Genomic DNA, 144,179 nt, shown 5'->3' with positions numbered 1-144,179 from the left:
TTATCTTCCCATGTGTCCACTGTCAACGGGTGTGGGATACACTCTTTCGTTAGATAGGAGACTCAGAGAATGATCCCAAGTTTGCATTTTTTCGGCGGTCGCTATGGCTACTACGGTAGTACCTTACGCTTCTCTGTATTCACAAACACCGGAAGCGACAGACACGATCGCGGCCGAGTCCGGAAGCAAACCGGAAGTGCCCAGGAAACTCGTCTATTGTATGACCTATGCCCAGTGTTGGGCAAGTTACTTTCAAAATGTAATATACTACATATTACTAGTTACTTTCATTTGAAGGTAATAAGTTACTTTACAATATGACTTTCTGTGTAGAGTAACTCGTTACTTATTACACTACTTTTGCATTACTTTTACCAAAACAACAGCAGCAGCAGAATGACATCGCCGCCCCGGAACCATCCCGAAAAATAATTTCAACCGCCTCGAAATCAGTGTAAACAATCCAAAATTCTAAATGTTGTTCTTTTCCTTTGTTATTGTCATCTATAGTGGTTATTTGCATAAAAACACACAGTTTGATTAGGAAATGATTGTATCTTTTTTTAATATGTGCTTTGATTTAATAAAATGTAACTCAATTTGTAACTTGAGTTACTTGACAAAGTAACTGGTATAATATTACTGAAATCCTATAAGTAATAAGTTATATTACTGAGTTACTGCTAAAAGTAATATATTACATGTAATATGTTACTTTTGTAATGAGTTACCCCCAACACTGATGACCTATGCCTGTGCTTTTGATAGGCATCCGTACAAATATTGTTTTGTAAATAGCTGCAGAATTTGTTATCGTTCTATTATATAATAAAGCATTATCACCAAATGGAAGGTGAGTTTGTAGGGTTTGTGAAAGGCTATATTGTCTGAACAACAGTAGCTTCAGGAACCATCTGTCCAAAGCCATCCTTCAACCATCTGTCCAAAGCCATCCTTCATCCTTCAGCATATTTTATGATCTTTGTGGGACATGGAATGCCAAGCATGAAACACTGTGACCTTGTGACGCAAGAAGTGGACGTCTGTAAACAAACTGGGAACTTCAGCGACTCCCACCAGGAACTCTGGGGGACCCCATCTGAGAGGAGATAACTCCTCACGAGATTAGGATCGCTGAATCTGCGCGGAGGAACGCCTCGGGGAATGAAGATGTTCACCATGGGTCTGTGGGTTCTCATGGCCTTCGAGCAAGAGGTTTTGGAGAGGCGGTGACTCTGGGTTCAGATCAGAAGCCCACACAGACAGACACTGGGATGACACTAGAACACTGCAACATTAAATGGTTGCATGATCTAGGTTTCCATCATTGCTCTATCAATATTATTTTCTATTCTGTGTGTATATGTTCTATACTGTCTACAACAAATGAATATAATACATATATGTTTTTGCTTAGTATTTTTGATAAAGGTTACATAATGTTTTACATAGATTGAAACAACAGCAAAAAAAAATACAGTAAGAAAACACAGCAGAAAGAAAAAAGCAAATAATAAAAAGAGAAGGAACTTATTGGACTACAAACAAATTAATAAAACTGAAATCATAAGATTAGCAGTTTAAAAAAATCTCTCTATATATAGGAGGACCATATACCGTATATATATATATATATATGATGGTGGTTTTGTCCTCTCTTTCTATCCATCCTGCTGATCCAGCTGCACCTATACATGCACCAGGAGGGTGAAGGTCAGGCCTCGCCCACCAACCAACCTGGCCCTTCTTATTAATATCCACCATCTCCTCCTGATACATTTGGTATCATGTTGTGGATAGCAGATAAAGCCACCCAGAAAACAACAGCCCAGCTCTGACCCGAAACTCCACCCAGAAAACAACAGCCCAGATCTGACCCCAAACTCCACCCAGAAAACAACAGCCCAGCTCTGACCCCGAAACTCCACCCAGAAAACAACAGCCCAGATCTGACCCCGAAACTCCACCCAGAAAACAACAGCCCAGATCTGACCCCAAACTCCACCCAGAAAACAACAGCCCAGATCTGACCCCAAACTCCACCCAGAAAACAACAGTCCAGATCTGACCCCAAACTCCACCCAGAAAACAACAGCCCAGCTCTGACCCCGAACTCCACCCAGAAAACAACAGCCCAGATCTGAGCCCCAAACTCCACCCAGAAAACAACAGCCCAGATCTGACCCCAAACTCCACCCAGAAAACAACAGCCCAGATCTGAGCCCCAAACTCCACCCAGAAAACAACAGCCCAGATCTGACCCCAAACTCCACCCAGAAAACAACAGCCCAGATCTGAGCCCCAAACTCCACCCAGAAAACAACAGTCCAGCGCTGACCCCAAACTCCACCCAGAAAACAACAGCCCAGATCTGAGCCCAAACTCCACCCAGAAAACAACAGTCCAGCTCTGACCCCGAAACTCCACCCAGAAAACAACAGCCCAGATCTGAGCCCAAACTCCGGGTGATGGGGATGGCTCACTCCTTACACATTAGCATGGATCCAAAACAGTGCGAGGATGTCACAGTCACATGTAGAGAGAGAACACCCATTCCTCCTCCAGACCCATACTCCTTCCACACGGTGATCTACAGTTTCTGCACGTCAGCCGCCATTTTTACACTTAGCCATTGACATGCACCTCGTATCCGTCCAGGTTGTATTAATACTGTAGATATGATTTCCATTTACACCTGGCATTAAAATAAGTCTCCCATGTCCACATTAAAGTTAGATTGCTTTTCCCCGCATAAAACGCAACACAAGTCGCGGCCAGTCGCCACACAAGTGATGTACACTACAGTATATATATCCTCTTAGTGCAGTACAGTGTTGACATCATATAGAAAAATGACAAGCACTCGGTTGGGATCTCCAATTCAAAACAGAAGAAGACTTTTTTAGTCTTTTTTTATATACGAGGGATCAGCCGAGCAGCATTTTGGTCAACAAACCGCGTCACTGGGTGGCAACGGCAATATGGAGCCTGAGCTTTGCGAGACTTGAGTGTCTGACTCTAACTGGCTGTTTACATTAAAAAAACGGCGACAGTTCACACAACTTTAACACGACATGCATATATTATGCATCAAACTCTTGAGCTACTTCTGCTCTCACTCAAAATGACAAAATATAAGCGATGTGATGTATAGTTTTTGAGATATTAACGTTTGTTTTGGCACAACTCATACTAGTTAACTGCCACGGGGGGTTCCGCATTTCTGGGTGGCAAGTGACGTCACACTGATTCGTCCTATAGCAGTTTGATGAGCTGTTGCTGACAGTTTCAACTGGACAAATTGATATGCAGATCAGATGGATGCTGCAGAGGAACAAGGCAGGAGAGTGAGGAGACAGGCTTGGGAATGAACAAAGGTTTCAAACTGTTAGTCTCAGCATGCAAAGAATACAGAACAGGTCTAGACTAACAAACACACACACACACACACACACACACACACACACACACACACACAGACAAATGTGGGTAGCTGAGATACTGTATGAGCAAATTAACTAACAACAAGGGACAGCTGGAGTGGTGAGGCATTGAACGGCATGTGGGAAACACTGGGGCGCCATCTGCTGGAGAAACCCAAACAAGGCAGATGAGAGGGAAAGTGAAGCAGGGCCAGCGTGTAACTGTGGAGTCAGTCAGGGTGACCACAGCACACAGAGGTCATCGTCACACAAACAGAGTGCTGCAGGCATGACGTATTTATTTTTCTAGGCCAATTTGGAAGTTAGCATCGCCTCCATCTGCCTCCCTTAACTGATCAAATGGCTGGGGTGCCATCACACGTAACGGATGTCAGACTGAACCTCCTCCGCCAGGCTCTCCCTGCAGAGTCTGCCAGTGTTCCAATCCCAGAATCATAGGACATAAATTGATCCAGAGTAAAGCCCAAGTATTTATAAGAAGATGTAGATTCCAGAGTAAAGCCCAAGTATTTATAAGAATATGTAGATTCCAGAGTAAAGCCCAAGTATTTATAAGAATATGTAGATTCCAGAGTAAAGCCCAAGTATTTATAAGAATATGTAGATTCCAGAGTAAAGCCCAAGTATTTATAAGAATATGTAGATTCCAGAGTAAAGCCCAAGTATTTATAAGAATATGTAGATTCCAGAGTAAAGCCCAAGTATTTATAAGAATATGTAGATTCCAGAGTAAAGCCCAAGTATTTATAAGAATATGTAGATTCCAGAGTAAAGCCCAAGTATTTATAAGAATATGTAGATTCCAGAGTAAAGCCCAAGTATTTATAAGAATATGTAGATTCCAGAGTAAAGCCCAAGTATTTATAAGAATATGTAGATTCCAGAGTAAAGCCCAAGTATTTATAAGAATATGTAGATTCCAGAGTAAAGCCCAAGTATTTATAAGAATATGTAGATTCCAGAGTAAAGCCCAAGTATTTATAAGAATATGTAGATTCCAGAGTAAAGCCCAAGTATTTATAAGAATATGTAGATTCCAGAGTAAAGCCCAAGTATTTATAAGAATATGTAGATTCCAGAGTAAAGCCCAAGTATTTATAAGAATATGTAGATTCCAGAGTAAAGCCCAAGTATTTATAAGAATATGTAGATTCCAGAGTAAAGCCCAAGTATTTATAAGAATATGTAGATTCCAGAGTAAAGCCCAAGTATTTATAAGAATATGTAGATTCCAGAGTAAAGCCCAAGTATTTATAAGAATATGTAGATTCCAGAGTAAAGCCCAAGTATTTATAAGAATATGTAGATTCCAGAGTAAAGCCCAAGTATTTATAAGAATATGTAGATTCCAGAGTAAAGCCCAAGTATTTATAAGAATATGTAGATTCCAGAGTAAAGCCCAAGTATTTATAAGAATATGTAGATTCCAGAGGCAGGGTTCCAAATGAGACATTCTGCAGAGATATTACAGTAGGCTGAAGTGCATCATCTGAGTTTGACTCTGGTTGATCATAAGCCTCCATTTAGCTTAGAGCACCAGAGGTTAACATTAATATTCAACGTCTTCTGCAAGGTGTCTCCCAACTCTGCCAGGAGGATTATATCGTTCACATAAAGTAAACGTCCTAAAACAACAGCGTCCAATTCTACCCCAAAGCAGAATGCTTTGATCTGCAGGGCTAGATCATTAACACAAAATGACAAACAAGTCGCTACTGAGGGCTTTTTCCCCTCCAGCCAAAACAGCTCGGGCAGTATGAAACCTGCTGGGGATCAGTCGCATTTCAGAGCCTTGATATTGGTAGAAACACGTCCCTACCCAAAGTGTAACTTATGCAAAGTGTAGTCTGCATTTTCAGACAGGAGAGCTGGGACTGTCTCCTTGGCCGACTGGTTAGCGTGTTCGACTTCGATATAAAATAAGGATCTTCATGGAACAGTCCAACCCGGGTTCGATTCCCCCCTGGTCAGTGAAAGCTACACAGGGGGAGGTGGTGTAACCACTGCTTTCAACCCGGGTTGGCTTAAGGAGAGCACACTGCCCCTTGGCCATTGAGATTGTCCCTTTTTAAAATAAATCACACTGAAAGCAGGTTTGTAAATAAGGCGCCCTCACACACTGCAGCTACTGTAGGTACTCACACAGAGCTGCAAACGCCCACACACACTAACTAAGCTAGTACAACTCTAGCTTGACAAACTGAGCACACAGCAGCATCAACAACACATGCAGTAGTACACATTATGTAAACAAGTGCTCAATCAATGCAGACAGCACCATCAAATTGTTCTTACGTTTAGCAGTTCTTATTTGTTTACTTTTTCGTTGCAAACTCCAGCTAGCTGAGGCTGTGCACTGCTGCAACAAACTGTATACACGTGGTGATTAGGACTATGCAAAGTCAGAGTTTTCACACAGCACAGCTGGGACTGTCTCCTTGGCCGACTGGTTAGTGTGTTCGACTTATAAAAAAAAGGCATTTGACACGACTCCGGTTCGAATCCCCCCTGGACAGCGAAAGCCACACAGGGGGAGGTAGTGTAACCAACCACTACTGTCAACCCGGGTTGACTTAAGGAGAGCACGCTAGCCCTTGGCCATTGAGATTGTCTCTTTTGAAATAAATAACACAGCAGAGCTGAAAGCATTTTTCAAAATAAAGCTCACTCGTGAGCTATGGTAGCCTACTCTCACAGAACTGCAAACGCCCACACCACATGGCTACTACTAGGCGACCTTGACACACCGATAGAAGCATGCAGCATCATTACCCCGCTAGCCGGGCGCTTCTGGCTCATACGAGCGCATTAGCGCCCGGCGAACGTCACGCATTTCCCATTTTACACTGTGCCATTTTCATGTCTAGGTCTAAATGCCGGCTCCTACCTGAGTCTTCACGTGAAGTGAAGACGCTATCCGATGCAAAACATCCTCTTCTTTTAATGACACCTAGTTGTTGCATCCAAATTGTTGCATAACCCCCACTTTTCTGTCTCTCAAAAACCGAAAAGCATTTATCTGGCGCACCGCTTCTTCTTCTCTGATCTGAAGCAACCCGGAACAACGACTTCCGGGTTGCTCGAGGTGCTCCAGATAAATGCTTTTCGGTTTTTGAGAGACAGAAAAGTGGATTTTATGCAACAATTTGGATGCAACAACTAGGTGTCATTAAAAGAAGAGGATGTTTTGCATCGGATAGCGTCTTCACTTCACGTGAAGACTCAGGTAGGAGCCGGCATTTAGACCTAGACGTGAAAATGGCACAGTGTAAAATGGGAAATGCGTGACGTTCGCCGGGCGCTAATTCGCTCGTATGAGCCAGAAGCGCCCAGCTAGCGGGGTAAGCAGCATCACAATGAGGACCAGCGTGCGGTGAGCAGGAATTTGACTTCCGCACAGCAGGAATTTCACTTCCGGTTTAGTGTTTTGCCTTCAGAATAAAAGCATGATAAAGTCCGATTTTTACAATAAGAATTTAAGTAGAAATTTACCTATGACACCCAACATAATGAACATAAGAACACTAAGATGAAGCTCTAGTTTAATGTTGGAATGAAAACAGACCAGCAGAACAAATATAAAGGAGCAGCAGAACAAATATAAAGGACCAGCAGAACAAATATAAAGGAGCAGCAGAACAAATATAAAGGAGACTGTGTACAGAAAACTCCTGCTGACCATTTCACACTGGTCAATAGCTGCTGACTCACCTGATTTGCCTCTCGGAAGACATCAATAGGAGAGATTATCAAGTATGGGTGCCCCATTAATATGCACAATGGATGATGTGGTTATGTGAAAGGTAGCCACTTCTGCTCATGGGCTTGTGAAATGTCTGCCCATATCAATGAGGCAGAGACACATTAAAACAGAACATTAAAATGAGACCATTTTGAAATATTGTTCAAAAATTCAAATTTTAATGTGTTGGGGAAATTTCACTGCAGTCATGTACATCAGTAGTCCTTCTATCATGCCTAACTAGTGGCTAACCCAAACAGGTGTAAAATTCACTCTTGTTGACATTTGAAAAAACACATTTTACAGCCTACGGCCGCACAGAGTCCGACCAGTAAAATAATGCTGTGCTCGACTTATAATAAGTACCGGTATGTAATCGCTTGAAGACGGCACATTTCAGAAACTCTGACGTGCCTGCACACGCGACACACGCGATTACGCCATAGCCGTGCGCGAGTTGGCAACCATTTTCAAAATAAAACGTCAGTATGAATGAAGTTTGGCAACATTCAGAATTAAGCTACACTGCGGCCAACTTCAGTTACATGTTCATAACGTTACTGTTGCGAGGAGCCGATGGCTGTACCCGGTCGGCATTTAATGTTAGTTACAAAAGCACGTCGACAGTGTTTTCTCACTGCCAGTAGCCTACAGTAGGGTTTGACAGATAGCACACTCAGTGCTCTCGGTCCTCGCTGCTCGTTAAAGATTTCCAATAGGCGTTATTCTGATAAACTGGTCACATATATGTTACATTCTCACCCGACAAATATTAAAAATTTAAAACAGTTTGGGTTTTTTTTTTTAGCTTGAAAACAGCTTTTTGGCAAGTCTAAATGACTGCGGAAGGCGTACTCTACTTCCGTGTTTAAAACAGGAAAGACGATTACGAAATTACGTCATGCAGAAGCGTCCTTGTATGGGCAAAGAATAAGGTGATCACACTGCCACCTAGCGACCTGGCATGTACATTACGGCGTTTTAAAAATTCAACAGCGCTCATGTAAACAGGGAGAAGGTGTGAAGGAAAAGGTGTGAAGGAAACGCTATTGTGTCGTTTCTTCCAGAAACTGTCCTCGTGTAAAGGGCCCCTAAGGCTGATATATGCAAAGTCCGAATTTTCACACAGCAAAGCTGGGACTCTCTCCTTGGCCGACTGGTTAGCGTGCTCGACTTATAATAAAATGGAGGGACAAGGTGACCCGGGTTCAAATCCCCCCTGGACAGCGAAAGCCACACAGGGGGAGGTAGTGTAACCAACCACTACTGTCAACCCAGGTTGTGAACAGAGCACGCTAGCCCTTGGCCATTGAGATTGTCTCTTTTGAAATAAATAACACAGCAGAGCTGAAAGCATTTTTCAAAATAAGGCTCACTCGTGAGCTATGGTAGCCTACTCTCACAGAACTGCAAACGCCCACATGGCTACTACTAGGCGACCTTGACAAACCGATAGAAGCATGCAGCATCACAATGATGCATGCAATCAATTCATGTATTAATGCAAACAGCATATCAACTCACCCACAAAATATACAGCACACAATCACAAGTGCCCAGTGCAAAGACAGCATAATCAAATTGTTCTTACAATTAGCAGTTCTTCTTTCTTAACTTTTTCTTTGCAAACTCCAGCTAGCTGAGGCTGTGCACTGCTGCAACAAACTGTATACACGTGGTGATTAGGACTATGCAAAAAGTCAGAGTTTTCAAGCCAAACAGCTGGGACTCTCTCCTTGGCCGACTGGTTAGCGTGTTTGACTTATAAAAAAGGGAGACAGAGCACGACCCCCTGGACAGCGAAAGCCACACAGGGGGAGGTAGTGTAACCAACCACTACTGTTAACCCGCGTTGTAAACAGAGCACGCTAGCCCTTGACCATTGAGATTGTCTCTTTTAAAATAAATAACTTTCTTATTTGAAAATTATAATTTACATTCCAAAGATTTGTTTATTAGGGTTAGGCAACATGTTGTCCCCACACACATTCTGACCCATGATCATCTGACCTCATTTGACCTGCTCTGATGCTGCATTCATGTGCTGTCGGAATAATCGGAAAGATCAATAAAACCGCTTGCTCACTACTGGAATCACCACCTGCCCACAGCCATCCAATAACAACCAATCATGAGGCTTAATATCCTGGGAAAAAAAATATTTCATTGATTGGTCATAGCTTTGTGTCATATTTCTGTGGAGCCTGAGTGCCCGACATGACTTTTAACTTGATAGGTTTGTTATTAGAATGTAATCCATGAACCATTTTAGATTTAAAGCATAAATTATTTTCGTTGAACTATGAAGATTTTGCACAAAAAAAAAAAAAAAAAAAAAAAATTACATTAGGCCTACATTACATTTACATTACGTCATTTAGCAGACGCTTTTGTCCAAAGCGACTAAAATATCACAATTTGTCAACAGTACAGAAAACCACTATGCAACACAATCAATGACAGCCAAGATATTTTGATAGACTAGCACCATGTAGGAAGTAGTTTGAGAAGGAATAAGTAACATGTAGCATTTTTTTTTTTGAAAAAAGAAATTAAAAAAAAAAAAAAAAAGGACCCCCATTTGAGAACCACTGGATACACCGTACGTGGTGATTTAATTAGGACTATGCAAAGTCAGAGTTTTCACACAGCACAGCTGGGACTGTCTCCTTGGCCGAATGGTTAGCGTGTTCGACTTCGATATAAAATAAGGGTCCCCCTGGAACAGCCTAATCCCGGATTCGATTCCCCCCTGGTCAGTGAAAGCTACACAGGGGGAGGTGGTGTAACCACTGCTTTCAACCCGGGTTGGCTTAAGGAGAGCACACTGCCCCTTGGCCATTGAGATTGTCCCTTTTTAAAATAAATCACACTGAAAGCAGGTTTGTAAATAAGGCGCCCTCACACACTGCAGCTACTGTAGGTACTCACACAGAGCTGCAAACACCCACACACACTAACTAAGCTAGTACAACTCTAGCTTGACAAACCGAGCACACAGCAGCATCAACAACACATGCAGTAGTACACATTATGTAAACAAGTGCTCAATCAATGCAGACAGCATCATCAAATTGTTCTTACGTTTAGCAGTTCTTCTTTGTTTACTTTTTCGTTGCAAACTCCAGCTAGCTGAGGCTGTGCACTGCTGCAACAAACTGTATACACGTGGTGATTAGGACTATGCAAAGTCAGAGTTTTCACACAGCGAAGCTGGGACTGTCTCCTTGGCCGACTGGTTAGCGTGCTCGACTTATAATAAAGTGGGGGTTGTGTATATGACGCGGGTTCGATTCCCCCCTGGACAGCGAAAGCCGCACAGGGGGAGGTAGTGTAACCAACCACCACGGTCAACCCGGGTTGTGAACAGAGCACGCTAGCCATTGGGATTGTCTCTTTTAAAATAAATAACAGCAGAGGTGAAAGCATTTTTCAAAATAAGGCTCACTCGTGAGCTATGGTAGCCTACTCTCACAGAACTGCAAACGCCCACACCACATGGCTACTACTAGGCGACCTTGACAAACCGATAGAAGCATGCAGCATCACAATGATGCATGCAATCAATTCATGTATTAATGCAAACAGCATATCAACTCACCCACAAAATATACAGCACACAATCACAAGTGCCCAGTGCACAGACAGCATAATCAAATTGTTCTTACAATTAGCAGTTCTTCTTTCTTAACTTTTTCTTTGCAAACTCCAGCTAGCTGAGGCTGTGCACTGCTGCAACAAACTGTATACACGTGGTGATTAGGACTATGCAAAGTCAGAGTTTTCAAGCCAAACAGCTGGGACTCTCTCCTTGGCCGACTGGTTAGCGTGTTTGACTTATAAAAAAGGGAGACAGAGCACGACCCGGGTTCGAATCCCCCCTGGACAGCGAAAGCCACACAGGGGGAGGTAGTGTAACCAACCACTACTGTTAACCCGGGTTGTAAACAGAGCACGCTAGCCCTTGACCATTGAGATTGTCTCTTTTAAAATAAATAACTTTCTTATTTGAAAATTATAATTTACATTCCAAAGATTTGTTTATTAGGGTTAGGCAACATGTTGTCCCCACACACATTCTGACCCATGATCATCTGACCTCATTTGACCTGCTCTGATGCTGCATTCATGTGCTGTCGGAATAATCGGAAAGATCAATAAAACCGCTTGCTCACTACTGGAATCACCACCTGCCCACAGCCATCCAATAACAACCAATCATGAGGCTTAATATCCTGGGAAAAAAAATATTTCATTGATTGGTCATAGCTTTGTGTCATATTTCTGTGGAGCCTGAGTGCCCGACATGACTTTTAACTTGATAGGTTTGTTATTAGAATGTAATCCATGAACCATTTTAGATTTAAAGCATGAATTATTTTCGTTGAACTATGAAGATTTTGCACACAAAAAAAAAAAAAAAAAAATTACATTAGGCCTACATTACATTTACATTACGTCATTTAGCAGACGCTTTTGTCCAAAGCGACTAAAATATCACAATTTGTCAACAGTACAGAAAACCACTATGCAACACAATCAATGACAGCCAAGATATTTTGATAGACTAGCACCATGTAGGAAGTAGTTTGAGAAGGAATAAGTAACATGTAGCTTTTTTTTTTTGAAAAAAGAAATTAAAAAAAAAAAAAAAAAGGTCCCCCATTTGAGAACCACTGGATACACCGTACGTGGTGATTTAATTAGGACTATGCAAAGTCAGAGTTTTCACACAGCACAGCTGGGACTGTCTCCTTGGCCGAATGGTTAGCGTGTTCGACTTCGATATAAAATAAGGATCTTCCTGGAACAGCCTAATCCCGGGTTCGATTCCCCCCTGGTCAGTGAAAGCTACACAGGGGGAGGTGGTGTAACCACTGCTTTCAACCCGGGTTGACTTAAGGAGAGCACGCTGGCCCTTGGCCATTGAGATTGTCCCTTTTTAAAATAAATCACACTGAAAGCAGGTTTGTAAATAAGGCGCCCTCACACACTGCAGCTACTGTAGGTACTCACACAGAACTGCAAACGCCCACACACACTAACTAAGCTAGTACAACTCTAGCTTGACAAACCGAGCACACAGCAGCATCAACAACACATGATGCAGTAGTACACATTATGTAAACAAGTGCTCAATCAATGCAGACAGCGTCATCAAATTGTTCTTACGTTTAGCAGTTCTTCTTTGTTTACTTTGTCTTTGCAAACTCCAGCTAGCTGAGGCTGTGCACTGCTGCAACAAACTGTATACACGTGGTGATTAGGACTATGCAAAGTCAGAGTTTTCACGCAGCACACCTGGGACTCTCTCCTTGGCCGACTGGTTAGCGTGTTCGACTTATAAAAAAAAGGCATTTGACACGACTCCGGTTCGAATCCCCCCTGGACAGCGAAAGCCACACAGGGGGAGGTAGTGTAACCAACCACTACTGTCAACCCGGGTTGACTTAAGGAGAGCACGCTGGCCCTTGGCCATTGAGATTGTCTCTTTTGAAATAAATAACACAGCAGAGCTGAAAGCATTTTTCAAAATAAAGCTCACTCGTGAGCTATGGTAGCCTACTCTCACAGAACTGCAAACGCCCACACCACATGGCTACTACTAGGCGACCTTGACACACCGATAGAAGCATGCAGCATCATTACCCCGCTAGCCGGGCGCTTCTGGCTCATACGAGCGCATTAGCGCCCGGCGAACGTCACGCATTTCCCATTTTACACTGTGCCATTTTCATGTCTAGGTCTAAATGCCGGCTCCTACCTGAGTCTTCACGTGAAGTGAAGACGCTATCCGATGCAAAACATCCTCTTCTTTTAATGACACCTAGTTGTTGCATCCAAATTGTTGCATAACCCCCACTTTTCTGTCTCTCAAAAACCGAAAAGCATTTATCTGGCGCACCGCTTCTTCTTCTCTGATCTGAAGCAACCCGGAACAACGACTTCCGGGTTGCTCGAGGTGCTCCAGATAAATGCTTTTCGGTTTTTGAGAGACAGAAAAGTGGATTTTATGCAACAATTTGGATGCAACAACTAGGTGTCATTAAAAGAAGAGGATGTTTTGCATCGGATAGCGTCTTCACTTCACGTGAAGACTCAGGTAGGAGCCGGCATTTAGACCTAGACGTGAAAATGGCACAGTGTAAAATGGGAAATGCGTGACGTTCGCCGGGCGCTAATTCGCTCGTATGAGCCAGAAGCGCCCGGCTAGCGGGGTAAGCAGCATCACAATGAGGACCAGCGTGCGGTGAGCAGGAATTTGACTTCCGCACAGCAGGAATTTCACTTCCGGTTTAGTGTTTTGCCTTCAGAATAAAAGCATGATAAAGTCCGATTTTTACAATAAGAATTTAAGTAGAAATTTACCTATGACACCCAACATAATGAACATAAGAACACTAAGATGAAGCTCTAGTTTAATGTTGGAATGAAAACAGACCAGCAGAACAAATATAAAGGAGCAGCAGAACAAATATAAAGGACCAGCAGAACAAATATAAAGGAGCAGCAGAACAAATATAAAGGAGACTGTGTACAGAAAACTCCTGCTGACCATTTCACACTGGTCAATAGCTGCTGACTCACCTGATTTGCCTCTCGGAAGACATCAATAGGAGAGATTATCAAGTATGGGTGCCCCATTAATATGCACAATGGATGATGTGGTTATGTGAAAGGTAGCCACTTCTGCTCATGGGCTTGTGAAATGTCTGCCCATATCAATGAGGCAGAGACACATTAAAACAGAACATTAAAATGAGACCATTTTGAAATATTGTTCAAAAATTCAAATTTTAATGTGTTGGGGAAATTTCACTGCAGTCATGTACATCAGTAGTCCTTCTATCATGCCTAACTAGTGGCTAACCCAAACAGGTGTAAAATTCACTCTTGTTGACATTTGAAAAAACACATTTTACAGCCTACGGCCGCACAGAGTCCGACCAGTAAAATAATGCTGTGCTCGACTTATAATAAGTATGTAATCGCTTGAAGACGGCACATTTCAGAAACTCTGACGTGCCTGCACACGCGACACACGCGATTACGCCATAGCCGTGCGCGAGTTGGCAACCATTTTCAAAATAAAACGTCAGTATGAATGAAGTTTGGCAACATTCAGAATTAAGCTACACTGCGGCCAACTTCAGTTACATGTTCATAACGTTACTGTTGCGAGGAGCCGATGGCTGTACCCGGTCGGCATTTAATGTTAGTTACAAAAGCACGTCGACAGTGTTTTCTCACTGCCAGTAGCCTACAGTAGGGTTTGACAGATAGCACACTCAGTGCTCTCGGTCCTCGCTGCTCGTTAAAGATTTCCAATAGGCGTTATTCTGATAAACTGGTCACATATATGTTACATTCTCACCCAACAAATATTAAAAATTTAAAACAGTTTGGGTTTTTTTTTTAGCTTGAAAACAGCTTTTTGGCAAGTCTAAATGACTGCGGAAGGCGTACTCTACTTCCGTGTTTAAAACAGGAAAGACGATTACGAAATTACGTCATGCAGAAGCGTCCTTGTATGGGCAAAGAATAAGGTGATCACACTGCCACCTAGCGACCTGGCATGTACATTACGGCGTTTTAAAAATTCAACAGCGCTCATGTAAACAGGGAGAAGGTGTGAAGGAAAAGGTGTGAAGGAAACGCTATTGTGTCGTTTCTTCCAGAAACTGTCCTCGTGTAAAGGGCCCCTAAGGCTGATATATGCAAAGTCCGAATTTTCACACAGCAAAGCTGGGACTCTCTCCTTGGCCGACTGGTTAGCGTGCTCGACTTATAATAAAATGGAGGGCCAACGTGACCCGGGTTCAAATCCCCCCTGGACAGCGAAAGCCACACAGGGGGAGGTAGTGTAACCAACCACTACTGTCAACCCAGGTTGCAAACAGAGCACGCTAGCCCTTGGCCATTGAGATTGTCTCTTTTGAAATAAATAACACAGCAGAGCTGAAAGCATTTTTCAAAATAAGGCTCACTCGTGAGCTATGGTAGCCTACTCTCACAGAACTGCAAACGCCCACACCACATGGCTACTACTAGGCGACCTTGACAAACCGATAGAAGCATGATGCAGCATCACAATGATGCATGCGCAATCAATACACATATGAATGCAAACAGCATATCAACTCACCCACAAAATATAGGCTACAGCACACAATCACAAGTGCCCAGTGCAAAGACAGCATCATCACATTGTTCTTACAATTAGCAGTTCTTCTTTGTTGACTTGTCTTTGCAAACTCCAGCTAGCTGAGGCTGTGCACTGCTGCAACAAACTGTATACACGTGGTGATTAGGACTATGCAAAGCAGGCGCGGCTCCAGTATTGGGCCTGGCGGGCCTAGGCCCACCCACTTTTTCCCCAGGCCCAATCAGATTTTTTTTTTTTTTTTTTTTTTTTTTAATATATATATATGTTTTTTTAATTAATTAATTTTTAAAACGAACATTTGAATACAAAATAAACACACAAAAACGTTTCCTGACTCTTTCTAACAATAAAAGAAAAATAAAACTGTTATATTAGACTTCAAGTACTGACGGGAGTTAAATTTGGCGCTTCAGTTGTTGTTGTAATGTACAGTGTAGCTAAAAAAGGTCAAAAAAAGCCCTCAAATCATTAATTTAAATGAGATATTCCTCTAAATATCGCTAAAAATGTAAAAAAAAAGACCTCAAAATTTTTTCCAAATCGGGTGCCAGCCTACATTTGTTGAGCCCACCCAAAACTGAAATCCTGGAGCCGCCCCTGATGCAAAGTCAGAGTTTTCACACAGAACAGCTGGGACTCTCTCCTTGGCCGACTGGTTAGCGTGCTCGACTTATAAAAAAAGGGTGGACATAGACGACCCGGGTTCGAATCCCCCCTGGACAGCGAAAGCCACACAGGGGGAGGTAGTGTAACCAACCACTACTGTCAACCCGGGTTGACTTAAGGAGAGCACGCTAGCCCTTGGCCATTGAGATTGTCTCTTTTGAAATAAATAACACAGCAGAAAGCATTTTTCAAAATAAGGCTCACTCGTGAGCTATGGTAGCCTACTCTCACAGAACTGCAAACGCCCACATGGCTACTACTAGGCGACCTTGACAAACCGATAGAAGCATGCAGCATCACAATGATGCATGCAATCAATTCATGTATTAATGCAAACAGCATATCAACTCACCCACAAAATATACAGCACACAATCACAAGTGCCCAGTGCACAGACAGCATAATCAAATTGTTCTTACAATTAGCAGTTCTTCTTTCTTAACTTTTTCTTTGCAAACTCCAGCTAGCTGAGGCTGTGCACTGCTGCAACAAACTGTATACACGTGGTGATTAGGACTATGCAAAGTCAGAGTTTTCAAGCCAAACAGCTGGGACTCTCTCCTTGGCCGACTGGTCAGCGTGTTTGACTTATAAAAAAGGGAGACAGAGCACGACCCGGGTTCGAATCCCCCCTGGACAGCGAAAGCCACACAGGGGGAGGTAGTGTAACCAACCACTACTGTTAACCCGGGTTGTAAACAGAGCACGCTAGCCCTTGACCATTGAGATTGTCTCTTTTAAAATAAATAACTTTCTTATTTGAAAATTATAATTTACATTCCAAAGATTTGTTTATTAGGGTTAGGCAACATGTTGTCCCCACACACATTCTGACCCATGATCATCTGACCTCATTTAACCTGCTCTGATGCTGCATTCATGTGCTGTCGGAATAATCGGAAAGATCAATAAAACTGCTTGCTCACTACTGGAATCACCACCTGCCCACAGCCATCCAATAACAACCAATCATGAGGCTTAATATCCTGGGAAAAAAAATATTTCATTGATTGGTCATAGCTTTGTGTCATATTTCTGTGGAGCCTGAGTGCCCGACATGACTTTTAACTTGATAGGTTTGTTATTAGAATGTAAGATTTAAAGCATAAATTATTTTCGTTGAACTATGAAGATTTTGCACAAAAAAAAAAAAAAAAAAAAAAAAAATACATTAGGCCTACATTACATTTACATTACGTCATTTAGCAGACGCTTTTGTCCAAAGCGACTAAAATATCACAATTTGTCAACAGTACAGAAAACCACTATGCAACACAATCAATGACAGCCAAGATATTTTGATAGACTAGCACCATGTAGGAAGTAGTTTGAGAAGGAATAAGTAACATGTAGCATTTTTTTTTTTTTTTAAGAAATTAAAAAAAAAAAAAAAAAGGACCCCCATTTGAGAACCACTGGATACACCGTACGTGGTGATTTAATTAGGACTATGCAAAGTCAGAGTTTTCACACAGCACAGCTGGGACTGTCTCCTTGGCCGAATGGTTAGCGTGTTCGACATCGATATAAAATAAGGATCTTCCTGGAACAGCCTAATCCCGGGTTCGATTCCCCCCTGGTCAGTGAAAGCTACACAGGGGGAGGTGGTGTAACCACTGCTTTCAACCCGGGTTGACTTAAGGAGAGCACGCTGGCCCTTGGCCATTGAGATTGTCCCTTTTTAAAATAAATCACACTGAAAGCAGGTTTGTAAATAAGGCGCCCTCACACACTGCAGCTACTGTAGGTACTCACACAGAACTGCAAACGCCCACACACACTAACTAAGCTAGTACAACTCTAGCTTGACAAACCGAGCACACAGCAGCATCAACAACACATGCAGTAGTACACATTATGTAAACAAGTGCTCAATCAATGCAGACAGCATCATCAAATTGTTCTTACATTTAGCAGTTCTTCTTTGTTTACTTTGTCTTTGCAAACTCCAGCTAGCTGAGGCTGTGCACTGCTGCAACAAACTGTATACACGTGGTGATTAGGACTATGCAAAGTCAGAGTTTTCACACAGCACACCTGGGACTCTCTCCTTGGCCGACTGGTTAGGGTGTTCGACTTATAAAAACGAGGCATTTGATATGACCCGGGTTCAAATCCCCCCTGGACAGCGAAAGCCACACAGGGGGAGGTAGTGTAACCAACCACTACTGTCAACCCGGGTTGACTTAAGGAGAGCATGCTAGCCCTTGGCCATTGAGATTGTCTCTTTTGAAATAAATAACACAGCAGAGCTGAAAGCATTTTTCAAAATAAAGCTCACTCGTGAGCTATGGTAGCCTACTCTCACAGAACTGCAAACGCCCACACCACATGGCTACTACTAGGCGACCTTGACACACCGATAGAAGCATGCAGCATCATTACCCCGCTAGCCGGGCGCTTCTGGCTCATACGAGCGCATTAGCGCCCGGCGAACGTCACGCATTTCCCATTTTACACTGTGCCATTTTCATGTCTAGGTCTAAATGCCGGCTCCTACCTGAGTCTTCACGTGAAGTGAAGACGCTATCCGATGCAAAACATCCTCTTCTTTTAATGACACCTAGTTGTTGCATCCAAATTGTTGCATAACCCCCACTTTTCTGTCTCTCAAAAACCGAAAAGCATTTATCTGGCGCACCGCTTCTTCTTCTCTGATCTGAAGCAACCCGGAACAACGACTTCCGGGTTGCTCGAGGTGCTCCAGATAAATGCTTTTCGGTTTTTGAGAGACAGAAAAGTGGATTTTATGCAACAATTTGGATGCAACAACTAGGTGTCATTAAAAGAAGAGGATGTTTTGCATCGGATAGCGTCTTCACTTCACGTGAAGACTCAGGTAGGAGCCGGCATTTAGACCTAGACGTGAAAATGGCACAGTGTAAAATGGGAAATGCGTGACGTTCGCCGGGCGCTAATTCGCTCGTATGAGCCAGAAGCGCCCGGCTAGCGGGGTAAGCAGCATCACAATGAGGACCAGCGTGCGGTGAGCAGGAATTTGACTTCCGCACAGCAGGAATTTCACTTCCGGTTTAGTGTTTTGCCTTCAGAATAAAAGCATGATAAAGTCCGATTTTTACAATAAGAATTTAAGTAGAAATTTACCTATGACACCCAACATAATGAACATAAGAACACTAAGATGAAGCTCTAGTTTAATGTTTGAATGAAAACAGACCAGCAGAACAAATATAAAGGAGCAGCAGAACAAATATAAAGGAGACTGTGTACAGAAAACTCCTGCTGACCATTTCACACTGGTCAATAGCTGCTGACTCACCTGATTTGCCTCTCGGAAGACATCAATAGGAGAGATTATCAAGTATGGGTGCCCCATTAATATGCACAATGGATGATGTGGTTATGTGAAAGGTAGCCACTTCTGCTCATGGGCTTGTGAAATGTCTGCCCATATCAATGAGGCAGAGACACATTAAAACAGAACATTAAAATGAGACCATTTTGAAATATTGTTCAAAAATTCAAATTTTAATGTGTTGGGGAAATTTCACTGCAGTCATGTACATCAGTAGTCCTTCTATCATGCCTAACTAGTGGCTAACCCAAACAGGTGTAAAATTCACTCTTGTTGACATTTGAAAAAACACATTTTACAGCCTACGGCCGCACAGAGTCCGACCAGTAAAATAATGCTGTGCTCGACTTATAATAAGTATGTAATCGCTTGAAGACGGCACATTTCAGAAACTCTGACGTGCCTGCACACGCGACACACGCGATTACGCCATAGCCGTGCGCGAGTTGGCAACCATTTTCAAAATAAAACGTCAGTATGAATGAAGTTTGGCAACATTCAGAATTAAGCTACACTGCGGCCAACTTCAGTTACATGTTCATAACGTTACTGTTGCGAGGAGCCGATGGCTGTACCCGGTCGGCATTTAATGTTAGTTACAAAAGCACGTCGACAGTGTTTTCTCACTGCCAGTAGCCTACAGTAGGGTTTGACAGATAGCACACTCAGTGCTCTCGGTCCTCGCTGCTCGTTAAAGATTTCCAATAGGCGTTATTCTGATAAACTGGTCACATATATGTTACATTCTCACCCGACAAATATTAAAAATTTAAAACAGTTTGGGTTTTTTTTTAGCTTGAAAAAAGCTTTTTGGCAAGTCTAAATGACTGCGGAAGGCGTACTCTACTTCCGTGTTTAAAACAGGAAAGACGATTACGAAATTACGTCATGCAGAAGCGTCCTTGTATGGGCAAAGAATAAGGTGATCACACTGCCACCTAGCGACCTGGCATGTACATTACGGCGTTTTAAAAATTCAACAGCGCTCATGTAAACAGGGAGAAGGTGTGAAGGAAAAGGTGTGAAGGAAACGCTATTGTGTCGTTTCTTCCAGAAACTGTCCTCGTGTAAAGGGCCCCTAAGGCTGATATATGCAAAGTCCGAATTTTCACACAGCAAAGCTGGGACTCTCTCCTTGGCCGACTGGTTAGCGTGCTCGACTTATAATAAAATGGAGGGCCAACGTGACCCGGGTTCAAATCCCCCCTGGACAGCGAAAGCCACACAGGGGGAGGTAGTGTAACCAACCACTACTGTCAACCCAGGTTGCAAACAGAGCACGCTAGCCCTTGGCCATTGAGATTGTCTCTTTTGAAATAAATAACACAGCAGAGCTGAAAGCATTTTTCAAAATAAGGCTCACTCGTGAGCTATGGTAGCCTACTCTCACAGAACTGCAAACGCCCACACCACATGGCTACTACTAGGCGACCTTGACAAACCGATAGAAGCATGATGCAGCATCACAATGATGCATGCGCAATCAATACACATATGAATGCAAACAGCATATCAACTCACCCACAAAATATAGGCTACAGCACACAATCACAAGTGCCCAGTGCACAGACAGCATCATCAAATTGTTCTTACAATTAGCAGTTCTTCTTTGTTGACTTGTCTTTGCAAACTCCAGCTAGCTGAGGCTGTGCACTGCTGCAACAAACTGTATACACGTGGTGATTAGGACTATGCAAAGTCAGAGTTTTCACACAGAACAGCTGGGACTCTCTCCTTGGCCGACTGGTTAGCGTGCTCGACTTATAAAAAAAGAGTGGACAGACCCGGGTTCGAATCCCCCCTGGACAGCGAAAGCCACACAGGGGGAGGTAGTGTAACCAACCACTACTGTCAACCCGGGTTGACTTAAGGAGAGCACGCTGGCCCTTGGCCATTGAGATTGTCTCTTTTGAAATAAATAACACAGCAGAAAGCATTTTTCAAAATAAGGCTCACTCGTGAGCTATGGTAGCCTACTCTCACAGAACTGCAAACGCCCACATGGCTACTACTAGGCGACCTTGACACACCGATAGAAGCATGCAGCATCACAATGATGCATGCAATCAATTCATGTATTAATGCAAACAGCATATCAACTCACCCACAAAATATACAGCACACAATCACAAGTGCCCAGTGCACAGACAGCATAATCAAATTGTTCTTACAATTAGCAGTTCTTCTTTCTTAACTTTTTCTTTGCAAACTCCAGCTAGCTGAGGCTGTGCACTGCTGCAACAAACTGTATACACTAGGGATGGGCATTTCTAGCAAAAACACTATTCGAAATTCGCTGGCCAAATTCGAATTTAATTCGAAATTCGAAAATAAAAATAAAAATGTATTTTTTTTTTTTTTTTTTTTTTTTTTGTGAGTGAAATGTTGCATTGTCTCCCCTGATTCTAAGTCTACGGCTTTATTAATTAATATAAAAAGCTTCTGCTGTGGATTTTTAGCTCAAACAAGCATTGCACCACTGAAGTAAAGAACATGTTACATGACATTGACATTTTCGAAAATAAAAAACAGTTTTGACAATCATGAGTGGTTCATTAAATATTTAGTAGGCTCAGGTCTGAGTGCCAAAGGGGTGCCAAAGTCACCCCCTCTCCCTCTTCATGGGATTTCATCCGCCATTCATTTTTCCATAAACCTTGCTTAAAATGCTTATAAAAATTGTTTTACTTGCTCAAACCAAGCGATTTGACTATACTTAGAATCAGGGGAGACAATGCAACATTTCACTAAAAAAAAAAAAAAAAAAAAAAAAAATCGAATTTCGAATTTCAATAATAAAAGTCGACCTTGATAATAACAACGATTATTCGAAAATTCGAAATTCGATGCCCATCCCTAGTATACACGTGGTGATTAGGACTATGCAAAGTCAGAGTTTTCAAGCCAAACAGCTGGGACTCTCTCCTTGGCCGACTGGTTAGCGTGTTTGACTTATAAAAAAGGGAGACAGAGCACGACCTGGGTTCGAATCCCCCCTGGGCAGCGAAAGCCACACAGGGGGAGGTAGTGTAACCAACCACTACTGTTAACCCGGGTTGTAAACAGAGCACGCTAGCCCTTGACCATTGAGATTGTCTCTTTTAAAATAAATAACTTTCTTATTTGAAAATTATAATTTACATTCCAAAGATTTGTTTATTAGGGTTAGGCAACATGTTGTCCCCACACACATTCTGACCCATGATCATCTGACCTCATTTGACCTGCTCTGATGCTGCATTCATGTGCTGTCGGAATAATCGGAAAGATCAATAAAACCGCTTGCTCACTACTGGAATCACCACCTGCCCACAGCCATCCAATAACAACCAATCATGAGGCTTAATATCCTGGGAAAAAAAATATTTCATTGATTGGTCATAGCTTTGTGTCATATTTCTGTGGAGCCTGAGTGCCCGACATGACTTTTAACTTGATAGGTTTGTTATTAGAATGTAATCCATGAACCATTTTAGATTTAAAGCATAAATTATTTTCGTTGAACTATGAAGATTTTGCACAAAAAAAAAAAAAAAAAAAAAAAATTACATTAGGCCTACATTACATTTACATTACGTCATTTAGCAGACGCTTTTGTCCAAAGCGACTAAAATATCACAATTTGTCAACAGTACAGAAAACCACTATGCAACACAATCAATGACAGCCAAGATATTTTGATAGACTAGCACCATGTAGGAAGTAGTTTGAGAAGGAATAAGTAACATGTAGCATTTTTTATTTTGAAAAAAAAAAAAAAAAAAAAAAAAAAAGGACCCCCATTTGAGAACCACTGGATACACCGTACGTGGTGATTTAATTAGGACTATGCAAAGTCAGAGTTTTCACATAGCACAGCTGGGACTGTCTCCTTAGCCGAATGGTTAGCGTGTTCGACTTCGATATAAAATAAGGGTCCCCCTGGAACAGCCTAATCCCGGGTTCGATTCCCCCCTGGTCAGTGAAAGCTACACAGGGGGAGGTGGTGTAACCACTGCTTTCAACCCGGGTTGGCTTAAGGAGAGCACGCTGCCCCTTGGCCATTGAGATTGTCCCTTTTTAAAATAAATCACACTGAAAGCAGGTTTGTAAATAAGGCGCCCTCACACACTGCAGCTACTGTAGGTACTCACACAGAGCTGCAAACGCCCACACACACTAACTAAGCTAGTACAACTCTAGCTTGACAAACCGAGCACACAGCAGCATCAACAACACATGCAGTAGTACACATTATGTAAACAAGTGCTCAATCAATGCAGACAGCACCATCAAATTGTTCTTACGTTTAGCAGTTCTTCTTTGTTTACTTTGTCTTTGCAAACTCCAGCTAGCTGAGGCTGTGCACTGCTGCAACAAACTGTATACACGTGGTGATTAGGACTATGCAAAGTCAGAGTTTTCACGCAGCACACCTGGGACTCTCTCCTTGGCCGACTGGTTAGCGTGTTCGACTTATAAAAAAAGGCAAGAGAAAGCACAACCCGGGTTCGAATCCCCCCTGGACAGCGAAAGCCACACAGGGGGAGGTAGTGTAATCAACCACTACTGTCAACCCGGGTTGACTTAAGGAAAGCACGCTGGCACTTGGCCATTGAGATTGTCTCTTTTGAAATAAATAACACAGCAGAAAGCATTTTTCAAAATAAGGCTCACTCGTGAGCTATGGTAGCCTACTCTCACAGAACTGCAAACGCCCACATGGCTACTACTAGGCGACCTTGACACACCGATAGAAGCATGATGCAGCATCACAATGAGGCATGCAATCAAATCATGTATTAATGCAAACAGCATATCAACTCACCCACAAAATATACAGCACACAATCACAAGTGCCCAGTGCACAGACAGCATAATCAAATTGTTCTTACAATTAGCAGTTCTTCTTTCTTGACTTTTTCTTTGCAAACTCCAGCTAGCTGAGGCTGTGCACTGCTGCAACAAACTGTATACACATTACATTATGTCATTTGGCAGACGCTTTTATCCAAAGCGACTTACAATAACACATTTTTTGTCAGCAATAGAGCAATCAACTATGGAGCACAGTCTATGACAACTACAACTTCTGAAGGAACAGTGGTACAAGTTTAGGTTAGTGATACAAGTTTATTTTTTATTTTTTTTATTTTTTTGATGGTGGTGATTAGGACTATGCAAAGTCAGAGTTTTCAGGCAGAACAGCTGAGACTCTCTCCTCGGCCGACTGGTTAGCGTGTTCGCCTTATAAAGAACGAAGACACAGTACGACCCGGGTTCGAATCCCCCCTGGACAGCAAAAACTACACAGGGGGAGGTAGTGTAACCAACCACTACAAACAGAGCACGCTAGCCCTTGGCCATTGAGATTGTCTCTTTTAAAATAAATAACTTTCTTATTTGAAAACGTTAAGTTACATTCCAAAGATTTGTTTATTAGGGTTAGGCAACACGTTGTCCCCACACACATTCTGACCCATGATCATCTGACCTCATTTGACCTGCTCTGATGCTGCATTCATGTGCTGTCGGAATAATCGGAAAGATCAATAAAACTGCTTGGTCACTACTGTAATCACCACCTGCCCACAGCCATCCAATAACAACCAATCATGAGGCTTAATATCCTGGAAAAAAAATATTTCATTGATTGGTCATAGCTTTGTGTCATATTTCTGTGGAGCCTGAGTGCCCGACATGACTTTTAACTTGATAGGTTTGTTATTAGAATGTAATCCATGAACCATTTTAGATTTAAAGCATAAATTATTTTCGTTGAACTATGAAGATTTTGCACACAAAAAAAAAAAAAAAAAAAAAAAAAAAATTACATTAGGCCTACATTACATTTACATTACGTCATTTAGCAGACGCTTTTGTCCAAAGCGACTAAAATATCACAATTTGTCAACAGTACAGAAAACCACTATGCAACACAATCAATGACAGCCAAGATATTTTGATAGACTAGCACCATGTAGGAAGTAGTTTGAGAAGGAATAAGTAACATGTAGCATTTTTTTTTAAAGAAAAAAAAAAAAAAAAAAAAAAAAGGACCCCCATTTGAGAACCACTGGATACACCGTACGTGGTGATTTAATTAGGACTATGCAAAGTCAGAGTTTTCACACAGCACAGCTGGGACTGTCTCCTTGGCCGAATGGTTAGCGTGTTCGACTTCGATATAAAATAAGGATCTTCCTGGAACAGCCTAATCCCGGGTTCGATTCCCCCCTGGTCAGTGAAAGCTACACAGGGGGAGGTGGTGTAACCACTGCTTTCAACCCGGATTGACTTAAGGAGAGCACACTGCCCCTTGGCCATTGAGATTGTCCCTTTTTAAAATAAATCACACTGAAAGCAGGTTTGTAAATAAGGCGTCCTCACACACTGCAGCTACTGTAGGTACTCACACAGAGCTGCAAACGCCCACACACACTAACTAAGCTAGTACAACTCTAGCTTGACAAACCGAGCACACAGCAGCATCAACAACACATGCAGTAGTACACATTATGTAAACAAGTGCTCAATCAATGCAGACAGCACCATCAAATTGTTCTTACGTTTAGCAGTTCTTCTTTGTTTACTTTGTCTTTGCAAACTCCAGCTAGCTGAGGCTGTGCACTGCTGCAACAAACTGTATACACGTGGTGATTAGGGCTATGCAAAGTCAGAGTTTTCAGGCAGAATAGCTGGGACTCTCTCCTTGGCCGACTGGTTAGGGTGTTCGACTTATAAAAAAGAGGCATTTGATATGACCCGGGTTCAAATCCCCCCTGGACAGCGAAAGCCACACAGGGGGAGGTAGTGTAACCAACCACTACTGTCAACCCGGGTTGACTTAAGGAGAGCATGCTAGCCCTTGGCCATTGAGATTGTCTCTTTTGAAATAAATAACACAGCAGAGCTGAAAGCATTTTTCAAAATAAGGCTCACTCGTGAGCTATGGTAGCCTACTCTCACAGAACTGCAAACGCCCACACCACATGGCTACTACTAGGCGATCTTGACACACCGATAGAAGCATCAAGCATGCAGCATCACTATGAGGACCAGCCAGCGTGTAGTCTCTTAAAACAGACTGTCTTATCTACATCCGGCGGATGCAGCTATATACAGTCTGTACTTCGTGGGGGAGAATCATGCACCAAACGGAAAAGGAAGTTGAAAGGCGGGACTTCCGCTCATTCGTCCAATCAGAATTTAACATTAGCTAACTAGCTGTATACTGCTGTAGCTATCGTTAGCTAACGCTGATTAGTAAGACGAACGATAAGCTCAGTAACGTTAGCAACTTACCTCATCACTTTCGTTTAACTCTGGAATAAGTGCACGTCTTGCACGAGGTTCCTCCAAGCCGCGGATACATCGTTTACGTCTATCAGGGTCTTCTTTCACCGGTTTCGTCGGCGTAGCTTCCATGGTAATTCTAAAGCACTGCTAGCATTAGCAACCTGCATCGGTTTAAGTTTCCGGGGGGAACATATTTTTCGTGGACACGCGTGTCGTGATTGGTCAGATTCCGTCGAACTTCCTTCCGTTCTGAAGGTTTTTTTCACTACTTCCTTGTGCATGTTCTGGGGGTCTAACGTACAGACGGTATGGCGAGAGCATTTGAAAATTGCGGAAGCCAACTCGTCTGTTCTAAGAGACTAGCCAGCGTGCGGTCAGCAGGAATTTGACTTCCGCCCAGCAGGAATTTCACTTCCGGTTTAGTGTTTTGCCTTCAGAATAAAAGCATGATAAAGTCCGATTTTTACAATAAGAATTTAAGTAGAAATTTACCTATGACACCCAACATAATGAACATAAGAACACTAAGATGAAGCTCTATTTTAATGTTGGAATGAAAACAGACCAGCAGAACAAATATAAAGGAGCAGCAGAACAAATATAAAGGAGACTGTGTACAGAAAACTCCTGCTGACTACTTCATGCTGGTCAATAGCTGACTCACCTGATTTGCCTCTCGGAAGACATCAATAGGAGAGATTATCAAGTATGGGTGCCCCATTAATATGCACAATGGATGATGTGGTTATGTGAAAGCTAGTCACTTCTGCTCATGGGCTTGTGAAATGTCTGCCCATATCAATGAGGCAGAGACACATTAAAACAGAACAGTAAAATGAGACCATTTTGAAATATTGTTCAAAAATTCAAATTTTAATGCGTTGGGGAAATTTCACTGCAGTCATGTACATCAGTAGTCCTTCTATCATGCCTAACTAGTGGCTAACCCAAACAGGTGTAAAATTAACTCTTGTTGACATTTTAAAAAACATTTTACAGCCTACGGCCGCACAGAGTCCGACCAGTCAAATAAGCCCATTTTGAAATATTGTTCAAAAATTCAAATTTTAATGCGTTGGGGAAATTTCACTGCAGTCATGTACATCAGTAGTCCTTCTATCATGCCTAACTAGTGGCTAACCCAAACAGGTGTAAAATTAACTCTTGTTGACATTTAAAAAAACACAGTATACAGCCTATGGGCCTGTGTCCACCTAGCATCTTTTCATCAGCTCTGGCGTCTATTTTCAATTGTTTCCAATGGGGGAAGAGCGTATGCGGGCGCACACGGACGTCTAGAGAAAGTGCGCTGCGTCCAGCGTCTATTTTCAGAGCGTTCCGGCGTTTTTGTGCGCCCGACTCCCAGCGCTCCCAGCTGAAAATATTTTAACTTTTCAGAAAGACGCTGGTGTTGGGTGCTCCGTTTCATGCAACTAATCATATGAAAAAACTATCGCAACAGAGACAGAAAGGCTCAATTGTGGGAGCAGATTGGCTAAACACTTAATATTTCTGGTGAGTGTTGAGCTAAATCACTGTATGTGTGTTGTTTGCTAATGTTAGCTGTCAGCTATCAAGCTACTACCGCACTGAGCTAACGTTAGTTTCAAACTGAATGCACGTGGTGATTAGGAGGACTAGTATGCAAAGTCAGAGTTTTCACGCAGCACACCTGGGACTGTCTCCTTGGCCGACTGGTTAGCGTGTTCCACTCATAAAAAAGGCATCATACACAGCAGGGGTTCGAATCCCCCCTGGACAGCGAAAGCCACACAGGGGGAGGTAGTGTAACCAACCACTAGGCTACTGTCAACCCGGGTTGTGAACAGAGCACGCTAGCCCTTGGCCATTGAGATTGTCCATTTTTAAAATAAATCACACTGAAAGCAGGTTTGTAAATAAGGCGCCCTCACACACTGCAGCTACTGTAGGTACTCACACAGAACTGCAAACACCCACACACACTAACTCTAGCTTGACAAACCGAGCACACAGCAGCATCAACAACACATGATGCAGTAGTACACATTATGTAAACAAGTGCTCAATCAATGCAGACAGCATCATCAAATTGTTCTTACGTTTAGCAGTTCTTCTTTGTTTACTTTTTCGTTGCAAACTCCAGCTAGCTGAGGCTGTGCACTGCTGCAACAAACTGTATACACGTGGTGATTAGGGCTATGCAAAGTCAGAGTTTTCACGCAGCACAGCTGGGACTGTCTCCTTGGCCGACTGGTTAGCGTGTTCGATTTATAAACAAAGGGAAGGTAAGCACGACCCGGGTTCGAATCCCCCCTGGACAGCGAAAGCCACACAGGGGGAGGTAGTGTAACCAACCACTACTGTCAACCCCGGTTGACTTAAGGAGAGCATGCTAGCCCTTGGCCATTGAGATTGTCTCTTTTGAAATAAATGACACAGCAGAGCTGAAAGCATTTTTCAAAATAAGGCTCACTCGTGAGCTATGGTAGCCTACTCTCACAGAACTGCAAACGCCCACACCACATGGCTACTACTAGCTAGGCGACCTTGACAAACCGATAGAAGCATGCAGCATCACAATGATGCATACGCAATCAATAGGCTACACATATGAATGCAAACAGCATATCAACTCACCCACAAAATATAGGCTACAGCACACAATCACAAGTGCCCAGTGCACAGACAGCATAATCAAATTGTTCTTACATTTAGCAGTTCTTCTTTGTTGACTTTGTCTTTGCAAACTCCAGCTAGCTGAGGCTGTGCACTGCTGCAACAAACTGTATACACGTGGTGATTAGGACTATGCAAAGTCAGAGTTTTCACACAGAACAGCTGGGACTCTCTCCTTGGCCGACTGGTTAGCGTGCTCGACTTATAAAAAAAGGGTGGACATAGACGACCCGGGTTCGAATCCCCCTGGACAGCGAAAGCCACACAGGGGGAGGTAGTGTAACCAACCACTACTATCAACCCGGGTTGCAAACAGAGCACGCTAGCCCTTGGCCATTGAGATTGTCTCTTTTAAAATAAATAACTTTCTTATTTGAAAACGTTAAGTTACATTCCAAAGATTTGTTTATTAGGGTTAGGCAACACGTTGTCCCCACACACATTCTGACCCATGATCATCTGACCTCATTTGACCTGCTCTGATGCTGCATTCATGTGCTGTCGGAATAATCGGAAAGATCAATAAAACCGCTTGGTCACTACTGTAATCACCACCTGCCCACAGCCATCCAATAACAACCAATCATGAGGCTTAATATCCTGGGGAAAAAAATATTTCATTGATTGGTCATAGCTTTGTGTCATATTTCTGTGGAGCCCGAGTGCCCGACATAAGGGTTAAACAAATCAATCAATCAATCCATCCATCCATCTATCTATCTATCTATCTATCTATCTATCTATCTATCTATCTATCTATCTATCTATCTATCTATCTATCTATCTATCTATCTATCTATCCATCTATCTATCTATCTATCTATCTATCTATCTATCTATCTATCTATCTAGATGCTTTATTTTAAATATTCTATAGCAAGTAGGCTATTATGTCTGTATTAGCATGATGAAGATTTATTTTAAATCTTCAGTGCATTATACATAAAATAAAGTTAATCTCATTTTAGAGATTATCGTGAATCCACTTTTGTGCTTTCACCCATAAATAGGCTATATCTATTTACTATCTATGCTTTCAACCACACTATTGTCATTCTCATCGTTTTCCTCTGTGTTCTGCTGCCCTCTGCTGGGAGGCAGGGTTCCAAATGAGACATTCTGCAGAGATATTACAGTAGGCTGAATAGAAGTGCATCATCTGAGTTTGACTCTGGTTGATCATAAGCCTCCATTTAGCTTAGAGCACCAGAGGTTAACATTAATATTCAACGTCTTCTGCAAGGTGTCTCCCAACTCTGCCAGGAGGATTATATCGTTCACATAAAGTAAACGTCCTAAAACAACAGCGTCCAATTCTACCCCAAAGCAGAATGCTTTGATCTGCAGGGCTAGATCATTAACACAAAATGACAAACAAGTCGCTACTGAGGGCTTTTCCCCCTCCAGCCAAAACATCTCGGGCAGTATGAAACCTGCTGGGGATCAGTCGCATTTCAGAGCCTTGATATTGGTAGAAACACGTCCCTACCCAAAGTGTAACTTATGCAAAGTGTAGTCTGCATTTTCAGACAGGAGAGCTGGGACTGTCTCCTTGGCCGACTGGTTAGCGTGTTCGACTTCGATATAAAATAGGCTACCATGGACAGTCCAACCCGGGTTCGATTCCCCCCTGGTCAGTGAAAGCTACACAGGGGGAGGTGGTGTAACCACTGCTTTCAACCCGGGTTGGCTTAAGGAGAGCATGCTGCCCCTTGGCCATTGAGATTGTCTCTTTTTAAAATAAATCACACTGAAAGCAGGTTTGTAAATAAGGCGCCCTCACACACTGCAGCTACTGTAGGTACTCACACAGAACTGCAAACGCCCACACACACTAACTAAGCTACTGTAGTACAACTCTAGCTTGACAAACCGAGCACACAGCAGCATCAACAACACATACAGTAGTACACATTATGTAAACAAGTGCTCAATCAATGCAGACAGCATCATCAAATTGTTCTTACGTTTAGCAGTTCTTCTTTGTTTACTTTTTCGTTGCAAACTCCAGCTAGCTGAGGCTGTGCACTGCTGCAACAAACTGTATACACGTGGTGATTAGGACTATGCAAAGTCAGAGTTTTCACGCAGCACACCTGGGACTCTCTCCTTGGCCGACTGGTTAGCGTGTTCGACTTATAAAAAAAGGCAAGAGAAAGCACAACCTGGGTTCGAATCCCCCCACAGCGAAAGCCACACAGGGGGAGGTAGTGTAACCAACCACTACTGTCAACCCGGGTTGACTTAAGGAGAGCACGCTGGCCCTTGGCCATTGAGATTGTCTCTTTTGAAATAAATAACACAGCAGAGGTGAAAGCATTTTTCAAAATAAAGCTCACTCGTGAGCTATGGTAGCCTACTCTCACAGAACTGCAAACGCCCACACCACATGGCTACTACTAGGCGACCTTGACACACCGATAGAAGCATGCAGCATCACAATGATGCATGCGCAATCAAGGTTCAAGGTTTCTTTATTAGTACCCGAGGGTAAAATAGTTATGCAGACAGGAAGTTCAGCTGTCCAGAAGATAAAAACAAAACATACGAAAACACAAGACATCAAACAAGCATCATTACGATAGAGCACATTAAAATACAGTAAGATCAAAGTAAAACCATGATAAAGTGACAAGACTGTTCACAGAGTACAAACACACACAGCGTTGTGACTGATTTCAAACACAGCTCTAGCACAGCTGCGCTCACTCAAGGTGAGATTTATTGAACACATCTCCAATCACAGGACACACCCACATTAACAATTACACAGGTGTCAGTGTCAAAGTTGCTCAATCAATTCAGACTCATAATCATACCAATCAATGAACAAATCAATAAACAATATATCAAACAAACAAAACAATAATCTTGTTTGCCCCTTAACAGAAAAACATAATACAATGTGAGAGCACAGTTAACAACTTGAGTGACAAGAGACTAAAGTGCTTCTGCACATGCTTGTGCGCGCACACACGTGCACGCACGCACACACACACACACACACACACACACACACACACACACACACACACACACACACACACACACACACACACACACACACATGTAGCTACTTTGAAAGTAATACGTTACTTTACAATATTACTGTCTGTGTAGAGTAACTCGTTACTTATTACACTACTTTTGCATTACTTTCACCAAAACAACAGCAGCAGCAGAATGACATCGCCGCCCCGGAACCATCCTGAAAAATAATTTCAACCGCCTTGAAGTCAGTGTAAACAATCCAACATTTTAAATGTTATTCTTTTCCTTTGTTATTGTCATCTATAGTGGTTATTTGCATAAAAAAACAGTTTGATTAGGAAATTATTCTATCTTTTTTAAATATGTGCTTTGATTTTATAAAATGTAACTCAATTTGTAACTTGAGTTACTTGACAAAGTAACTGGTATAATATTACTTAAATCCTATAGGTAATAAGTTATATTATTGAGTTACTGCTAAAAGTAATATATTACATGTAATATGTTACTTTTGTAATGAGTTACCGCCAACACTGCTCATGAGACGCTTAGAGTGTCATGTATGTGCGGCGTAGGAATGAGAAATAAAACAAAGAAATCATCCCGTAACAGCTTTGTTTGGCAGTGCAATGGCAGCAGGTACAAAAGTGCTTTTGTAGCGTTTGGTCCTACAGCGAGGGACCGCAAACCGCCGGCCAGAGCGAAGGAGCTGGAATTCACTGTGTAAGGGATGGGAACAGTGTTGTAGAATAGAGCTGGCCTTACACCGCAGCTGTGAGCAGTAGATAGCTGACAGGTTGAGTTGAGGCTCACCTATAAGCTTACTAGCCCACTTCACAATTTGGTTCAGAGCATTTCTGTTTTTCAGTGACAGGTTACCAAACCATGACACAAGAGAAAGGGACAGGATCGATTCAACATAGGCCCGGTAAAAGAGGGTCAGCATGGTTTTGTCTATGTAAAGACGGGACAGTTTTCTCAGGCAATAGAGACGTTGATGACCCTTTTTGCACACTGCCTCACAGTTCTTCTCAAAGGTCAGCTTAGAGTCTATGACTGTGCCGAGGTACTTGTAGCTGTCTACACAGTCCACGGCCTGGCCTTTAATGACCGTGGTAGGCCTGTCGCCGGTGCGGGTTCTAAAATCAATAACCATGTCTTTAGTTTTGGATATGAGTAATGTAATCAATAAACATATGAATGCAAACAGCATATCAACTCACCCACAAAATATAGGCTACAGCACACAATCACAAGTGCCCAGTGCACAGACAGCATAATCAAATTGTTCTTACAATTAGCAGTTCTTCTTTGTTGACTTTGTCTTTGCAAACTCCAGCTAGCTGAGGCTGTGCACTGCTGCAACAAACTGTATACACGTGGTGATTAGGACTATGCAAAGTCAGAGTTTTCACACAGCAGAGCTGGGACTCTCTCCTTGGCCGACTGGTTAGCGTGTTCGACTTGTAAAAAAAGCGTCGATATGGACGACCCGGGTTCGAATCCCCCCTGGACAGCGAAAGCCCGGGTTGTAAACAGAGCACGCTAGCCCTTGGCCATTGAGATTGTCTCTTTTAAAATAAATAACTTTCTTATTTGAAAACGTTAAGTTACATTCCAAAGATTTGTTTATTAGGGTTAGGCAACACGTTGTCCCCACACACATTCTGACCCATGATCATCTGACCTCATTTGACCTGCTCTGATGCTGCATTCATGTGCTGTCGGAATAATCGCAAAGATCAATAAAACCGCTTGCTCACTACTGTAATCACCACCTGCCCACAGCCATCCAATAACAACCAATCATGAGGCTTAATATCCTGGGGAAAAAATTATTTCATTGATTGGTCATAGCTTTGTGTCATATTTCTGTGGAGCCCGAGTGCCCGACATAAGGGTTAAACAAATCAATCGATCCATCCATCCATCCATCTATCTATCTATCTATCTATCTATCTATCTATCTATCTATCTATCCATCTATCCATCTATCCATCTATCCATCTATCTATCTATCTATCTATCTATCCATCTATCCATCTATCCATCTATCCATCTATCTATCTATCTATCTATCTATCTATCTATCTATCTATCTATCTATCTATCTATCTATCTATCTGCTTTATTTTAAATCTTCTATAGCAAGTATTATATATGTCTGTATTAGCATGATGAAGATTTATTTTAAATCTTCAGTGCATTATACATCAAATAAAGTTAATCTCATTTTAGAGATTACCGTGAATCCACTTTTGTGCTTTCACCCATAGATAGGCTATATCTATTTACTATCTATGCTTTCAACCACACTATTGTCATTCTCATCGTTTTCCTCTGTGTTCTGCTGCCCTCTGCTGGCAGGCAGGGTTCCAAATGAGACATTCTGCAGAGATATTACAGTAGGCTGAAGTGCATCATCTGAGTTTGACTCTGGTTGATCATAAGCCTCCATTTAGCTTAGAGCACCAGAGGTTAACATTAATATTCAACGTCTTCTGCAAGGTGTCTCCCAACTCTGCCAGGAGGATTATATCGTTCACATAAAGTAAACGTCCTAAAACAACAGCGTCCAATTCTACCCCAAAGCAGAATGCTTTGATCTGCAGGGCTAGATCATTAACACAAAATGACAAACAAGTCGCTACTGAGGGCTTTTTCCCCTCCAGCCAAAACATCTCAGGCAGTATGAAACCTGCTGGGGATCAGTCGCATTTCAGAGCCTTGATATTGGTAGAAACACGTCTCTACCCAAAGTGTAACTTATGCAAAGTGTAGTCTGCATTTTCAGACAGGAGAGCTGGGACTGTCTCCTTGGCCGACTGGTTAGCGTGTTCGACTTCGATATAAAATAGGCTACCCATGACAGTCCAACCCGGGTTCGATTCCCTCCTGGTCAGTGAAAGCTACACAGGGGGAGGTGGTGTAACCACTGCTTTCAACCCGGGTTGGCTTAAGGAGAGCACGCTGCCCCTTGGCCATTGAGATTGTCCCTTTTTAAAATAAATCACACTGAAAGCAGGTTTGTAAATAAGGCGCCCTCACACACTGCAGCTACTGTAGGTACTCACACAGAACTGCAAACGCCCACACACTAACTAAGCTAGTACAACTCAAGCTTGACAAACCGAGCACACAGCAGCATCAACAACACATGCAGTAGTACACATTATGTAAACAAGTGCTCAATCAATGCAGACAGCATCATCAAATTGTTCTTACGTTTAGCAGTTCTTCTTTGTTTACTTTTTTGTTGCAAACTCCAGCTAGCTGAGGCTGTGCACTGCTGCAACAAACTGTATACACGTGGTGATTAGGGCTATGCAAAGTCAGAGTTTTCACGCAGCACAGCTGGGACTGTCTCCTTGGCCGACTGGTTAGCGTGTTCGATTTATAAACAAAGGGAAGGTAAGCACGACCCGGGTTCGAATCCCCCCTGGACAGCGAAAGCCACACAGGGGGAGGTAGTGTAACCAACCACTACTGTCAACTCGGGTTGCAAACAGAGCACGCTGGCCCTTGGCCATTGAGATTGTCTCTTTTGAAATAAATAACACAGCAGAGCTGAAAGCATTTTTCAAAATAAAGCTCACTCGTGAGCTATGGTAGCCTACTCTCACAGAACTGCAAACGCCCACACCACATGGCTACTACTAGGTGACCTTGACACACCGATAGAAGCATGCAGCATCACAATGAGGACCAGCGTGCGGTGAGCAGGAATTTGCCTTCCGCCCAGCAGGAATTTCACTTCCGGTTTAGTGTTTTGCCTTCAGAATAAAAGCATGATAAAGTCCGATTTTTACAATAAGAATTTAAGTAGAAATTTACCTATGACACCCAACATAATGAACATAAGAACACTAAGATGCCCCATTAATATGCACAATGGATGATGTGGTTATGTGAAAGGTAGCCACTTCTGCTCATGGGCTTGTGAAATGTCTGCCCATATCAATGAGGCAGAGACACATTAAAACACAACAGTAAAATGAGACCATTTTGAAATATTGTTCAAAAATTCATATTTTAATGCGTTGGGGAAATTTCACTGCAGTCATGTACATCAGTAGTCCTTCTATCATGCCTAACTAGTGGCTAACCCAAACAGGTGTAAAATTCACTCTTGTTGACATTTAAAAAAACACATTTTACAGCCTACGGCCGCACAGAGTCCGACCAGTAAAATAATGCTGTGCTCGACTTATAATAAGTATGTAATCGCTTGAAGACGGCACATTTCAGAAACTCTGACGTGCCTGCACACGCGACACACGTGATTACGCCATAGCTGTGCGCGAGTTGGCAACCATTTTCAAAATAAAACGTCAGTATGAATGAAGTTTGGCAACATTCAGAATTAAGCTACACTGCGGCCAACTTCAGTTACATGTTCATAACGTTACTGCTGCGAGGAGCCGATGGCTGTACCCGGTCGGCATTTAATGTTAGTTACAAAAGCATGTTGACAGTGTTTTCTCACTGCCAGTAGCCTACAGTAGGGTTTGACAGATAGCACACTCAGTGCTCTCGGTCCTCGCTGCTCGTTAAAGATTTCCAATAGGCGTTATTCTGATAAACTGGTCACATATATGATATATGTTACATTCTCACCCGACAAATATTAAAACTTTAAAACAGTTTGGGGTTTTTTTTTAGCTTGAAAAAAGCTTTTTGGCAAGTCTAAATGACTGCGGTAGGCGTACTCTACTTCCGTGTTTAAAACAGGAAAGACGATTACGAAATTACGTCATGCAGAAGTGTCCTTGTATTGGCAAAGAATAAGGTGATCACACTGCCACCTAGCGACCTGGCATGTACATTACGGCGTTTTAAAAATTCAACAGCGCTCATGTAAACAGGGAGAAGGTGTGAAGGAAAAGGTGTGAAGGAAACGCTATTGTGTCGTTTCTTCCAGAAACTGTCCTCGTGTAAAGGGCCCCTAAGGCTGATATATGCAAAGTCCGAATTTTCACACAGCAAAGCTGGGACTCTCTCCTTGGCCGACTGGTTAGCGTGCTCAACTTATAATAAAATGGAGGGCCAACGTGACCCAGGTTTAAATCCCCCCTGGACAGCGAAAGCCACACAGGGGGAGGTAGTGTAACCAACCACTACTGTCAACCCAGGTTGTGAACAGAGCACACTAGCCCTTGGCCATTGAGATTGTCTCTTTTAAAATAAATAACACAGCAGAGCTGAAAGCATTTTTCAAAATAAAGCTCACTCGTGAGCTATGGTAGCCTACTCTCACAGAACTGCAAACGCCCACACCACATGGCTACTACTAGGCGACCTTGACAAACCGATAGAAGCATGCAGCATCACAATGATGCATGCAATCAAATCATGTATTAATGCAAACAGCATATCAACTCACCCACAAAATATACAGCACACAATCACAAGTGCCCAGTGCACAGACAGCATAATCAAATTGTTCTTACAATTAGCAGTTCTTCTTTCTTAACTTTTTCTTTGCAAACTCCAGCTAGCTGAGGCTGTGCACTGCTGCAACAAACTGTATACACGTGGTGATTAGGACTATGCAAAGTCAGAGTTTTCAAGCAGAACAGCTGGGACTCTCTCCTTGGCCGACTGGTTAGCGTGTTTGACTTATAAAAAAGGGAGACAGAGCACGACCCGGGTTCAAATCCTCCCTGGACAGCAAAAGACACACAGGGGGAGGTAGTGTAACCAACCACTACTGTCAACCCGGGTTGTAAACAGAGCACGCTAGCCCCTTGGCCATTGAGATTGTCTCTTTTAAAATAAATAACTTTCTTATTTGAAAACGTTAAGTTACATTCCAAAGATTAGTTTATTAGGGTTAGGCAACACGTTGTCCCCACACACATTCTGACCCATGATCATCTGACCTCATTTGACCTGCTCTGATGCTGCATTCATGTGCTGTCGGAATAATCGGAAAGATCAATAAAACCGCTTGGTCACTACTGTAATCACCACCTGCCCACAGCCATCCAATAACAACCAATCATGAGGCTTAATATCCTGGGAAAAAAAATATTTCATTGATTGGTCATAGCTTTGTGTCATATTTCTGTGGAGCCCGAGTGCCCGACATAAGGGTTAAACAAATCAATCAATCCATCCATCCATCCATCCATCCATCCATCCATCCATCCATCTATCTATCTATCTATCCATCTATCCATCTATCCATCCATCTATCCATCTATCCATCTATCCATCTATCCATCCATCTATCTATCTATCTATCCATCTATCCATCTATCCATCTATCCATCTATCTATCTATCTATCTATCTAGATGTTTTATTTTAAATATTCTATAGCAAGTATTATGTCTGTATTAGCATGATGAAGATTTATTTTAAATCTTCAGTGCATTATACATAAAATAAAGTTAATCTCATTTTAGAGATTATCGTGAATCCACTTTTGTGCTTTCACCCATAAATAGGCTATATATATTTACTATCTATGCTTTCAACCACACTATTGTCATTCACATCGTTTTCCTCTGTGTTCTGCTGCCCTCTGCTGGGAGGCAGGGTTCCAAATGAGACATTCTGCAGAGATATTACAGTAGGCTGAAGTGCATCATCTGAGTTTGACTCTGGTTGATCATAAGCCTCCATTTAGCTTAGAGCACCAGAGGTTAACATTAATATTCAACGTCTTCTGCAAGGTGTCTCCCAACTCTGCCAGGAGGATTATATCGTTCACATAAAGTAAACGTCCTAAAACAACAGCGTCCAATTCTACCCCAAAGCAGAATGCTTTGATCTGCAGGGCTAGATCATTAACACAAAATGACAAACAAGTCGCTACTGAGGGCTTTTCCCCCTCCAGCCAAAACATCTCGGGCAGTATGAAACCTGCTGGGGATCAGTCGCATTTCAGAGCCTTGATATTGGTAGAAACACGTCCCTACCCAAAGTGTAACTTATGCAAAGTGTAGTCTGCATTTTCAGACAGGAGAGCTGGGACTGTCTCCTTGGCCGACTGGTTAGCGTGTTCGACTTCGATATAAAATAAGGATCTTCCCATGACACTCAAACCCGGGTTCGATTCCCCCCTGGTCAGTGAAAGCTACACAGGGGGAGGTGGTGTAACCACTGCTTTCAACCCGGGTTGACTTAAGGAGAGCACGCTGGCCCTTGGCCATTGAGATTGTCCCTTTTTAAAATAAATCACACTGAAAGCAGGCTTCGAAATAAGGCGCCATCACACACTGCAGCTAGGTAGCCTACTCAACCTCACAGGGGACCGCCTTCCATTCCGAAACACCACCGTTCTGACACACCCCCACTCAGAAACCCCCCCACTCCGAAATTGATTTTCAAGTCCATATTTCTCAGAGTTTCCTGCATTCCTGCCTGCAGCTTGAAATAAACGTTTCAACTCATTGTTTTTTTTATTATATGTCACTGTCTTCATATAGCCTAGGCCTAGCTAATTTCGCTATAGCAGTAAACACGAGCCTGCTGCATTCAGATAGATACAGGAATGTGAACGTTGGATACATCCTAAAATCAGCTGTGGATCACAGACATGTTTGCACTCTGTGTTGTTCCGCTGCTCAGGGACTGGGCACAGCTGTCCCGCTTGCTTTCTCCCCCACTCCGCAAAGAAATAGGCTACTACACCTTGACAACGCACACTCTAGTTAAGCGCGTATCGGGCCCGGAGCAGTGTTACATGCAGTAGTACACATTATGTAAACAGCATATCATCAACTCACCCACAAAATACACAACAAGTGCTCAATCAATGCAGACAGCATCATCAAATTGTTCTTACGTTTAGCAGTTCTTCTTTGTTGACTTTGTCTTTGCAAACTCCAGCTAGCTGAGGCTGTGCACTGCTGCAACAAACTGTATACACGTGGTGATTAGGACTATGCAAAGTCAGAGTTTTCACGCAGCACAGCTGGGACTGTCTCCTTGGCCGACTGGTTAGCGTGTTCGATTTATAAACAAAGGGAAGGTAAGCACGACCCGGGTTCGAATCCCCCCTGGACAGCGAAAGCCACACAGGGGGAGGTAGTGTAACCAACCACTACTGTCAACCCGGGTTGCAAACAGAGCACGCTGGCCCTTGGCCATTGAGATTGTCTCTTTTGAAATAAATAACACAGCAGAGCTGAAAGCATTTTTCAAAATAAAGCTCACTCGTGAGCTATGGTAGCTTACTCTCACAGAACTGCAAACGCCCACACCACATGGCTACTACTAGGCGACCTTGACACACCGATAGAAGCATGCAGCATCACAATGAGGACCAGCGTGCGGTGAACTCCAGCTAGCTGAGGCTGTGCACTGCTGCAACAAACTGTATACATGTGGTGATTAGGACTATGCAAAGTCAGAGTTTTCACACAGAACAGCTGGGACTCTCTCCTTGGCCGACTGGTTAGTGTGTTCGACTTACAAAAAAAGGGTGTACAAAGACGACCGGGGTTCAAATCCCTCCTGGACAGCGAAAGCCACACAGGGGGAGGTAGTGTAACCAACCACTACTGTCGACCCGGGTTGACTTAAGGAGAGCATGCTAGCCCTTGGCCATTGAGATTGTCTCTTTTGAAATAAATAACACAGCAGAGCTGAAAGCATTTTTCAAAATAAGGCTCACTCGTGAGCTATGGTAGCCTACTCTCACAGAACTGCAAACGCCCACACCACATGGCTACTACTAGGCGACCTTGACAAACCGATAGAAGCATGATGCAGCATCACAATGAGGCATGCAATCAAATCATGTATTAATGCAAACAGCATATAACTCACCCACAAAATATACAGCACACAATCACAAGTGCCCAGTGCACAGACAGCATAATCAAATTGTTCTTACAATTAGTAGTTCTTCTTTCTTTACTTTTTCTTTGCAAACTCCAGCCAGCTGCAACAAACTGTATACAAGTGGTGATTAGGACTATGCAAAGTCAGAGTTTTCACACAGAACAGCTGGGACTCTCTCCTTGGCCGACCAGTTAGCGTGTTCGACTTATAAAAAAAGGGGTGCCAGCACGACCTGGGTTCGAATCCCCCCTGGACAGCGAAAGCCACACAGGGGGAGGTAGTGTAACCAACCACTACTGTCAACCCGGGTTGCAAACAGAGCACGCTAGCCCCTTGGCCATTGAGATTGTCTCTTTTAAAATAAATAACTTTCTTATTTGAAAACGTTAAGTTACATTCCAAAGATTAGTTTATTAGGGTTAGGCAACACGTTGTCCCCACACACATTCTGACCCATGATCATCTGACCTCGACCTGCTCTGATGCTGCATTCATGTGCTGTCGGAATAATCGGAAAGATCAATAAAACTGCTTGGTCACTACTGTAATCACCACCTGCCCACAGCCATCCAATAACAACCAATCATGAGGCTTAATATCCTGGGGAAAAAAACATTTCATTGATTGGTCATAGCTTTGTGTCATATTTCTGTGGAGCCCGAGTGCCCGACATAAGGGTTAAACAAATCAATCAATCAATCCATCCATCCATCCATCCATCTATCTATCTATCTATCTATCTATCTATCTATCTATCTATCTATCTATCTATCTATCTATCTAGATGCTTTATTTTAAATCTTCTATAGCAAGTATTCTATATGTCTGTATTAGCATGATGAAGATTTATTTTAAATCTTCAGTGCATTATACATCAAATAAAGTTAATCTCATTTTAGAGATTACCGTGAATCCACTTTTGTGCTTTCACCCATAGATAGGCTATATCTATTTACTATCTATGCTTTCAACCTACTGTCAATGTTTCAACCACACTATTGTCATTCTCATCGTTTTCCTCTGTGCTCTGTTGCCCTCTGCTGGCGACTTTTAAAACAAACAAATAAATCATTAAGAGGTGTTGAGAATACAATACCATGAGGACCCACCAGAGGTCCATGAGTCACACCAAAGAAGCAGAAGAAATCATACAAGAGTAAAGTAGAGCATTTGAGGCATTCCAATAATCTATTGTTGGACTAAACGATTCCATTACTTATGATTATCTTTTTCTTATCTGAAGGATATTTAGGTTTCATATTATTTCGTCCATTAACCCCATTGTTTAAACTTTAATGACTGCCAAGCAAACTTAACTCCACTGATGCTGACAGTATGTCGTTATACAAATTGTGGAAAGAAAATGTTCATTCAGCTTCTCATACAACTACAGTCATACAGTTAATTAAAAAACGAAAGATAATCAACTTCAAATCAGACCAGACTGTCACCCATGTAAACCCATGGACTCTTCACCATTCAATAAAACTGATTTTTTTTCTTTCAATATAACAATATTCTGAGTGCACTGTATTTACTGTTTAGCCTTGCAAACTATGGCATTTCTAAGCACAGTGATGTAGGTTCGCCAGCATTCCTATATTCCACAAATTTTAATAATATTTCAAATGTATTATTCCGTAGAGCTTTCTTGGTATACTCGACAATGCATACACATCCCTGTGTATCTTCATCCACACTGTATGTATTCCTTGTTTAAGCACTGACAAGCAGGCTATACAAATTGAATGTTGAACACATTGAAGAGTGATATGTGTAGTTTACCATATCATATGCGATGTCCTGTTGTTTTTATGTCATGTGTAGCCTATATTACTGTAAGTACTGTGAAACCCTAACTACATGTATCTGCACTATACCAAGACAGATTTGTGAAAAGTTCTTGGACTTGGTGATTAAAGTGATTCTGATACTGATTTACCTTAATTGAATGTTTTACTTTGATGAGGCAAGCAATCAGTAAATCAATTTATAGCTGAGAGGGAATTCATAAAGATTGTGCACTTTATTAGTTGGGGGGGCCACCTAGTGGCCGGTATCCAGAAACTCCAATATGGCCCTCGCCGGAAAGAGCAAATGTCATATCTCAGCTCCTTTTAGTACTAGATCCTTGTATAATGTCACCTTTTAAACTTTTTTTGGTGCTAGGAATCCATTTCTGAAGCCATTTTTTATTTCAAGGACATTTCCAAGGTCAAATGTAATTTCCAAGGTCATTTAAAAAAAAGGGCACGCATAACTCTGGAACTAAGTCATATAGACATAATTTTTTATATAGGGCTCTAGACCTATGTTTTCACGACCAAGGAATTCAATTCAGTCAGTTTATTGAACATGTCACTGTCACTCTAGTGTCAAAAACCCAATATGGTGGGAAAAATGACCACCGTCCGGGCTTAAGTTGAACACAACTTTGGAACTAAGCCGCCTATCCATCCACCCATCAGTCCATGAGGCTTTCATGGAGGGGCATTGTGTCGTGCAACATGGTAAGAAGTTCTCTAATGCACTTGATCAAAGCCAGGAACCAATGAGCATCTTCATTTGAGCACTCCATACCTCAGCAAATTTGATTAACTCTATTATATAACCCATAGTAATGATGCTACCCTTTTTGAAAGATGTACATTTCCATGATATATTTAGTCCAAATATTACAGACAGATGAATCATAATTAATTGTACGGAGAACAGTATATTGTACAGTCTGGTGATCATTGTCCAACAGATGCGTTCTGTTGTCGGCTCAGTATTTTCTCTGATAATATTATGGATATAGGCCTAGTGTGTCAGGGGCAGCAGGGTGTGGTGGTAAAAGCATAACATTTATGCAAACTATTTTCTGTTGCAGGAAGGGTAAAAATGAGAAAGTCACAATGAGCCCAAGGTATTTTTAAGCAAACACAATGCTCAAATAAATCATGACCAAAAATTTCAGTCCGGTGTTCATCTGATAGGAAACCACACTTAAGTAATATAATAGTGGGGGGGGGGGGGGGGGCAGTAACACTCTATGCATAATTCATGCCTGATATATTGAATGTTAATACTATTTGATGTATCTGCCATGAATGATAACCAGTGTTGGGGAAGTTACTTTCAAAATGTAATATACTACATATTACTAGTTACTTTCGTTTGAAAGTAATAAGTTCCTTTACAATATTACTGTCTGTGTAGAGTAACTTGTTAGTTATTACACTACTTTTGCATTACTTCCACCAAAATAACCCAGAACCATCCCAAAAAAGAATTTAAACCATCTTGAAGTCACTGTAAACCGTCCAAAATTCTAAACGTTATCCTTTTCCTTTGTTATTGTCATCTATAGTGGTTATTTGCATAAAAACAGACAGTTTGATTAGGAAATGATTGTATCTTTATTTAAATATGTGCTTTGATAAAAAAAAAAAAATGTAACTCAATTTGTAACTTGAGTTACTTGACAAAGTAACTGGTATAATATTACTGATATCCTATAAGTAATAAGTTATATTACTGAGTTACTGCTAAAAGTAATATATTACATGTAATATGTTACTTTTGTAATGGGTTACCCCCAACACTGATGATAACACATCCTAACCTGTCCAAATGTTTTCCTCCTTACTTGTCGCCCTCCAGAAAAAAAGGGGGGGTCAACAATGTGTCAGGTCACGGAGGTCAAGGCTCCATGCAGCCACTAGTGCCAGTTTGCTGCGAGATGTTTTTGAGAAGTGAGAAAGAGGTGAAGCCCAAGGCTGAAGGAGCCAAAGACATCATTAATCAAACTGGCTCCCCGTCAGAGCTCGAGTCGAATCCAAGCGCCACGACAGGCTGCGTGCAAAAGCGCCACTTGTCACTTCGGGAGATCGACTGGAAACATTCCTAAACATACGTCGCACGGCGGCGCACGGAGAATTCCAGCCACCTAATCAACAGTAATTTTGTCTCAATTTAGATATCCGATATATTGTTGTCGTTTAAGTGGAAGAGACCCACGTCACATCATTTTCTCGGTCACATGTGTTATGTGTTGTCTCCAATAATCCAGCGGTCATTCCAGAGCTCATAAACAACGTGTTGAAGCAGGGCCCGACTGTAAATACCACAAGGTCTATTTGCAGTAAATCAGTGTTATTTACTACGTCGTTCACGCACCTTTGTTTGTGTAGAGGCAGCCGTGACGTGCTCGGGGAGTCAGATAAAGGGTATTTCTCACCAACGCTTTCCTGTTATTTTCCAGGGTCCTTTGTTTGGTTGCGAGGCCTGATCGGCCTGTCGGTTCTCAGGGGAACGAGAGGAACGTTCAAGCCTGAACACTCCTCAACACCCCTGCCCTCCTACACGGAGAGTGCTCCTATTGTCCTACCTGTCTGTCTGTCTGTCTGTCTCACTGTCTGTCATTCTCAAACTATTCCATGTCAAGGACCCCCTGAACTCACACAAATCAGACCTGCACACGGACCCCCATTTGATAAGATGTTGTCCCAGGGTCCCCCATCTGATTTTTGCTTTTCGATGTTTTACTACAGAAAGTGTATGAAACCCACGACCAAAATAGTCATACCTTCTGTCATTGGGTTATGGATGGCATTATAGAGTAAATACATCATTCCCCTTTTTGCTGGAACCCCCTCAAGGACCCCGGGGTAGTCCCCGGACCCCCACTTTGAGAACCATTGACCTAATCTCTGGATTCAGGAGAGACATCCTTGTAGTGAAACGCAGGGTCTGTTTCAGCTCCAAATCGTATATTAAGATAGCCTCCACAACTTTGACCCCGGAGATTCTCTCATCTCAAGAGGAGCGTCATCATATCACGGAGCCTATACGCCACACTTAAACTGTTGATTTGTTCAATAAAGTTGATTCATCCTTCCTACGAGTCTCTCGTGATTGAAATGTCATCGCACAAAGCTGTCAAGGTTTGACGAGGCTTGTCAAAGTTCAAGACAACAATGAACGTCACAATACATCACCGTACAATAATGCTCAGTGTTTCAATTTAGATGTATTATGTCTTGATCATATTATAATCAAATGACAATGAAAGAAAAAAAAATGTGGGCAACACACGTTGTAATGTCGTGCATTCATGTAATGTATGAAACTGCTACTGCTGCTGCTGACAGATTTTATTATAGCGCCCCCCCCTTCCTGCCATTGCAGTCGGTTGGTCATTGAAACCAATGAGGTTCAGGACAAAAATAGGCATTCTCTCTATGAAAAGGCCCGTGACATTTATATTTGTACTTCCTTACTCCCACCAGGAAGTCGCCTCCTTTATTGAATAGGTGAGTTCAGAAAGTTTGTGTATTTGCTCAGACATATTTCAAAGCGCGCATTAAGGTTTTTACATACGTTTCAAAATGTCCCCATGCGACAGCTTTTGTTTGTTGATTGGTGTGCAAAGTGTGTGACCCCGCTGTGCCCCCCTGCTGTGACTTGTCTATGTTTAGGTGTTGAAGTTGTGTTTCGGGAAAGAATTGAGATAAAGGGGATATAGGAAGTGTGCTTTCCTGGTATGATCTGATCTGCTGGCCAGAAGACAGGTCTTGTGTCAAAAAAGAGACGCAGGATTTTGGTGGTGAAAAAAATCCCGGCTTTGAAGTTCCTGTCCTGCAGCAGACACAACAACAACAGGAAGTAGGGCTCTTTTCCCAGGTGTCCGGAAGCACAGGAAATAAACAAGCTGAATACGGGAAAACATCTCTGCACCGGCGAGAGTCAGAGGTGAGGCTAATAAGAGCTATTTTTAGCCATGACGGGAGTATTTTTGCAGTTTTGCCCAATAATGTTGAATTTGACACTACAGATCAGTGTGGTACTGATGATTTTCTGTTGTTGTTGTTGTTGTTGTAGTAGAAGAGAGTAAAAAACAGCTTCCCCATAGGATCTTTATCAACATATTCATCAAATGACTCAAGGTTTATGTGAGGAAAAGTTTAAGAAATCCAACTTGACTGTTTTATTATTTCCATTATTTTCAACATTTATTTCAGAGCATTGAAATGGTGAATTGAAGAAGTGTAGCCCCTTATTACTGTATTTAGCATGTTTTCCAATTTTATACCACAAATGAAAACTATATAAATGGAATTATTTTTTAGCTCAAGAACAATATCTGCTCTTGTCCTGATGATTTTGGGCATAAATCCTGGTGATGAACTACTAGCATCACTCTGCTAGTGTAAAACCAGCAAAGACCAAACCAGTTAGGATAGACAGGCATAACACTCAGTTACATAACTGCATGAAGAATAGCCTGTGCAGTGGTTCCCCAACTGAGGTATGCGTACCCCTAGGGGCACATGGAGGTACTAAATTTGGGGGTGCTTGAGAGAAAGAGGAAAATGTATGAATAAATCATGAAAATAAATGAAACGTTAAACCTTAATCTGCTCAGGAGGCACTAATTGCAACTCTTTCACTCCATTTCTTATTTTGTAATGTTATATTCTCCAAAGGTTACCATTCATTCATTGCATTATGCAGTAGTTTTCTCTTGCAGTTTTATAAGCAAAACATTGTAGTTGGGTAAAGGCGGTACTTGGATTCAGAAATCAGGGAAAGGGGGTACTACTGAAGCCAAAACAGATGAGAAGCCCTAGCCTGTAAGATGGCTGTATGTCTTTTATCTTTTATAAACTCTGTCATTATTATTATGTTCAAAAAATTAAGTATATAAAAAGCAGTAGTGATTGAAACCATGATGTGCCTCACTGACTGCAGTACTGTGTATCACCCACATCATGCACTCATATAATGTGCGTCACTCTCTTGGGCAGGTCTGTATTCACATGGGGATAAAAAATACTAATATTCTACCTGTAATGATTGGTAATGTTGTGTTAATGTTCTTGATTATCTGAAACAAACATTGTTAACTATTAACTATTTTTGTATGGACCTTGAGTCTGGAATAAAGCATATCTATCTATCTATCTATCTATCTATCTATCTATCTATCTATCTATCTATCTATCTATCTATCTATCTATCCATAAGCAGACAAATTATGCAATGAAGGTCAACAGTCGTTTTTTTCTTTGGTTTAATTGAAAGAGCATCCTTTACATTGGCTGGTGTATACATTATCTTTCCAACGGCATTTCACATAATAGATAAAATGTCAATCTAGAGAACCTCACATGATTTAGTGCACTGAAATGGTTTGACGCGTGAAAAATATTGCTGTATCCTCTTTGCAAACCATATAAAAATGCATGTTCTTTTTTGCTGTGAAATTTGTTTTTAACTGTTATTTCCTCAACAATATTGTATAAAGGCACACATGACAGAATCAGATCTACATTGATAGCTAAGTACTAATGGTTGCAGACCAAAGGATACATTTAATTACTTTACTCGAAAGTGAATTTGAAGAGCATTTCCATATTATCTTACTTCATATAGTCTGTGAACACGGTGGTGGGTATAAAACAAGGACCAAAGAAATTAAATAAAGCTTCCAAATGCTGTAAAAAAGTGTTTGTCTTTTAACATAATAAAATATATCCTTCAATCATTTATAAGTTAATACTATGCTATATTTACACCAAATAGATTCAGTCTTGTCGGCGCTGGTCAGCGAGGGTTGAGCTTCTTTGGAGCACTGGACCTGTCTGTGTACTGGTCTGTACTGGAGTTCTGGACTTCTCCTGAACCCACCTCAGCCCCTGAAAACACAAATGAAAAAAGTCAATTGGTCTCTATACAGAAGAAAACCACTTCATCAGTTCGAGGACAGCTCATATTATCTTTCTTTTTGCAGGTACATCACTCCAGTTAGTACCACATGCGGTTTAAAAGCCACTGAGAAGTCACAGAATAATATAAAATACATATTCAGTGGTATGAAGCGTCTGTTGATTACCTGCTTGCTGCTGAGTCTTCAGCTTGCTCCCAATTTTGGCAAAGAATTTGAGGGTGAGACAAGCCCCTGTCTCCCTGTCGCAGATGCTTCCTTTGCAGTTGCACGTCTTGCGGCACTCAACCCCGTAGGTTCCATACATGCAATCTGTGAAGATAGAAAGTTGCTGTTACAATAATAGGCTACTTTATTTCACAGGACAGGCTGGAGGGAGATCAAAGTATGATGTCATAGGTTGGCGTAGGCCACCACCTCACTGAATCTATGTTGCTGCCACACACCACACAAAATCACTGATCCATTGAAATGCTGGTAAGCCAGTGACAAAAACTGCACTTTAACAGCAGCACTGTTGCTTCACCTGTGTGCAGGCTAATTATAGCCTACATAAATAAGCAAGTTATTTTTTTTAAGGGTGTGCCCTGGTCTGCACGTCATATAGGCCAGGCTATAACCTGGCTATAATAATGGTGACACTGATAGTGATAATTCAACAATACTAAACACAGACTATAAAATATAGTTTAGACATAAAATGAATGTTGCGTTTGATGTAGCAGTCATTAACATCTAGTCGAATCATAGCAGAATAGGCACTTAGCACGCAGGAATAGCATAGGCGACAAGATTCTGATTGAGGCTATTTGATGTGCAGCAGGTGCGTCACGGCCAGTGAATAATAATAGCCTACCTTTGCAAATGCCATACTCGTCTCCGTAATCGTCCTCATCCTTGTAGAACTCACAGAATAACCCGGGTCCGCACTTCACTCCGTGCATGCCCGACACCGTGCGGTAGCAGTGTTCCCCTCTGCCGGCTGCACAGACCTGGCAACAGCCGCAGTCATCCAGGACGGTGCGTCTGCACCGCTGCTGCGTCCCGGCGCCAGCGGTGCCTGTGCCGCCGCACACGTCCACGTTACATCTGTCGGGGCAGTTCACTGCGTACTTGACATTCGCGCCCCAGGCCTCGACATCTTGCTGCGCGATAATGGAAGACAATACTGTGAGCAGGAGGAGAGACATCGCTGGAGGTGGAGGATGCAAAGAGGGGATCGGACCTCGGAGGGCGTCTGGAGTGCCGCCGCTTGCCTTTTCAATGGACAATGTCGGGAAGCAGAGCACCTCTGGGCGACTTGAGCGGAGTGACCTATGGGCTCATCAGGTTGGGGATGGTTATCAGCATTGGACAACTTTGTTTTGCACATGCTTTGCCCTCGTCAATTTCCTCAATCCGGTCGGTGTTGTTGTCCTTTTGCCAGCCAGCCCCCTTTTTTTAGAGATCCGGCGTGGAAGTGGGATAAACTCTGAAGAGGAACCGTCATCATCCAGGAACTGAAAATCGTGTGACTTGATGTCATGAGTTATCTTTGTTTTTGTGTGTGTTCAGGGAGCTCCTCACATTGCCATCAGGTTCCTCGTTGACTCAACAATTTGATTTGATGTTGAACGGTTTACAAATCTGATCTAAAGAAAAAGGGTCTAAAAATTAAACCTTTGTGAGAGAATATAGCCTACAAAGTAGCCTAGCTAGCCTATAACTAGGCTATATGATTGAAGATTGGGGTTTTACACTGTAAGCACGTGTTCATATTTTTTCTGGAAGTGGAATAGATTTTTGTTTAGCCTATATTTCATATTAATCACGCAGTGAATGTCATAAATTACCCTATAGGTTGGCTACAGCATTTTACAGTAGGTATGCAGTAGGCCTATACACTAATAGTCAGGTGGCTTAGTGAAATTACCGTTACCGGGTGGATAAAAGCACCAAATTTTGCATGAGGCTTCCTGAGGGTCTATTATACAATTTTAGAGTAGGAGCCCTGAGAAAATGGCCATGTAAAATATGAAATCGCAACACCATCAATATCAATAAAATAAGTGAAAAACGACTGCTATATTCAAGTCCCTAGGCATAATCAAGTTTCAGATTATTTCCAAAATTGCTCATTTTGATATACATGTATCCTATATCTGCTTAGACATGATTAAAGTGTAAATTAATATGCATCATAAGGTAGAAAAAAGGTTTTACCTGGGCATAGACTACCCGAAGTAAGGAAAACTGGAGCACTCTTAGGTCTGCACGTTCTTTTTTTTATTAGGGGAAAAGGGGGCTGACTGATGTTTTGACAGGTGAACTGTCTTCCTCAGAGTCTTTCCTCACTGTTGAGCACCAGGACTCCTCTTCTATTCCAAGCTTGGCTGAAGCACGTTGGGTGTTTCTTTGGACCTGCATCATAAGGTGTAAGGAAATGATTTCAAAGTTAACATCATTAGGCCAGTGAAAATAAACATATTTACAATAAATGACATAACATTTCAACTTTCTATATGAGATAATTGTCATACCTGTTGCTGTGCTATTGTGCTGTGCAGATATCTATTTGGTACAGTGGCACTTGCAAAGTGGTGAGCAGTCTAAATTGGCTTTGCCACATTTGCAGTGTGAACAGTCCCCTTTACAAGAGCATTTGATCAGCTCTCTGCATGCTCTGGAGACCTCTGGGATTGTTGACCAAACTGGCACCCACGACCCCAATTCCTCCTTGGTCCATCCATAGTCCTGTGGGGAAGGAAGCACTTGCTGTGTTTGTGTGCTGGTCGCCCAGATGCCTGCTTGATACACTGCCCGTCGAATATGTTGAAGTAGCGCATCCTGGGTGGGTGGCAGTTTCTCCATTGCCCGATTCTCATGACAGAAGAGTTATTTTCTCTTCTGGTTGATGGAGGTCAAAGGACTGGATTTGTCATACAGGATAACAGTAAATCTCTCGAACTGCTTGGCCAGACTAACAAATATTTCTGTTGCATCACAATAGGCCTGCCAGGCCCGCCAAGCTGACTTCTTACCCTTACCATTGAAGGCAGATGTTGTGTCACAACCTGAATATGCATGGAGATTGCATATTGGAGATATGTGGGAGATTTTGGCTCCCCTAGATTTTCACATATCTTGTTTATGTGGTAAAATCTGTATTTGTGGCCCATGCCAAAAGTGACCCAGATGTCAGTCAAAGGTTGAATCACAACTAAATCATGAAACACGCCTGCAAGGACCACTATGACATCAGTGTCCACAGTACGCACAAGGACACGTTTTGCTCCTTGCTCCAGTGCATGCTGTACATGAACCACAATCCTGGTGTCTGCCTCATGATTGCAACTGTTCATGGTGCTACTGGAACCAAAAGATGACACAGCTTGCCCTGATGTGACATATAAAGCTTTGTCTGGTGGCCAGTTGAACTCTTCAATCCTGGATGTCAAAAAGGCAAACAGTTCCTTCTTATTTATTGGGTCACGAAGAAAATCCATCCATTTGCCTGGTAGCTTTGTCTGACCAGACACTTTCCTGCGAACACCTTGTCCTCTCTTTTCACGGGTGGACTCCTTCAAACTGCTTGGGATGTATGTGTCCCATACAACATCCAAACCGCTTGGTATGCTGCAGCTGCTTCTGCAGATAGGGGATGAAAACTCCATCTGTATACTCATCAAACGTGCTGACTCTAATAGTGGGCAGGCAGTGGACAATAACTGCTCCATCCAGAATTTTGCAGTCATAGCTTGAGGGTGGCTCTGATTGCCCAGGCTGGTCAAGACATTGCAGTAGGTCAGATTTTGTGCCTGGCAGGTGAAGCTTGCCAAAATCTGAGAGGGAAGGAAGGAAGGACTGTACCTCATGTGCAAAGAATTCATCCAAGTCACTCTCACGGCTCTGCATAGCAATGTATAGCTGCCCAAAGAGTGCCACATTGTTTTGAAGGACTTTGATCTTCTTCCCATGTTTAGGCCTTGTCTTGTCGAGGTTGCCTGAAGAGTGCAAATTAATTCCTCTTGATTGGATCATGGATGGAGTGGGTGCGCTCATCAAGCACCTTCTTGACAAACTCCTCGTATTGTCTCTTGCCCGTGTACTCCAAGATTTGCACTGTATTATTTACAACTGATTCATCTGTGCAGTTGCGACTGTCAACAGTTACTAGATCTTTGAAATCATCCAAGAAAGGATTCCCCATGCTTTTAATAATTTCAGACAGGCTGACAACATGTCTCTGAAACCTCTTCTGTGCTGAAACACCCTGCTCATGGTGCTGGAAATTCTTGGGATCCTCCATGTCATCTCCAGGTAGATATTCCTCTTCAAATTCCTTAAACAATCTTCACATCTCTGGTCCCGAGAGCATCCATCGTCTGAAAGCATTTGGGTTTTCTGTGAAGCCAACTGCACCACCTGAACCTTTCACGATCTTGTTCTCCTGTTCATGAGCTTGGTCAAAAGGGATCGCAGATAACTTGTTGTACGTCTTTGAAAGAACCCAGTGTGAACGTTTCTCAAACTCATCCTTGATAGTGTTTGGCAAAGACTTCATGTCCCTGATATGGACAGACATCCATCTTGAATAGTTCACATGGTCCAATGCAAAGAAGAGAGGGGCAAGTTCTTCCAGTACAGTAGAAAAAATATACGACATGACTAGCCCTTAATATCACATGACTTACCGATATGACAGAGTCTTTTTGTGCATACAAAATATGAACTCTGTAATTAGGTAGGGCTATGTGAGCAACTTGATGTTTAAGTCTAAAGCCAAAAAGAAAATAGAGAAAACTTGTGATATTAACATAGGGAATGTTTTTCTCCTTTTTGTTCATAATTCCGTCTATACTGTACAGGACTTTTGGAAGGTGCACCAGGTGTCGTGGCACTCTATTTTACACTTTTACACTTACATTTGGAAGGTCTACTAGTTTGTGTACAAATGAAAGCAGATTCAGCTTATTCAGTGGCCTAAAAAGAGCATTTTACCATCAATGTTCTTCTTAAGACTCAAGAAAACGTCACATTTTTTCATACATGTTGAGCAAGAGAATATGGTGCTCTGTATGGAGATTTTCATAATTTCTGGTTGGTCTCCTACTCTAAAATCCTTAAGTGGGCCCTCAGGAAGCCTCATGCAAAATTTGGTGCTTTTATCCGCTCCGTAACGGTAAGCTTGAATATGAGCATTAAGCCACTGGACTATAAAGACAACCAAAAGACAAGTATTCACAGTGTGCATGCAAAGTCAGAATTTTCACACAGCAGAGCTGGGATTGTCTCTTTGGCCGACTGGTTAGCGTGTTCGACTTAGAAGAAAATACAGGGGAAAACAATTACAACCCGGGTTCGATCCCCGCCCGCCCAATAAATAAATGCATCCCTCGACTGGGAGGTAGTGTAACCACTACTTTCAACCCGGGTTGACGCAGGAGAGCACGCTAGCCCTTGGCCATTGGGATTGTCCCTTTTAAAAGAAATCACACAGGCAAAGGCATGCTGAAAGCAGGTTTCAAAATAAGGTTCACTTGTGAGCTATAGGTAGGCCTACTCACACATAACTGCAAAAGCCCACGTTTGTTTCAACAAAAGAGCAACCAGGACATTACAGGTTGCACTCTTAAATGACCACCCATGCTAAATTTAAGATCAGGGTAATTAACTATCAGAACATCTTTGTCCTCATGATGTTCACCATGTTAGTTTTTTCACACTGTTTACACTGTCGGCAGCAGACTGCAAAATATTGTGAATTAAAACATTTAGCATCAGCAAATGTAAATTGTAGCCATATAACACAAATATACTTTATACACGGACTCATATTCATAAATGTTCTTGGAAGATTCTGACTTGTAGGGTAGATGGAAAATAGTTTAGTTGGAACAATCCTAAGTCATCTCAACCCAAAATACATTGCATTTTAGTAGGCTACTGTATGGTTTACTGTTTATTGTTTTATTATTCTTTTACAATCTCAAACAGTAAAAGCCACGTTCAGCTGTCATGTAGCCTAGTGCCTATCAACAATCTTTTTTTGTTGTTGCATGTTTTGTTAGGGGTTCTTATCTGGAGGAAACCCCCAGGGGAGGACAGGGAGAACATGCAAACTCCACATAGAAATGCCCTTTTTTGATGACCATGGCATCTGGGCTGTAGGCATGGGGCATTGGAATGGGGACACACCCTCAGCAGCCACATCATCCCAGTTGGGAATCGAACCTACGACCTTCCCCAGGATGTGGCCATGCCAGGAGGTGCTATTATTTGGTCACAACCAAAACCAAAGAAAGCAGATACAATTGCAAAATCAATGCTGGGAACTGGGAAGAGAGAATGAGGATTTTTAGATTTCAACTGGGCAGAGCAGAATGTCAGGTCTATAATTAAGGATGTAAGGCAATGTGGTTTGAACTGGCACAGGCAATGTGGTTTGAACGGCTGCCTGAAAGTAAAGTGTCAACACCCAGAACTATTCAAATTGAGAAACTTTACTGTCCATCACAAAGTATGACAGAAAATGTTCAGCCACAAAAAATTGGCTCATAAAAGAGGGAAAAAAGACAAAAAGACTACATATGTCAGTGTGGAAGCCCTGAGACAGTAGACTATTACACTTATGCTATGTTTCATTGCAAGACGTGCTAAAGAGAGAGAAGAGAATAATTTTTTAAAAGAACTGTCAGGGCTTGTATTTACTATTTTTCCCTTTAAAGCTTTGATTCAAGAGCAGAGCCAGAGCGGTCCACATCAATTTAATTGAATGAACAAATTTAATCAATTGATGTTTTGTTTTTGACCTGCCGAGGGCAGTAGTGTGCCTGGAAGCATTTAAACTGCCGCAAAATCAAAGACGAAGAAGAAGATGAACAGGAGAAGCTTGTTATGGTTTTTGCGTGCTAGGGAGACCTCACTGGGACTGGACGGGTGACACCAACCAATAGACGGCGAGCTCTATACCTCGCTAGAATGACAGTCATTGAATAAGGTAACGTTAGATGCTTCGCTCTGTTTTCTTGTGTGAAATACCTAGGCTGCCTTATCGATATGACGGTAATGATCCACACGGAATTTCTGCTATGAGAGCTGTCAAACAAGCTAAGCGCGGCGGCCGCCTTGATAGTTGCCAGGCTGCAGCAAACAGACTAGCCACACTGCACCGCATCTAACATTAGCTCAGCTCTGTCAGCTGAGAGGCAGAATGTCATGAGCCAGAGAACGTTACCGGTGTCTGTGTGAATGACATGGAGGGTCTGGAGACTTAAAAAATGCACACATTTTGCAGTTCATGTCGGTGGAAAAATGCAAACGTGATAATGAACTAGCCAGACGGATAGCGAGCAAACGGTAATGTTAACGCTGTACTGAAAAATAACTCCCAACTAATAAGTAGCCATGCAGCTAGCAAGCTAACGTTAGCTAACGTCATTAGCCTGAATGCCTATCTGACAGCTGGGTTAGCGTCACGTCTTTTGCTTCACTCCCAACAGGTCAATAGTTAAACGAAAATAAATGGGCTAGCGTTAAATTGCTTGTTGTTGTATCCGAGCATGACACGAGGCTCTGTAACGTTAAGTCTATGCTAACGTTTTTAACACATTAACGATGGGCTATTAATAGTCCCAGCAAGGTTAACTGGGTAAACCCGCAGTAGACGCTTAGATTTTCATGTGTGTAACTATATATATATCAGCATGATGTGATACTGTAGCTGACATGTTTTGGCTAGTCGGTTTCTCAGCTGTAACTCAAGTTATTTAAAGCAGAGAGTAAGTGCTGTCACACATGCTGCAACATGCAGATCATAATCAACCATCTACTACTGCGACTTATTGCGACAGTCAGCACTTGTTTAAAATGTCAACAACACCAGTGATAATATTTGCAATTTCCTCTGATCATACTGTATGTAGTGCTGAATGCAATCAAAATGTAATATCTAAGTGATTGATGAGTGTTTCATTACTGTTTTCATAAACACTGTTTATGAAATGTATTCTATTGGTTGAGTTTTAGCAGCTCATGGGTTTCCATGAAAGCTTATACAAATAGGAGTATTCACGCACACTCAAACCAAAGAGGGCAGGTGCAGAGCTGCTGAAGGTGAACGGGAAATAAACAAAACAGCTTGCACACTGCAGGGCTCCAATAGCACCTTTTTTCTATAGGCATGAAGACTTACCTACAGTAGGGAGGCACGATAGTGAAACATAAAGCTACAATGCATTGGCAAATTCATTTATCTCCATGCATTGTAGGCACAGTGGACACATTGTAGCCTATTATTAATAAGTAGGGATGTCACAATATATCGTCCCACGATATATCGCGATATCAAAACGTGACGATATGTAGCGTTGAGATGAAATCTCATATCGCGAGAAAAAGAAGCTGAGGCGGCACTGATCTGCATCTGATTGCATGCTCGCTCTCCTTTTCATTGCTTTGTTTGAACAGACGAGGGATGTTACAGACACGGAGGATGAAAATGGTGAAATTACTCAAATTAGCGTGGAGGATGCCCCTCCCTCAACTTACAAATCGATCGCAAAAAAATATTGTTAAAATATTGTATCGTTATCGTAAACCAAATATCGTGTATCGTATCGTGAACTGAGTGTATACTGACACCCCTATTAATAAGTAATACAATCAGCATTTGTGTGTGTGTGAGACTGAGCATACATGTATAGAATCAAGATGGTTTGATATCCCAATTGTACATTTGATGCTAGATACAGCCAGGCTGTCAGTAAAACAGAAGAGGAGTGGGCTGCTGAACTTGGGGTGCTCTCAACTCTTCTCTCCTGCATCTGCAGATTGTTCATAGTGTTAACTTACAGTCAGTCAAGTGTTGTGCCCAGCAGTACTGCTGCTGGTTGCTAGCTAGACCAGCAAGTGGGTCTGACCTGAAGAGCCCATTACTATATCAATCCTTCCTGTTATTTTTGTCCGGACTGGAAACCATATAGCCCCCAAGGCCTCAGGCAAGGTTAGCGAGATGAGCGGCATTGCCTGTGTATGTACTATGGGCTAGTCAGTGTGGCATGCTCATGTGTTTGGCAGCCTATAAGTAGCATTCTCTCATTCATGTTGGGCCCATGTTCTAATCTGTACATGTGTTACTCACAGCAGTGGTCCCCGACCTCAACCACGTGCCATCATGGGTCGATTTCCGGTTTTACCGGTTCGGTTCGCTGTACGAGCCCAAACCGGTTTGATCACGTGCAAACCGAAAAAACAGAATTTTACAATTATTATTATTATTATTATTATTATTATTATTTTGAATAAAAAAATAGTGCCAATCCATTCTGATTGCACTATTTTTCGTATTAGCCTCTTCTCAAGTTGCACTAGTAGGCAAAGGTCTTATTTTGTTTATTATGTTGATGTTTGAAGAAAAGTTCAGCTGAATAGTTATGAGAAATCAAAACAGTGTGTTGTTACAGTTAAATGGTTCTGCTTATTTTTATTCAGTGTTAGTGCTGGTTGGCAGCATACCAGCTTAGAGGTGCATTATCGCTACCAACTGCAGTCGCATTAGTCATGTATGGGCTAAAAAAAATAATAAAAAAAATGTAAAATTCGATATACCGGTTTGATAATTTTTTTTGGGGAATATCGAACCGGTTTCAAAATTTTCAAACCGACCCATGCCTAATCATGAGCCATGACTCGAGTATGTAGGTTCTCATTCCAGTCAAGCGCCACAACAACTCATTTCAATGATCAGCAGCACATCTTCAAACAGAGATGGTGTGGCCTTACGTGTCGAATGTTAACCCCCATATGCTGCTTGCTCGATGATTGTTAGGACAGCAGGGTGAGAATGTGGAATGTGGAGGACCGGGGAGAGAGGTTGACGCTCACTATGTTTTGCGTGGCTTTGGAATCGTGTGTCAGAGCGTCATGTTCCCATCTGGGAGACGATGACTACATCCTCACTGAAATAGAAAATATGAATACATTAAATCATACTGGCTGCCCGGCAGGCAGGGGTTGCGTTAGACTTTCTCCTCGTCTGTCATTTTGACAGACAGGGCTGTAAAGATTGACTGTCATCATAATCTATTATTATTACCTGTGTTAAACTGACAGACGGCCTTCAGATTGTTCTGTCATTGTTAAAAAAGCTTGCAAGAGGAAAAAAGAAAGCTCGCACACGACACGGCAAGGCTCCAAGTTGAGTGTATTTCTTTATTTTACACCGGTGGTGGTAACGTTTCGGGCAGCACCCTGCCCTTGCTCAGACAAACTTGACATGAAAGACGCCATCTTTAAATACTATTTATTTTATTTAAAGATGGCGTCTTTCATGCAGTTGCAGTTTCTTTCATTCCTTGCAGTGTGCAAGCTTTATTTTTTCCTCTATCAGTTTCTGCCTCGAGCTCTGCACCTGCCCTATTCAGGCTTGGATGTGCGTGTCTCGACTTTTTCTAAAAAAGCTTGCAAGACAGAACCCCCCCCCTCATTGCTGTTGACTTTTTGATGAGCTGTGAACATAGGGGCCAGTAGACCTTTTTGAATGATAGGCACTGGGATGGCAGAGACCTATGCCAGCCCAGCTGTAGGTGGGAAATATGGCAGCATCAAGGAGAGAAGCTGTCACGTCAGATATATCCTGGATGTTCTTGGCAGGAAAAACAGGCCAGAAGATTTGTTCTGAGAGACAAATGCTGCCAGTAAATTTGTGATGTAGACAAACGTGTCGTTTCATCTGGGTAGCAAGTAGCCTAGTAGTTGCAAGTAGGGATGGGGCCGATCCGATCCAATATCGGTATCGGGTGCCGATATTGGCACTAATTCACGGATCGGATCGGATCGGAATCGGATTTATTTTTTATTTTTTTGCAATTCCAGCGCTGGCCGTAATTTGCCCATGTATAATAGTATCCTTCTTTGCCTTGTATATTTTCTTAATTTTGTCTGCTTTTTGCAAGGTATATTTAAAAAAAAATCTTTAATTGGCCAAATCTTTGCCTATACTGTATGTATATTCAAGAAAAATATTGGTATCAGCATAATATCGGTATCGGCAGATATCCAAATTCAGGTATCGGAATCGGATCAGAAGTGAAAAAATGTGGATTGGTGCATCCCTAGTTGCAAGGGAGTGTTAATAAGTGAATTGGATAAATCCTCCACTATGTACGTTCCGTACTCTCATCTCATCACGTTCCCCTCTCTGTTCCTCAGGTGTTCCTCAGAGTGTAGATAATGCTCAGACATGGTGCCTTGCCAGACCCATGTGATGCTGAAGTGGCAGGAGCACCTGAATAGCTCCTGGGCGGCAGAGGACAGTGTCCAGACGGCCACCAGGCGCGGTGCCGCCGCCCTCTACGACAAGCTCCTTCACAACAAGGAAGTGGTGGGCCTGGCCCAACCCGTTCAAGAACTCATCGGCCCGCGACTCCCGGACTTCCAGTACGAGTCCTGTGCCTCGGAGGAGAAGGAAGAGTACTTGTCGGCGCTGCTCCGCAGCCAGCGATGCCTGGCACACCGGGTGCTGGCGCAGACCTCCTACGCCCGGGGCCTACACCAGAGGCTGGTGGTACTCCAGAGGATTTACTATGCACTCCACGGCAAGTACCACGACAAATTCCGGGCGCAGCCGCCTCCCCAGTGCGCGGCCGGCGGGGCCGAGTGTGGGGCGCTCGAGCTGGCTTCTCAGCCGTGGCTGCTGCCCGGGGGAGCGTCCAGAGCCAAGTCGGGTACGGATGTTCTGATAGAGATGGGTGTGAGGACAGGTCTGAGTCTGCTGTTCTCCCTGCTGCAGCAGAACTGGAGATACGCGGCCTCCGCGCACCCCGGGTCGGCGCTTTGCAACGACGTGCTCGCCACGGCTTCCTCCGTGCTCACCTCTCTGCCCCCGCTCTCTCTGGCCAACGAGAATAAGATCCCGTCGGTCGGACTGGACTGCCTGGCGCAGGTGGCCGACTTCCTGAAGAAGACGTCCGCGAGCGGCGGGCTCGGCGGGGCCGACCCGGACGGCCGAAGGCTGGCTCTGGAGCTGTTACTCGGCTTGGCCATGCAGAGGGGCTCCCTGAAGTTCCTGCTGGAGTGGGTGGAGGTGGCCCTGGCTGCTTCCGCGTCCTCCTCATCCACCTCTACCACCACGTCTTCCTCGTCTTCACCGAGGCCCCAGCAGTCAGAAGCCGGCGTGGGCTTTGACCTCATCAATCAAACCCTTCTCCAAATGAGGCAATATTCGGTATGTTACGTGTGTGTGTCATACATGTGTGTTTTAGTTGTCAGTCTGTTCTGGATTGTTAAGAGCAGGGATGTAACGATATGAGATTTCACAGTACGGTATACGGTACGGTATCTACCAACGTATCACAGTATTTACCTTATGTAGCCCCACCCACTTGACCCATTGTGTCATGTGACCTCCTGTTCAAAACGCCGGCTGTTTTACCTGCTCAAACTAGTCTGACTCACCTGGTCAAAACCTAGTTTGACTCACATATGAGTCAGACTAGGTTTATGAGTCACAGGAAGTGTAAACACAATCAGAACTTCCGATTGCGTTTACACTTCCTGTTAGTCTCTTGAGCCAGACTGTCTCTTCTACATAAGGTGAATACGGTATTTTACAGTATTGTTTTTTTCCCACCATTTTGATTAAACATACTATAGAGACAGTCCGCATGTCTGGGAACGCCCATACAGGCTCTAGGAACGCCCACAATAGACGCTGGGTTAGCCTGGGGGCGGGGTCAGGGTGGGGTAAATTCCCCCGTTCTATCCATTCAGCAAAGTTAGAATTTAGCTGATAGCCCAGCCCAGGCAGACACGATGGGGGATTTAACCACCGCAGTAAACGCACATCTGAGCAGACGTCTTGTGTTCTGCTCTAGAACCCCCAAACATGTAGTTTAGAGCCGCAGCACCGTCTTTTGGTGAGTCAGCCCATGAGATATATCGGTGGTTTCACCCCACTCGCGCGCCAGCCGTTTAACATTTTGTGGGCGTTCCCAGACATGCGGACCGTCTCTATGGCCCATCTGAAAACAAACAAGTATTTTGCTTTCGAAGAAAAATATTGCTTTATTGAACGGAAACTGAAACGAATATGAGAATGTTTACACAAGGATCCTCCATTATGAACTTATTTGTAGTGGCGTGCGGCGCCGTGCATATTGCACGGTATTATAGGGAAAGCTTACGGTACGATAACGTGCTGATTGATATCGCGGTATCATGGTTATCATTACATCTTCCGGGGTAGCAAATCATTCATTTACTCTCCATGTCCTTCATTCTGTTCAGGCATAACTGTTGTTATTATCAACAGCCAGTGGTGCTTATAGTTATTTATTTTGATCGGTAGTGTGTCGTGTAAAGAAGCAAAATGGCTGTCCACTGCCACATCCATCCCTACCATAGACTGAGTATTGATTGAAAGTGTCTCAGATGAACCCTGGGGATGATAGAGTAGCATGCAGGCAGGGGAGGATTAAGACTGACTTAGTCTTCCTGTGCTTTCTAGACATGCAGTACATTGCCCTCATCCCTTGGCAAGCTAATCAGCTTTGCTGTTTGTACCACAATGATAACACATTCAAATCCTGGCTTCTTCTTCTAATGTGTAATTCAGGGTAGACAGGGGACATTATTCTACATTAGGCTAAATGAAATGTTGGTGTAGTGCTCCGTGTGCTCTGCTCTGCTGGCCAGCTGCCCGGGGATCACTCCCAATTGTGCCGCTGTATTCGGTGTCCAGTTGACTTAATATCCATCTCTTAATCAATGTGTAACTTCCCCCACACAAAAGTCTTTTGAATATAAAGTAGTGCTCCAATAGGGATTTTTCAAGTTCACCTGTGAATTTATAAAGTACAAATATCTGAAAAGGCTATTCTTGGGAGATCCATCCTGGTATTGATTGTCTAACAATTAGGGCTGCACAATTAATCGTATTTTCATCGTCATCCCAATATGAACATGCTCAATAAACACATTGCAAAGACTGCCTGAAACGCAATAAATAACAAAAGTGGTTTTATTTACATGCGTCATGCATTTCCACTCAGCAACTGATCATTTTGTCTTGTGTTGTAAATCCAGCGTACACCTTTCCCTTGCAACAGTGCGCTCCGCCCCTCTGCCAAAGCCCAAACACGCTGTGTGTAGTTTCAGCTAGAGTCAGTGTGTATTTCATTTCTTTATTCAGTGGGCATAGGCTATGTTTGGGGTCTATGTTAGCATTATTAAAGCAGAAAGACATAGGAACTGTATAGCTAATATGCATACTTTAATATTTGTTTATTTATCGCAAGTCGTATCGTCATCGCTATATTGAACAATGTTATCGCACATCGCAGATTTTCATCGTATCGTGCAGGCCTACTAACAATGCAAGCTGGCACTTTTTGGGTGTGTTGAAATATGATATATGAATATAAATACCATATATAATAAGCTGTTGTCCGGATTTAAGAAGTAAACTACGTTTAGCCACTTAATTCTTAATCCCCCCCTCCAGGGTTTCCGTGGAGACTCTGTTAATACTCAGGTGCTGAAGAAGGATGCAGATGGGCTTTGTAGACTCTCCCAGGCAGCTCTCTGTCTGTTTGAGGAGGTAAGAAAGACTTAACCCAATACAGTCACTATGGTATACACTGTCATTTAACATATATATTTTTTATTTATATTTTATTTATATTTTTTGTATATGTATAAGTGACTCTAAAGGACCTCCTCATCCTCTCTCTCCCCTGTGATAGATCTGTAACCTTGCGTCCTACTGCCTGTGCTCCTGCAGTAGTGGCACATCTACGCCCGCAGTAGAGACGGACACAGTCCTGGTGTATGTGTGGGGCAGCAACAGCAGCCATCAGCTGGCAGAGGGAACTCTGGAGAAAATCCTGCAGCCAAAACTGACACAGGGCTTCAGTGATGCCCAGATGGTACAGTATGACCTGGACAGTATGACCTGGACAGTATGACCTGGACGTGGGCTCTTTTCCCTTGTTTTGACTAGCTCAAAGAATTAAAAGGACAATTCCAGTTTTTGCTCATTTCCTTGCTTACGTACTATTTTATATCACCAATTTTAAGCCGTAATTGTGTCAAATTTAGCTTGATTTATTTTCCATTACATTTTAGGGTCTGTATCTAGCAGAAGTGTCTTACTTGCTCTAAATGGAGCCAAAGAAAACATGAGATATTGGTTGAGAGATCTACTTTGACCAGGAAAAATGCAGAAATCGACACATACAAGTTAGTGACCCAGAAACGGCATCTTGCCTCTTGTATACAAGCAGAGATATTAGCATTCTGAAGCAACTTTGCAAAACGGGTTATGCAGCCTGTCACTCACAGTGATGGATTTCCTTTACCAAGCCAATCAGAAGTCTCTCCGGAGGTCGTTTCTATGCCATTCGGAATTGACTGAGCGTGAACGATGGAAAGTGACTTTGGACAAAAAGCTCTGCAGCTAAATGACATAATGCAATGTGATGTAATGCAGCAATGTTTCAGTCATGAACCCAACAATCTGCTTTGCATTCTAGCCTGATTTCACTGGTTTGCACATCTCATTCAAAGTCATCCAAGTCGTTGGAATCAATGAGTGAAATTAGCTGTCAGTCAGGGTAGGATTAAGTTACATTGTAAAGAGATGTTATTCAAACAGTCCTTTTTAAGTCCTTGTCATTCTGTAGGAGTAATCATATATATATACAGTATATAAATATAAATATATATATATATATATATATATATATATATATATATATATATACACACACACAAATTGACCTTGTCGCTTACAGTATCACATCCCATTGTAAAACGTCAGGGTACGTTTTGAAATCCCTCCAGGCCTGAAAAACCTTCTAGGGGAAACACTGTACTGTATGCATAATGACGGTCTTTGCATCAAATCACTTCATGTCCGTTTTCCTCCTCCTTCTAGATCGAGGCAGGTCAGTACTGCACGTTCTCGGTGTCTGCAGATGGCTCAGTGAAGGCGTGTGGAAAAGGCAGCTATGGCCGCCTGGGCCTGGGCGACTCCAACAACCAGTCCATGCCCAAAAAGCTGGTGCTGGAGCCCCATAGGAACATGAGGAAGGTGTCCTCCTCTAAGGGATCGGATGGACACACGCTAGCCGTCACCGTAGAGGGAGAGGTAAGAACGACTAACATTTAAAACTATTTATTTTGTCAATCCTGTACTGTAGTTGTCACTTTAGATAATTTAGTGATTTTCAAAGTATGAATTACAGCGCTCTAGAGCAGGGGTGGGCAACGTTTTTTTCCAGAGGGCCATACTGACTTGCATCAAGTAAGTGAAGGGCCACACATTGGAGATTATACCGGCCAAGACTCCTGATTTTCGAGGGAGTCTCCCTATTTTGAACCCTCTCTCCCATTGTGATTGGTAATTTCTTGTTGATCTCCCGATATAATAATGATACAAATCCAATGGCTGTAGCAGATGAGATTTATTAACATCATTTATTGAGTTTTTGGGGTTGTTTTGTTTTTCTTTGAGGTCCTTGGGGGCTGGATTGAGATGGTCCAGGGGCCAGGTCCGGCCCTGGGGCCACATTTTGCCCATGTGTGCTCTAGTCTAGAGAGTATGCTATGATCAGTGTGATGGGTAGGACATATAGATTTTTGGGGACAGTACAATTTCCTATTTCATGTAAAGAAGTGGCCGCTTATTTTAGTTTTAAATGATAGTGAGACTAAATTACAATGCTATTTTTTATTTCACATTTTCTCTGGCAGTGCTTGCTCTGGCGGCGCCCCTACAAAGGAAGCACTGTAGTCAGGCTTTAGTCTGCATGAAACATATGGTGCAAGATTCTCTTCTACTGTATATTATTTATGCTCTCTCTCCTAATATGCTCTCTATATGCTTAGGTTATGTTATCTGATTATAATTCGATTTCTTCTTCTTCTTTGTTTTTGTTCCTTTCAGGTTTTCAGCTGGGGCGATGGAGAATATGGGAAGCTGGGCCATGGGAACAGTGCCACTCAGAAATACCCCAAAATCATACAAGGACCGCTGCTAGGCAAAGTAAGCATGCAGGGGAAAGCATGGGGAGCTCATCTTGTTTGGGGACTGTCATGTCAAATTGAGTTCCATATAATTTGAAATTGTTTCTCTTTATTGCTGTCTTCCAACATTGAACTCTCGGAATAGTTTCTAGCTGTCTTTGTAACATCTTAAGTGTCTCTTTCTCTCTCTGTTAGGTTGTTGTCTGTGTGTCTGCTGGCTACAGACACAGTGCTGCTGTTACTAACGACGGAGAGCTGTATACCTGGGGAGAAGGGGACTTTGGCAGGCTTGGTATATATGCCTTATTTCTGAAGTGCCTTGGGCCATGTTCAGACTAGGAGGCCAAATCTGATTTGTGAACTTTAATGACCTATTAATGATTCTATCCAGATTGGTTTTATGAGTCTGGACGCTCCACGTCTGATTTGTGTCACTTGTCCCAAACCACATACAGATGTCTGGACACACAGATCCGACTTGAACACTTGCCCAAATCAGATTTGTGGCAGTGCGGACACACTCCCAAATCAGATTTGGGAAACCAATCAAGATAATGATGATTAAGGACTTTAGCAGCAAATCGGATTTGCCTGTAGTGTGAACATGGCCTTGTACTTATTTGTTTCAACCATGTCAAACTGGAAACTCCCATCCAGCATGTTTAGCAGCAGCAACCTCTCTGTCCTCCAGGGCACAGCGACAGCCACAGTCGGAACGTTCCGACGCTGGTGAAGGATATCAGCGGCGTGGGCCAGGTCACCTGTGGCAGCTCCCACACCATCGCTGTGGCCCAGGATGGACGCGTTGTGTGGTCCTTTGGAGGAGGAGACAACGGTATGTTTAAGGAAGGCACTCGCTTTGATTCAAGCTCAATCAATCAATCAATCAATCAATCAATTTTATATTTATATAGCGCCAAATCATAACGAGTTATCTCAAGGCGCTGCACAATATGCAGCACTTGTCTGTTGGCCATTGTCTTGAACTTGAAAGAAATGGCACTTTGGCTGAGCAGAAGCGTTTTTTACTTTGTATACAAAATATATTAAAAATGTTCAGTTCACAGAAAAAACAAGACATTTTACCGTCCGTTCCATGAAAACTCGTGAAACTGGAGTTGAGGTTCCGTAGCAGCAGACGAAGGACAACACCCAAAGCAGTATATCACCTTTGGTCTACATTTGGGCTCATGCTGGTATTTCAATGTGTGTGTGCTGCGGCATTGCAGGGAAACTGGGCCATGGAGACACCAACCGTGTCTACAGGCCCAAGGTCGTAGAGGCCCTGCATGGATTCATCATCAGGAAAGTGTGCGCTGGCAGCCAGTCATCTCTGGCCCTCACCTCTGCAGGACAGGTGAGATGATGTCCAGGTGTGATGCCACGTGGAGCTTTGGGACAGTTACTGATTTCCAAACTCAGAATTTGCCCATACCAATGTATATGTATGTATGGATTTATACAACATTTTTAAACTTGCTGGCTACAAGTTTTAGAATTTAGTAAGGGATGCTCACAAGGACCCCTAAATTGACACAAATTAGACCACGGAGCCCCATTTGATAAGATTTTATCCAAGGGTCCCCCATCTGATACGATCTTTGCTTTTAGATGTTTTATTACAGAACGTGTATGAAACCCATGACCAAAATAGTCCTACATTCTGTCATTGTATTTCTTATGGATGGAATTAGAGTGAAAATAAACTATTCCCCTTTTTGCTGGGGATCCCCTGGAATCCCCTCAAGGACCCCTGGGGATCCCTGGACCCCACTTTGTATTCACAATTACACACACACACACACACACACACACACACACACACACACACCCTTGTGAGATTAGACTGTAACAGCAGTACTTGTGTTTTAAAGCCGTTCTTTGGTTCCCTCCTACCTGTAGGTGTTTGCATGGGGCTGTGGCTCATGTCTGGGCTGTGGCTCCTCTGAGACCACCTCTCTGAGGCCCAGGTTCATCGAGGACCTGAGTGTCACTAAGATCATTGACATCTCGTGTGGAGACAGCCACTGTCTGGCTCTGTCCCATGGTAAGAACAAGAACAGCCTCCCGCACAATATTTTTTCAATCAATATTCATAGTAGGGGTGCTCTGATCCGGCTAAGCCACGATCCAATCCCATTCCGATTCCTGGGGGTCACGATCCGATTCCAGGATCGATTCTCGATTCCAACGATTCTCGATTCCAACGATTCTCGATTCCAGAATCTAGAATCGATTCTCAATTATGTAATGTAATTATGTATGTAATTATGTTTTATATTGCAATAACCAGTGTTGGGCAAGTTACTTTCAAAATGTAATATACTACATATTACTAGTTACTTTCATTTGAAAGTAATACGTTACTTTACAATATTACTTTCTGTGTAGAGTAACTTGTTACTTATTACACTACTTTTGCATTACTTTTACCAAAACAACAGCAGCAGCAGAATGACATTGCCGCCCCGGAACCATCCCCAAAAATAATTTCAATCGCCTTGAAATCAGTGTAAACAATCCAAAAATTCTAAATGTTATTCTTTTCCTTTGTTATTGTCATCTAGAGTGGTTATTTGCATAAAAACACACAGTTTGATTAGGAAATAATTGTATCTTTATTTAAATATGTGCTCAGATTTTTTTTAAGTAACTCAATTTGTAACTTGAGTTACTTGGCAAAGTAACTGGTATCATATTACTAAGATCCTATAAGTAATAAGTTATATTACTGAGTTACTGCTAAAAGTAATATATTACATGTAATATGTTACTTTTGTAATGAGTTACCCCCAACACTGGCAATAACACACAAAGGTAAATCTAAGACAAAAAATGACAAATGTATTAATGCTGAACTTCAAATTCAACTTCTGAAGTATTACAGCCAGGGCCTAAATTCATTTTGCAAACTAGGGGGGAATTCCCCCCTTATGTTCTTCAGATAAGATGGATTTATAGGCTCGGGGGGATCTGTAGACTTTGAGAAGGATTTATAGATTTTGGGGGGAATACATTAACCAGAGTTCTTAAGTGCAAGAGGTGGTGGCACCGTAGCAGTACAGTACACAAATGACATGAACATTTGGACACTTATTCAGCCGGTATTTTGCATGTTTCCTTCAGGTGCACTGAAAAAAAAAGAGAAAAAAATCAATACGAAGAAGAATCGATTCTTGGGGGTTTGGAATCGATCCAGGAATCGTGGCATTAAGAATTGCGATATTTCAAGAATCGATTTTTTTGGAGCACCCTTAATTCATAGTCATGTGATCAGATACTTATTGAATAACCCTTAGCTTGCTAACTTTTCGTCCAACTTGACCAAATACAGTATTTTATCACGTTTGTTTGTTTTTTAAATTGGACAGAAGAATTATATATTATATTATTGCAGATGACATTTAAAAATTGTGCTCTTAGATATTTAGTTTTCTCCTTCCTTTCATCAGAGAATGAAGTGTACGCCTGGGGCAACAACACCATGGGCCAGTGTGGGCAGGGCCACACCTCTACACCTGTCACCAAACCTAAGAAGGTGATTGGTCTAGAGGGGGTGTCAATCCAGCAAATCACCGCTGGCACCTCCCACAGCCTGGCTTGGACTGCGGTTCCAACAGACAGGTAAAGCCTCAACAACAATGCCGAAACAAATTGAAGTGTGTGTCTCGTTTAAGCCACTTATTTAGTAGGGCTAATTAGCTAGGCCAAACTGAACAGTCTACTCAATGACCAAAGTGTTGTCTAATGTGGGCCTGTGTCTTTGTATTGCTGTTAGCTTAGTGTGGGAGACAGTTGTACACAAGTAGAGCTGATTTTCCTCTGGCTGTCTTCTTTTGACTTGGTCTTTGAAGCTCACACATTGGGCATTGTGGGCATAATCACATGATTCACAAAATATCTGTATCATCTGTGATCTGACTTAACGTCAGAGTGGCATTTCTATATTGTAGGGATGCACCGATGTGAACATTTTGGCCGATACCAATAACCGTTATTAACATTGCTGTTATGGCCGATAACCGATATTTACCGATATCGATATGATCTGTGTAAAAACAAATTTCATAAAATGTTGTACACACTGAAAAACACATGTAAACACTGAATTTAAAAAATGTATGTCTTTCTTTATTTCCAAAACATTTGGAAAAGCCCAGAAATCATAGATTTTCCGCAATGTTTCCTCTCAATGTGAACATTTTGGCTGATACCGATAACCGATATGTTAAAAAAGTACTCACATCTGTCGATACCGATATGATTGCCAATATATCGTGCATCCCTACCGTATTGCATGTTTGAGTGATTACTCCCTTTCTGCAGGCAACTGGTGGCATGGCATCGACCCTTTTGTGTGGACTTGGAGGAGAGCACCTTCACCTACCTACGCAACTTCCTGGAACGTTACTGCGACGGCATCGGGAATGACACGCCTCCTGCCCCATTCTTAACTAAAAGGTACAGTGGACTGACCATGCAAATATACCTGTGCAGCACTCCACCGTAATGAGAACATAGCCAGCGTTAACACCAGGTTGTATTTGTAACCTTGTTTATCCAGCTTATCAGAAGGTCGAGTGGATTCCTCGGGCAATGACTTTTCTGTCGCCTGCATACGCGTTCCAATTTGGCCCGCGGTCAGTCCGGTGTTTCGCCGTAAATTGTCGACATATGTTAGTTGTTGTCTTCCTCTTCGTTTGGTTCTGTGTGTCGGCTCCCACAGTACCAGCTCCTGTGCTGCTAGCTCCGGATGTCTATACTCTATAGCAGTGACCAGCAAGCTTCAGCCACCTGAGTCGTATCTTCTCACTGAGTTTAAGGTAGCTCTTGGTAAAAAGATCTACATTTGTGATATGGATGCCAGGATCAATGTTAAGGGCATGTTTAAGCATCCGTGTATGTAGCATCCGTTAAGTCTGTGCTCCTTCTTCTGTTGACTCCATGTTTCAGAGCCACAGACAGCACTGACTCCACAGATCCAATGAACAGGGCAAAGACCTGTTCTCTGCTCTTCAGTGAGTGGAGTGCTTTCCCAGGCGAGAGCTTTCCTGACCCTGATGTCGTTTTCTGGACTGACCCACCCATAATCCCAGATATTTGAAGTCCTCCACCTTTTCCAGTGACTAATAATAAATAATAATACATAAGTTTTATATAGCGCTTTTCTGGGGAACTCAAAGACGCTTTACAATACATAGAAAAGTAATACAGTAAACAAACTAAATAACAAGAACAAATACAGATAGAAAACAAATACAAATCAAAAAGATTGCAGAGATGGTGCCCTGCCAGAGTAGTTATGGTCACATACAAAAAAGATTGTACTATGACGTCCTTAAAAGTAAATATTTGAAAGCTGTTGAACTCATATTTGACCAAACCCAATATGTACTTTTAGGAGAGGACTGGTCCATTTTGATCAGTTTAATTCATGCGTTTTCTTTCCAAAGTCTTTGTTTGCACCACACTGCTGCCGGGCGGGGCAGGGCAGTGAGAGGTCATGTGACCTCCTCATGACATTGTCACATGCTCTCTTTTCGTCCTTTTACCCTTCTCCCACCACACTCTTAATCTTCTCTCTCTGTTCTCCAGGGAGCACCATCAGTTTCTTCTGCTGTGTATGAAGCTACTGACCATCCACTTGTCCCTGGCCCATGCTGGTGGTACTGGTGCCACAGTCTTGGGGGGTCAGAGTAGGCCCCTCAGAAACCTGCTCTTTAGGCTCATAGACTCTGATGTACCAGACTCCATACAACAGGTAAACCAAACGATCACTGTTATCACGGCTTATCCTTTATTCAATTATTTTCATGAATATCTTTGAGCTGACAATTCGTACAGGGCCCGATTCAGGCTGCTCAAAAGTTATGTAGATATTTTGGTACAGCAGTTGGTACATCTGATGTGCATACTGAGGATTCTTAGCATGCCTTCGCTTGTGCACGGATTTATAGAGAGCCAAAGTGAAACGTCACTTCCTGCTTCAGCACTGTACCAGAGATTTTTATCCGCCATTTATTTTCCCATAGACATTTCGTAAAATGCGTATATAAAAATAGTTTTACTGGTTCAAACCAAACGGTACAGATATATTTAGAAACAGGAGAGATTGAATAACATTTCACTGGGACCAAAACGTTAAAAACAAAATGCAGGTTTAAAGAAAATATTTTTTCGATGTTGTTTTTTTAAGTTTTGGTCCAAGTGAAATGTTCTATGGTCTCTCCCGTTTATAGCGTTAACTGAACCGTTTGGTTCGACGAAGTACAACTACTTTATAAGCATTTTACGAAATGTCTATGGGAAAATAAATGGTGGATGAAAATCTCTGGTACAGTGCTGAAGCAGGAAGTGACGTTCCACTTTGCCTCTCTATAGCCTTTAAATACCATGAACCTTTTCTGCACCACACAGTGGGAAACAGAGGCCTAACAAATTCCCACAACATCACCTGTTGCTAGGATTGAAAGGGTCATATTACCTGGAGTGATATTTAATATTTAGACGATTCTTTGACACCCTGTGTATGCCCTGGTAGTGCGGTTTTATTTTGACGACCCCTTGGAAGGTCGAGTGTAAACCGCCTTGTGTTGACAGTCTGCACAGCAGCAACCCATGTTAAGGGCTTGCCCAGGATTCAATCCCACGATCTCCCGCTTGCAAAGCGCATGCGCTAAACGCAATGCCAGTAAAATGTAAAAGATGCATCGGCCAAAATTCCTTTCTTTATTCAGCGGCAGTAGCATGGAACAGTCTCCCAGCTGAGATTAAGACAATTAGCCCCTATCCCTCCTTCAAAGGTAAAGTCAAGAACTGGATCAGGAGAAATAGAACCTGGACTTAATGTGTTGTGTTATATTGTGGTATTATATTATTATATTATATATTATATTATATCTATATTATTATATAGTATATAATATTGTATGGTAATGATATGTAATGCTATAGTATATTATAAAATATTGTCCAGTATAGGTTCATGTAGGATGGATTTGATGGTAGCCAAGGTGACTGAGGTGGGGGGCGACCTGTTGTCGGCCAGCCAGTAACTGACCCTACATGTTATTAGATCTTATAGTATTTTATTTATTTTATTTATTTTATTTGATTATTTTTCTTAAAGTATGTTTTTATTAGGATTTGATGGGTTTATTTTTTAATAGCACAAATTGTCTTTTATCTTATTTTATGCTTATTTTTATTGGTTATTCACTGTGCCCCACTTTCCCATATCATTCTCCCCCCTGCGTGGCAGGCACACCCACGCATTACCCTCAGACTCTGACAAGTGCTTGTGGCACTCACACTATCACACACTTACACACATCCAGACATACACACAACAGTACACATTCTATAACAGTCATCATGAGGACCGCAATGGAAATAAGCTGTCAGCTTTATTGCGTTTTTATCCTTTTGATAATGGTGGGCCTGTGTATGTATATATGTATATTGTATATACTGTGTATTCATTATCAATAAAGAACTCAATCAATCAATCAATCAATGCCAAGAGAGCACAGGTTGAAAATAACTGGAATTATCCTACAGTAGAAGTACTGCTGCAAAGCATTTCAGTCAGTTCCTGTGGGCTCACAGACCCCACATGTTTTTGTTACTGTATGTATGTATCTTTATAAAATATATATATATATCGCTTAACCCACAATTTATATTGAATGTCTCCTCAGGCAGTGATGAACACACTGTCCATTGGGGCATCCCTGCTGCTGCCTCCTCTGAGAGAGAGAACAGAACTGCTCCACTCCCTCCTACCTCAGGGCCCAGAGAGCTGGGAGAACCTCTCTAAAGGACAGGTACAGTATACAATAGTGTAGAACAGTGTACACCTATATGGTAGTTTGCCTGCCTGAAATGTAGTTGTAGGGGACATCATGGTAAATGGTAAATGGACTGCATTTATATAGCGCTTTTATCCAAAGTTTCCGATGTAAACTAAGTGAAGTGTGTAAATATAAAATCACAACTAGGCACTATGCAGGTTACCCACAGCGACATCAAGTAACAAATATACTGCTTACCACTTAACAGAAGGTCTGTATGATAAAACAACAGTTATGATCAAAGTAGTGAAACAATTTAAAAACACCTAAATGAGAAACCAAGTGTTTGTGAAGGGCTTAATTTGATGTATTCGCCCAATTGCCCAACCCTAGTACCTAGCTAGAATGTAGCAATTGTTCATAGCCTGTTGCCAATATGCCCATATCTCTTTCTCCTTCTCTTCTAAAGCGTCTGCAGTTGGACATGGTCCTGAATAGTCTCCAGGAGCAGAGCCATGTGGCCTCTCTGCTAGGCTACAGCTCTTTTGGGGAGCCTACGGCCCTGGGTGTCCCCCTGACCCCCGCTATGTCCGTCCGGCCGCCCTCTTCAACCAGTCCCGCTGAGGCCTACGACCATCTCCACCTGGCAGAGGTGCTGCTCAGGACCCTTCTCCTCAGCATAGGATTCTACACGGTATGGAATAAAGAGGACCCTGTGTGTGTGTGTGTGTGTGTGGGGGGGGGGGGGGCTGGGTAGGGTGTTGGGTGGAGGCTCATCATCACCATCATCATCAATTGCTTGTCGGGTCGCGGAGGTAGCAGTTCCAGCAGGGGACCCCAAACTTCTCTTTCCCCGGCCACATCAGCCAGCTCTGACTGGGGTGTTCCCGGGCCAGCGTGGAGATATAATTTCTCCACCTAGCCCTCGGTCTGCCCCGTGGTCTCCTCCCAGCTGGACGTGCCTGGATCACCTCCCTATTGATGCGACCAGGTGGCCTCCTTACCAGATGCCTGAACCACCTCAACTGGCTCCTTTCTACGCAAAGGAGCAGCGGCTCTACTCCGAGTCCCTCACAGATGATGACTGAGCTTCTCACCTTGTCCCTAAGGGAGATGCCAGCCACCCTCCTGAGAAAACCCATCTTGGACGCTTGTCTCTACGATCTTGTTCTTTCGGTCACGACCCATCCTTCATGACCGATATAGGTGAGGGTAGGAACGAAGACCGACCAGTAGATCGAGAGCTCTGCCTTTGCTTTGGGTGGAGGCTATGACACACAATTTAACTTTGAGGATAATGTAATGCATTCATTTTCTTTCCTGATGATACAGCATGTTGGATGACATTTCCTGTAGATGTCACACAGTTGTGATCTACTACATCCTCCTTAACCATTCAATGAATATGATGTGATGCAGGAACGGGCGTTTGGGGAGCTGGAGAAAAATAGTGACAAACAGCTGTCCAGTGAGAGCCAGAGACAGACCGATCCTCCCTCTCACTTCCACCAGCTGCTGTCTGCGCTGCACAAACACCTGCTGGCCCATTGCTATGTCTGTTCCAGCCCTGAGGTACACCACACAGTTCACTCCACAAAATACACCGTTTACGGTACAAAAAGTGCAAGCAATTCTACACAGGCACACCATGTTCACACATAATCATCATATGCCAACACCTCAGGTTCTGTCCTGATACCTCACATTTTAACCAAAGCTCTGTTGTCATAATACTGTTCTATTTCTTCTCACATTGTTCTTTAGGATGACAGCAGTGTCACGTTGCTTCACAAGCATCTGCACCTGCTTCTGCCCTGTGCTGCTGAGACCTTCAGGAGGTCAACCATCCTGCTGGAGGAGAGTTCTCTGGACAAGCACATTATCAACAAGCTCAACGGTAAGAAGAATGTGCCTACTGTGTCTCATTATAACCTCGTTCTTTTATTGGTGTGTTTTTTTGGTCAATCTTTATTGACATTTTGGCCTTCTGAGCTGGATTATGTACACAATTCATTTGTGCTATATACACATCTTCAGGCCAAAGTTTGGTCATTATGAAACATGTCCTGTATTGAGATAGTATCTACTATGTTATGTACGTTATTTGCATGTACTTTTACTTTACACCTAGCATTAAAATGTCTATTCACACAGATCTGGGCTGCTCTTTACCTCACACACACATACTATTGCTTGCCTGAGTTTTCTTTTTTAACTCTCAGTAAATGTTAAATTATTAACAACCAATTAATAATTGGTTGTTAATAATGTTATGGTCCACCAATGGGAGGACCATAGAGATACAGTACACACAGTTAAATGCTATGCAGATAAAATCCAGATGGCCAAGATGCATAGCTGTGCTTCTCTCTTTTACATGCACACACACACACACACACACACACACACACACACACACACACACACACACACACACACACACACACACACACACACACACACACACACCATCACCAACAGGTGTGTGATTTAGAAAAGAAAATGATAAAGACAGTATTATGACAAATCTTTCTGTTTCAAATCCATGACAACATTTTCTATTTTTGATCCCTTTATTTTGCCCTTCTTCCTGTATTCCTCCATTATTTTGCTTGGTCACCCTCTCCTCTCCTCTCCTCTCCCTCTCCTCTCCCTCTCCTCTCCTCTCCCTCTCCTCTCCCTCTCCTCTCCTCTCCTCTCCCTCTCCTCTCCCTCTCCTCTCCTCTCCCTCTCCTCTCCTCTCCCTCTCCTCTCCTCTCCCTCTCCTCTCCCTCTCCTCTCCTCTCCTCTCCTCTCCTCTCCTCTCCTCTCCTCTCTTCTCTTCTCTTCTCTTCTCTTCTCCTCTCCTCTCCCTCTCTCCTCTCCTCTCCTCAGGAGTCTTGTTCAGCTCAGTGGCTGGCAGCCTGCTGTGCCAGGTGATGTACTCCCTGCTGCTGCTGCCTCTGGGTGTGGTACGACCCCTGCTCAGCCACCTGCTGGCCCTGCTGCAGCACATTAATGACCTGAACAGCTTGCTGCCAGACACAAGCCTGCTGGAGGAGGAAGAACTGGAGTTGGAGACCCAGGAAATCTGCTCAGGTCAGTGGAGCTCAAACTTAATCGCTGTTCTGACATGGAAGGGTCCCTTTATATTTATGATTGATTATTATTGATTACAATAGTAGGGCCATATGATTTCAACAATGCAGACAACATAGACAGAATCACGGAACTAAAAATGGAATCGACTGTATAAAAGAATATTGCCTAATTTTGGCTGAGAAACAAACACAAAAACCAAACAGGCGTAATTTGAATTATTTCATAATTGTAAAATAAGAGTAGAGAAATAATTCTGTTTTCGATTGGGGTGTATTCAATTGAGAGGGGGGTCAGTCTTACGGGAGCCTTAAGAAGGGTCAAAGAAGCTTCTTAGCGCTAAGAAGCTTTTGGGAAACGCATGCCTTCGTAAAGAAGCAATTGGGAAACGCGTTTGCTTCTTAAGGAGGCCTTAAGAAGGGTTAAATTAGCTTCTTAGCGCAAAGAAGCTTTGGGAAACCCAGCCAATAACTGTCAAACTATTCATCATTCATCTAGTTTGACAGTTGTTGAGAGTTGATTTGAGTTAATGAGTTATTAATTTGAGTTAGTGTGGACCAGTGATGTCACTGGTCCACACTTTAACACTCAATAACTGTCAAATTAAATGACAGACTTCAAAACCGTTTACAGTTTTCTGATATACTACTGATGTTCTAATGATACAAAGCTGGTTGAAAATGGGCGGAGTGTTCCTTTAAGTTTTTCTCGTGCTGAGAAGATGAGATCCCATATCTTCTCTTTACAGATACAAGTGAAGAAACGGACACCTTCCTTGGTCAGCAGCAGCAGCAGGAAGAGGAGGAGAGTAAGTGGGCGTGGCTTCTGGACCTGGAGCGGTCCGTGGCCCTGGCAATCGGCCGCTGCCTTGGTGGTATGCTGCAGGGCCCACCTCCCTCACTCCAGGAGATGTCCTCAGAGTTCTGGCTGTCCAACATCCTCCTCAGGAACGGCCTTGAGATGGACTATGAACAGCTGGGTAGGACAACCTACTGCTCGACCTTGGGGCTTTCACACAAACTCTCCACAATTGGCCCTAACCTGCACATCACTATGACAAATGCATACTCTCTCCACCTTCATCCCTGAGTTTATGTTATAGCAATTAGTTGAATGTTTTGGGGTCGGGGGATGGACTTGTACCTAACATTAGCTACTGCTAACTAAGCTAGCAGTTTCATATATACTGTACCTCACTTGCATTTAAATTAGATAATTGGGTTGTTATAGTAGTAGTAGTATAGACTACTGGTTAACTCTAAAATGTAGTCTCTAGTCCCCAAATGTTCATTCATAAGTGTATACTCCTATTGTTCTACAGTAATGTGTTGCTTTGTCCTAGACTCTGGCATGGCATGGCTGACAGAGGTGGTACTGCTGGGCAGTAGTGATGCCAGGCTGTCAGAGCTGAGTCTGAGCGAGGAGACCAGTACTCTGCTGGACCTGGCCCTGGGCTCCTCCAGAGAACCTGCAAGTGGCCTGTGGAGGAAGATGAAGGACTATGCTTCCAGCAGAGGTACCTACCTGTGTTTGAAAGTCTGTTTCATGTTAGTTTAGTACTGTTGTTGAAACTTATTTAAGAAAGAATTTGTAAAATGCATGTTTCATTCTGGTAGTTATTCTGTGTGTTTCCCTTCTTCTGTGTGACTTTGTTCATAATGAAGCTCTGTTGTTTTGTGGGACAGCAGACTGGGAGAGTGGAGGCCCCTCAGGTGACTCTGTGCTGGAGACGGTTTGCCGCTGCAGTTTGGCTGCTCTTCTCAAACACACCGGGCTGCAGGACGAGGCCTGTTGGCAGGACAAGTCAGTAGCCAAAACAAAATACTTATAATAAGTAATACGTATAATAATATGTCTTGGTCATATTTTTTAAACGTTGGCAAAATGTGATTTAAAACAATATTGCATTAGACCAGCGCTGCAATATTGAGTCTCTGTGGCATTAGAATAACTGTTATTATAACTGACGGGGCGCAGCGCACGCTGCGACCTGGCAGAAGGGAGTAGAATGGTCTTTTGGAATCTGTACATATTGCAACAAATGTATATGTATTGTATAATATTGAAGTGTGCCTTTATTACTTTTTAAACTAGTAATAATGTTACTATAATTAATAACCACTGCTGCCAAACCAAAGTGCCCTTCTGGGACATGTATTAAAAATGATTGATTGATTGATTGATTGATTGATATATAGTAATATAGTTATATATCCTCTCTACCTTGAGACAGATATGAGCCCTGCGAGATGCTGTTGGAGATCTATGAAATGGTATATAAAATCAGAAGCACTCTGTTGGCCCACAAAGACTCTCCGGGGATCTCTCAGGCTCTGGCTGCCAACAAACAGGTACTGTTCTCACAGGCCCTGCCTGCCAACAAACAGGTACTGTTGTTAGAATAATTAGCCTACTCGTTTTTATAATCAACTATATTTAAATAGCTTGTCAGAGGTGAACAGATTCTAAACAACAATATGTGTGATTTAATTTAAATTTAAATTTGAACATTGGAGAGGGAATAGTGGCACAATTACCAACTTAACAGCAAATTATTGTTATATATATATTCTTATAAATTAATTAAGCGCCACTGGTTTCCAAGATTTGAAAGCATTTTGCACATATTATAGTGTAAGCAGTAAATACAAGTTAGTAATTCCTAACAATCCTTGTAATGGTTAAATTGCATTCTGTTGCGTGTTTCTGTCTTACATCAAAAACAGCCTAGGCATCATTTAGATCAGTGATTCCCAACCTGTGGTCCGCGGCCCCCTGGTGGGCCGCGAAGGTATTGCAAGTGGGCCGCCAAATCATTTCCAAAAAAGTATGATTTTTGAAAAGAAAAAAAATAATTTTTTTTTTTTCAATTTTTTTTTTAAAGATTTTGAAAAATCATACTTGAAAAAGTATGATTTTTGTTTCTTTGATGTTATTGCTTTTGCTTGAATTGAAGTTTCATCTTTACATCATCTTTATATTGGGTTTGTGTTTATTTGTAACCCTATCGATTTAATGGGCTTTCTTCTGATATTTGGATTTTGTTTGGATCTGATATTGGATGTCAAATTGTTATGAGAATGCATTTTTCCATTGTTGAAGGATACCGTTATTTATTAATCATTTGTTAATTAGCCTGTTACAGACAGCCCCTTGCTTGTCATTTCTGACATCTGTGTGGTGCTGATGGACAGCTCCTTGAATGATTGGTGTGTGTGTGTGTGTGTGTGTGTGTGTGTGTGTGTGTGTGTGTGTGTGTGTGTGTGTGTGTGTGCGTGTGTGTGTGTATGTGTGTGTGTGTGTGTGGACAGCTCCTTGAAAACTGTAATACTGAAGGTGTTGCAACATGTTACAGGTGCTGTGTTAGTGACTGTGGAGCTTCCAACATGTTTCTCCTGTATTCAGTTCAGTCCTTTATGTTCAATTTTCAATAAAAAAGTGCTCTGAGAACGCATTATATGGCCTTTGTATTTATGGGGTCGGAGGTGGGCCGCGAACATTTTTGAGACATAAAAGTGGGCCCTGAGTTGGAAAAGGTTGGGAACCACTGATTTAGATGAAGGAAAGACTCCGTCGATGTACAGTGTTTCTAGCCTGTGTGTCTCTCCTCGTGTGCGTCTCAGAGCTCTCAGGCGTCCCAAAGCCCTGAGGAAGACAGGCAGGAGGAGGCAGGCGGCTCAGGGGAGCAGGTGGAAACGGAGCCTGAGGAGCAGGCAGGAGGTCCGCTCCCTTCAGCCACCACAGCAAAACACAACCAGGACGAGCTGGCCGAGGACGACCCGTTTGGCAACAGCCGTATGTACCTGTCAGGTTAGCATGTGATGTCTCTTCCCCTGTTCTCTCCCCCTCTTCCCTGTTCCAGCTGTGTTCATTATGTCATTTGTGCATCATTATGCACAGTGATCGGCAGATTGAACAACAAGACTGATCCAAACGGAGAGATATGTGCGCTCGCATACACACACCATTATTTAACACACACATCTCAAGCTGTGTTCCATTTGCCTCAGAACTACTCGGAAGTCCCAGCTGGGAATGATGTCACCCGAGTTGACCGCGTTCCAGTAAAACAGTCGGAAAACCAGCCAGGGTTAGCTCTACCCAAGGCTAGCCGTTGTTAGCAATAACAGTTGATAACCACGCAGTACGCGGTATTTTGTGCATCCAAAAACTGTAGCAACATGTGCACAGATTGAAGTTAGACAGTACTGTGTTGTACAGCTGATTTGATTAGACACAAAATAAGACAGAAGTGCTAATAAACAGTGCGTTACTGCAGCTTTCACTACTGTCGATGTGGGAGATGCCATCTTGGATTTTGAGGTTGGGGGTTGGGGTGAGGTTCCCCCGACTTTCGGAGTAGGAAATCCAACGTTCAGGTGATGTCACAGTTCCCATCTATGAACTGGGACATTCCCATGAGTTTCCCATAGTGCAAATGGAATGCTGATCCAGAGATTCCCAAGGGTTTCTCCTCTCTCTGCAGACGTACTCGAGTCCTTCATGGCGACCCGGGAGGCCATGCAGCTCCAGCAGAACGTGACCGTGTACGAGTCGTTTGGCACGTCCACCCTCCCCGGCAGCATGGAGAGCCCTGGCAGCCCAGAGAGGGAGTCTGATCCCAGGCAGCAGTGTGAGAAGCGGAGGGGGTCAGAGGAAGGCCTGTCTTTCCCTGCTGCCTGCCATCTGGTGGTGTCCCGCTGTCTGTTCCTCCTACTGGGGCTCAGGCCTGCGTGGGTGGAGCCCAACGAATGGGAGAATAGGCAGCCTGCGGACCCTGGAGCTAGGTAAAGCATAGAGACACTGCGGAGCGCGTCATTATTCAGAAACCACGCCCAAAACGGGGGAAAACACAAACTCCCGTCCAAACCTGGCGTTCTCCTATGTCGCAAAAGATTGTATATACGGAAGATGAACACTCCAAATTACTTCATTGGCAGCAAGATCCACATTTTTCTTCTCGTCAATTCTCAATGGCTTCCTTGTTTTCCTCGGGAGTACAAAAAAACTTTAACTGTCGATTTTTACATTTGTTGTCTGCGCAGCCCCACCACACAACAGCTTTTAGCTATGTTTAATTCAAGGAAAATTACGCTGGTGTATGGAAGTGAACGGAGCTTTTCCCCCGTGATGGGCGTGGCCTATTTCATGCAGTGTCTCAATGTGAGGGTGTGTGCAGATTTGTTTTAAAAGCTGTTTCTTTGAGTTAGGTCTGTGTTTTTGTCAAGTGTGTATTTTTGCGCTAACTGTCGGTTATCATCCTCTTTCAGGAAAGCATCACCAGAATCATCGGTGAGGTTGACTGCTGATGGTAGAAAACAGGTATAGGTATAGTATATCCTGTATAGTGCAACATTGTGGCCCCTATTAAACCACCTTATACTGTACTTGCTAACATGCTCTTTTTGCCTCATTTAGTCAGACCAGTCCAACAACTGCTCTGGATCTTTCAAGAATAAAATGGGTAAGTAGTACAGGTTTCCCACAAAATATCTCTTAACAATTCAGTATCACTTAAGGTTTGCCAGTTAATGGTTAATTAGGTAGCTATGTCATCATTGATTAACCACTAATGGATATATTAATTAGCCGCTTACTTATTTGTAAGTGTGGTTGCTGGTCAAGCACACAACAGAGATTTCATATCAACATTCCTGTTGTAGAACATTAAAAGTCGATTACGTTTTCGGTTCTGTTTTCATTGTTGGTAAATTATTGTTTGAAAACTTAAACTCAGGAAGCAAAGGGACTGTACTTCCTCCCCTCTCTGATTCCCCCCCATTTTCTCCCCAATTGTACTTGTCAAATTTCCCCCTGCTGCCCCGGTCGCTGCTCCACCCCTTCTGCCGATCTGGGGAGAGCCGTAGACTAGCGCCACGCTTCCTCCGACACATGTGCAGTTGCCAGCCGCTTCTTTTCACCTGACAGCGGGGAGCTTCACCAGCAGGACGTAGCACGTGGGAGGATCACGCTATTCCTACCAGTTCCTTTCCGCCCCGAACAGGTGCACCGACCGACCAGAGGAGGTGCTAGTGCAGCGACCAGTCCAGGACACATACCCCTAATCTGGCTTCCCACCCGCAGACACCAGCCAATTGTGCCTGTATGGACGCCCGAGCAAGCCGGAGGTAACACGGGGGCGCGAACCTGCGACCCTCGTGTTGGTAGGCAGGGAATCTACCGCTACACTACCCGGACGCCCGGTGTACTGTACTTTTACAATACTTGCCTTCACCCCGTCTCTGCTCTGTCTGTTCTAGGCTTGCCTCTGTGTTCTCTGGGCATCATGAAGGATGCTTGGGAACGCCTGCGCCAATGCATCAACCCCACCAGCACCATGTCGCGCCGCGGCAACGACAACCTGCCCATCCTCAACCAAGTGTTCCACTTCCTCTGCGGGAGCTTGATCCAGCTGTCGACCTCCTCCTCCCCGTCACTACTGGGCGGACAGACGGGCAGTCAGGCAGACCCAAAGGCCATTACCCTAGCTATACTGAAGCAGCAACAGAGGGCTGAGGTAATGAGATGTCTTCTAGTTGAAATGAAGTTACAAGCAACCACTTAACTGTTAAGTCAATCAGCCAACCAAACACTGGATCGGGAAGCTGTAGGTCTTTTATCCGGGTTTTTCTTTTTTACAACTGCTTTGAACATGACTCACGACGACAATCCGAGCTGTGGAGTGAAGCTAACCATTTTCTAATGTAATTTGAATCCAGTTCCGTGTCTTGTTTTGGTTCAGGTGCGCCTGGAGGCCTTGTGTCAGATGTCGTCCTTCCTGTCTGAGATGGAGGAGAAGAGCAGCAGCAGCTCCACAGCCTCCCCACAGTTTCCTGGTCTGCTGAAGTCGGTGCAGCTGCACTTCATGTCTGGATGCTTTGGTCTGGGCACGCCCATCATCGGCTCTCTTTCCGCAGCGAACTACGAGATGCAGCATTACACGGTACGTCTTGTCAATATGCCATCACAGTGACCTCTATGAGTAATAAAGCTTAATTTATACCTATTGGAAAGTGTCGCTCAGCACATGGTCGCAGACGAAAAAGAGAAGTGTCGCTCATGGTGTTGCATGAACGTTCGCCTCTGTTCAACGGTCACGTGTCACTCGAACGCTATCAGTGCAGACAGCCAAGGCAAGAGAGGGAATGGAATGCACAGTGAAACCACCTTGGAGGCAAGATGTAACGTACTTGGCTGCAGCCGCATATAAACGACACACAACCACACAACTCACCTCCTCTCTCTCTGGGAAATTGGTCACGATGTTCTTTGTGATTTTCACGAAGTCATACATCAAGGACAGGCTGATAAAAATAGCGGAGACACGTTCATTCATTTCAATCGAGCGAACACCAAAACAAGGAAGTCAAGCGCGTGCCGTCTATATAGCCAATCAGACTTGCGCGACACATCGTGACGTAGTCAGCGACACTAGACATTTCACTAGGTAGCAGACACTGCTGCTCGCCGACACTTGAAAGTGTCGACTCAAGACCTCATTTCTGTCGGCGACCGTTTCAAAAGTGTCGGCAGACAAAGCATAAATTGGGCTTAAGTGTGAAACAAAAGGATGGATTAAAATTAATTCAGGCTGGATGGAGGGTATATTGCATGTTTGATATGTTTCACCTTCATAATGTTGATGAGAGTTCAAAGTGTTGTAGAGATATTACTGTAAAATGACTCTCTCAATCCCTCCTATTTCAATCCAGTCTGGCACCCAGTCAGCATGCATGGATATCCAAAAAGAGCTCCAATCTGCAGCCCACACCCTCTACCAGCAGGTGGTGCGTGTGCTCCGACAGAAGGTCCTGTTGGAAAGAGAACATCCAGGTTTGCTTAGTGTGTTTTGGATCTTTTTAACATTGTCTGCTTTTATTTAAAAAATCCTTTACTCTAATCGGTTGCTTTTGTTTTTCAGCTGTTATTTTCCACCTTGCCTGCAGTTTGTAACCCCTTTAGATCTTGTCTCCCTCACTCTCAGGCTCCTGCCAGCACCTTCTCCTAGCCACAGTGTTTGCACTGAACTTCTGCTACCAGCCGGTGGACCTGGTGTTGGTCATCAAGGGTGGCATCCTGGAGATCCTATCTATGCTGACTGACAACACTTGTGTACTGATGAACCAGGGCTGGCTCGCAAACTCCATATCTGGATCCATGTTACTGAGTGGGGCTGTCAAACTAACTTGTGCTCGCCTCATCCAGATATTGACCATAGCTGCAAGGTAAGGGTGTTGACTAGAGACTGCTGAGACTCTAAACTAGGGTTGTCAAAAGTATCGATAGTATCGATAAAAGTCAATACTAAAAATTTGAAACGGATACAATACTAATTTGCAACAGGTATCGATAAGTATCAATACTAAAAATTGGAAATAGATAAAATACTAATTTGCAACTGAAAAAATCAAACATACCACTTATTTCTCCCTCCCTGTCATTGGTGGGGATCTTTGCTTCAACAAGTTCAAAGTATTGATGACTAGAGCAGGTGTAATCTTCTGTGTTATGATAGGCTGATGACTAGAGCAGGTGTAATCTTCTGTGTTATGATAGGCTGATGACTAGAGCAGGTGTAATCTTCTGTGTTATGATAGGCTGATGACTAGAGCAGGTGTAATCTGCTGTGTTATGATAGGCTGATGACTAGAGCAGGTGTAATCTGCTGTGTTATGATAGGCTGATAACTAGAGCAGGTGTAATCTGCTGTGTTATGATAGGCTGATGACTAGAGCAGGTGTAATTTGCTGTTGGATTGGATTGGATTGGATTTATTTGACAATTTAAAAAAATATATGTATACATCTCTGCCCAGCAAGAATACATACAATTAAAAATCATCAAGGTTAAAAACACAATAAAGCCAAAAGGCTTATTTCCATTCTGGGCCTCTGGGGATAGGGAGAGGGGTAGGGTAGAGAGGGGAGGAGTCTGGGGATAGGGAGCGGGGTAGGGTAGAGAGGGGAGGAGTCTGGGGATAGGAAGAGGGGTAGGGTAGAGAGGGGAGGAGTCTGGGGATAGGGAGAGGGGTAGGGTAGAGAGGGGAGGAGTCTGGGGATAGGGAGAGGGGTAGGGTAGAGAGGGGAGGAGTCTGGGGATAGGGAGAGGGGTAGGGTAGAGAGGGGAGGAGTCTGGGGATAGGGAGAGGGGTAGGGTAGAGAGGGGAGGAGTCTGGGGATAGGGAGAGAGGTGGGGTAGAGAGGGGAGGAGTCTGGGGATAGGGAGAGGGGTGGGGTAGAGAGGGGAGAAGGAGTGCGGTGGGGTACATTAGGCGACATCCAGGACGTTGAGCTACTTTATAGCCCAGGAACAAAACATACAAACAAATCACAAGACGAATCACACAATTAACACCTGTCAGTGCATCCTCAATCAAATTAAATTTATCTACCACCACATGATAGGCTGATGACTAGAGCAGGTGTAATCTGCTGTGTTATGATAGGCTGATGACTAGAGCAGGTGTAATCTGCTGTGTTATGATAGGCTGATGACTAGAGCAGGTGTAATCTGCTGTGTTATGATAGGCTGATGACTAGAGCAGGTGTAATCTGCTGTGTTATGATAGGCTGATGACTAGAGCAGGTGTAATCTGCTGTGTTATGATAGGCTGATGACTAGAGCAGGTGTAATCTGCTGTGTTATGATAGGCTGATGACTAGAGCAGGTGTAATCTGCTGTGTTGTGATAGGCTGATGACTAGAGCAGGTGTAATCTGCTGTGTTCTGATAGGCTGATGACTAGAGCAGGTGTAATCTGCTGTGTTATGATAGGCTGATGACTAGAGCAGGTGTAATCTGCTGTGTTATGATAGGCTGATGACTAGAGCAGGTGTAATCTGCTGTGTTATGATAGGCTGATGACTAGATCAGTTGTAATCGGCTGTGTAAAGTCAAAGTTTTTAATGAGTTTTATCAGGTCTAGATTATGGAGAAGCGTGCATCTGTCTGTCCATCTGTCTTTGTTTATTCGTTATGCCTCTTGATGTGTTGTCATCCCGGCGCGTGGTATCGAAAATGGTATCGAGTATCGATATTTTCCTGGTTATCGGTATCGAAGTAGAAATTCTAGTATCGTGACATCCCTACTCTAAACAGGTGTAATGGAGTGTGCATGAGTGTAACAATTGAATAATTTTTGCTTTTGGCATTTGTGCAGCGAATTGTCCTCCTGTCCTTTCAGCTCCTTCGAGGATGCGCTGCCTATGGATGTATCCCATGCTCTAATGGAAGTCATGTGCGAGCAGCTCCAGAGTGTCCTGCGCACTTTTCACCACCAGCAGGCAGCAGAGACGGGAAAAGCAGAGGAAACTGAACTGGACTCCAGTAGCAAGAGCGCAAAGCTAGTCGGTGAGGCAAATTTACTGTAAGCTAGCTGTATGAAGTCCAGTTAAAATGTCAGTGGAATATTGTTTACATGGGGCCTGTCCATGCATGTAGTTAAAGAGCATAACAGAAAATGATTGTAAATTACAGATATGTTCTGCCAGCCCAGGAAATAGGTTTAGAGGTTGGTTTTGTATGTCTGTATTATGACTTCTTTTTTAAATGGGAGAATGTTCTTCCTTGCAGGAATGGAGAACAGCAAAGTGGTAGAATGTCAGCTTGCAGACTTCCTGGTGTTTCTAAGGCGGATCCTGTCATTAAGAGTGACCAAAAGACTCTCGACGTTTGTCAAGTGGATCGACCCGCTCATGGCCATCATCTCCCACAAGTGCTCTATAGGTAAGAGCATTGGAAATGACTGAAAACCCTTGAATAGATGGTATTTACAATGCAGAGCAGTATAATGACATAATTTCCTTTTCTCCCACCACCACCACCACCCTCTTTCCAGGATCCCCGCACTTCCGGAACCTTCGAACCAAACTTTTGGCCTTCCACATTTTAGAAAGACTATTACCTGCTTGTTCTGAGACCGTTCAAATTCAACAGGTAAGAATGTACCACTACTTGTCATAAGACAGATATCAAATATGGTTACAGTGAGCAAATAAATGCAACAATGTAACAATTTAAAGGTTACAGTTCATATAACAAAATCATTCAACTGAAATATATCATTCTATGGATGTCAATTCTCTACGGGTAGAGCTTTCCCACTCAGGTTTGTTACGATGCCGACCTGCAGTCAGGTGCTGTTTAAGCAGCATCTTGTTATGCAGTACTAGTGAGTTGGATGTATTTTCTCGGCAAAGGTAGCATTGTACATTATGTCTGTCTTTCTGTTTCCTTGTAGATTGTTAAACAACTCTTTCGACTCCTGTCTGTCTGTATGTGGGAGGAACCACTAGCTGAGAAAAACCAAGAGGAAACAACTGAAAAAGATACAGGGGTAATATTGACAATACAAAGTTAATACTGTGCACTTTATGGGCTCATGCATTTAAGTACACAGCAAGCATAAGCAGTAAATTCCATTTCCATGTATGGAGTAGCTGGTTGGCTAAAGTCAAGCATATTGTGATGGTTATAAAACAAAAACTACTCTCTATATATTATATTATATTAATAGTATATTGTAGGGAATGACAAATGAAGAAGGTAAAAAGTTGATCCAGCATGTTGCTGGCATCGTTTATTTACAGATCCCTATCTATATACAGAGATACAGCACGTTGGTAGCTATAGCTAAGAGTGATAAGCTACAGCTAGTACAGTAGCTGCAGGCTGTGTAGAGTGGTCTAGTTGCCTCCTGTGCTAGGAGGCGTAGACTGAAGAACAGAGACTTTGCTTAGCTTAAATAGCCCAGGTGCCCAATCCACCAGAGTCATGTGACTGCACTTGAGGTTTCTGTCCCAAGTCCGCTATAGATCGCTAGCAGACTATTTTGTGGTCACCACAATATTATATTATATTATATTATATTATATTATATTATATTATATTATATTATATTATATTATATTGCATTGCATACACAACTAATGTATAGAGCCAGTGGATGGACATTGTTAGTGTTGGGGGCTTAAGTATTTCTGCCTGTGTTTTCTAGACTCCTCGCAGCGAGGATGAAGTTATTCCTATTGGAGATTTTTCCTTTGACCCGTACAAGCTCATTTGCTGTTCTTTGGAGAATGGGAACACCCTCTCCCACGGCTCAGGAGGGAAAGGTTACGGCCTGGCGACCACCGGCATCACCTCTGGCTGCTTCATATGGAAGGTAAGCATGGAGGGCTATACTGAACCAGAGAATTCCTCATGAAGAAATACCTCAGCTTGCCATCATCACACTAGTCAATTCATGCAGTCAAACTCGCCACACAGTACAGTTTAAAGTCGAACTGAACCCGTAGTGGCGCGTGGGTCGGAGTCCGTTTCAGACTGAAAACATAACTTGTCTGAGACGACAGGTTGAGAGGCGGGTCATAGTAGCATGTCGATGATTTGATTTGACAATTCTGGGGATTGGCTTTGGCATTGGCCAATCCTGGCGTGTTCCACCCCCAAATTGAGTGGGATTCAGCGTGTTGTTGTGCTACGCGAGTGGGATCCTCCGAGTACCAGGCAGCCAGCTACAGTATGTCTGTGTGCAACGAGCGGTCAAGCCGATGCATGGGTGCTGCCCACTGGCCTGGAATCTCCGAGGGGTGACTCCTGACAACCAGGCTCTCAGGCGCGTGCCATTATCGGAGTTTTAACGAGCTAGTTACCTTTCTTTGCATTCTCAGACATTACTGTTTTTTATTTATTTAGTATGTTCCATACCATTGGCCAAGTTAGTACTAGAAATTCTGTCAGATGACAGGCACTAGGCGCCATTTTCTCCTTCATTTGGAAGAGAAAATTATCCTGAAATGAAGATTTGACAGCCATCTCGTGATATGATTGGTTGAAATGGAGTAGAAATTTGATGGTACTAGGTGACGTCAGCAAACTGTAGATTACTGTTATGAATGAAATCTTGAAAAATGAACTTTTGATGCGAAAAAGTGGGAAAAACGAAATAAATTAGATTTTTGTGATTCTTCTTTGGCATACATTATTAAATAGGTGCACTGCATACCCAGGTATTTGAACTAAAATAAAAGAAAATTCATTTTTGGGTTCAGCTCGACTTTAAATCTTACCCTTTATTCTAAATAAGTTAATTTCATTATTTAAATCTGATACATATTTGACTGCTGTTGTGTGCTGACTGAGTACACATTTTCGAATCTCCTGAGAGCACAAATGTTTCTCTGCTCAGTTCTACATGACCAAGGAGAACAAAGGCAACGAAGGCACGTGCATCGGTGTTTCCCGCTGGCCCATCCGAGACTTCAACCACCACACCACCACCGACATGTGGCTGTACCGTGCCTACAGCGGCAACCTGTACCACGGAGGGGAACTGGTCCGCGCGCTGCCTTCCTTCACCCAGGGCGATACCATCACCTGCATCCTGGACATGGAGGCCCACACCATCTCATTTGCTAAGAATAACAAGGTCTGTCTGCCTGCGCAAGCTTTGGTTATGGGGTAATACTCAGTAGGGGTCCCCTGTCTTTGTAATCAGATGTACATGTACAACTCCAACAGCCAATGCTCAGCTGTCTTCTCCTTAAATCTTTGTTTGTCTAATTGTTTTCCGGTGCTAGGAGCCAAAGGTGGCGTTTGAAGGAGTGGTCGCCACTGAACTGTACCCTTGTGTGTTGTTCTACAGCAGTAATCCTGGAGAGAAGGTACTTCACTAAATCTTTATATATATACATACATAGATGCATACCATACATACACTGTATATACGCTGATCACACATTGGGCTTAAAGCAGCTACAGGGAACTTTCAACTGGTTATGAAACAGTTTAAATTTAATACGGATTCATCACATCTTAGAGTAGAGAGAGTAGAGTAAATCTTTATTTATCCCCCCTGGGGCAATTCATATGCAGCATAACAAAAATGTTTAATTTAAAAACATACAAGACACAACAAAACAGTAAAAAGTAGGGATGTCTTAAAACATAGTATGTTTAAAAGGACAGGAAACCATGGAAGTTAATAATAATAATAATAATAATGATTGGATTTATATAGCGCTTTTCTAGACACCCAAAGCGCTTCACAGGAATCATTATTCATTCACACCATTCGTACCAGTGGTGGTAAGCTACGGGTGATGTAGCCACAGCTGCCCTGGGGAAGACTGACGGTTAAAACAGTAAAAGGGGCATGAAGTAGGCTACTATTCAATTCAACAGTTCAGACAGCGAATAGCCTCAGGAAACAAAGAATGGCTGTATCTGTATCTGTTCCTGCAACAGCTGGGCATCCTATACCTGCGCCCATGAAGGAAGGAGGGAAAACTCAGGGTAAAGAGGGTGCTGAGGGTCACGTAGGACACCCTGAGTCTTCTTAAGAACCCTCTTCTTATATAGAAGACAGAGGTCATTCAAGTTGCAGCCTGTGATTTTGGACTCTCAGTGTTCAGGAAATGCAGTGTTCCTTCTGGGAGAACATTACCACTTTCGTCCACAGGGGCCACAAAAATCAACAGAAAATGAACGTTTATCATAGCTGCTTTAAGTTGAAAACAAGTTATCTAATGTCGTGAAAGCCAATTATATTAGGTTACACGACTTCTGAAATTATGTGGTCAGACACGGAGGGAGGGCTAGGCTTGAAATGTCTTATCTGTAAAACGTTCCTCCTCTGGTACCTCTGTGTTACCTATAGGTGGCGCTGTGTGACCTCCAGATGCGAGGCATGCCAAGTGACCTGCTCTCTGGGGAGCCTCTCTGCAGCCCCCGGACCACCGTCCTGCTGGAGGCTACTGTGCAGCTCCTCCGCAGTCTCCATCAGTGTGACCAGTGGACCCCGCACATCAACCAGCACATCCAGACCCACCTGGAGCTCATCGGTCCCCTGATGAAAGAGTGTGACCTAGGCAACTTCAAGCCAGGTCAGCAGGCACACCGTTCCAGACAGTGCTCAACTATGGGCAAGTGTATCCTACTCTTGAAAAAAAAAAGCTCTATAGAGTGCCAGATTCACGTCCTCTTCCGGGTTCAACATGGAGCCTAATAAATTACATTCCCCATTCATTCCATAGATGTTTCTGAAAATCTCACTATTATAATACGGCGGATTCCGTGGCAGACACAGGCAATATGTCAGCGAGCACGCGCAGCAAGCTAAGCCCGTGAAGCGGGCGAGACCTCGAGGGCGAGCCAACGACACACGGTAGAAATGAGCGCTGCCAGTAGAGCGGGCGAGCACAGCAAGGACTGGGACGCTAGAAAGGACCTCGCTCAATTTCTAGTCCTTATAGGATGAATCAGCGCGACGTCACTTTCCACCCAGAAATGCGGAACCCCCCACGGCAGTTAATAGTATGAGTTGTGCCAAACAAACGTTAATATCTCAAAAACTATACATCACATTGCTTATATTTTGACATTCTGAGTGAGAGCAGAAGTAGCTCAAGAGTTTGATGTATAATATATACATGTCGTGTTAAAGTTGTGTGAACTGTCGCAGTTTGTAAAATGTAAACAGAGTTAGACGGCTAGAGTCAGACACACAAGCCTCGCACCACTTGGGCTCCATAGGGTTCCATTGCAGTTGCCACCCAGTGACGCGGTTTGTTTACCAAAATGCTGCTCGGCTGATCCCTCGTATAAAAAGTAAAAAAGTTATTCAGCGAGATTCAGAATCAGGAGAGATCATAGAACATTTCACAAATTTTCTTTTTTCTAGTGAAACGTCCTTTTGTCTCTCCTGATTCTGAATATAGCTGAATCGCTTGGTTTGACCAAGTAAAACTCTTTTTATATGGATTTTATGAAACGTCTATGGAAAAATGAATGGGGAAGGAAATCCCTTGGGCCCCATGCATGCCGAACCCGGAAGAGGGCTTGACTTTGGCACCCTATAGTGGACCAAGCAACACATTGTTGGTGTTGAGAATAGATGGGGCAAGCACGACAAATTTCTTTGATCCAGAGTCACAGCTCTGAAAAAAGTATGTCTCTCTGTCACAGACTATTATAGTTGCAGATGGGTTACTATCATAATGAAGGCAATTTATACAGTCCATGATTATTGTGCTTATAAAGCGTAACTTTCTGACTACACACTACTTGTTACTGTTTGTTTCTGTCCTCACCATGTCCTCATTCTGCTTACAGGCCTCAGCCCCAGATCATTTGAGAAGGAGAGAGAGAAGGACCTGGCTAGCGATGGTGGTGCAGGGGACATGCTAGCACATCACCTGGGCCTGTCAGAGGCCCACCTGTCGGCCCTGTGCACGGAGGTGTGGCCGGTACTGGCCCTGATCGGAGGAGTGGACAGTGGGCTCCGGGCCGGGGGTCTGTGCCTACACAAGCCCAGTGGGCGCCGGGCCATTCTGCTCGGGGTGCTGAAGGAGGGAAGCCCTCTGGCCAAGCTTCAGTGGGAGGAGGCTGACCTCTCCGTTAGGTATTACAGATAGATATATATATACCGTAGATAGACCCTCTTAGATACAGTATATATATATATATATATATATATATATATATATATATATAGATAGACCCACGTAACCGTATGTACGTTAACATATCTTGCATGTATTGCTTAGTGGTTCCCAACCTTCGGATCGCAAACCCCAAATGGGGTCACATGGAATTCAATTTCTGAGTTTAATCTCAGAAGTCTGGGGGGGGGGGGGGGGGGGTCAGAATTCTGAGATTAAAGTCAGAATTCTGAGATTAAAGTCAGTATTCTGGTTTTAATGTCAGAATTCTGAGTTTGAAGTCACAATTCTGAGATTAATGTCACAATTCTGAGATTAGTCAGACTTTATATCCCAGAAGAGAATAGTCAGAATTCATCATCTTCTTCTTCTTCTTCTGTGGTGTTTCATGGCAGTTGGCATCCTTTATGTTGCATTACCGCCTCCTTCTGGATTTATCCATCCACGGTTTCCCTACATCCTGTCCCTCGAGGTTAAACTCAGAATTCACTCAATCAGTCATCACTGATGTCACTCGAGCAATTGCGATGTCATCAGATGTCACCAGTGATGTCACTCGAGCAATAATAGGGTGGCGTTTCGCATCTGGGGTCCCTAGAATTTCCTGATGTCAATGTGGGGTCACAGGCAAAAAAAAGGGTTGGGAACCCTGATGTCTCTCATGGACTTCTGCTGTACATTTCTTATATTGTCTTGTCTTAGCCCTTTCTGTTGTTGTTGTTTTAACTTAGCATCATCCTTTTCTGTTAATACCTTGTATATTTGCTCTTCCTTTTCTGTCGTATTTGTCTTTTTCCTCATTTACCCTGCTGATCTTGTGTTCTTGCTTTCTTCCACCTCCTTTCCTTTTTTCCTCTCTTTATACTCCTCAATCTTTCACTTGGTCCTGCCATCTCTCCATGATGTACTATAATGTGGGTTCTTCCCCGTCCTCCTCACTAACCAAGCTTCCTGAATTCTTGGTCACCTAGCGACACGCCGATCATGTCCCTGGAGCCCTGTGACGTGCCCTGCTGTGACGTCACGCGACTCCGAGACCTCAAACCGACGGTGTTGTTAGATCTCATTTATTTGATGGGCCTCCTGGAGGAGCAGGAGCGTCAGGGGGCCTGGGGCCTGCGCCCACCCCCCAAAAAGAAACGCTCCGAGGAGGCCGTGCCCCGTAGCGAGTCGGAGCGCTATCTGGATGAAGACATCGCCTGTACTCTCATGTCGGACGGAGACGGAGCGCTGACTGAAGACGAGAGGCTTGAGAGAGACCCCTTCTCGCCACAGACCTCACCCAGAGAAGCCATGAGGATCTTTGAACATCAGGAGTTGATCCGAAGCCCCCTTCCCTATCTACCCCAGACTCCACAAACCCCCCAGACCCCGAAACCCGACGCCTTCGCTCTGGAGCTGAGAGCCGTCAGAGTCTCATACCTCCTCCTTGGAGCTTTGAAATCCCTGGCTGCCATTCTTAGCAGCGGGAAGTTCTCCGAGTTACTCCTGGTCCCTAAACATGACCCTCCCGCTTGCCCGACGAGTCCCTCCCCCAGCCCCAACAACCCTGAGCAGCCCAAGGCGAGCAGCAAGCCAGGTGATGAGAGTGCTGCTGAGCTGAGGTCAGTGTTGCAGTATGTGGTGCGCAGCATGGTGAAGTGGGCGGTCAGGCCGTGTCCCATCAAACAGCAGAACGTGTCTCTGGCTGACCTGGAAAGAGCTCAGGTCATGATCTACAAAGGAGCCCTCTGCAGACTGCAAGGAGACAAAGGAGCCAAAGAACGCAAAGGTAGCTAGTTTTTTTTTGGGATTAGATTGTTTAGTTGGTAGGTTGTTGTGTTTCAACTCTGGGTTAAAATGTATGGCCGTCTGGGTGGTATAGATGTAAAAACACTCGTCTATCACCGTGGAGATTCCCAGCAGCGGTGCCTCCAGCTTGGTCAGATGTTTTCCTACAGAGACAATTGGCCGTGTCTGCAGGTGGGAAGCGGGTGGGAAGCTCGTGCCTCCTCTGGTCGGTCAGGGCGCCTGTTCCAGTGGAGGGGAACTGGTGGGGTCTAGCGTGATCCTCCCACGTGCTACGTCCTGCCGGTGAACAGAAGCAGCTGGCGACTGCACATGTATCGGAGGAGGCATGTGCTAGTCTCCCAACCCTCCCCAGATCGGCAGAGGGGGTGGAGCAATGACCTGGACACCAGGTGGAATTGGCAAAGTATAATTGGGGAGAAATAAAGTGTGTAGAAAAAAATGAATAAATACATATTTTCTTAGTATCCCCTATCTATACTATTTGATTTTGAGACATATTATACATTCATATCATGTGTGTGATCTAATGTTGGTCTCATGCCCCTACCGTGTCCTTACAGAGTCGGGCCACCAGTCCTCTCAGCCCATCTCCAAGTCGTCCAGCTCCGTCTCCCTCTACAGCACCGGTTCAGAGGGAACCGCCGTCTTTGGCCAATCAAACGGAGCCTCTGCCTCGTCCTCCAATAACGACTTGGCTGCCTCTCTCCTGACAGCCCTGCAGGCAGATGGTCTGGACAACTTCAACCCTTTCCTCCCCATCAACCTCCTTCAGTGAGTACACAGTACAGTCAAGGACTCATCATCACAGATGTCGAGATTGTTTGATTTACCAGTAAATCAAATTCAATGAAAAATGTTGGTTGAGAGGCATTCAAACGTAATGTCCAGTCAAACATTATTCTTCTCAGAAGCACACGCGCACGCACACACAGTTATTGGCAATTCTCATGTTGTTCCTGATTGCTACAGATCTCTATCTGTTGGTAGCAGCAGCTTGTCTGAGGTCCAGGGGATGGGTGAGTTGGGATGTGTGTGTGTTTGTGTGCGTGCGTGTGCGTGTGCGTGTGTGTGTGTGCGTGCGTGTGTGTGTGTGTGTGTGTGTGTGTGTGAGAAAGACTGAGATGATGACTTTGATTGACTGTGAGTATGATGATGGCTGTTTAACCCAGGCTGCAGCTCTACCTGCCTGTGCCTGACTGTCCTAACCGAGCCAACTGATTCTACTGGCAATGGCATTTCTGCTTTTGAGAGATGATCAGACAAACCGTTACATCACAATAAATAAATAAAAAGAACATAGTCCAGCTCAATAAAATTGGCAAAAACAATAGTTATGCTGTTCTTCACATGTTTGACCTTTTTTTTCGAATATAGCACCCATCTCGCTGCCAAAGACTTTCTTAGCACGTAGCGAGTGTGAGTTGATCCCACAACTACCAGGCTTGAGTAAAAAGTATTGATCACAAGAGGATATTATGCTTGATTTATCTTCACTATTGGGGCTCTCCAAATGTCAAACAAGTTAAATCAAACATGGGGTCAGGTGGCCAGGTCTGACTTGAACTAGTTTAGCACTGCTTTTGCACTGTGTCGTCGTTATGCCTCCGCCGGTGATAGCCGGGCCGGAGGCATAACAACGGGTTGTCCGTCTGTCCGATGTCCGTTAACGAGATATCTCAGGAACGCCTTGACGGAGTTTCTTCAAATTTGCCTCAAACATCCACTTGGACTCAAGGATGAACCGATTAGATTTCGGCGGTCAAAGGTCAAAGTTCAAGGTTACTGTGACCTCACGAATGCCATTTTCTAGTTCGTGAACGCGATATCTCAGGAACGCCTTGACAGAATTTCATCAAATTTGGCTCAAATGCCCACTTTCAAGGATGAACCGATTACATTTTGGTCATCAAAGGTCAAGGTCACTGTGACCCTCACGAATGCCATTTTCAAGCTCGTTAACGCGATATCTCAGTGACGCCTCGACGGAATTTTCTTCACATTTGGCTCAAACGTCAAAGTGTGGACAGACATGGATGTCGACTGCTCTACTTGTCGGCAGAGGCATACAGTATATCCGCGGTGCGGTCGTTCTAGATGTTGTATGTATCTTCATTCCCTCTAGGCAGATGGTGCTAGCACAGTTTCCCACACTCACCGGCCTGGTTAGCACTCCCCCCATGCTGCACCCTCGCTTCAGCCTGGCCAGCTCTGCTTCTTGCGACGCCTTCACAGAACAGCAGACCAGCTTCATGGAGCCTGGTCCCTGCAGCACGCAGGCCAGAAGCAGCCTGGGTAAGAAGAACAAGTACAGATGGGAGAAATGGGAGGGGGAAAAGTTGTGGAAAAGTCTCGAGAAATGTCCAAGACAGACATACCCAGACCTACAGTAGTTGAAGGTGAACTATTAGGAATCTGCCAATTTAAAATATTTTGAAAGCAGCTTACTGATAACCAAAAGTACACGGCACAATTAGGGATGTAACGATAACCGGTTTTAATGATAACCGTGGTAAAATTACTTACGATAACCGCATTTTTTTTAATTTTCATTATCTTTAAAACCGTGTTACCATGATTACAGTTGAAAAACATGGTAAATACTGTCCATCATCAACCAAAGTTGGCAACAGTCTCCCAGATGTAAACGTGCAGCCTTGGAGAAAATTTGATTTCAGTGAGTGTATCAATCCTTTTTGGGTCTGAGTTTTCAATATAAAACTTGGTGAAATGATTTGTGTATTAGTACTTTTTGAAAAATGTCAGCACATTTTAACAAACCGTGATAATACTGATAACCGTGATAATTCTGGTCACTATAATCGTTCCATCTCTAAGCACAATACTGTTAGTGTTACAAAGTCGTTTTGCTAGTTGTTTCAGCCTGTAGGTCAATTTCAGTTCTAAAAAAAACATGCATTGCTGGCTTTATATTGAATGTCGAGTCCAACACCGTACCTGCATTTCAGTCAAAGTAGGGGATAAGATGAGTAAGTACTCAATGCAAACGGTCTGTTGCATGTTCTTCAATGTTCAGCTTATTAGTCATGATGACGATGTTACTGTTACTTGCTGCCCAAAACAGCATGTATGTTGCTCTGCTATTGAACAGCTGTGATAACAACACATGTCTGATGCATGTTGTGTGGACACAGTTTGAAACATGTCTGATGCATGTTGTGAATGTGGACACAGTTTGTGCACTCACATGCTTGAGTCACACTGCCATCATTCTTTTTCCTCATTTGTTGGTGCTACAGAATTATTCCTAACAATGTTGGGAAGGGTTTTGTTCTGCCATCAATTTCTTAAGATATATAGAGAGGCAAAGTGACCGCCTACTTCCTGCTTCAGCACTGTACCAGAGATTTTCATCCGCCATTTATTTTCCCATAGACATTTCGTAAAATGCTTATAAAAATAGTTTTACTTCGTCAAGCCAAATGGTTCCGCTATATTTAGAATCGTGAGAGACCATAGAACATTTCGTTCTGACCTAAACTTAAAAAAACTACATTGAAAGAATATTTTGTTTAAATCCGCCATTCTTTTACGCTTTGGTCTGAATGAAATGTTATGTGGTCTCTCCTGTTTCTAAATAGCTGTGAAATGTCTATGGGAAAATAAATGGCGGATGAAAATCTCTGGTACAGTGCTGAAGCAGGAAGTAGGCGGTCACTTTGCCTCTCTATGGGGATTGATAGGCTCAGTTGATATCGATGTTGTTTTGATCATTATGTATTCATAATGATTTTTGCCCGAGTGTGCTTGAAATGATCGATCTGTTGGATTTCGTTACAAAAATGAAAATAGGAAACCGTCAAATTTAGAAGTGGGCTTGTTTTTGTTTTCTCTTTTTTCTATTCTTCTCCTTTTCTCCTCGATCACTAGAACGGACACAAATGTTTGTCGCCGGCCGGTTGCTGGAAATGGGCTTCTCTATGAGACACATCTACCGGGCCCTGGAGGCAGCAGGTAGGTACTGCTGTGTGGAGTGTGTCTGAAGTAAAACGTGCCACGGACCCTTATGCCAGGATCAGACTGTTGTGTTCGACCCCGACATTTGACCTTTAAGGTCGCTATGGAATACTTTTAAAATATCAAAATATATTAACTCAATAATACATTAAAGCGATACCAAAATATTATCTCCTCAATGCACCTATTGGTGCCTGACGAGAGAGCTCCCCTCCGGTACTCAAGAGCCCCGTAGCGCCTTTATTCTATCAATTCGGGCTTTGGCCTTATATCTTTGATTTCTATCCCACTGTTCCACCACCAGCTTCTACACGGCCAAATACAGTCCAACCCCTTGCTGGCCTATGGGACCCAGTGGTCAGAGCCAAAATAGTCTTTTCTATTCCTAAATCAATATTCAGAAATAGCAGTGCTATAATTACCCTATTTTTACCTTTGCTGATAACACAACAAATAGTTTTGATTAGCAATCACCAGTGTGTTTTTGGCCCGAGCTCTGTAGTAGGATTCACTCAAAAGACAAACCATGTAATGATCACGTCATATGTCAAACCATTCAGATAGCATGTCACATGCACGTGACCACACATGGCACTCCTGCTTGAGTGCAGCATCAGGTATCAGCTGATTCCACAGTCAGAGGCTAGGTTTAGTTCTACGTTATCTCAGGTGGGAGGCGCTACGTCCGCCGCATCCACTGGAATCACTTACGCTCATCCACACAACAGATGCCAAGGGAGGGGACACGCTTAGTGCGTGCCCGCGGCCCTTAGGGGCCAGGTATTATACCCAAGGCTAAAAGGTGCCTCTGGTGGAAATACTCACTGCTCTTGAAGCGAGGAGAACCTCAAAATGGTACCGGCAGGAAAAAGGAGTGAAAATAGGTTTTTTTAAAAAATTATTTATTTCAAAATCAAAAAATAAAAGTTTTACAAGATATAAAACAAAGTTTTTCGTTCAAGACAAGAAGTCCTAAAATATGAAAAAGCTGTTTTCAAAAGTGTTGGCTCTGAAGCAGTCTTCCCAAGGAGTGTTCCAAAAAGTGATCGTCTCTCTGTGGGGCTTCTCCCATATTTATACAAGATTCACCCCGTCCCAATATGCTAAAACCCTCCCCATACATGAGGCCGGCTTCCCATGAGCTCATTTTGGTCAGATGATGGCTGGAGCAGGTGTTCAGCTCTGGCTTTCTGCCTACTAGTAAGCTAGTTAGGGGTTTTACTGGTTATAATGACTAATTGCCCCCCTCCCAGAGAAATGTGACTTCTTTGCACCAATGGCCAGCCTAGAAATTTTGCTGGACCCTGTCCAATTGTTTTAAGTGTCCTGGAGTTCACTCGGCCCCTTCATGAACCTTATGCTACATAGATAGTAGACATTATAATTGGGTGGGTATAATTTATACCCACCCTCCCTTCTGTTATCTGACAGCCCGCAACATTAATCTTCCTGCAGCTGTGAGATACAATGGGCCCTCTCCTAATTAGCGCTAAGCAAAGATACATTTTCTTTAAAAAGTTGTGGGCAGGTGCTCGGTATCACTCTCCTAGACCCGTATAAGGGCTTTGTGATCTGCTCTGTTTATGAACCCCTCCTTTATCTACTTTGAACCAAGGATAACAAAGATAACAAAGTTATCTTTACATAACATTGAAGAGACAGTGTAGTTTCTCAAAAAACAGTGTTTGAAGCAAACCTAAACCAATACAGCATGATATTCGAATGTCATTATATAAAAAGCCAATGCTAATTTTTAGCCTAATTTTATAAACAAAACACAGCATGAATAGCACACCAGAATAAAATAAGTAATAGTATTGGAACAAAAGGATAAAACAAGCCCGGTTATATCTCTTCTTCTCATGTACCAAATAAGTGCAGGGCGCATTGATTTAAACTAAACTTTGGACCATAACAAGCGTTTAACGAGCCATCATATCAAAACAGTACCAAGGACCCTTCATAGTGACCCAATATGCCAATATCCAACACAGACTACACAATATTTTTTGTCGTTCACGATGTCACCATGTCAGACGAGGCCATCATACTGCCATAAATTCGTGACATGTCTTGGTCGGGAGACTGGCCACACTACAAGTGTATTCTCACTTGCCACCGTCATCACGTCGTCTGCTGTCGTCAGCGAGTTCACAGGTCGTCGGGGAGGCGGACCTGTGAACGAAACCTCCCAGCATGCATTGAGGCCAATACATTGACAAGAAATAGCAACCAAATCAGCCTAAATAGGCTAAAGTGGTAGATAGAAATAATGTTTATGTTAGCACAACATGCAATTGTAGAACATTTCAATATTGGACAAAATAAAACATTGAAATCCAAACACAACCCTATGTGAAACATGTATGTAATCCTGGTGCTATATATATCTCTCGCAGAATTAACGTTATTTGGATGAGTGACAGCCTCTACTGTGATGCACTGTGATGTCCGCGCCAGCCTCCAATAAGACTTGGCTACTTCATGTGCACGCCCACTATTTTCTTGCCAGCTGCTGCGAGACGAGAAGGAAGAGAAACGAGCATGCAGCCGACTCTTCTGAGCTCATGTTATTTGTAATGAGCAATGCCCATTGCCCAGGCGTTTAAACGCAAATTAAAACACCCTGGCCTTTTTATCTCTCTTTTGAGCGGAGCGGTGAGTGCGAGCGGGTGAAATCTGTATCGAGCGGGGAGCGGTCTCCCCAGGACCTGATACCTGTCTTCCGGGGTGTCAAACTAGGCGAAACCATGTCCAAAAGACTGACATGCCAGTCTTTTCGTCAGGGCGTCGTGAGGCGTCCTAGACGTCCCGACGCTGGTCTTGATTATGTCACACTACAAGAGCTGAAGACGGCCGATCGTCGTCCCCGACGGTCATATTCGGGCCCGACGCTGAAAATCTGTCGCGCACGACCAAATCGGTCTAATATCGGGCTGAATTTGTGTAGTCTGAACCAGGCATTAGGGGTCCCCGGACCCCCATTTGAGAACCACTGCTCTAGAACAATCCAACCCAAGTGTAATAACTTTGCCTCCTGACTCTGACACTTGGACCTTCTCTCTGGTCCCTCCCAGATGTAGCAGGAGAGGTGGACTCTCGGACCATCGAGGTGCTGGCCAGCTGGATGCTGGAGCACCCCCTGACGGAGGAGCAGCAAGCAGCTGGGTCACAACGCCTGGAGAGTGCTACCACCTGCAGTACTGACACCCCGTCCTCAGACGGACCAGAGACAGTACAGTGTCCTGAGGCTCCCACTACTGAACCTAATGAAAGGTCAGGGATATGAGAAACATGCAGACATTTTTTGCGGGTTGGTATTGGTACTACTGAGAATCCTGATTGACTGCGTGTTGATTTCATATTACAGCCTGTTGCCAGGGCTCGACTGGGTAGAGAGGGAGAACTTCTTGGATGTCCACTTGACCAGGAACAGACCTCCACCGGCACGGAGACGACGCTCTGGTCTGGGTCAGAGGACTTCCTTCCGAAGGGCAGGTCAGAATCACGGTGTAGAACAGTGGTTCCCCAACCTTGGGGGTCGCGACCCCAAAGTGGGGTCACCTGGAATTCATATGGGGTCGCCTGGAATTTCCACATGCAAAAGAAATACAATACAATATACAGTATGTAGTATATATACAATATACAATTTAAAACTATGGAAGAGGATTAGTGCCACATGTGTCAAATGTATTTGAGTTCTAAGTCAGGATTCTGAGAATAAAGTCAGGATTCTGAAAATAAAGTTAGAATTCAGAGTTTAATGTCAGTTTTGCGTCTAATCGTGCTGCAATGTTCAGCTGCTCTCCTCATCTCCATCACTCCTTCCTTATGCCAGCACTTAAATACTGGTGTTCACTTTATTTTGTGACAAGCATCACGTTGGTCTCATTCTCTTCCAGACTTGCCATCGCCCAGCCCCATCCCCCAGCTGTACAGACAAGACCCAGGTGTTTCAGATTGGCCCGAGCAGGTGGAGTTTCAGCCCTACTCTGTCGAGGAGGAGTCCGAACTGGGCTACATGGATGACCCATACCCAGAAGAATCATATGAGGACCTGCTCACCCCGGCGTTCTTCAGCTTAGAGAGAGACTCGCTTCAAATAGCAGAGGTGACACAGAGTGCCATTACTAAGAGGCTGCTCTACATGCACAGAATAAAAAGACTGCTGTGATTATTTTGATAAATATTCCAATTGTGATTTGGAATTGCAACAAAACATTGTATTAAAAAATCTCACATTTCCTTGTGACAAGGATAGCATCGTACCTACTAAAAAGGATTTCTGAAAATAAGAAAGATTTACCAGACTGATAATTGGATCAACCTCAACATGCACCTAGTGCATTTTTACAATGCTTTTCAGGAGACCACCTGTGCTACATGTGGGCCTGTTGGGTGGTTAGGCTAGCCTGTTTGAATCATGTATTTACAGGCCTGTACCCTCATTGCCCTATTCACCTTATGTTCAGACCTTACAGTGGGCCAAATTCTTCCGGGTCCGTCTAACACTTCCGGCGGTCACGGCGCCAAATATGAAAGAACGTCATGAAGAAGAGAGTTGTTTTTGTAGCGGACAGCGCAGGGTGTAAAACATAAACGTAGCCTACTACTTTGAGTTCGGTACACAGCAAGCAAGCGGAGTATCCACTGTTAGCCAGGTCAGATAACGTTATCGTCGACAATGACGAGCACTTTCTTGTAAAACATACTTGGACTCCAACAAAGAAAGCTTCAGAAGGTTTTCTCTCCTCCGAGCGCAGCTCGAGCCACTTACGTCAATAAGACCCGCAGACGTTACCGTAATTCCCTGGAATGCGAGAATTAACGAGCCAGTTACATGGCATTGCATTCTTAGACATTGCCGTTTGCTTTTATTTGGTATGTTACATACAATTGGCTAAAGTATTACCGTAAATTCCGGACTATAAGGCGCACCGGTCTATAAGCCGCACCTTCAAAGGTGACTATTTTTTTCTTATATAAGCCGCACCGGTCTATAAGCCGCGGGTGTTTTGATGTTTAATTACCATATGTAAGGCTTCGTGCACAGAGGGGATTGTCGGGAAAGAGATGGCTGTTTGGGGAAGCTCCCATTTATTAACATTTCAACAAAACAAAAGTCAGGTCACTAATCCCCAGACAAAATCACACATTGTGAGATGCTTAAAAATCACCATCGGCGGGAGCTGCTGTGCAGCCAAGAACACAAGTGAAATTCGTTCTCTCGTGACCTGTGGTTCTCAACGTGATGGACGATTCACCTTTCTTGTTAACAGTCCTAGTGAGAGGCAGGTCGAACGTCAAAGGCACTTCATCCATATTTATGATCTGCTCCGGTCCGATGGAATATTCCTTGATCTTTCTTTGTGTGAATTCGCCGAAGTTTGTAATTTTCTCCTGGTAGTCGGGAGGGAGTTGCTGACACACAGTCGTCCGCGCCCTGACGGACAGTCCCTTTCGTCTCGGGTTTGTGCATGATCCTTTGCTGCTGCTGCTGTTGTTGTTCCTGTCTCGCTACTGTCTCAGACATGGCTTTCAGGCTCAATCGCCGCCATCGTCGTAACACAGCCAGTTCTCCATCTTTTGAAGCATGATGTTAGATTACAACGAGCTAGTTGTGTGGCTTAGCCTTCCAAAATGTTGCTGTTAGTTTTTTAGAATGTAATACATAGAATTGGGAATGTTACATTCAATTTCATTCAGACTGTCTTTCAGGCTCAATCGCTGCCTTTTTCCCCCCGGAGCGAGGGAGGAGGGAGGGAGGGTGTTTTACCGTAGTGGCTGAGAGAGAGTAGTGGCACAGTGCTCCAATCAGGTCGCGAGGCACATTTTTTGCAACATCATCCAATCAGGGTCTCGCTCTCATAATGTCTGTCTTGCTCTCGTTCTGCCTCATACCAACATCCATAGATTTTGGAGGTTCCCGAGTGGCCGTTTGCTGGAAAAATCCATAGATAAGCCGCACCGTTATATAAGCCGCAGGGGGCAAAAAAGGCCAAAAAACGGGAAAAAAGCCGCGGCTTATAGTCCGGAATTTACGGTAGTTAATTCAGAGTTAGATTATATTGGAGCAGCCAGCCATTTTTTTTTCTTTCTTTTTTTGCCGGAAGTCGTAGGACGGCCACAGAACCGGGTCAAATGGGCGTGGCTACATAAGGTGAATAGGTACTATTCATAATATGATCTACCAAAATCCACATGTCTCCTCTTTCTTTAGGGTGGAGAAGAACACAATCAGATGGTGAAGTGTGAGCTGTGCAGCACCCTCACCCTGCACTTCAACAATCACATCAAGCGGCAGCACCCGGGCTGTGGGCAGAGTGCTGCTCGTAGGGGTTACGACAGCACCGGGGCCTACGTGGACGTCTGGTTCAGAGGGGAGTGTGGGTCCAACTTCCCCTTCTACCTGCTCTGCAGCCCCTGCAGGGAAAAGTATCTGGCTGCGAACCTGGGAGAACCAGGGTCCAATCATGATAGGTACAGTACAAATGTGGCATATGGGCCTGGCAGGCAATGAATTCAGATAAAGACCAATGTACATAATGTGTTACATGATAAAAGCTGTAAATGACGTTTGTGTGTAAAATACAGAGATACAAAAATATACTTATACATTATGATCATTGTAGTTTCCTTCTTTTTTTCCTTAGGATGAAAGGGCTGACATATGATTTGATTGGCCAGTTGGACAGCATTTCCGATGGTAGGGAATTTATATTTACTGAGCTCCTACATCTGCACTTTGGAACACTGGCGCCGGAACAAGGGGGACATGGGGACATTTTGTCCCCCTTAAAATTTGGTCCCCCTAAAAAAAATTTTTTTTTTTTTTTTTTTTTTTTTTTTAATCTGAGGGGGCAACTGCCCCTGACGCTTAGAGCCCACTTTACACTGTTTACACAGCCTGTGATGCTTGTTAAAGCCATGATCGTTGTGGGATTATTACACCTGAGACAGACAGACCCAGGGATCAAATTACCGAGAGCCCACTTTACACTGTTTACACAGCCTGTGACACTTGTTAAAGCTGTGATCATTGTGGGATTATTACACCTGAGAGACAGACAGACCTGGACTCTGTTTGCACTCACTGTCATTGGCTGCTGCTATAATCGTATACGGTTATTGTTATTTTATTTTTGTGTTGAGATGACAAGTTTTGCACTGTGTTTCGAAGTGATAATAATAATAATAATAAGTTCAGTGTTTCTGCCTGTGTTGCTGTCTGTTGTAGTGTAATTGTAAAATGACCTAAAGGGAGAGCAGGTCACCAAGTGAGTGAGAAAAGGAGAAAATACTGAATAATTACATCACTACAGTATAATCCTAATGTTAATTTAAAATTAGATATTCCTCTAAATATGGCTAAAAATCATCCAGACGTTCAAAAAAACATAATTTTTTCTTGCCGGCGCCCTGACGGGAGCCGGCAAAAAAACATTGAAAAAAAAAAAAATTTGACAAAAAAAATAAAAATGTCCCCCTAATTGCAAACTCGTTCCGGCGCCACTGCTTTGGAATGTCCCCTTCACTGTAATAGGACATATTATGGAATGATTTATTAGATATTCAAATGCATTGTTGTTGTTTTTTTAAAAGATGAATGATTCTCCTGTGTCCCACTCCAGATGATTGGGAGATGGGCCACCAAGATGTCTGTGACACAGACAAGCTGACGGGTCTGGAGGACTTTGGGCTCCTGCTGAGACCACTGGGCTTAACTGAGAAGAAGCAGGTGCCAGACCCCATAGCCTTCACCGAGGCAGATCCCCTGGGAGCCCTGGTTCACACTTCCTCTGACCATATGAGAGCATTGGTTCCCAAAGGTGCGAAAGATGTTTACAAGTTTTGGTTTAGAGCACTGATTTAGCATCATATATCTTTAAAAAATGCATCTTATATGACAGTAAAAATATTTTTATTTTTATTTAAATTATATTTGAAGCAGGACGTTGTCCCATCCGTGATTTACCAGAATCTGATCCAAAAGACAGCATAGGAAAGCCTACACTAAACACCCCACAATGCCTGTTGTGCTTGTCCCCGTCCACCCACCAGGGACTGTCGTGGTTGAGCAGAAGGCCTCTCTAAGCCTGGGCGAGCAGGCGGTGTCATTGAGGGATTCCCAAGATCGACTGAAAGCTTTAAGGAGAGTCACCTCCACCGCCCAGATCCTGCTAGCTTACAGCATGGTGATGAGAGTACTGTCTCAGACCGCGTCTAGGTACAATCTCCCCATTAGTATTTTTTCACCCCGTTTATTGTTGTGTAGTATTATTTTTGATGTTTTAATTAATTCCTTATCTCCACCTCCCAGTGCATCCGTGTGTAGCCAGTCCAACGGGCTGGAGGCTTTGGGTCTGGCAGATATCCGTGTCCTGGTGCGGTTGATGTCGCTTGCGGCAGCGGGCAGGGCCCATACCCACGTGGACAAGCAGGGCTTCGGTGTCAGGGGCCTGGCCACCGAGCGCAGCAGCTCCACCTTCCTCAGCTTCCTCAGCTCGGCCATCGGCAGCCTGGTGTCCCACAGCCCCACTGCCTATAGAGAACTGGTGGACATCTGCACTCAGGTCAGACTCCATCACTGCCCTACAGAACTGGACAGTGTGAGAGGCTGTCATCTATGTTGAAATTTGGTATTGAGATCCCAACAATCGGCTTGCTTTCCAGAGCTTATTGCACCATGAGAAGTTGCAAGTCAATGAGACGTACCTGTAGGAAAAGAAGAAAAAACCCTTTGCTAACAGCCAAGGCTGAGTAGCAAGTCTGTAGAGCCAGGGTATAAGACACACATGGGCAAAAAATATGGCCCCTGTGTGGCCCGCGAGGGAATTGCAATTATTATTATTATAATTTTTTTTTACAGTGCACCTGAACGCAACATGCAAGATACCCGCTGAATAAGTGCCCACATGTTCATGTCATTCTGGCCAATACTCTTTCAATAATCTTTATGACTAAAAGGCTAAAAGTAATCTCATGTGTAAGAAAGGTCCCTGTGTCAAGGTAGTATACGTTTTGTGTAAATATGAAGTGTACAGTAGGTCTGATCAGAGCAGGTGTGGATTTTGGTTGCCAGAAATCAGTTTTGAGCCTTCTTAGGCTTTCAGGTTTCTATTTCAATAAAACCGTTGTGATGGAAGGTTCCCCACTTGACCACATTATGTAGCACAAGGGACAGTGCAGATCCTGTGTTTTGATAAATATACGGTATGTCAATAAATGATGGACTGATGATGATTTTAGACAGGGCGGTCATCAGTGAGCGGATATTGACATGAATTTCTGAAATAATAATAGTGTTCTCATATGACTTTGTTTAGGACCTGATGGCAGCAGCCACAGGGGTGACGCTGGGCGAGTCTCAGCAGATAGCTTGTCTGAACTCCAGTCTGATAGCCGGGTTACAGGGAGCCCAGCAGCAGCAGCAGCAGCAGAGGAACTACAAGGACCAGACCCCGCCTACTTTCCTCGTCACTCAGAGTCTCGTGTCCCTGCTCACTGAGAAGGGCATCCGCTACCGTTACACCCCCGATAGGGCTGAACACGAGGTCAAAGGTGAGAGAGAGCCATAGAGACACTGCGGAGCGCGTCGTCATTCAGAAACCACGCCCAAAACGGGGGAAAACACAAACTCCCGTCCAATCCTGGCGTTGTCCTATGTCGCGTGCATGGTCGGGTGTTGCACAAAAATATCGTATATACGGAAGACTCCAACTTACTTCCTTGACAGCAACATCCACATGTTTCTTCTCGCCAAATTCTCAATGGCTTCCTTGTTTTACTCGGGAGTACAAAAAAACTTTAACTGGTGATTTTTTACATTTGTTGTCTGCGCAGCCCCACCACACAACAGCTTTTAGCTATGTTTAATTCAAGGAAAATGACGCTGGTGTGTGGAAATGAACGGAGCTTTTCCCCCGTGATGGGCGTGGCCTATTTCATGCAGTGTCTCTATGTGGATGACGCGTAAGAAAAGGTGTCATTGGAGTTCATGTGAAAATGGGAGTTGTAGTTCTTTACGATTTAATTATATTTAGCTACAATGCAGCAACCATGTGAGCTTCTACATTCTGTCTCTGCTTCCCGCAGATGCAGTGAACCCAGGGGTGTCTTCCTCCTCATCTCTCTCCCCTCCACCCCAGTTCGGGGCTCGAGTGGGCCCTCTGGAGCTGGCTAATGCGTTGGCAGCATGTGCCCTGTCTGCCAGGCTGACCAGTAAGCACCGTCAGTGGGCAGCCCAGCAGCTGGTGCAGGCGTTGGCTGCCACAGAGAGGGACAGTCCTAACCGGCCCCAGACCTACAGTGACCTCTCCGGGGACTTGCGCAAATGTCCGTTGAAGAAGCTGGAAGGACATTACAGCAAGGTGAGGGACCTGGACTTGAACTCTGTGAATTGAGACGTAAACCTACATAAACACTGTCATATATTATGATAACAAAAAAGATAATGTCCAGCATGTACAGTATTGTTTCAGTTTTTCTATAACCTTGTAGGCCTGGAGGTTTTGGTTCAGTAGTTCCAAAATGCTTTGGACCAGAAAGTGAGTTTTGAATGCCAGGATGCTCAGTTCTTAACATTGCATATCTACAAATATGTGTAAACGGGATGTAAAAGTCTGAACGCTACAAGCTTATCCCAGCTTTATCCGATTCTTGACTAGTTTATATTATTGTCGGTAGCCATCAAGCGCCGAATAATAAAACTACTGCAAGTCCTGAAAAACTGGACTTTTAAATGAGAAGATTTTGTTTCTCAAGTCCTATTTATTGAACGTCTGCCAACAAATTTCTTCAACTTTGGAATGAGAGAGCAAACACCCTAACGCCATCGGGGGTAAATTCAACTCCTCTCTGCCCTGGGGTCTGGGGATATTGGCTGCTGGCACTTTTCAGCGAGAGGATGAGGACAAGGTCTGGCATTTCAAAACCCACCATGAGCGCATAATGCCTGCACTTCTCAGAACTGTAATTTCACTGACTTAAATTATTTTGTAAGATAATTTAGACACTTGTCTAATGCAATATCTGTGCAGATATACACTCACCGGCCAGTTTAGTAGGTGCACCTAATAATAACAGCTCACTGTGATGTGCAGAAGGGCTTCTCAGAACACACAGTTTGTCTAATCTTATAACAGCAGAAGACTTTCCTCCAATGGACTGCAAAGTGCCTAAAACTCAACCCAAAAGCAGACTATTGCAGACAATTGTCCAAGTCCCTCTGATCCGAGTCCCAAGCGAGTCTCAAGTCAATTGGTCCCGAGTCTCAAGCAAGTCCCAAGTCTTTCCTTTTGTCGGCAAGTCAAGTCAAGTCACAATGTTATTTCAAGTCAAGTCTTGAGTCGAGTCACAGGTTATGTCAAGTCGAGTCACAGGTTAGAAAAAATGACAAGGCAGAGATTATTTAGGCTGCAGACGTGCGCGTTCACGTTAATACGTGCTTGTTGCCAAGCAACACACTTCTCTCAGATGAGCTCGAGACAGCTGACAGACAGCTTCAACTCAGCTCAAACTTATAGAGTTGTATTCAAAGCATAGAAACGTTCTCACAGCTCAATTTAACAGCGCCAACACAAGCAGTTTGATCACAAGTGCAATCAGTACTGAATGCGATGGCAGACTGCGCACTGCGGGCAGTTGACGAAGTCAGGAAGAAATTGAAAGATCTTCCGACGCATCAGCTTAAAACCCGCCGACAAGCGGAGGTCCTGCGCCCAAAACGTCTATATTTACAGCACATATCGATCGATATTTTTGGAGAAGATTCCGGCCGCATCACGCGCAGATCAAGATGAGACAGCTGTCAGTGAGTAGCTACGCATTTGGGTGTAACTTTTACGCCTGCTCCATACACAGACGCAGCGCATACAGGGTGCACTAGTCATAAAATTAAGTTAGTCGTAACTTTGAGTTCTACATCGGACGTAGCGTGTAAACCTAGGCGTACGCCCAGCTGGTGCACTCGGCTGATCTTGTCACAAGTCCGAGTCGAGTTTCGAGTCATTTTCTTCCAAGTCCGAGTTGAGTTTCAAGTATTTACCTTCCAAGTCCGAGTCGAGTCGGAAGTCGTCAAATTTGCGACTCGAGTCGACTCGAGTCCGAGTCCCTATGACTCGAGTCCAATTGTCTGGACTATTGGGATCAAGTGAAACAGGATGTTCATAGCATGAATGAGCCACCAAAAGACTACATGAATTACTTGATGCTATAGGACGAATCAGTGTGACGTCACTTGCCACCCAGAAATGCGGAACCCCGCGGCAGTTAACTAGTATGAGTTGTGCCAAACAAACCTTAATATCTCAAAAACTATACATCACATCGCTTATATTCTGACATTCTGAGTCAGAGCAGAAGTAGCTCAAGAGTTTGATGTAGAATATATGCATGTCGTGTTAAAGTTGTGTGAACTGTCGCAGTTTTTAAAATGTAAACAGAGTTAGCCGGCTAGAGTCAGACACTCGCGCCTCGCGCCACTTGGGCTCCATAGGGTTCCATTGCCGATCCCACCCAGTGACGCGGTTTGTTTACCAAAATGCTGCTCGGCTGATCCCTCGTATTAGGGTCATGTAAGTTGTGCTGTGGGACAGTAAAAATCATACTTATTGCACTTAAAGAGAATATAAGCACAGATAATATATGACCATAGTTATTATTAGACCATAGAATTTATTTGCATGGTAGGTTGTCCAGGCAACTACTGGTTTTGGTACAGTAGTTGGAGTTTTAATTGCATATGAATTATATTTAACCATCTCCCCTGTCACAACTAACAGCAGTAAATATAGAGGAGTATTGTTCCTTCCTGTTTAGGTGACCAGCTGTTCCTGGAATCCAGAGCAGAGTTTACTGGCTACATGGTCTCAGGACAGGATGGTGCAACTGTGGAACATCAGCCAGAACAGTGCAGAGTTGCAGACCATGCTCTCCTGTGTTACGAGGTCAGAACCTGCTTGATTCAGTAGATGTCTTTGTCCAGAGAGGGCTTTGCTATGTATGTTCATGATTAAAATATAATATCAGATTCAACCTGGGCCTTATCATACTCACCACTAGATGGAGAGCTTCTATGTCTGTAAGGAGGACCTTTTCTGGGGGGGGGGGGACTGTCTATGTTTTTGGTTGCTCATGCACCTCTGGGATTAGATGGTGCTATCTTTGAAACATCTAGTAGATTTCAGGGCCACTTTCCAAAGAGAGGCTATCAGAGAACCAGAGCGAGAGCCGTAACCTGTGTGTGTGTGTGTGTGTGTGTGACTCCTTCCAGTAAGACAGACAGAGTGAGCACAGAGCGGGCTGGTAGAACTCACCTGGTCTCTCCGGTCTACTGGAGTGCAAGTGGAATCTTTTTGGCTGCCCATGAGAACAAATACATCAGCATCGTGACCATCAGAGGTGAGTCTGGCCATTTTGTTTATTCGCCGGTCTGCCACATCTCAAATTACACCCCAACTTTGAAAAAATATATATTTTACTGTAGTTTCTCAGGTGCCTATTAACTATCACATCACTTGGTTTCATTGCTTGCTTCTCCTCAGGCTCTCACTGTCATTTGGAGGCCCAGGTGACATGGGTCACAGCCCTTTGTTGGGCCCAGACCCTCAGCCCCTTGGTTCTCAACCAGACAGGGGCCTGCACGGACAGGCCTGCTGAGAGCCTGTTGGTGGGAAGGCTGGATGGCTCCCTCTGCTGGCTGCAGGTCACAATGCAGGAATCCGGCCTTCGTGTAGAGAGCACTGAACTCAACCACTGCCACAGGAAAGAAGGTGAACAAACAAACAAACCACCAAATCACCAAATGAATGGTTCACAGATTGGTTCATTATTGTATACCTCACTATTAATTTAACCTATTGTAAAACACACCACCGTACAGCAGATGAGTGTTTTACTGGCCATAGACTGTCTGCAATACATTCAATTGACATACTGGTATCATGACCATAACTTGTAATACTATAATAACATACAATATATAACATACACCATATAATAACAATAATCATAACTCATGGTATGATTGAGGTACATTTACATTACATTTACACTGACTGTTTCTGTTCATCTGATCTCTTCTAGCTCCTCACTGTGTAGCCTGGCACACCGTGGACAAGCCATTTGCTGTTGGCTATCCTACTGGAAAGATCCTGTTGGCCTCAGCTGGATGCTATGACAATGAGCAGCCTGTAGTGGTGTCAGTTTTCCATGTCAGTCTGCAAAATGCACTCTACACTCATAATTACAGTATGCCTGACAGCACAGCTAAACAAAATATATTGATGTATTGTTATTAGGGGTGTCACGATACACTCAGTTCATGATACGATACGATACACGATATTGGGTTCACAATAACGATACGATATTTTAACAATATTTTTTTGCGATCGATTTGTAAGTTGAGGGGGCATCCTCCACGCTAATTTGGGTAATTTCACCATTTTCATCCTCCGTGTCTGTAACGTCCCTCGTCTGTTCAAACAAAGCAATGAAAAGGAGAGCGAGCATGCCATCAGATGCAGATCAGTGCCACCATGTTCAGCTTCTTTTTCTCACGATATGAGATTTCATCTCAACGATACATATTGTCACGTTTTCATATCGCGATATATTGTGGGACGATATATTGTGACATCCCTAATTGTTATATATACTTACAACAAAGGGAGTTGGTGCCATGAAAACATTCTGATGGTTCTATTCTTCTGTTTTTGTGGCATGATTTTACAGTTATAATAGCATGTGTTGTGATGATCGATCGACTATACCAGGTGATCTCATTTTGCTTCTCTCTCTACTCTCACCGCCCACCTACAGGACGGTGTGAGTTCCCTCAGGTGGGACCCCACGGGACACCTGCTGTTGGCCTTAGGCCAGTCAGAGATAGTGAAGATATTGGGGTGGTCTGGAGGCACCTGGGTCACCCTCCACTCCCTCTTCCACACAAGCACCATCAACATCGCCGAATGGTGCCCACTCCCTGGCAGAGCACCCCATCCCAGGCTCATGATGGCTGTGTGAGTGTATACAATGAATTATATCAGTCCTTGTTGAATATTCTCTCTCTTTCATAGAGAGCATGTCTGGGAACGCCCACAAAATGTTAAACGGCTGGCGCGCGAGTGGGGTAAAACCGCCGATATATCTCATGGGCTGACTCACCAAAAGACGGTGCTGCGGCTCTAAACTACAGGTTTGGGGGTTCTAGAGCAGAACACAAGATGTCTGCTCAGATGTGCGTTTACTGCGGTGGTTAAATCCCCGATCGTGTCTGCCTGGGCTGGGCTATCAGCTAAATTCTAACTTTGCTGAATGGATAGAATGGGGGAATTTACCCCACCCTGACCCCGCCCCCAGGCTAACCCAGTGTCTATTGTGGGCGTTCCTAGAGCCTGTATGGGCGTTCCCAGACATGCGGACTGTCTCTATACGTAACATACCTCTCTGAACATTTTTTTCAACATAGGATTGCAATGTTTATTGTTAGGCTGATGACACCATCTTGTATGATATTGGCTCCACTCTGAACCAGGCCCTTACTAGATTACAGTTTGATGACACTCGATAGTCACAGATATCATTCAGACAGTCACTGTCAAGTCAGCATTTGATTATGGTGACGTTCTCCACTCACATTCTATCCCTTCCATTTTGAAGCCACTGGGTGATGATCACACTTTGCCTGTGTTTTCTCTCTGGAGATAAAGTAAAAGAAGTAGGGTGATCCTCTCATTGTCCTGTATTTACTTATGTGCCAGGTCACAGGACTGAGTAGTCTTAGGTACTACATGTGCCAGGTCACAGGACTGAGTAGTCTTAGGTACTACATGTGCCAGGTCACAGGACTGAGTAGTCTTAGGTACTACATGCATACATACTAATCTTAGCAATACTGGTTTCCAGTACTAGTCACTTTATACATGGACTGAATTACAAAGAACATTCAAGTTAGAATGTTGTCCCCTTGGATGATTTTAAAGCTCGACCTGCAGAGATTTTCAGTTTGTGATTTTGTTTTGTTTTCTGTTGTTTCTTTTAGTTTGTCTCTGTATGCCTGACGGTTAACTGTAACATCTGACTGAATTGTACTGTTTTTTTTTATACAGTTGTGTTCTCAGGTCTCTTTTGAAAGAGAGATCTCAGTCTCAATGAGACAACTGATGAAATAAACCAGATGGACGACCCGCCCAGATGGATTGATTTGCTAACATGGGTTTATTTCATCCTCTCCATATATATCTACAGTGGTTGTCAGAATGGTGGCGTGTATGTGTGGACGCTACCACAGGGAGGCACTATTGTGTCTCTGCCCAACATATTGAGTGGCTCGCCTACCCAGGAAAAGACCAATGGTATCCAGGTCAGTTTGGATCTGCTGTTGGAGCTCGCCGGTGGCTTTTACTTTACCGGTTTTTCATACATTTTGACTTTTAAAAGTGATGGTAACTAACAATTGGCATTATGTGATCAGATCTCATTATGTGATCAGATCTCATTATGTGATCAGATCTCATTTGAGCTCCTTTTGAAATCATCTGTTTCTTTTGCCTTCCCAGCGCGACAGTGCAAAGTGCATGTTCACACTCAGCGGCCATATCACAGCAATGAAATGCCTTTCATTTTGCCCCAGTGGACTGGCTCTGGTGTCTGGAGGGATAGGAGGACTGCTCAACATCTGGTCCTTACAGGTCAGAACACACCATTGACTGCTGCCTCTTCTGTCTCATTTGGAATTGGCACAAAGATGTCATATTTTTTTGCGATATACATTACAGGGTATGGCTATATGGCAGTAGGCACATTGTGAACAATACATCTTTGTCTCACATCACAATTTTAACCAATCCTGCTGCTCTGTACTTCTTTCAGGATGGCTCAGTCTTACAAACTGTGACAGGATTGGGTTCAGTGGTCAGTACTTCCTGGATACCAAATGTAGGCGTGGCCGCCTGCTTTGGAAGGTCAAAGGTAATTTGGACTCTTTATTAGGGCTGTGCAATAAAATCGATATGGCAATATATCGTGATATTTTGCCTGACGATATTGTATCGATATTTGGACGCCAAGTATCGATATTAAAAAAAAAAAAAAAATTGCAGGCCATGCCAGGCCACCGGGCATCTGCATCTGGTGATTCCCACCCCTAATCGATACTGTATCGATATTTCCCATATCGATGTTTTTGCACAGCCGTGTGGTCAGTGACACAATTAGAATACTTTTTATGTCAGTGCGTTCAGTAAAGCTGCGTTCACACCGACCTATTAAAGTTGGTCGCTGGCGTCGAGTTTACATACAAAGTCAATGCAAATGAGCGAATGAGCGTATATTCGCCTGGGAGAATAATCGCTGGGCGTCCGAGCGGCAGAGACAGAGCGACAGGGAGAAAATATGCTCGTCGCTCAAGATGAAATATTCCAACTCGAGCGAAAATACGCTGGCATCAGTCGCTCGCTGTTCAATGCTGATTGGCTGCTGTGTGAGAGCGAGTCAAGGATCACTCTGGCTTGGAACAAACCGCTGGTTTATTGTGTGGCAACAAACCGCATTGACAGGCTGACAGCTGACATGAAGTGAAGTCTGTACTACCGGTATGCAGCTCGCATTAGGAGCACGCTGATAGGCTTAGCTTGTAAACAATGACGGTGGCTCGTAGTGGACAAACAGCATGACATTGCGTAACGTTATATCCCCCACATGTCCGTCATTTCGTGTGCCTGTTGATGAGCGATTTAAACAGAGCGACAGAGCGATTCCAAAGGGTTGACTTGAGCGACAGAGCGAAAAATAAATATCTCGGTGTGAACGCCCCTTAACACACTCAACACTCAGTAGTTTTGACTAAATTTGTCCACTAAGTTATCAGTATAAAGTGATGTACATATTATTACACTACGTATCGTGATACAATCGTATCGCGACCCATGTATCGTGATTCGTATCGTGAGGTCCTTGCCAATACCCAGCCCTACTCTTTATGACCTCAAAGTAGCCACTATTCTATCAAAGTGTTCATTTAGCTTAAAACATATCAAATATATTCTGAATGTGCCATTTTACAGCATGGCTTTGGCGTCATAACCGCTTGTCATGGTTTCCTCTCCAGGATGTCCTGTTGATCTGCTGCACCCCAGATTGGATCAGTCAGAACCATGTGCTGGCTTCCTGCCGCATGGTCCTTAGGAGCCAGAGCATCCTGGGTCTGAACCGGGCACCTTGTATGGCCGTCTTCCTGGAGAGGCTCCCCTTACTGCTGCAGGAGCAGTACAACTATGAACGGGTTATTACTGAGGCTTTTTAAGGTGTTTGTGTTGTTTGTGATTTCCATGGGCTGTCAAATAGCCATTTCTTTCACTTACTCCAGAATTCTTACTGTACATATGATTTTTCTTTAAGCAATAATGAATTCTGAGACAAGAGACCATGTGATCAAAGCAAGGCACATTATTCACGAGTTTCCTGGTGAGACCGTGGGCGCTTCCATGACACCCTCTCCCTCCCTGTTTCCAGCTGCCGGTTGCCTGTTTCCGCCCAGGACCGTTCATAGCAAAAGAGATTGAAAATAATCATAATAATTGTTGTGACTTTGTATCTACCTATGTCTTGTAATGGAGCCCCCCAGCACAATAATTTCACACGTGCATAATTGTACAACGGAGTGACGATATCTTGAATCTTGAAAAAATCTTTGTAAAATATCATCGCTATGCAACCACACAACGTTACTACTTTTAGCCATTTCGGATCAAATAAGCCAAACGTTCCCACTCTTTGACAGCACCTCCTTGCTAGTGAAAAAAATTTAAACAGGAAGTCGACAACCGGCAACCGCTGAGAATCATGGGAAACGTAAGTCCAGGAATAAGGTGAATAAGACCAAGAAGCCGCTACATATGAAAGACAGGATAACTAAATACTTATGATTTGTGAGCAAACTAAGCTTGTTCAGGTGCAAACCAAACTTGTTCAGAATGTTGCTTGTTAGGAGTATGAACATTTAAATAAGCATATCTTCTTCAACTATTTTCAGACTTCATTGTATGACACATCATTTGAAAGCTTACAATCTGATCTTTCATGGTGTTTATGTTTCAGCATCTCTGTTAAGTTTCTATTCATTTTTGTCTACAGACATCTTGTCTGGAGATACTGACACGCATGTGAACCTCCTCCCTATAACTGACTTTGAATCTGTCCCCTTATTTCAGAGCCATGTGACAGCTGGTGACCAGCTGGTCCACAGTGCTTTTCTTCAGAGTCTGGCCTCTTTGACTGTGGGCTTGTCCCTGGAGCAACACCTGTGTCGTTACCCGCGTCCTCCACACCACACCAGTCCTGACGCCCCCTCGTGTCCGTCAGAGTGGAGCTGGCTGGCCTCTTACGCCGCCACTGTCCGCAGTGCCGAGGCTATCGCCAGGGGCACCGTCTTCCCAGAGTCCTTCGTTGTGCCAGAGTTCCAAGCGGCGGCGGGTGCCAGCGAGATCGCCAAGGCCCTGGTGGGTATACAACTCCCTGTGTATGAAATTTACGAAAGTGGAGTGAATGTTAAACCTTGAAAATATTCTGAAATTACTAAATGTACAGATCCTTTCCAAAAAATTAGAATATCATGGAAAAGTCATGGCGCATCGAGGCAGTAATTAAGAGCAAAAGGATTCCCGACCAAATATTGAGTGCAGGCATGAACATAACTTTTCAGAAGATCGACATTTCTGTTTTGAAAATTCCGGTTTTTGATTGGTTTTATGTGATATTAAATTTCTTGAAATACTGTTTTGTGGTTTTTTTATGAGCTGGAAGCCAGACTTATGCAAAGTGAAACAAATAAATACTTGAAATACTTTACTTTGTGTGTAATGAATCTATAATCTATGAAAGTTTCACTTTTTGAAAGGAAAAAAACGAACTTTTCCATGATATTCAAATTTTTTGGAAAAAGGATCTGTATACACACGTTTCTTCATGTAGGCATTTGTTCTCTGTCTTCTAGGACAATAGCAAGTGGAGCTTCAGGATGGATGAACAGCTCATGTCATGGGCCACCACCAAACCCGAGGTAACGGCTCAGCTGTCTTTAACACAGCGTAACACAACACATTGAATTGTTTGCATTCAAAGTTGCCATTTTAGACTTATTCACTACCCGTTGAGAGTGTTGTAAGAGTGTGCAGACCTCACTTACAGAAGGATGCCATGTCTCCTTACTGTTAATTTTCATGTCATTATTTAGGTAGAAGGTGTTTGTCGATTCTGATCTCTGTTTCCCTCACTGTGTTTCATAGGACTGGCAACAAGGGGGGAAGAGTGAGGTGTACCTTTGGGGGAACGGGCGTCACGGACAGTTGGCCGATACAGGAAGCAACCTGACCATACCCACTCTTGCAAACTCTCTATCCCAGACACAACAGGTACACTAATTAGAATCAGAAAGACTTTAATGATCCCCGGGGAGAAATTGGGACAAGTTACAGCTGCTCGCACTCAGGCATGAATATCCACATAACACACATAGCATAACACAGTATCACACAGTATCTCCATAAACGTCAACAGTCAATACAATAAAGTAAAATGCAGTAAAATGCATTAGAGTAACTAAAATAAAGTAGAATAAAGTATAATAAAGTAGAATGTACAGTACGTGTCGAATTGCAGTTATTGCACACTGGAATTATATTCAGTCAACTAATTATCCAGTTCAGGAATTTGACTTCTTGATATCCAGTTCTGATCCATTTGACTTGAAGCTATAGTGCAGAACCTGTGGTCTCTCCCGTTGTCAGGCAAAAACTGGAAACATCAATGTGTTGTTTCAACCCTCTGAGCAATAAAATACAACACATCTTTGGAGCGTCCGTGTTTCCACATTATGACTTAAAAGCTCGTGAACACAACGAAGTCGGGAAGAACGACTTCCCACCTCGGGAAAAGGGACCAAACAAGGAGCATGTGAATGCCACATTGGTCATAGGCTCCAATGTAGCTACTGTTTGGCTGTAAAACAGTGGATCTTTTTTTAACAGCGCACATCCCCTGTGAAATGACTCGTTTCACTATCAGAGTTTGATCCATTCGGTCCGATGACATTTGGAAAGTAGAGAAGAGCTGCATGATTGAATTATTTGATTCACATTCAGAGTTAGCAGAGTTCTAACCGGACCTTATAGCCGGCTCGGCCAGGCGGAGGCCTCTGGTACGCTGCTCCAGGCCAGCGTGGGAATGTTGCCATAGACACCAGATTGAAAAGTCCATTATACTGTGGAGTACCGAGAGAGATATGTGGCGCTGATAGGCTTAATCAGCATTGTGGGAACTCATTTGGCAAGGGCTTGAATGGAACAAACGTTAGCTTTAAAATATCCCACAAATTCTACTTGAAACATTACCAGTGTTCGATTTTTTTTCCTGCTCTCCCCAACATTTCAATAAACCTTTACGACATATTATTACAATACAACAATACTGTTGCGGCGCTGTTCTAAAACGTGTCAACGTGTGTCGTTGACTGGGAAATGCACATCCCATAATACAACAGTTCGCATCGCATCCCATAATAGTATGATGATAGTTTGGATGCCATTGCGAACATAGATGTGAACAGGTTAGCTAAGAGTTTAGCGTCGCCAGCGAGGGACCCCACCGTTGCGGTCAGAGTACGTTTCGAAATCCCTCCAGGCCTTAAAAACTTTCTAGGGGAAACACTGATTACCATTTTTAACACACTATTTTCAATGTACTGACACTATTCTTGTTTTGTTGTGTTTGTTTCCCTCCATGTGTATATGTCCTGTTGTCACCCAGGTCGTGTGTGGTCAGAACTGCACGTTCCTGGTACAAGCCAATGGGACAGTACTGGCTGTAGGAGAAGGCCAATATGGCCGACTGGGCCAGGGTAACTCTGACGACCTCTTCACCCCCACTGTCATCTCTGCCCTGCAAGGTAGTCATCCAGGAACAGCCGTGTGAAACGACCAAGCCTGAGCTCTTTGAGATGTTGTGCCTGAATGTTCCTGTTGCGTCGACCATTTACTTTTTATTACTGGAGATGGGAAATCACTGGATAGAGCACCGCAGGGATGACATATTTTTGTAGTCGGAACGCGGAAGTCCCGGACTTCCGGGTTCTTTACTGTTTCTGCCTATGGGATTTTGAATGGGGTTTTGCTTCAAATAAGGTCTGTGGGCAACGCAAGCTTATTCAAACGCGAACCTGTGTTCAGCGAGATAATCTTCACACATGAGGACCACTTTCATGAGTTTTGAAGCGTAAATGCGAGCCCTAGAAGTAAAAAGCTTGTGCTAAGCTAATCCAGAACTACACACAGTGTCGCATAGGCTTCCCCGTCACGTCACCACAGCCAAATTTGACCTGGAGTGTTGTTGATGTGTGCGCTGCTGTGCACTGATTTTCCTCACCTGAACCAGGTGAGGGAAAGATAATTTCTGTGTTCGTCCTTTGAAGTGATGACGTTATTGACGTATAATATCCCCGTCGACTCAACAGTGTAGTCTCATTTAGCCGTTTGCTAGCTAGCCGCCCTTTTAACTGCACGTAAAAGCTTCAAAACTCATAAAAGTGGTCCTCATGTGTGAAGATTATCCTGTTGAATACTGGTTCGCGTTTGAATAAGCTTACGTTAACCACAGACCTCATTTGAAGTATCGCGCCAAAAACCCATTCAAAAATCCCACAGGTGAAAACATTGAAGAACCGGGAGTGTTAGCATCGATGTTTTCCGGACTCATTCCTGCGGCTCTCTATTTTGGCTGTGTTGTTGTCATTTTGATTTGGTTGCTTTCGTGTTAAACCGAACTCTAGTGACCCTTTGACTTATGGACAGGTTATGTGGTGACCCAACTGGTGACATCTTGTGGGTCAGATGGCCACTCTTTGGCTCTGACGGAGACCGGAGAAGTGTTCAGCTGGGGAGACGGAGATTTCGGCAAACTCGGCCACGGCAACAACGAAAGGCAGAGGAGGCCCAAACAGATAGAGGCCCTACAAGGAGAGGAGATCACTCAGGTAGAGATCATCCTCAATATTTGGAACTCATGTCTGCCTTTCAATTATTTAATCCTTTATTGTTGGAAGTATTAAGAAAATGACTATGACCAGAATGACATCTTTTCCCTGGCTCTCTCCATTTCCTAAGCAATTCTGTTGATGACAAATCAGTCAACAGCTTAAGCGATGAACTCTGCTCTATACTGCAGACCAGTGGTCGGGATTTAGGGAAAATTAAGGCCCTTAAAAAGTCTTAAAAAGTCTTAATTGCCATTTGAGAAGTATTCAAATTTGTAGCTGAGCATAATGATATTGTCCCGTATCGATCGCAGACCCCTGAATTGAATCAATATCGTATAATTTGTGGCAGACTTTGTGATAACAGCAAATATCGTATCGTTGTCCAAAGAATCGATATAATATTGTATCGTGATGAAACTTGTGATTTACACCCCTATCGCTGATGTGACAAAAGTGGCGTTGAGGTCTTGAAAAAGTCTTAAAAAAGGTCTTAAAAGCTATTGAATTTAACATCAAGATTCCTGCATACACCCTGACTAGGAAGTTGTGGTTTAGTTGGACAGCGGCGGGAGTGGGGTCACGAACTCCACCCTAAAGGTTTTTGGGGGTCACGGCTCAAAAAGGTTGAGAACCACTGCTGTAGACCACCCTTTACTCTTTAATTATTATTTACATAATCCATTTAATGTGTGGTTTTTGTACTGCACCTTGTTATTTTGTCTTGGTCTTTGTTTTATCTCCTGGTTATTTTTTTTTTATCTATGTCTTTTGTTTTGTTTTTGTATTTTTTTTGTGACAATCGTATCTGTTAAAAGCACAAAGGATTGAACTACAATTTAACTGTTAGACACAACTAATGTATATAACCCCATGTTTTGTGAGACCTTCATGCTGCTTGCCGTTCTCTTTCCAGCTTGCTTGTGGCTTCAGGCACTCCGCTGTGGTAACAGCAGATGGAAAGCTGTTCACGTTCGGCAGTGGTGACTCTGGCCGTCTGGGTCAAAGGTCAACATCCAACAAGATGCTACCTGAAAGGGTGGCTGCACTAGAGGGATATCATGTGGGACAGGTCAGAAATCAAAACGCTTTTCAACTAGAAGCGGCCTATAGAGAGGCAAAGTGGAACGTCACTTCCTGCTTCAGCACTGTACCAGAGATTTTCATCTGCCATTTATTTTCCCATTGACAAAATGCTTATAAAATAGTTGTACTTCGTCGAACCAAACGGTTCAGCTAACGCTGTAATTGGGAGAGACCTTAGAACATTTCACTCGGACCAAAACTTAAAAAAACAAAACATCGAAAAACATTTTCTTTAAACCCGCATTTTTTAACGTTTTGGTCCCAGTGAAATGTTATGCGATCTCTCCTGTTTCTAAATATATCTGTACCGTTTGAACCAGTAAAACTATTTTTATACACATTTTACGAAATGTGTATGAGAAAATAAATGGCGGATGAAAATCTCTGGTACAGTGCTGAAGCAGGAAGTAGACGGTCACTTTGCCTCTCTATTTAGTTAGTTGTGAACACTTCAGCACTCAGATGGTGATGTAGCAGCTACATTGTAGCCTAGCCAGAAGCTAACTTGTGTCACTGTTCTCAGGTGTCATGTGGTCTGAACCACACTCTGGTGCTGTCCTCTGACGGCATGGTTGTGTGGGCATTCGGAGACGGAGATTATGGCAAACTGGGAACAGGTTCTTGTACAGCCAAATGTTACCCACAGGTAGGTTAGTAGTGACAAAGCCCTCTCACATTTAAGGACAAAACATCTGGCCCCCGGGCCGGAATTTGGACATGCCTGCTCTAACGGGATGAGTTCAGGAAAATAAGCTTTTTATGAGCTATAAAGAAGCTAGAAACCAACTTTCATATTTGGGTTGAGCTAGAAAGTGCACACAAATATTTGAGCATTTTCAACTTTCATTATCAAATTAAACATTTGATGAAATGGATTAACTGGCCTTTTATTTAAAAAAAAAAGTCCTGCATTTTCAACTTTCAACTTTATCCAACATTTGTTTCTGATGATGCAGTTGTATACTGTACTAAACATACTCTGTACCCCATTATGTATTGCTTGCAAATTATCCACTGCTTTTTCCTCATGCAATCACAAATACTTGCATTGTGCAGGTGAAATATGACTTTTGGTTGTTCCTATTTTCAGAAAGTGGAGCAGCTCTGCAGCAAGGGAGTTAAGAAGGTCAGCTGTGGAACTCAGTTCTCTGTGGTCCTGGCCACTGATGGACATGTGTACACTTTTGGACAAGGTACATTTTCATTGATTGTTACACATTTAGTTCTATATGTTTATGTACTTGAGAAACGGTTTCTCTAATTTTTCTTTAACTATTATTTACTCAAACTGACATCTTACACAATTTTCTTTTTAATGTGTCATAACTATGAGCCCAAAACCTTAATATTACAGAATGTTGAATAGGCCGTTTGCTGATGTAAAATTGACCTATTTTCAATCTAATTGTTGGGTTATAAGGAGTGGAGGAATACGCTGCTCAGCCAGGTTGACCAGTTACACATCTTGAATATCTTGAGAGTGAATGACGACTGCTTGACCACATCCACCAATTAGACCTTTTTCATTAGATGCATGCCTGGGAATCAAAGACTGTATACTGATGGCACCCTCCTCCTGAATAACTACACGTGTTTGCCTGGGAATCAAAGAGGGTATACTGATGCCACCCTCCTCCTGAATAACTACACGTGTTTGCATGGGAATCAAAGACTGTATACTGATGGCACCCTCCTCCTGAATAACTACACGTGTTTGCATGGGAATCAAAGACCGTATACTGATGGCACCCTCCTGAATAACTACATGTGTTTGCATGGGAATCAAAGACCGTATACTGATGGCACCCTCCTGAATAACTACACGTATTTGCATGGGAATCAAAGAGGGTATACTGATGCCACCCTCCTCCTGAATAACTACACGTGTTTGCATGGGAATCAAAGACTGTATACTGATGGCACCCTCCTCCTGAATAACTACACGTGTTTGCATGGGAATCAAAGACTGTATACTGATGGCACCCTCCTCCTGAATAACTACACGTGTTTGCATGGGAATCAAAGACTGTATACTGATGGCACCCTCCTGAATAACTACATGTGTTTGCATGGGAATCAAAGACGGTATACTGATGCCACCCTCCTCCTGAATAACTACACGTGTTTGCATGGGAATCAAAGACGGTATACTGATGGCACCCTCCTCCTGAATAACTACACGTGTTTGCATGGGAATCAAAGACGGTATACTGATGGCACCCTCCTCCTGAATAACTACACATGTTTGCATGGGAATCAAAGACTGTATACTGATGGCACCCTCCTCCTGAATAACTACATGTGTTTGCATGGGAATCAAAGACTGTATACTGATGCCACCCTCCTCCTGAATAACTACACGTGTTTGCTCAGTGCAATTGGCACAAAACTCTGGACTATGTCTGTTGAAGCAGGTCTGGACACATTCCCCGGAGTTACCCTTTCATACAAGAGGCACGGTTGTTTTCATATTATGGGGAAATCCTCAGTTGTGCTAAAAAGAAAGATTTAACATTTTGTTCATTTGATTGTTGATCATGTTTCCATCTGCTGTTTGAATACAGTACTTTGAGATACATCAATGTCCAACTGCCTGCCTCTGCCATCGACCTGTCCCTTCTGTCCCGTCCTTCAGAGCGTCTGATTGGCCTGCCAGACTCCATGCTGAAGAATAAATCCCGTCCCCAGGTGGTGCCAGCTCTGGAGGGGCTGTTCATTGAAGACATCGCTGTGGGCTGTGAACATGTCCTGGCCCTGTCCTCCACAGGAGACGTCTATGGCTGGGGCTGCAACAGTGAGGGACAGGTGACGAGCATGCTACAATACAAGATTATAAAGAGGACTGAGCGTAATGTGAAATGCAGCTTGAGTTGTTTTGACATCTTGGGGGTGTGGCTAAACATGCACTGCTCACAGCACTCGGTTCCCAACCTTGGGGTCACGACCCTAAGTGGGGTTGCCTGCGATTCAAATGGGGTCGTCTGGAATTTATATTTTTCCTTAAAAATTATTTCTAATTTAGTCATAATTCTGATTTACTGTCAGAATTTTGAGAAAAAATTCTGAATTCTGAAATTAAAGTCAGAATTCTCATATTAAAGTCAGAATTCTGAATAAAAAAAATGATGATATTACCGATGTCTGGGGTCCCTAGATTTTTGTGACGTGAAAGTGAGGTCACAAGCCAAAAATAGGTTGGGAACCCATGGCTTACATATTGTGATGTTTGGAATCCTACCTAAAGAAGACAGCAGTTCATATTAGAATGGTGCCAAATATTTCTAGTTTTACTGGAAAACAGATTGTTTTTGACTGTTAATGGGTGAATTTAAAATAACTCCAAAGCCTTGTGTGTGTCCTAGCTTGGCCAGGGCCACTCCAACCCAGTGAAGGAGCCGACATTGATAACAGCCCTCCAGGGCAAGAACATCAGACAGGTCGCTGCTGGCCGCTGCCACAGCTCAGCCTGGACCATGCCCTCTGTGACCACCAAAGCCTTAGGTACACAGACACGTATACACACATATACAGACACATATACACACACACACGCTCACACACACGCATGCACACACACACACACACAAACTTGATCGATCGGGGGAACCTGGGTAATGTAGATGGTTTGGTCAAATGCACTAGTGCGCCCTCTGCTTATTTGGGGGCGCCTGTGTGGTGGGGAGGGGAACTGGGGGGAATAATAATTTCTATGTCCTGCATTTGATCGATCGGAAAAAACTGCACTTCAGAATCCATCTGTTGCCGTCTTTTCCAGGTGGCTCTGGAAATGTCCAGCTCGGTCTGCCCCTGTCGGTCCCTCCCCAGTACAACACCCTGAAGGACTGCAGCCCTGATGTCCTCAACATGCGCCTCAGGGTCCTCTACCACTTCTCTGATCTCATGTACAAGTCCTGGAGACTGCTCAACCTGGACCCCAAGAATCAGGTAACCACCACATAGATAGATAGGATTCACATTTCTCCTGTTATCTCTTTACTGTGATCCCAGTTTCTCCCCTTGTCTTTCCATCCATTAACAATAATGACTGAGAATGACTGAAAGAAATGGTTGAATATCAACGAGCACCTTTTGATGCTGGTAAACGTACATGATGCTGAATTGTGATCTCTCCCTCCCTCCAGGTCTCCACGTCACGCTATAGCTCAGGGACAACAGCCATCATCCGGGGCCATCTCAGAGGACTTCTCTCGCCCAAGGTCAACACTCTGCCTCTAGTGCGCTCCATCGGCAGGACCATGACCCAGGGCAAAACCTATGGTCCACAGATCACTGTGAAGAGGATCTCCTCTAGGTGAGGATGACTGTGATAGGGGCACGGTGGCGCAGTAGTAAGCGCTGTCGCCTCACAGCTAGAAGGTCCTGGGTTCGATTCCCACCTGGCACGCTGTGAGCGCTGAAGGAGTGCGTGCCTGTCCGCATGTCCTCGAGTGCCCACTGCCCGGGTGGGGTCGTCAAAAAGGGCCTTTCTGTGTGGAGTTTGCATGTTCTCCCCGTGCCCCCTGGGGGCTTCCTTCATATAGGAACCCCACACCAAAACATGCAATATCCTGGTCGCTGATGTGGTGCCTCCTCTGGTCGTTCGGGGCGCCTGTTCGGAGGGAGGGGAACTCGTTGGAATAGCGTGATCCTCCCACGTGCTATGTCCTACCGGTGAAGCTTCCCTTGTCAGGTGAAAAGAAGCGGCTGGCTAACTGCCCATGTCTCGGAGGAAGCATGGAGCCAGTTTCGGCTCTCCCCAGATCGGCAGAGGGTGGAGCAGCAACCAAGATAAATCAATTAAAATGAGCACTAATGGGGGATAAAGATGGGATAAAAAATCTGGAAAACAAATCTTAAAAAAAAGAAAAGAAAAGATGACTGTGACACAGAGCGTCCCCGTAACCACATTAGTCCACTCGAGTGGAGAGGGAGAGACACTGTGCTGCTGAGCAGCATACATGGGAGAGATCAATTGGAATACAGATTTGTGTATATTTCTCACTTTCCCGCATGGTCTGAATAACTGCTTACGTCTTGTCTGTCTGTGCCTCTTCTTTTTGCGCTGCATTGTTACAGTATCAGTTTTTCAGAATTTGTTTTTCACTCTGTGAGAAAATGGACTTGTGTGAAAAGTGCCAAGAGTTGCCACGTTTCCAATCCATTCCATAATATCGTTATTTGTAAATGTGGTTCATAAGTTTATATTGTAATAGTCATAGATTACCATACTATGTGTAGTAATGCCATGCATCAATTTAAAGTACAGTAATGCCACTTATTGTATTGGTTATATTAAATATTTGTTCCATGTTCCAGTTGATAAAAGTTTTGTCCACAAGTGCCCTCATTTTCACTAAGGAACAAAAACATCTAAAGAATGTTCCCTATTAATTCTATATTGTCCCAATATAATTAGTTAGTAATTTACAGTATTTATGTTGTCTGTGTTATCTGGCAAGTGACTTGTAATGTAGCTCTTAAGTTTAAGGCGTTGAAAGTTTTTCTTCTGGTTAAAATTCGAATCAGTCTTCTGATATCCTTGACTGATGTGCACGTTGTTGTTCTCCTGTAAACCCACAGGGGGCGCTCCAGCAAGCCCATCTTTGTGCAGATTGCCAAGCAGGTGGTGAGTCTGAATCCTCTGGAGCTGCGGCTGCCGTCACGAGCCTGGAAGGTGAAACTTATCGGAGAAGGAGCCGACGATGCCGGAGGCGTGTTTGATGACACCATCACTGAGATGTGCCAGGTAGGAGGAACGGAAACCACAGAGAAATGGCCTAAGAGCAACAGAGATACAGTAGCTTATCAGTAGAATGCAGCCTGGCCTTGTTCTGCTTTGCATTATTGTACATCATACTTAGTGGCCATGTTCAAAGAGAGGAGATAAGGTTATTAAGGTATATTATATATTGAAAATTCCACAAAGCATATGTTTGGGTATCCTACATGGTGGTACAATGTGTTTTCACCAGGAGTTGCAATCGGATGTGGTGGACCTTCTCATTCATACTCCTAACAGCGTTACTGATGTGGGCAGTAACACAGACAGGTACACAGGTTGCTCTGTTTCATTATGTTCTATATGTTTGATTATGTAAATCCATGTTGTCCGTCACCAACCAAATCAATAGGCCTTTTTTCACAGCAGCCATTTTGTGTCTAAAAGGCAGGAAATAACACAGGTGCACCAAAACGTTAATTAGGGTTTCCAACTTCCAGTCCATTTAGGTGTTCCAGTGCTGGGGCCCTAATTAGTGAGTTGGTTGCACCTGTGTTTACCCTGCCTTTTAGACACAAAATGGCGGCTGTGAAAAAGGCCCATGCACGTAAAGTATGACGGAATGTCTGATTTGCCAAAATAATCTTGAGCTTCTAAAACGTTTGCCATATTGTTTGCACGCCCCTCCCCAGGTTCCTGCTCAATCCAGCGACAGTCTCAGAGGATCACATGGTCCAGTTCCGCTTCCTGGGCATTCTCATGGCCGTGGCCATCCGCACCAAGAAGCCCCTGGACCTCCATCTGGCGCCGTGGGTGTGGAAGCAGCTGTGCTCCATCCCGTTAGGAGGGCCTGACCTCGAGGAGGTCGACCTGCTCACCTACCGGTCCCTACAGAGCATCCTTCACCTCGAAAACAGCGCGATCACAGAGGACAATTTCCCTGTGGTGAGATACTGTGTGAAGTGGATTATTGCAGAGTTCTTTAGTTTTGTTGTTCATCTTCATACTAAGCTGAAAGGTATTTTAAAGACGAGCTGAACCCAAAAATGATTATTATTTTTTTCGTTCACATACCTGGGTACTATTCAGTGCACCTATTTAATAATGTATGCGGAAAAAACACACAAATCAAATTTCTTTAGTTTTTCTCACACTTTTTCCACATCAAAAGTTTATTTTTCAAGATTTCATTCATAACTGTAATCTACAGTATGGTGACGTCCGCTTTGTTCGGTTCCCCTCTTAAGATGATCCCACTGGACTCGTTTGTGGCCCACAGCGCCGATGGAAAGCTGGTGCCAGTGGTTCCTGGAGGTCAAAACATCTCCCTGACCTTTGCCAACCGGACTGAATACGTGGAGAGGGCTCTGCAATACAGACTGCATGAGATGGACTCACAGGTTGAAAGAATTAACTGCTAAGGAGCATGAGAGGAGGAGGGGGGGAGGAGAGAGGAGGGGAGAAGAGGCATACGTGTGTGTATTTACCAGGCCTGCCAACCTGCAGGCATGTTGCGTCCCATAGTGAGATATCTCACGCCTATAATCAGTATATATATATATATATATATATATACGAAGAGTTCATTTGCAAAAACAGGTATCTCCGTTTGTATTCTTTATGGTTTCAAATTAGATATTGATGTATTTATATTGTAATTAATACATTTTTGGTAAAGTTTTACTATCAATCACAACTAAAACATATTCATCTGGCAATTTTCACATAAATTACCTCAAAAATGAACTTGAACTTGAAACAGGTGTTGTTTATTCATTTTAAGAATGGCGTTTACCTGTTTTTGCAAATTAACTCTTCTTCATACATATACGGTACATACGTATACTCTTTTACTCAAAATAAAAATTAATTCAGTGCAGCCAGCACCCTCCCAAATGTCCTCTCTAGATTGAACATGAACATGGTTTATTTATCAGGCTTTAGCCCAACACATCTGTTTTCTTAAAGATCAGTTGCCAAGGACAATTCCTGCCAGACACCTAAATAGAAACCAGTTGTTCAATCGACGTTTCATACAAAGAGTCAATTGTCCCTTTGGCTGGTTCAGTGAATAATAAATGTAGCAGTTGTGCTATAGTTCCCCTCTTCAATATAATTGTTTCTGTCGCTGACTGATGACTTACTGAATGTTTTCTACTTTGTGCAAAACATTACTTGATGCCTTTGGCTTATGCTGCCAAAAACGTCTGATTTACAGCATTTCACACATTCAGTTGTTCATTGAGTATGGTGTGATTTATTCACCTTGTGAACGTGTGTTACACAAAACAACAAAAGCTGCCAATGTTCCACTTATGCAAATTGGTAGATTATTCATAGATTTACAATCAAATAGTATAAATATTCCAGTGAATGATAAAGTTGAAGAAGTTGAACATATTGCGTCAGATTATTAATGATGAGAATGTAATTGATTGAAATAAAGCAACGTTTAAATTGAACTGATCTGAACAATAGATGTATGAACCCATTTAAAACTTTCTGTAGCTGCTTTCTGCATAGCCTCATTTCCGTCCGTTGTCTCTAGTATTAGAGTCTGAATGCTAACAGTGCTGTGTTGTGTCCAGGTAGCAGCAGATGCTAGTATCAGAGTCTGAATGCTAACAGTGCTGTGTTGTGTCCAGGTAGCAGCAGATGCTAGTATCAGAGTCTGAATGCTAACAGTGCTGTGTTGTGTCCAGGTAGCAGCAGATGCTAGTATCAGAGTCTGAATGCTAACAGTGCTGTGCTGTGTCCAGGTAGCAGCAGATGCTAGTATCAGAGTCTGAATGCTAACAGTGCTGTGCTGTGTCCAGGTAGCAGCAGATGCTAGTATCAGAGTCTGAATGCTAACACTGCTGTGTTGTGTCCAGGTAGCAGCAGTCAGAGAGGGCATGTCCAGCATCATCCCTGTGCCCCTCCTCTCCCTGCTGACAGCCAGGCAGCTGGAGCAGCTGGTCTGCGGGCTGCCGGAGGTTTCTGTCGAGATGCTGAGGAAGGTGGTGCGCTACCGCGACATCACCGACAGCCACCAGCTCATCGTCTGGCTGTGGCAGAGCTTGGAGGAGTTCACCAACGAGGAGCGGGTGCTTTTCCTACGCTTTGTCTCTGGCAGGTCCAGGCTGCCCTCCAACCCTGCGGACATCACGCAGAAGTTCCAAATCATCAAGGTGGACAGGGTAAGGATGGAGGTTCTAAGTTGGCCGTTGCTTACCAAACCAAATGGCATACAGGCTTAATTTGGATACAATCTCCAGGAGCCAGAACGCGTGTTATACTTTTCGCAATCCAGTTTCCGCGAAACCGCGATCCAGCAAGCTTGGAAAATACTTTGGAAAGATGAATGAAGATCGCCCGTTATGCAGCAACGCGGCTATATACACACTTTATGCATAATATGACACATTAATTACGTGGATATATATATCCCTTTATGCATATATGACATTATTTAAGAAGTAAAACGGATATTAACAGTGTGTCACCCACGCAGCGATTTAACGTTACTATGAAAGCAATGCAATTAAAATGTTTACACAGTGATGGTGATCTGAGAAAAATAAGTCAATGACCATAACATGATGCTGCATTTGGATTTTGCGACAATCGACTGTATCAACGCACCGCTAAATAACGCGGTGGCTAGTTTCACCGTGTATTTCGCAGCGGAGGCTCGCTTGACCGCAGTCTGATTGCAGACAGTCTGCAGTAGAAGGACGTAAAAAAAAACGTGAAGGCGAACAAATCATCTCCGTTTGAAGTTACAATTGGCGTGAAGTTTTCTGAAGGTTTCATCTTGTGGTTCGGACAAAGATTTGGTGAATGAACAACTTTTTACGTGCGCCTTTTTAATTTAGCTTGCTAAGCTAGCAGAGCGGCGTGGGGCTTCTTCGTCATGTGGAGGTGGGCGTGGTTTCACCCAAACTGGGTTGCAAAAAGTGTACGCGCAGCCAGGACAGACATGTTCTCCCTGATTAGACATTTGTAAAATAATAGTGTAAAAACACTTGTGATCACGTGACCTCACATTGTTTCACTCTACGTATCAGTCTGGACTTCCTGCCGCTCACATCGATTTCAGTGGGAGGGACTACTTCCTACTTCCTGCCTTAACAGACAACTCCTTCAGCCAATCATCGTTGCCCAAATCCACTCGGGAGAACGACAAAATGTGTTTTCCGCCGAGAGAAACTTTGCTGTTGTATCCTCTTGTTCATATTTAATTGTTGTTGTTGAATCTTTCTGCAATAACTGCAGTTATGGCTGTGTTTGCTAACATTAACATGATCGCTTGTTACTTCGGGAGACGCCATTATCATTTTGCCAGCAGCGTCCTTGAATAGCCAATTAGGTTGTCAACTGCGGCGCAAGTCCCTGATTGGTCCAGTTACCTTCTAATTGTCTGTAAATTGCCGGGGGGCGGGTGGAAGTCCAGACTGGTCTGTGGAGCGAAATAGAATGTGAGTTTACATGATCAGGAGATAGATAGGCTAGATCATTTCCTAATTAAATGTTACAATTTTGACTCCATTGCGCAGCTCAGTGTGAACAGTCAATAGTCTTTTTTCCCTACTGCTACTTCCCAGCCTGTCAACGGCCTCCCTACAGCTCAGACGTGCTTCTTCCTGCTGCGCCTGCCCCCCTACACGAGCCAGGCCGTGCTAGCCGAGCGCCTACGTTACTCCATCCACAACTGTCCCTCCATCGACATGGACAACTACATGCTGTCCCACAACACGGATCCAGCAGACGGCTCGGACACCGAGTCCTGAAGCGGTCAGCCATGGCATTATTATGGGATGGATGAGTGTGTCTCCTTCGATGCCATGCACATTATGCACTGAACAGATTTTTATTTGCCAAACCTGTATGGTAGTGTACTGTTTCTATGTTGCTTGATCAACAGATTTTTGTGTTACGTTTTGTTTTTCTAAATGTGAAAAGTGTTGTGCTAAAAATGCAGTGCTTGCTCTATAACGTAACTACAGGGATATAGAATAAAACATTTGATCATATAGGCCTATAAGCCACAATAAGCAGTTTACGTGCCTGTTTGTTTGAAGAACAAAAAAGTACTGAGTATTTAAGTTGGGATAATGATTTATTGAGCTGTCCCAGGCCAGAAAGGCAATATTATTGTAAAATAAAGCTCATTTTAATAAGGACTTCTGTGGATTTTCCTCAACTGTATTTGGAATATCTTTTTCTCAAATGACATGTTCAAATACCTTTTTTCTTTTGTTGAAAGAACAACTTCCCAGCAGCACCAGGTAAAATCAATTAATTTAACTGGTGGCCATTACTGTTACTTATCATAATTATCTAATTGTCTTAATTGTCTTTTTTCCATATTTAAGGGTCCTACCGAACAACTTCAAGAACGAAAAACACGAAACACACACACACCTTGCCCATATTAGTGTGGTGAACTGCATGCGAGTGTAAAACCATAGCTATCATTTTCTGAACTAGTTGCGGACAAGAGCGCTACACAGAAGGAGTCACAGAGCAAAAGGCAAGATAGACTAATGAGCAGATAATGAAAATGTTTGGATACGTTGGCTGCAGCATTTCCATTCTGGAGCAGGTTTATGATGAGCAACATAATGGTATGGTCCAGGTTTATGATGAGCAACATAATGGTATGGTCCAAACATGCTTGAAGTTTCTATTATAAGCCATGCTGTCCCTACAGTACCACCACCCCATCAGCTCATGCTGCTCACCCATGCAAGAAGAACCATGATACCCCAGTAGAAAAAAAAATACTATTTGTAAAATGGGGCGGAGATTTCTTTTCACATGCTACTATAATGAAATCCAATTCTACATCAAGTCCCTGAAATTAATTAAAATCCAAATATGCCAAAGATCTCTACATATTACTAACAAGTCTCTAGTCATCTTAGGATTTATTTATTTTAAGTTTATTATTATTTTAATTGTATTATTTACTTTAGCCTGTTGCGACCCCCCACCCCCCCAAACAAAGCAATATTATCCAGCTCCAACCAGGGGGCCAGTACAGAGCACGCCCCTACAGAGCACGCCCCCTACAGAGCACGCCCCCTAAGTACAGAGCACGCCCCTACAGAGTACACCCCCTACAGAGCATGCCCCCTAAGTACAGAGCACGCCCCCTAAGTACAGAGCACGCCCCTACAGAGCACGCCCATAGGCGAATCCCTCTATCAAAAGAGCACCTCAAACAACAGTCCAAAGCGCTCCAATACTACATAATATATACATAAATATTACATAATAATAATAAAAAATGTATGTTTTATATAAGCTATTCACAACGCGATCTAGATGGATAAATAGCACTACAGGTCAGAGGAAAATGTATAGCCTATGTTTGATCTTATAGGGTGCGGTGTTCCTTTTTTAAGATGAAACACATCTTTTACATTTCTATACAGTATAGCCTACATGGCATATCATAATTATTACATCTTTATTATCACACTATTACCCCAATTATCATGTTGTTACTAAGCTGTGATGTCAAGTGCTGCTACCAGTAGTTCCTTGACAGCCTATTTATATACTGCTTGTGTTTTTGCCAATGCCATCCAGGCAAAACATGTAATGCTGACAGTTAATACATGTGAAGGAAACACTGGGGGAAACAGGGAGAAGGATACTGCCTCCACAGAGAAAGAAACCAGTGACACACAGAGGTTTCAGAATCACTTTAACAACAGCGCTCTCCTTTCAACACTGATGAGAATAGTTCACTGTGAAATCAAACCATGAAAACCTGACTCACTCATTGGTCACAGAACTTTAGAGACTTTTTTAAATTGGTCATGGGCCGACTATTCCACTGGCTAGAGTATGATGGGAGATGGGAGCTTACGTATATAGTGTTAGTCTTTTTATCTCTACATTTACTTGTTTAAAGGTAATTTAAGAAAATGTGGATAAATATCATATAGCCTCGTCATTGTGCATAAGGGCTTCAATTTCATGGATTCGGCCCCTTAATCCTATGTTTCATTTGGATTCAAGTTGTCAGGCAAGGGCCACAGATAAATCCACATTGTCTTTTTGTTGTAATCTTAAACTGCCTCTGAGGTTAAGGGATTTTCTTTGACAGCAGATCATAAATACTTGCGCTGTACATTGATGGGTAGCAGCACAACAGGGGATGTGCCCTGCGCGGGTGGCCTTGAACAATGCTAAACTGGTAAGCACTTTTGGACATATTTTGTCTGCCCTGCTATCACTGACACACAACACCGTTTCTCATGCTTTCGTTAACAAAGTTGTAGATGACATTGTCAAATAGGTACCATATAACACATATTGTATTATGTCGTAGCTGTCATCTCCAGTTGTGTTGTTCTGGCTCATTCTATGTGTTACTAAAGGTCAAGTTGCGCGGACGGAGCTGGTAGCCAGAAGCAGGTTGACTCATCATCAGTCATTCCAGGTTGGTATGTGGGCCAGAAGAAAGTGCTATGCGTCTGGACCATCACTCATTGTCATTTGCTATTTGAGGCTCTGACATCAGTGACATAATCCGAAGGCAGCAGGATCATCTTACAGTATTCACCTTATGTTTCCAACACATCGGTCGGCCAGTGACTTCCTATTGTGTTGACACTTCCTGTGACAGTACAGTACTAGTGAGCAGGTAAAACAGATGGTGTTTTGAACAGGGAGTCATAACACAACTGGGTCAAGTGGGCGCGGCTACATAAGGTGAATACTGTAGGTGTGTGTGATACCCCATGTTTACCTAATCATCTAGTGAGCATATCTAAATGGACTAAATGAAATGGAAATAGACACATCTACTGTGATTTTTTTTTGATTCAACACATTTTAAAAATCAGGATTTTCAAAGGTTTAGTGTATCCCCAGCCTTATTCTATCCTGTTTTATGTCATAACATTTCCCCATATCCTCCACCTGAAAGGCCAATAATACTTGCAGCAACTATTCCCATTATTACAAAAAGATGTCTTGGGGTAATCCATCTTAATTCACCTGAGTGTAATGTTGCCCTGCGTGAGCACAGCTGGCGAGTCTGTGATTTGTCTGTGCAAAGTGGGAAGTACGTCTACTCTGACCTTATTACCCATCTGTTTCCCTCCATGCAGCTTGGGCAGTAAGGCAGAATTCAACCTGGAGTCAGCAGCCTCGCAGCTGAGAGAGAGAGGGAGGCTTCTTCAAGCGTGTCCTCGCCAGGTATAAATAGCACCATTCATCTATCAGCAAAATAAGTACACAAATCTAGAAAGGCCAATGCGGGGGGGGTGGGGGGTCTGGATTTTGTGTTTCAAATGATTACTACTCTTTTGTCTAACAGTCAGCATATTACACATTACATACATATTACATGTAATATATTACTTTTTGCAGTAACTCAGTAATATAACTTATTACTTATATGATTTCAGTAATATTATACCAGTTACTTTGTCAAGTAACTCAAGTTACAAATTGAGTTACATTTTATTAAATGAAAGCACATATTTAAAAAAGATACAATAATTTCCTAATCAAACTGTGTGTTTTTATGCAAATAACCACTATAGATAGCAATAACAAAGGAAAAGAATAACATTTAGAATGTTGGATTGTTTACACTGACTTCAAGGCGGTTTAAATAATTTTTCGGGATGGTTCCGGGCCCGCGATGTCATTCTGCTGCTGCTGTTGTTTTGGTAAAAGTAATGCAAAAGTAGTGTAATAAGTAACGAGTTACTCTACACAACAAGTAATATTGTAAAGTAACTTATTACTTTCAAATGAAAGTAACTAGTAATATGTAGTATATTACATTTTGAAAGTAACTTGCCCAACACTGACTAGTAGTAACACAGGGTTATACTAACATACTACAATACTAATACTACAATACTATTAACACAGGGTTACTAACATCAAGCATCTCTAGAACAAACAATATTGTCACCTAAACCAACTGAACTGAATTGCAGTGGTGTTAGCAGCCTACTGTAGCTTGTGGGAGGAGATCTCATGTGAAATCTGAGGTAACCGTGGGAGACCAGTTCAAAAATAAGATTTGGATTCAATGAACAATATATCATTGACCGTTCAAAACTCCACAAACAAACCACAGGTCATTTTGATACAAGCCAAGGTTATAATTTTGTGAATGAAGATTCATTCATGACGTTTCACTGCCTTTGCAAATGATTGGAGCGGTCGATCAGTTGACTTCCTCTTAAGCCAGCTTTGAATTTCAAGTCCTGACCATATACAGTTAGGCCTGCATTATGAGAGTATGGACCAACTTGATGATGAGTAGGACAGTATCATGTAATACTTGCTAAACCCACAGGGGGGCACTCTAGTTGTTGCTGTGGGATGCGCCACTACCGTGGAACAAAGCAAGGTTAAGAGAGGAGAGCGCTGAGAAAAAAACAGCTCATCAGCAACACATACGCATGCACACACACACACGCACACACTGACACATACATGATCTTTGACAACTCCCCCTGCTCTTCACTGTAGAGTTGATGATACAGATGATTGACAGCTACAGCGACCTCTCTCACCTCTGTTTCCCCCAATTGGCTAATTTGATCTTGACAAATGAGAAATGATCACATCCATGTAGCTACTAGTGGTGGGAATCACACGTTTCATCATGATACGATATTATATTGATTCTTTGGACAACGATAATGACATTTGGTGATATCGCCAAGTCTGCCACAGTACGATTTCGATTTGATCCAATTCAGGGGCCTGTGATCGGTATGAGATAATCATATGCCCATTTAACACAATCAGTTACATTTATACTGTATCAATTCAAAATAAAGGCGTATCGAGATGACGATATCGATATTTTCACTTTGCATTGATTGTATTTGATTGTTGATCGTTTAATCAGGGCGCCAGGGCCCCATGAGGGGGTTCCAGGGGGTCCCCAGAACAAAGGGGGATAATTTATTTTCACTATAATACCATCCGTAAGTAATACAATGGCAGAATATATGACTATTTTGGTCATAATAAACTTTCTGCAATAAAACATTTAAAAGCCACAATCTTGTCAGATGGGGGACCCTGGGACAAAGTCTTATCAAATGGGGGTTTTTGACGTGAAAAAGTTTGATAACCACTGATTTAATGGATTTATCAAGCTAGATCGATGTATCGTCACACTCCTAGTAGCTAGCGTTGAGCTAACAAGATGTTCTTGGAAAAGTGTGTGTTGTCTATTATCTGGCTTGAGGTAACAGGAAGTAACTTTCCCCAGTGATTCAGATGAGCTGTCCCCATTTAAAGACAGCTTGAAACATCAAAACACTTCTTTGACAAAAAGGTCTGGATAGCTTTCAAATGCAAACTCTGCGGTACGGATGTCACGATACTAGAATTTGTACTTCGATACCGATACCTAGGAAAATATCGATACTCAATACCATTTTCGATACCACGCGGCAGGATGACAACAACACATCAAGAGGCATAAAAACGAAACAAAAACAGATGGACGGACAGATGCACGCTTCTCCATAATCTAGGCCCGATAAAACTCATTAAAAACTTTGACCTTACACAGCAGATTACACCTGCTCTAGTCATCAGCCTATCATAACTTTTGAGCCTTAACTTCTTCCCACTCCTTTTCGAATATGTATATATTCTATTTTTCTTTGTTTCTGAAATGGCTTTTATTTATTATTTTGCTTTCATATTCGAAATAAACACTTCAATCAATCAATCAATCAATAACACAGCAGATTACCCCTGCTCTAGTCACCAGCCTATCACAACACAGCAGATTACACCTGCTCTAGTCATCAGCCTATCATAACACAGCAGATTACACCTGCTCTAGTCATCAGCCTATCATAACACAGCAGATTACCCCTGCTCTAGTCATCAGCCTATCAGAATACTTTGAACTTGTTGAAGCAAAAGATACCCACCAATGACAGGGAGGGAGAAATCAGTGGTATGTTTGATTTTTCATTAAGAGAAAGCACTGCTGATATTGATACAGTTGCAAATGAGTATTGTATCCGTTTGTATTGACTTTTATGGATACTATCGATACTTTTGACAACCCTACTCTGCGATGATCAAATTATTATAATACTGAACCTCTTAAAACTTTGGTAACATTAATGAACTTGCATAATTCTACTGTGGACTGTGCACTTTACGTATCAGGTAACTGTTCATAAACTGTTAAGCGCATCTGTCTCAGTCAATTGTAAATTGTGATTAGATCAGGATTCTTCCTCAGTGTGACCTATTTCCATATAGCACAGCAGTAATAGTCACACAGCCCAGTTTAATAAGAAATATCATACTAAATGCAAATTGAATCCACATCAAACGTGATATGCCCTATTTCTGTGTATGTTATTGTATACATAATGACGCCAAGCGATACTCTAATATCCATGATGTCTGTTCATTGCAATCTCATCATTACTGCCCATTTTCTTCTTTCAAATTCTGAACAGTGTATAACCAAACACTAAGACCCAAAGATAATTCGATTTTCTTGACCATTTGCAGACGAAAATATTTGATATCGAGAGGAATTGTGGTTTGCTTATCACATTAAACAATATAGATTTGATTTTGGATCAGTTTGTGAGAAAACCCAAAGGTGCTGAGAGCCTCAAACCCTCACTGCTTGCCTGATCTGGTTGTCCTACCATGCAATTCATGTCACATAACGAGCCTTCCTCAGATTGCCCAGATTGCTATTCCAGTATCTGTGGCCTGTAGGACGCTTGGCAGCCTCATAACATTTTTTGGAAACTAGGGTTATTGCCCTTAAGTTTACATGCGCCCGGGTGTGTGTGTCTGTGCCCCTTTAAGTTTACATCAGTGCCTATGACCACATCAGTGATGTCATTAGATGATTTTGCTCTTATGACATCACTGATGACATCATCAGTCTTATGACATCACTGATGACATCTCACTCTAATGACATCACCAGTGATGTCACAATGCCTCCTATGACATCATCAGTGGGACAAAAATTGAAACAAACAAAACATTGCCCACTTGCTCCCTTTTATAATATAGATAGATAGATGAGCAAAACTCTTAAATTCAGATCACGTGTTATGGACAAAAATTAGGCGCACATTATGCCATTTTATCTACATGTAAGTGCCATTTTCACCTGTTTGTCATGAAAATTAATGTCTACTAGTCAAGCAAGACAACTTTGGTTAAGATTGGGGTTAAGGTTAGGGAAGTAAACAATGTGGTTTTGGTCATGGTTAATTGAAGACAAACGTCACTCAACATTTTGGCATGAGTTGGGAAGTGAACCAGGGTTGTTGAAGTTGGAGGCAGATAAACACCCATCCACCAACCTGACCTTCACACGACCTTTCCATCCTCAATGTCAAGCTACCTGTTAGTCGTCGTGTCTCTGATTTATGGTGGGACAATTGCAGACTTGTGCACACACATGCACACGCACACACACTCGCGCGCGCACACACACACACACACACACACACACACACACACACAAACCTAATGTAGCAATTTATGTTGCTACCTTATACATTCGATTAAATGATGCCTGTGCTACTTTGATAGTTTCCTCTTAGAAACATCTCACATCTGCATGTTTTGACATTTGAAAAAAGTCAGTGCAGCTTGCAAGACCCTAAGCTACAGCAGCTTTGTGTCACGTGAAGCACAGCACAGTAGGTGTTGCAGGTACTGCTTCTGTAGGCCAGTGATCAACCCTGTTCATATCAAGGACTCCTCATTTATCTTGCGTTAGGGTCGCTGACCCCCCATTTGATAAGATCTCAAACCCAAATCTCAGAATATTTTATTGTCAGATATGATTTTGTCCGGAATTCCATGTCTAGAGAGAGAACAGTGAAACTACCGTATGATCAAAATAGTCATTGTTCCACATTCTCTATTAACTTAATAACGAATGATAATACTGAACAATTAGTCCATTTGCTGTGGACCCCCCCCCCCCCGTGACTCGCTCAAGGACCCCTGGTGGTCACCGCCGCCTGCACCCCACGTTGAGAAGCACTGCTCTAGAGCTAATGATGAAAATCATAACTTCATAAATCAGTGCTGATTATTCAGTCAGTCAAGTTTACTTTTCTCTCTCTAGGCAAGGACTAATTGCCCTGCATGCGATCCCATGGAGACAGACCAGATCCACACAGAGCTCCACGGTGCTCCTCAAGCAGCACGACAGCAACCTTTAACGTTGAAGGTAAGGCAATGACAGCTCACCTGAAGTTCCTTCATGGCCCCTTCCAGGCTGTCAGACCTTTCCTGAAGCTCCGTTGGTTTCCCCAATTCAACTCCAGTAAGAAGGATCTGAAACCCTCCAGCCAGAAATGGCCTCTGAAGTTATCATCATGCCATGAGGAGCTCAGCACAGCAGTATAGACCCTTTTCACGTGGGCTGTTTTGTATCGAAAAGGCAGAATAATAAACACAGGTGCAAGCAAAACACTAATGAGGGTTTCCAAATTCCAATCATGGAAGTTTGAAACCCTCATTAGTGTTTTGCTTGCACCTGTGTTTACCCTGCCTTTTCGACACACAAATGGCCCCCGTGAGAAGGGTCTATTGCGTTGATCACTGGGCTATGATGAGCTATCACTTATCAAATGTGTTGTTACCAGTGAATATACATTTATTGAACATACTGGCATATTTTGCTTCCTGCCTCCTATTTGTAAGGTGGAATACATTTATTTTCTTGGCAATACGGTTCATTGCAGTTTTGCGCGGTTACAATTATTGTAAAGTATGGCTATTTATATATTTTATCTGTAGTTGCAAATCTTCTTTTGGGGGCAAGGTGCCCGATTTATTCCCTGGAAAAAAACAAACCAAACGAGATTATTATAATCTCAAAATAGAATATGCATTTGTGCATTTGCACCCAATGAAAATGCTGATTGAACACATATGTGCAGGTGTGCAAATGCATACAAAATACAGTCGTATAAATACTTCTCAACCCCTCTATCTTGCGATTTAGTAAACAAAAATATGAAATGCACTCAAATACTCTAATTTTATCTTTTCTGTTGCTCTTTTGCACTCTATAGCTAGCAGGTACATAGAGAGAGATGTCGGTAAACAGATCATCCATTGCATTCTTCCATAGACAAAACACACAATTTTTTATTTTAGTTTTGGATGCATATATGAAATACAATATTATCAGTGAAATGTCAATAGCTTTGGAACATTCTTAATATTTTATTTTCAGTTAACTAATATTCATTCAGCTTTTATTTGTATTTGTAGTTAACGAAGCAGGTCTCTCCATCCTGAATTTTTAATTAGTCAGAGGAGGGTGTGACCTACATAGTCTCACTGGCGCATGGTGGCAGGAATGCAACTGGTCACCTGATCCCCCCCCTCCCCTCCCCCTAACCCCCCTTCCTGCTCCCAACTCAAATCAGAGGAGCTGGGTGAATCTCCACACAACGGATGATGGCTGCTGTGAAAACAGAGCTAATTGGGCGTGGTGGGTCACTGGGATTGCAGAGGTAATGTTAGTGATGTGATGATGTGTGACCAGGGCTTCTTCTTCTGCGGTGCTTCTGCAGGAGTATCGTGAGCTGGCACCCTCGCTGGCGTCTCCTGTTACAGGCCAGCAGCACAGGCAATGTGTGACCCATGTACCTTTGAGACACGTAACACTCTGGTATGGTTACAGAGAGCGACATGATATGCGCCTACCTACCTGCCAACCAGTGTTGGGGGTAACTCATTACAAAAGTAACATATTACATGTAATATATTACTTTTAGCAGTAACTCAGTAATATAACTTATTACTAATAGGATTTGAGTAATATCATAACAGTTACTTTGTCAAGTAACTCAAGTTACAAATTGAGTTACATTTTATTAAATGAAAGCACATATTTAAAAAAGATACAATTATTTCCTAATCAAACTGTGTTTTTAGGTAAATAACCACTATAGATGACAATAACAAAGGAAAAGAATAACATTTAGAATTTTGGATTGTTTACACTGACTTCAAGGCGGTTGAAATTATTTTTCGGGATGTTCCGGGGCGGCGATGTCATTCTGCTGCTGCTGTTGTTTTGGTAAAAGTAATGCAAAAGTAGTGTAATAAGTAATGAGTTACTCTACACAGAAAGTAATATTGTAAAGTAACTTATTACTTTCAAATGAAAGTAACTAGTAATATGTAGTATATTACATTTTGAAAGTAACTTGCCCAACACTGCTGCCAACTGACGTTCAGGCGACGTTTGGATGCATGCCAGATATCAGACAGGAAGGAGTTGGAGGACACATGGTGAAATGCTGTAAGTCTGATTTCAGTTGTGGCCAAATATGAGTTCTTGCAAAGTACCAAAATACACCTGCACAACATTCTATTCAGCAATCTACAGTAGAGCTTTAACATCTAGAAACATTTTCATTATTTTAGCAATCAGCCAACCCTAACTTATTAGGCTAGATCAGTGCTTCTCAAACTTTTT

General features: G+C 43.2%; 2 protein-coding genes across 2 annotated transcripts; one reads left to right on the top strand and one right to left on the bottom strand.

Moving 5' to 3' along the window:
- Positions 1-48,240: 48,240 nt before the first annotated feature.
- esm1 (endothelial cell-specific molecule 1) lies at positions 48,241-49,979 on the bottom strand. Its single transcript, XM_083657582.1, has 3 exons — positions 49,624-49,979; positions 48,936-49,079; positions 48,241-48,738 (listed from the first exon to the last, which is right to left on the bottom strand). The coding sequence occupies exons 1-3, from the start codon at positions 49,955-49,957 to the stop codon at positions 48,647-48,649; spliced, it is 570 nt and encodes a 189-aa protein (XP_083513708.1). The 5' UTR covers positions 49,958-49,979; the 3' UTR covers positions 48,241-48,646.
- Positions 49,980-59,988: 10,009 nt separating this feature from the next.
- On the top strand, positions 59,989-133,722 carry LOC310795328 (putative E3 ubiquitin-protein ligase HERC1; the record flags this gene model as incomplete). Its single annotated transcript, XM_083657378.1, has 79 exons — positions 59,989-60,972; positions 63,250-63,345; positions 63,491-63,673; positions 64,684-64,896; positions 65,695-65,793; positions 65,970-66,066; positions 66,466-66,609; positions 67,004-67,131; positions 67,677-67,821; positions 69,227-69,398; positions 70,101-70,235; positions 71,370-71,535; positions 73,475-73,600; positions 74,037-74,261; positions 74,987-75,139; positions 75,332-75,464; positions 76,442-76,645; positions 77,394-77,624; positions 77,988-78,161; positions 78,334-78,448; positions 78,879-78,996; positions 80,269-80,455; positions 81,132-81,432; positions 81,916-81,967; positions 82,064-82,109; positions 82,906-83,162; positions 83,388-83,588; positions 84,358-84,478; positions 84,630-84,870; positions 86,828-86,994; positions 87,217-87,369; positions 87,482-87,579; positions 87,884-87,979; positions 88,640-88,807; positions 89,834-90,073; positions 90,225-90,308; positions 91,304-91,554; positions 92,771-93,046; positions 94,034-94,857; positions 95,438-95,648; positions 97,000-97,169; positions 98,766-98,849; positions 101,930-102,128; positions 102,223-102,350; positions 102,758-102,966; positions 105,076-105,335; positions 105,509-105,561; positions 106,487-106,684; positions 106,917-107,082; positions 107,176-107,428; positions 108,182-108,416; positions 108,951-109,225; positions 111,675-111,802; positions 112,129-112,256; positions 112,400-112,627; positions 112,941-113,068; positions 113,679-113,878; positions 115,107-115,221; positions 115,418-115,549; positions 115,731-115,829; positions 116,968-117,141; positions 118,070-118,357; positions 118,852-118,917; positions 119,144-119,269; positions 120,663-120,801; positions 121,703-121,884; positions 122,801-122,956; positions 123,494-123,616; positions 124,061-124,163; positions 125,606-125,775; positions 126,333-126,471; positions 126,746-126,915; positions 127,113-127,282; positions 128,551-128,716; positions 128,943-129,019; positions 129,382-129,634; positions 129,937-130,089; positions 131,563-131,868; positions 133,276-133,722. 79 exons carry the CDS (start codon positions 59,989-59,991, stop codon positions 133,459-133,461), a joined length of 14,550 nt encoding a protein of 4,849 aa, XP_083513504.1. The 3' UTR covers positions 133,462-133,722.
- Positions 133,723-144,179: the final 10,457 nt, after the last annotated feature.

Source organism: Poromitra crassiceps (genome assembly GCF_964638095.1).
Source record: "Poromitra crassiceps genome assembly, chromosome: 21".
Lineage (NCBI taxonomy): Eukaryota > Metazoa > Chordata > Actinopteri > Beryciformes > Melamphaidae > Poromitra > Poromitra crassiceps.
This window is presented reverse-complemented; position numbering and strand designations above follow the sequence as displayed.

Excerpts from the sequence above, each read along its gene's own strand:
- esm1 (XM_083657582.1), bottom strand. The coding sequence starts at position 49,957 with ATGTCTCTCCTCCTGCTCACAGTATTGTCTTCCATTATCGCGCAGCAA. Across the intron at positions 49,080-49,623 it reads CGAGTATGGCATTTGCAAAG|ATTGCATGTATGGAACCTAC; the intron begins GTAGGCTATTAT and ends CTATCTTCACAG. Across the intron at positions 48,739-48,935 it reads GAAGACTCAGCAGCAAGCAG|GGGCTGAGGTGGGTTCAGGA; the intron begins GTAATCAACAGA and ends TTGTGTTTTCAG.